This window comes from Henckelia pumila, chromosome 3, assembly GCF_033568475.1.
Source record: "Henckelia pumila isolate YLH828 chromosome 3, ASM3356847v2, whole genome shotgun sequence".
NCBI lineage: Eukaryota > Viridiplantae > Streptophyta > Magnoliopsida > Lamiales > Gesneriaceae > Henckelia > Henckelia pumila.
Genome location: NC_133122.1, coordinates 185,482,072 through 185,626,250, shown reverse-complemented (window position 1 = coordinate 185,626,250; position 144,179 = coordinate 185,482,072). Strand labels below are relative to the sequence as shown.

Here is a 144,179-nt window from a genome sequence, read left to right as displayed (position 1 = left end):
AAGTCGATCTCTCACCCACTCACCAATCCATTTGATCACAAGTTCTAATCTGTTAGTCGGCCTCATTCCGCACTTACCCAAGTTGGTTGATTAACTTAGACACACGAGAAAGAAGCATTTCAGTTGACCAACCTCAACTAAACTCAATCTTGAAGATTAAAGGGGTCAACTGCTACAGTGCCAATCAGCTTACCCAACCAATTCCTTGTTAAATGACATCAAAGCAGTTCCACACACCCCGAAACCGATCCTAACAAGTGGTATCAGAGCGATGTCCCTTCTCATCTCTAAACTTATCTCAAATAGACACATTAGGAGAAATTTCTAAGAGCTTCCAGTACACAACTGTTGACAACTGCACTGCCAAAACTGTTGAGGCATATTCTACAGCCAAGAATCTCTAGCAGCAGTTGATCTAACTATGAGATGAAGAGATAAATACTAAAGAAAGCAAGAGTCCATTAATCGAGCTCATTGAAGAACCCTGCTGCTAAGAAAAAGCCACAAGTATAAATGAAGAAAATGTTTCATGACTCATGATGATCAACCATCCATCAGAGAACAAGTCTCAGAACAACCTTCCACGAGTCGACAGGTATTTGATTTTAACTCCAATAACTTTACACTAGAGGATTTAATAGAAGCATTGCATGACATGGGAGTACTAGAGACTGTGCTTAGCATTTGAAGAAGTCAAAGCAAAGAAAAATGACTTTCCAGACTGTTCAACTGACCTGACTGGGAGATGTTGTTTGAGAAGATCAGTCTAGAGGCAGATATTGCCAAGCTCAAGACTGAGAACGATAAGATACGAGTTAGATTCATCAGTTGAAATCAAAAAATCTGAGGATGACTGAGCTGATTCAAACTTGGAATAAGTCCTCAGTTTTGTTGACAGAATTGCAAGAGTCACAAAAACCAATAGGAGACAGAGCTGGTCTCGAGTTTAGTGACAAGGACTGCAGACCAACTGAGACAAGTACTCTACCAAAACTGAATATGTGCAAAGAAAAGTATATTCACTTTGTCAAACCCAGTTTTGTGCGTGAACAGAGTAGTTTAGCTTCACAGAATGATGAAACTGTTGGTTCTTTTAACAATGTCTGGAAGTTTGGAACTGGATATGTGCCGGAGAGCTCTTGTGCAAAGCAAGACTGGAGTTTCAGTCAAGCTAAACACATCTCGACGACGGAGAAACACAACCATAGACCCTACAAAAAGCTTGATCCAAAAGGATACATAAAGATTCATGATGGAGAAAATATGAAATCACACACTGCATCACGAGAATATTCACAAACACATCAACCAAAACACAATGATCATTATATACATTGCTCACAACTCAGTTCACATTATTTACCTCGCAAGCACACGAGACACAAAGCACAAACTTTATGGGATACAATCAATTATAGAACAGTTCGGTTGATCAAAGTTCGGATACCTAAAGGACTAATCCATTGAGGACCCACATAGATTTGGGTACCATAGTCTAGTTTGTTTTGTGTTTGCAGGTGACAAGAAGCAAAGAACTCAAGAAGTCAGTTTAACAGAAGTTGACTAATTGAGAGAGAATCAGTTTAAGAGGAAAACTAAAGTGAGGGAGAACATCAGTTTTGCAAATCTTTGCAGAAGATCGTTTAAATCTTGAAGACAATATCTGAATCAATTATCTTGATTCAAGACTAACCTTATCATCCTTATATTTTAAATTTTAAGCATTAGTTAGCCTTATTAATTCAGTTGTTTTGCAACTGTTGATATGATTATACAATATTAGATTCGATTGTTTGTAATTAAACTTTTGCATAAAAAGAAATAAAATGAACAGAGCTAGTAGAAAATAAGATTTTATTCATAGATGATGTTTTACAATACATATTTCCCATTCCACCGCCATCATCCAGAAACTCATCCAGGTGCCCAGCTCACCAACAGAGGCCCTCTAAAATTCTGGAGTGGCAGTAATCTTGTTCAGCATATGAAGCTCTTTTAGGAGCATCAGGAGGAATACACCTTCAGAGTTGAAGACATCTTCTGACTAGGAAGTACCAAGTCATTGTTTGTATTTTTCCAGGCGCCAGTCTTCAACTTGCGGAAGAGGAGCACGAACCGATTGCAGCATTTTCACCTTAGTTTTCACAGATTCCATCTTCACAGAGACCTCACTTTCATAATTCTTTTGTATCACTATGATAGTCTCCATTGTTGCTAATATTGTAGTTGAACCAAGAATATTTGAGATTCTTTTTTATAGACATAGTTGAGAATACAAAGAGTCACTCACGCGCTCACATTTTCCCATAAACATTTCAGGTACTCATGAGAATATGAAAATACAACACGATTCCCAACACTAGTCCTGCTGCGAAATCATTACTTAAAAGGGAATGATGAAGTGTTGCAGTTGTCAACTGATAAAGCATATTGAGTAGATCATATCCCAACAAGCAATGTCAGTCGAAGAGATCAACTGATCTCATCAAATTCGGATATCTCAACTGAAGGATATAATTAATTAAGGGGGAATTCCATAATCAAAATAAAGTAGCTAAAGGCACAGACAAAAGAGCAGTCGAGCACTGAAGATTCTTGATATCAGAAAGAGAAACTGCCAAAGAGTTTTGTCAATACCAAAAAGAGGGAGATTTTTGGAACATATGATGTTTTGAAAATTGGCAAAACTAAGCTAAATTCATAGATCAACTGATCTTTCCTAGCATCAAAGTAAAGCGAAGCAAAGACATAGACTGGGCGAGCTAAACTGAAGACATCAATTGAGTTGACCGTTGACCAAAAAGCTCAACCGAAGATATGAAGTAAACTGCATTCAGTTTAGTGAGCTAAACTGAATCAGTTTCCCTTAAGCTAAACTTCTCCAACAAACTAAAATGCTTCAGTCAAGCCAAACTGAAATATAAAAGCTAAGCAAATGCTCGATTGAAACTGTCCAAGAGATTGCCTAATCACAAACAACAAATGCTACTTTAGTTTAAATCCTGTGGATAAGATCAACAGTACAGACCTGGCGCCGCAAAAGTAGAGCACCCACCGTGTACTATCACATCAAAGAATGTACGAGGAAAAGACAAGTTAATGGCTTCAATTTGAATTTGAAAGAGCCATTGCCCTCCAATTATAAATACACATTCAGGGGCTCTTGAAGATCATCTGGATCCTTAGAGAAATACTCGCGCATATATTCAAGTTATCAAAGGTAAACAGAATACTTTCAGTTTTCCCACAGACATTCAAATCGAGGAACTCAAAGTTCAGCTTCTAAGAAGAAATCAAGAGCCGAAGAACACAAGCAGTCATATCAATATATCAGATCAGTAGGATCAAATTGTGCTTAAGTGTTGAGTTGCAATACAAGCGTTGTAGCTGTATTCATCAGTTGAGGTACTGCAAACTTTGTTGTAACAAGAATGAGTCGAGGGCTAAGTTCTTGAGTCTAAGAGTTTTGGGATATGCGATTGTGTGTAAGTCCTAGTCTTGGAGTAGGCAGTTTCAAGTGTTGTAATAGTCAAAGTATTTTATACTGAATCCTTTCGAGGAGGAATAAAGGGTGACATAGGAGTATTAATGTAGTAACCTGTTTCTGAATTTAGTTAATCAAGCGCCTAATTATGTTTAATTGGCTAAAACATGATTAAAGGGTCCTTAAATGGGTTATATGAGTTGAGGGATGGATACAGAATGATCAAGAATGATCAGGTAGGGCTTTGAGCTTCGGACGGATCGGAAGTTCCGAATAGAGTTCAGAAGCTCCGAAGTGATCGGAGCCAGAGTTTGGGTTAGGAAGCTCCGAAGTGAGATCGCAAGCTCCAAACATCCCAATTTTCCAGTTGTCGGAGATAATGCATAAGTAGCGACGTCAAAGAGATCGGAAGCTCCGATCTACTTTTGGTAGGCAGCCTCTAGAATTTGGAAAAGTGGGATGCGATCGGAGGTTCCGATCGCTGTCTATATATAGGGGTGCCGAGTTCATTTCCATTTACACATTCCAAACTTTCCTCACTCATTTTTAGCTAGTCTTTTTGGTCTTTTAGGGGTTTCTAGGCGTCATACTGGAAGGCCGGGAGTGGCGGAGCTCTTCAGGGATAACAGCGGAGCTGTGCCTAGGTTTTGAGGCAGTCGCCATCTGCGGGGTGACTACGAATGCAAGTATAACCTATAGAGATTAGGGAGTATGTAATATATTAGTTAAGGCTTTTAGAGCACTATAAGTGATATAGTGTCTATGTGTTTATAGGCTTGGACTAAAGAGCAAGATTTTTCGGGTTCCTCATATTACTGAGATTAAGATACAGACGTATTATGCGAGATACTAGGTTGAATATTCATGTATTATGTTTGCATGTTTTCTATGGCATTATTTATTGTGCATTCATATTATGCGGCATGCATGGACACGTTGAGCTTTATGCCTTGATTTGCATAGCTTGTAGTAGGGGTCGCTCAACCTTTTATTTTAATGGATGAATTTCCATGGAATTGGATCCAATTATATCAACATCTTATGGTATGGGAGCCACCTCCTGATGCGACGGCCCAACGTGCTACATATCATGGCGCCTTGACTGAGCAGTCTTTTGGATAGGTTATCCGGTACCCTTCATGTTGCATGTGAATGCATGGTATATGTATATTCGTACTTTTGTACTGAGCATTTTATGCTCACGTCCATCGTGTTTTGTATTGGACACCCTATTCTATGGTGCTGGGCTTAGATTGGATGGACCAGATGGTAGCGGTCGGTGAGCTGCAGTGGTTTCGTGGTTGTTCTAGAGCAGGTTACCTTTTATTGGATTTTTTAGTAATATTTTTTCGATGGGGTTCTATACATTGTTATTATTTGGGAAAACCGGTTGTTCTGCCGGTAGCATTTAATTTGTATACATTCAGTTTCCGTTGTTATCTTTGAGTTATCGTGTTTTAAGTTAGTTGCGTGCTTAAAGCTTTGATTAGTTAGTTATTCCAGGTTGGGTCACTAAATTTATTTGTATCAGAGCATGCATTGAATTTGGGATCTAGTAAATCATTTTGGGATAACATATGTTACCTTTGAGCAGATGGCTGATTTTTATGAGAGCCACGGAAGCGTAAGGGGATGCTGAGGTGATGAGGACGATCACGGGAATCTTTGGGATCACCATCATCATCGTCATGATGATCGCAAGCGTTTTAGTATGCATCGTTTTATGCATATGGGTCCTAATCCATTGGTTGGAGGAGAATCACCGGAGGATGCGGAGAATTGGCTGGAGCGCATGGAGAATTTCTTCCATCAATTTCGGTGCACGGAGGAACAGAAGATGGAGACTATTGACTTTCTTGTAGAGGGTCGTCTGCGGAATTGGTGGAAGTTTACGTCTGCTCCTTTTGTGGCCGCGCGAGGCATTGCTACCTGGACAGAGTTTCGCACAGCTTTCCAGAAGCTGTATTTTCCTCCTGGACTCTGACAGACGAAGGACAATGAGTTGCTAAGTTTGCGTCAGGGCACGATGACTATTGAAGATTATCAGCAAAAGTTTTTCGAGCTATTTTTGTATTTCCCAGATGTGGAGACTCCGGGTTCGAACCACAACATGACAACCAACCAAATCGGGAACCAAATTTTTTTTATAAACACGGCAGCGCAGGCGCGCCCATCGGGCGGCGCGGGCGTGCTGTCGCCTCTCATGGGGTGGCGCGGACCGGGAACCAAATTTTTTTTATATAAACAGAGCAGCGCAGGCGCGCCCATCGGGTGTCATGGGCGTGCTGCCGCCTCTCATGGGGTGGTGCGGGCGCGCCCCTCGTGCGGCGTGGGCGAGCTGCCCTTGCGCACCTGTTCGGCGTCGGCGCGCAGCCCCTTCGGCCTTCCCCTATATTTTTTTCAAAATATTGCTTCAAAGCTCGGAATGGTTCCGTCTCGACACGATAATCAAATCTTACAATAAAACAAAGTTTGAACGACAATTAAACAAGTAGAAATACAACATGTTCGATAAATACACATATTCGAAATATTTCAAAACGAGTTCAAAAACAACTCGACTGCAAAAACCGTGCTCCACTTCTACTCTCGATCCATATCCCTCAAGGCCCTCTAAAGGTCAACCCTGAACCACCTGTCGCAATGTACACACACAAGACAAAGCGACAACCGAAAAATCGGTGAGAATAAACTCAGTATGAACGAAAAGAGCATAAATAAACATTTAAGCATTTTACACCAATCAATAATCTATCATAAATAATCTAAAATGATTAATGCTCAAATGAAATGCATGCTCAATAAAATGAGGGATATCAAATCTCGGATTCAATCTGAATCTCGGCTATAGGAAAAACTGGTTCCATCTGAACCTCGGTTATAGGGATCCCATGGGAAAAGAAAACACAACAACACCACATACTCTCCCAATCGGGGTAGGTGTTGGGATTATCAACTCCGAACTTTGGTGCTACTATATAGAGTATTCTGGTCATAGAAGCAACTCTGCATCTTATGCCACTCAAATATAGACCCAAAGAGTCCGCTGCAACAAAGGCAAATCTGCCAGCAAAGCTCAAAGAAATCTGGCTCAATATGAATGAGATGGTGAAATTCAAATATATCAAGTATCTGCTCAATATAATCATATAAATCTCTGATCAATCTGATCATCGGAATCTCAAAAATCATCTTATTCAAGCAATATAAATAGCATGAATGTAAATATCGATAATCATCGAGCTAAAAGCAAAAAAACATAATTCATGCTATCATAACAAATCACATAATCAAATTATATATAGGCATTCTAGTGTGTGGTTTAAGGGCTCGATAAATCTCATCTTTGTCTCGAGGATGCAATCTCAAATCCTTTCATTGTCTGCTCATACCTCAATCTCAATTCCGGAATGGCTCGATTCTTGCAAAGCTACAATATAACAACAAAGCTCATATCAAACTCATATGATCAAATATCGATATCTCAAGATAGTAATCGAATCAAACCTTGATCGAATTCTTAACAACTCAAATTCGATAACCTCCAATTCAACACCGAAATGGATAGTATAAATTCATCATTTCATTTCTAAATGCTTAGCTCAACATAAATACCCAATAATTCGTCAAAACTCAAACCGACAGCATAACGACCCCAAAACCGATATTTACATAATCCTCAACATCATTTATTCATCAATTTTCAACTCATATCATAATCAAACATCATCCTCATTGTCGAATTCAATAGCCCCATTTTCTAGTAATTTCAAAAATTCATCCAAAAATCTAAAACATGCTCAAACGATGGTATTTTCTCAAACCGTCTTAGATATACCATCTCTATCAACTCTAGAACATGTTAATCAACTCAAATATCGAATCTAACATCATCCAAAAATTATAACTTAGTATAATATTACCAAACTTAAGTTAAAACGAAGCCCTCGTCGCGAGGATTGCAAATATGCGGTTATATTTAAAATCTACTGGTCAGATGAAGCCGGATCGAAGCTTGAAGGGTCAAAAATGGCGTGAGATTTCTTGCTTTCTCTTCTCGGCTTCTCAAGTGAAATGTGGGGGAAGATAATACAATACATACAATATATCTCATATTGATTGACTAATTGACTAGTCAAAGTCAATTTTCCAGTTTAGCCCTCGGTCAAACTTCAAAACTTCAATTCAGTCCCTAAATTTATGAAAATCGAAATTTAAATAAAAAATACCATAAATTATTAAATTAAATATTTTTGGGGAATTACACCAGAGATCTCTGCCAGTACCGAGATGAAGTATAACTTGTTTCTACATGATCTCAGTCAGGAGATCCATGATCGTGTAGTTGTTGGTGACGACATGACTTACGAGGGTTTAGTTAGCCGATGTCGTCACGCAGAGGACAACATCGGCATAACAGGTCTTTTTTCTCTTTTTCTAGACCAGCTAGTTCTTTGGGTCAGAGGACTCAATCTTTCAAGAAACAGGGTGTGTCTTCTTCTTCTTCTGGTTTTGGTTCAGGTGGAGTTCAATACTTTGGGAAGAAGAAGGGTCAGGGTCAGTGTGAAACTTGTGGAGGTCCTCATCCGACTGAGAGGTGTCGTAGGACACCAGGAGCATGTTTTCGTTGTGGCGAGGTTGGCCATATGAAGAGAGATTGTCTTCAAGCTACCATAGGATCAGCGTCGGGTTCTGGTTCTCATTTTTCCGTTCCGCAGAGGTCTCAGGGGCAGTCAGTAGGGAGCACCAATCAGAGGCCTCGTGTTTCCAAACAGGTTTTTGTGGTAAGTCAGGATCAGATCCAGCAGGAGAATGATGAGGTTATTGCAGGTACATTTCTTTTGTGCGGTATTCCTGCATTCATTCTCATTGATACCGGTTCATCATATTATTTCATTTCTGCACGGTTTGTTAAGCGTCATAGATTACTGTACGTGTCTCTTGATGTAGTAGTTTCTGTATCTACCCCGACTGTTCATTCTGCTCTGGCTAAGCAATTAGTCTTGGGTTGTTCTTTAGTATTCGAGGGCTCTGAGTTAGCAGCAAATCTTATGATCCTAGCGATGGAAAATTTTGATTGTATCTTGGGTATAGATTTTATAACTGCATATAGAGCTACTGCTATCAGAAGATAGGGCAATTTCGTTCGGTGGAGGGCGATAACTGGTTTTTTTATGGTGAGGGAGCGCGACCCCCTATTCCTTTGGTGTCAACTTTGAGAGCTCGCCAAGATTTGGAGGCTGGTGGGGAAGTCTACCTCATTTATGCTATCGATGCATCCACAAGGGTTAGAGCTATTGAGGAGTTGCCAGGGACGACATCGATTTCTTGCGCACCTTATTGTCTGGCTCCAATAGAGATGAGGGAGTTACAGCAGCAGCTGCAGGATTTGTTAGATAAAAGATACATTCGTCCGAGAGTTTCACCTTAGGGAGCGTCAGTGTTATTCGTCAAGAAGAAAGATGGTTTCATGTGTCTATGTATTGATTACAAGCAGTTGAACAGAGTGACGATCAAGAATAAGTATCTTCTACCGCGCACTGAAGAACTGTTTGATCAGCTACAGGGTACTTCAGTGTATTCTAAGATTGACCTGAGGTCAGGATATCACCAGTTGCGAGTTCGTGATGAGGATATTTTGAAGACTGCGTTTCGTACGAGGTATGGTCACTATGAGTTCTTAGTGATGCCTTTTGGCTTGACGAACGCACCCGCAGTGTTCATGGATATGATGAACAGAGTTTTTCGGGATTATTTGGATAGATTCGTCATGGTGTTCATCGACGACATTTTGGTTTATTCTTGCAGCCTTAAGGAGCACGCTCAACACTTAAGAGTTGTACTGCAGATTCTTTGGGAGAGGCAATTGTATACCAATTTTAGCAAGTGCGAGTTCTGGATTGATCGAGTAGTATTTCTCGGTCATGTCATTTCTCGGGATGGTGTTGCAGTGGAGCCAAGTAAGACGAAAGCTATTTTGAATTGGTCGCGTCTGACGACAGCTTCGGAGATTCATAGTTTCTTGGGACTAGAAGGATACTACAGGTAATTCATCGAGAATTTCTCACGGACCTTTGACCAAGTTGACGAGGAAGGATGTTCTTTTTGTCTGGTCGGCTTGAGTGTGGCAGAGTTTCGATGAGTTGAGGGGACGTCTGACCAATGCACTTGTACTTGCCTTGCCATCTGTATCTGGTGGTTACATGGTTTATACAGACGCATCTCTCCAGGCTTTGGGATATGTGTTGACACAGAATGGGCACGTGATTGCCTATGCGTCCCGACAATTGAATACCCATGAAGGAAATTATCCAGTGCATGATTTGGAGCTTGCAGCGATCGTATTTGCACTCAAGATTTAGCAACATTACCTATACGGTGAGCGTTTTGAGATCTATTCTGACCAAAAAAGCTTGAAGTATTTGTTCACTCAGGGTGAATTGAACATGAGACATCGTCGTTGGATGGATCTTCTCAAGGACTATGATTGCAAGATCAAGTATCACCCGGGTTCCGCTAACCCAGAGGCGTATGCGCTCAGCCGCAAGGTGTATGCCAGTGCCCTTCTACTAGTGTTGTGTCCAATACTGTTCATGAGTGGTTTTCATTTGGTTTTAATTTTTGCCACAAGAGAGAGAGAGCATTAGGGGATTCGAGTATTTTCAGTGTTAGCTGAGCTAGTGTTGTTTGCTCGCATATGGAAAATCCAGTTTTCTGACCCGAAGAAGCAAAAGTTATCCAGACTTTCTCAAGGTGACAACACATCTGGTTTTCATTTTCAGTTTGATGGTTTGTTGTGTTTGTATGGTAGAGTAGTTGCGCCTGATGATTCGTATTTGCGGGAAGAGATTTTATCTCAAGCTCATCGTAGTAGGTTCATCGTACACCCAGGTAGTGCTAAGATGTACAAGGATCTACATACGAGATTCTGGTGTAAAGGGATGAAGCGCAGTGTTTACCAGTATGTTTCTTGTTGCCTTGTTTGCCAGTAGGTTAAGGCCGAGCATCGTCAATCGGGTGTTCTGATACATAGTTTGGAAATTTCGGAGTGGAAGTGGGAGCATGTGATGATGCATTTTGTCACCCACTTGCCGATGTCTTCCAGGCAGTGTGATGCCATTTGGGTTATGGTGGACAGATTGTCCAAGTCTGCTCATATTCTTCCGTACAATCGCGAGTTCAGTTTCAATTGCATGGTGAGATTGTACATTCAGGAGATTGTAAGTTTGCATGGAGTGCCATTGAGCATTGTCAGTGATAGAGATCCGAGGTTCATCACACGATTTTGGGGTAGCTTTTAGCGAGATTTGGGTACTACCTTGAGTCTTAGCACAGCGTATCATCCAAATACTGATGGTCAGTCCGAGAGGAATATTTGGACGTTAGAGGATATGCTGAAGGCTTCAGTGATGGACTTTGGATTATCCTGGCAGGATCATTTGCCGATGATAGAGTTTGCATATAACAATAACTACCATCGCAACATTGGCATGACACCGATTGAGGTTCTTTATGGTCGCCATTGTCGAACACCCTTATTCTAGGATGAAGTAGGGGAAAGACAGGTTGAGGGACCGGAGTTGGTTCAGCAAATGGTGGATATTGTTGAACTGATCAGGAAGAGAGTCAAGAATGCACAAGATAGGGAGGCTAGTTATGCCAACACCAAGCGCAGACCTTTGCATTTTGAGACAGAGGAGCATGTCTTCTTGCGAGTTTCACATTTTCGGAAGGTGATGAGGTTTGATCTAAAGGGAAAGCTAGCACCGAGGTTCATTGGTCTGTTTGAGATCTTGGAGAAGTTCGGGGATGTGGCTTATCATTTGGCATTACCGTCGTATCTTTTCAATATTCATAACGTGTTTCACGTGTCGCTACTTCGACAATATATTGCGGATGAGTTGCACATTCTGCATCCGACGAAGGTTCAGTTGGAGCCTAATTTGTCATACGTAGAGAGATAGCTCAGAATTCTTGACAGAAAATACAATGTGCTTCGGAATAAGCGCATTCCTCTGGTCATGATTCAGTGGCAGCATTGAGATACTGAGGAAGCAACCTGAGAGTTGGAGAACTGTATGCGTTCTGAGCATTCGGAGTTATTTTTATTGTATTATATTTTAGCATTCTAGTTGTATTGTCAACTGCATTATTGTAATTACTAGTTGGACCAGTGCTATTTTGTTTTGTTATCCTAGTCCTGATTTCGAGGACGAAATCTCTTAAGTAGGGTAGAATGTAGTAACCCGCCTCTGAATTAAGTTAATTCAGCGTCTAATTATGTTTAATTGGCTAAAACATGATTAAAGGGTCCTCAAATGAGTTATATAAGTTGAGGGATGGATACATAACGATCAAGAATAATTTGGTAGAGCTTTGAGCTTCGGAGGGATCGGAAGTTCCGAACAGAGTTCGGAAGCTCCGAAGTGATCGGAGCCATAGTTTGGGTTCGGAATCTCCGAACGTCCCGATTTGCCAGTTGTCGAAGATAATGCATAAGCAGTGACGTCAAAGTGATCAGAAACTCCGAAGTGGGATTGAAAGCTCCGATCTACTGTCGACAGGTAGCCTCTAGAAGTTGGACATGTGGTTGGCGGAGATAGTTCAGAAGCATGGATCGGAAGCTCTGATCGTGCGATCGGAGGTTCCGATCGCTATCTATATATAGGGGTGCCGAGTTCATTTCCATTTGCACCTTCCAAACTTTCCTCTCCTTTCTATCTAGTCTTTTGGGGTTTTAGGGATTTCTAGGTGTCATACTGGAAGGCCGGGTGTGGCGGAGTGCTTCGGAGATAACAGCAGAGCTGTGCCTTGGTTTTGAGACAGTCGCCATCAGCGGGCTGAATACGGATGCAAGTATAACTTTGGATCCCTGTAGAGATTAGGAAGTATGTAATATCTTAGTTAAGACTTTTAGAGCACTATAAGTGATATAGTGCCTATGTGTTTATAGGCTTGGAGTAGAAAGCAAGATTTGCCAGGTTGCTCATATTAATACGAGATACTAGGTTGAATATGCATGTATTATGTTTGCATATTTTCTGTGGCATTATTTATTGTGCATTCATATTATGCGGCACGCATGGACACGTTGAGCTTTATGTCTTGATTTGCATAGCCTATAGTAGGGGTCGCTCAGCCCCGTATTTTAGTGGATGAATTTCAATGAACTTGAATCCAATTATATCCACATCATTATGGTATAGAAGCCATCTCATGATGCGACGGTCCAACGTTCTACGTACCATGGCGCCTTGACTGAGCAGTATTTTGGATAGGTTATCTGGTACCCTTCATACTGCATGTGCATGCATGATATATTATATTCGTACTTCTGTACTGAGTGTTTTATGCTCACGTCCATAGTGTTTAATTTTGAACACCCTATTCTATGGGGCAGGGCTTAGATTGGACGGACTAGGAGGTAGCGATTGGTGAGCTACAGTGGTTTTGTGGTTGTTCTAGAGCAGGTTGCCTTTTATTGGATTTTTTTAGTAATATGTTTTCGATGGGGTTGTATACATTCAGTTTCCATTGTTACCTTTGATTTATCATGTTTTAAGTTAATTGCATGCTTAAAGCTTTGATTAGTTAGTGATTTCGGGTTGGATCACTACAATTAAAATGTCTGAACATCCAAAAACAAACACTTGTGCATATTATTTTCAGTCGATCACTCTTATCCACTCACCAATCCATTTGATCACAAATTCTAATCTGTTAGTCGGCCTTATTCCGCACTTATCCAAGTTGGTTGATTAATATAGACACGCGAGAAGGAAGCAGTTCAGTTGACCAACATCAACTGAACTCAATCTTGAAGATTAAAGAGGTCAACTGTTACAGTGTCAATCAGCTTACCAAACCGATGCCCTGTTAAGTTACATCAAAGCAGTGTTTTAAAAACCGGACCAGACCGGCCGGTTCGACCGGGAACCGGTCACTGGTCCGGTCCGAAATACCCTTAAAAACCGTTTTAACGGTTCAACCGCTCAGAACCGGTCAAAACCGGTCGAACCGGCCAAGAACCGGCTACGAACCGGTCCCAAGAACCGGCCAGAAAACCGGTTGAACCGGTTTTTGAATTTTTTTTAATTTTTTTTTAAAATTGTTTTTTTTTTAATTTTAAAATATTAATTTAATATTTTATTATAATATACACATGATTATTTGAAATGTGTACTTCGTTAAAAATATTATTTTTCTATTATTATATTTTTTTAATTAATTTATTTATTTTTAAAAATATAGTATATATAACTATAATTAATATTTTGAATATATTTATAAAGTTATTTATTTTTTAAACTATGATAAATATATTTTTGTTTATTTATATACATCATTTAGATTTTTAAAATTTAAAAGATATTATTAATTATATTATATTATATAAACGGTTTTCCGGTCCGATCGTCCGGTTAAAACGGTCGAACCGGTTGGACCGTTTTTTTAAGGTAGACCGGTTCGATCACCGGTCCGGTTATAAAAACATTGCATCAAAGCAGTTTCACACACCCCGGAACCGATCCTAACAATATTTAATTTAAAAAATATATAAGCCTTAATATACAGAAAATAATTTGAAAAAGATAAATGAAGAAAAAGATTGTTCGAAATAGTTTTTTACCTGGTTACTAGCTAGGACCAATTCATAGGCGACATCTCTCATAGTGGTACAAAGTAATCAAAGCCAAAATTTTAGGTAAATGGGAGATTTTCCTCAAAAAGTACTCTTTGGTACAAAAGCATAATTGGGGGTATCTTATGGCTTATGTCGAAACAAAGTCGCATCTCCATTATATTCTTGTCTCGTTCCTAAATATTTTTGCAACAAATTACATGTTATAATCACTCGCATCTTCACAATCTTTACTTACATTATATACTTGTAACATGCATGATTACATGTTGATAACTCAAAATCGGAACATATAACAGATTTGAGCTCATACAGATTATTGTGAGAAAAAAAAAATTCCGTACATATAATCGAAGTTCACTCTTAAGTTCTTAACATAAAATTTTAAAATAATTACAGTATATTTAGCAGCTTCGATCAATGAAATATACAAAATTAAGATAATTATTTGGGTAAATCTAATGCAAATCCACTTTAATCACATCCAAATGCATGGGGAGCACAAGAATCTTATTCTATTTCCACAAACTTGAAAAAGCCGTGGCTTCATTTTGAATCTCCATTTCCCACATTTTTTTAAAACTTTGGGCTTATCTGACGGCTGACCATTGCCCTCCCCTTCACCTATGCTTTTGATTAGTTTTCAAGAAAGAATTGATGACTTCGAACTTCTAAAGATCACTCACTATTAGGAGATTTGACGAATTGTAATTTGACGAAGCATAATCTGCACGTATTGAGGTGTCAATTATAAGCTCTCAAGAATTAACACTTCAATATTAAATATATCATTTGGGTAACTACTAACTATCTAAGCAATATATATATATATATGTATATATATGTATATGTATTAACACCTCAATATATACGTTTGTAGATATAAGCTCTCAAGAATTATAACTTTGATCTCACGCACTCTAGTGTACAGGATTTTCGTGAGCTATCATTAAAACACATTAGTGAGTTTTAGTAACTTTTTTTAAAAAATGATCACTTACGAAATCTAGCTTGCACACTAGGATCGATGCATGTGATCAAAACTATATATATAGCTAGTAAAAAACTTGTAGCAATACAATTTTTTCCCTTGCAAATATAAGCTTTAGGTAATTTATAATTTATATCAAGAGGTTCTCCTCCTGCATGAGATAAAAAAATGATTAGTCTTATGAAAATATCTTTTGGGTATAAGACCTTTTTGTATAACATTTAAATCTGCACCACTATCAATCATAGCAATAAAATTGTTCTGATAAGAATTATCAATCAAAAGAGTAATATTAGTATACCATTTTTGAGATATAATCATACTTAACAGAGAAAGTTGATTGTCCTCAAAGAAAAATAATTTTTTAAAATAATCTTCTTGATCATAATCATTTTCAGTATCCTGAAAATTTCCTTGATCATACATTTTATTTTTTCCCTTATCAATCTTATTGATACGTTTATGAATAACTAAATTTTCATTTTGTAAAATTTTTATCTCTTTAATTTTTTGAGATTATTAATCTCATGAATCAAATCTTGAATAGTTACTGAATTTTGGTTTTCATATATACTTCTGTTTAAAAATTTTTTTGAATTATGTCATAGTATAAGTAAGATTAATAAGACTATCTGTCGAATAATAATAATAATAATAATAACAACAACAACAACAACATGATGCACACATACATTTACAATTGTAGTTAGGGGTCATGAACATTTGCTTAACCAAAACTAGATCAAGCAACGAATGTTGTATTGAACCGAACCCTATCTAATTTCTCATTAGAGAATTGCAGTTTTCAAGTTCAAGCTGGATCGACCCAGTCTCAGATTATATCTCAGAAACCCTTTATTTACTTTTTATGAGTTAGTTTGAGATGTAATTAGTAAAAAAATAGACAAGATTCTAAATGTAATTATAACTAGAGCAACTTCCAAAGAATAACTTCATAATATTATAAGAAATTATTTAGTCCAACCAGAGCCGAACACGAATTAAATAAAAAATCCAAAGGGTAAACATTTTAAGGTTTTAATTTTTGTCCCGACGTGCAAAAGCATGCCTCCAGATATATATAATAATAATAATAATAATAATAAAATTATGTTTCTATTTCAAAAAGTATATAGTACATTATATTTAGATAATATTGGAGTGTAATGATTGTTTTTGAGACGAATGATGAAAGTTCCCATTCGAGAATTAGTTGCGGTTACCATTATAATTCGACTATTGAGCATTAGTTGAAAACTTGAGTGTACAAAACTTGAGAGATCTTGAATTGTATTGTGTATCTTACATTTTTAATATGGAATTAAGACGTAAGTGTTTTGTTAGATGATTTTATACATATTTTATTTGTGAGATGTGTTAATTTTATCTATATTACATTAAAAAAAATATTTTTGTCAAAAAACGTAATATATTTTCATGGATCATCCAAAAAAAAATCCGTCTCATAAAATTGACCACGAGACTGTCGTTTTTGTGTTTAAAATGAGAGACCATAAAATTTGTCTTCTAAATTGGTATGTTTCTCCTTTTTTGTCATCTTAATCATTTTTAGCAGCTTTTTTCCCACGGAAATGTTAACAATTAATGACGCCAGAAATTTATATCGAGATTATTTATTTGAAGAGAATTTTAAATATTTAGTTCATCTATGTTAATTATGCATTTGATAACACAATTAGCTTCGTGAAATAACAAGATTATATATATGAATATATATCATGAGTAACAAACTAGCTACAAAAGATATTGGTATTGATACTGGATTTCAAATATGTCTCGATCGAGTACATATACATGCACTTATTCACGCCTCATCAAAAAGTACCCTTAAAAGTGGTCATTTAATTTGCTCCTCAAAAAATTAAAGGAGAACAAAGTTGCAAATTAAGTAGTGGTAATTAATCAATCAAGCTCTGATTATATATATGCATGTTCACATGATAGAGCAAGCATTTGGGTTATCGTCACTGAAGAGATACGTGATTCTTTCTTCGTCATGCGTCGCATTTGGGGCCGCCGATGGCTGCACCAAGTTTCTCACGAAACCGGCCGGAGCCTTTTTGTCATATGCGTGAGATATGTAAGGATAGTGAAGAAGATTGTATGGGATATAAGGCCAGAATTCCGCCACTTTTCCTGTGCTTTTCACCCTTTTCAACACCTTATTCGGATCCACGAACCCGCTAACACATACCCGGTTCTGCGTTCTGTTCACTTCCACACTTTTCACCCCTAAATAAAATTATATACATGCACGGGTTCACACACAAAATCTAACAAACGTACTTTTGGCTTTTTTTTTTTTTTGTTTTTAGCCACCAATATAATGGATTTCAAGCTAGTTTTCAAAAAAAAAAAAAAAAAAATCATATATATATAAATATATAATTAAGATAGAAAGAATGACGACCTCTCATGTTTCTGACAGCGTTTCTGACTCTTCTTTCACATCCATCGCAGTCCATTTTGACTTTAATCTCGACTGTCTGCCAAGAAACACAAAGACATGATAATTAACATTCCACAAGCATGCATAATATATAATATTGTATTAATGTATATATGATCTGAATATATATATATGTATTGGGTAATTATTATAAAGAATCAGTACTACCATTAATGATGAGGGTTTAATTACCTGCATTGGTTTCCTTTTGGCTCTGGTGGCGGTGACTGTGCAAAAGTTAGAAAGATAATCTAGAGCACCCATGGATTCTATTATATTTCCTTTTTTACGCACAAATTAAAGAAATGAAAGGGTTCCTCACATTTATACTACTGCTACACCACCTCGATCGTGGCTTAGGTGGACAAATTAAAGGTCTATGCAGCAATTAGTCTACAATATATAAAATTCCTTACTAATTTAATTCATTAATGCAGTTTATTGATTACCTTGATCATTAACCAATCCAATTAATTTTGGGATCCACTGGAAAGCTGCCGCGTTTTCTTTTAAAATTTTTAATGCTTATATATATATATATATTTTGGAGGTATGTGTTTTTGTTTCGCATCTATTCATAGCCACTGTTTTTTCGTAGAAAAGTAAGTCTCCTGTGTAAACGGTCTCATTTGATTCAATCTAGGTATATGTATAAAATGAAAAGTAATATTTTTGAAATAAAAAATAATATTAATTTATGGATCGGATCGAGTAGGAAATCTGTCTCACAAAATGAATTTATTATAAGATGGTCTCACAAGAGTTTTTTGTTTTCAGAAATAGAACCTCAGCAAGACCATCATCTATTTATTTTTTATGAAGTAACTTATGAACATAGATTTCCTAGACTCCATTTGGACAAGTATTTGTGAAACATTTTTATAAAAGTGTTTTTTTAAAAAAAAAAATATACAATATTTTAAAATTTGTTTAAGAATAAATACGTACTTGAACAACTATTTTATAAAAATATTTTTACGATTAGAAAGTAATATGTTTTGATTCTCATCATTACATTCAATTATAAAAACATAAAAAATATATCTTATTTAATTGTTCTTTAAAACTTATCTTGGAGAACGTTTTTTTAAAAATATTTTACAAAAAAATCTTGTCAAAATGACCAAACACATACTTTAAAAAAAAATTTATAAAACATTAAAAACGTTTTAAAGTATATGTCCAAATGACCTATTTTTTATGCCTCCAAACAAGACCAATATACACGATATGAAAATATTATTTTACCTGGCTAAATTCAAATGAATAGTTTGATTTATTTTTTTGATTTCTTTCACCGGCGAGCAGTCAAATTAGCAAAATAATGTCACTATTTCAACTTTCTTTTTCTTTTTTTTTTTTTTGGAAAACTACACCTGTGTTTTCCAATTTACGATTTCGGTAATCTATGTTTTTATTTTTGACAATTTTAGTCATTTTTCTTCGAAAATGCTTACATGACATTATACACGTCAGCTGCACATCAACACTGCATCGGTGTCACATCAGCGGCACATCGAAAAAAAAACTAAAATTGCCTAAAAAACAAATATAGCGGACTAAAACTGAAATATGAAAAATATAGATGACCGAAATCGCAAAATGACAAACATATAAAACCAAAAAAACAATTTTCCTGTTTTTTAACTCGATGTTTAGTTGCAACACATGAAATAGTAATTTATACGATTGAGTTTTTTTTTTTTTTTTTAAAAAAAGGATTGCAATTTTTGCAGTCCTAGATTGAATGATTTGTCATCTCGCCATATTGTTTGGGACAAATTATTGCCCACAAACTATGTGAATGTTCCTTGAAATCATGATGAGTGGGTCACGATTATTTGGACTTTGATTTTAAATATTTCACGGTGATATTTTAATCAACAAATGTCTTAAAGTGCTTTAATGTTTGCTTTCATTTTCGTTCAGTGGGTGTGGGGTTGCTTTTTCAATCAATTAATTATACCACAATTATTGCCTGTGTTTATTGATTCTATCGGTAAAAATGGCTACATTTCCGGTGGGGTTTTCAACTCATCCCAGCTAAAACATGCAAGAAATCATGGTCTATTATTCGCTTAGTTCAGCCCAGCCAGTTGTCGAGTCCTTACCATAATGAGATCAGTAGTATTCTAAGGTAAATGCTCTTAGGATAAATAAGATAATATATCACTATTTGCCCCAAAATTTTTTAAAAAACAAGGCACCGCTTGGTACGAAACACCGATTGATTATTCACCTTTCATTTGTTCAATATTGGGCCCAAATTTCTAAAAAAAATTAGAGTCATGCATCATTTCTTATCCAAGTATATTAACGTATCATCTTTGTACTATGCATCTTTCATCATCTCATCCATAAATCAAACGTTACCTAATAGCAAAACTACTTGATGTTGGTTGAAAAATAATGGTCTACGATAAATTATCTATGAAAAAATTTATACTTACAATATCCAGTGATAGTTTTGTTCGTACATCGATTCATTAACATTTAGCATCAAATATACATTAGAGCCGACAAGTTATTTAAGGTAGTGTTTGGAAGAGCTTCTAAGAAGCAATTCTCAGCTTCTACTTACCAAAAATTTGAAATTTTCTGAAATTTTGTTAAAAAAAAGCTGATAAATGCTTTTTAAAAGCACTCCCAAACACTATCTAAATATCCTTACTCTTATAAGGTTTTTTGCACAACTTTCATTTTAATTCTCATATAAAACATGATATTAGATATTGAAATTAATAATCCATCTCACATAAATTTGGAAAAGGAAAAAAAAATCTAAAAATAGAAAACTTCGTATATTAAAAAAAAAGTTGAATAATTTTTCGATACTGTCCTGGTCACGTTGATCCACCAAGTTGTAACATATCATTGACCCCATTTTTTTTTTATTCGTTCCGTGAGATCCTCTAACCAGAAGTGTAATACTTATTTACCATATTAGTTATTTGATTTGATTTTATATATCAAAATGTAGTATATGCTATAAACACATGAAACTCGAATATGGAGTTGAAAGCCCACTACAAGATTTGTTCAAATATCACATTTGACGGCTTAAAATCATGGGAATTTCTTTTTTCGCCTTTGGCAAGTGCATATTCTACCTACATTGAATCTTTATATTTTCAACATATATAGCATGTTAGACAAGTAACGTGTCCACTAATTCTTGTGCTTGATTTACCTTTCTTGTATTTAATCACAACATTAATTGAACTACATATGCCTTCTGATCATTTCAAATATGTTTAAGTAATGTGTATCGTCGATTTATTAATAAAAATATGCAGTAGTAGCATTCACTAATAAGCTTCATTAAAATGGGGTTTTAGGTGGGGGGTGGTGGGGGGGGGGGGTGGGTGGTGGTGTATGTAGCACTGCATGAGTAGACCAAAAAGGGACAACTAGAGCATCAGATGTCCAAGGTACGAGGAAAATAAATACCATTTCCGAAAGTAGGAACATAAACCTTAATGTCATCTGCACATTGGCAACATCTTCACCAAGCACTGAAACTCAGGAATTTCATGAAATGGTTAGCCCAAATAAGTTGCCTTTATCTGCTGTAAAATAACAAGTTTGAAGATTATGAGCAAGCATGATTCAGTCCCTTCATTTTGGAGAGGCGGCGAGACCATGCTCAGCTGAACTTGTATCATCGTATGTGCGCCAGCGGTTGATGCCTTGTTTCGTCGTGTATCCTTCCTGTCAATTAGAAATACTGAACGTTTCAGAGTATATCAGATGTCGTTATAAATCATTGACAGCACAATATTAGTATTCTTAAACTTAAATGACTTCGAAAAGGTGATGAAAAAGCTGAGCGACCAGATTAGCATTAACTATTACGATGAAGTGAGTAGAGAGAGACGTGAAAATTGTGTTAGGGGGAAGAATTGTAAAAGTTACGAGTCTGAATCGGGATGCAAATATTGTCAACTTGAGTTTCTGAAAGTCAGTTGAAACTAAGGTTGGAATATGTTTGATATGCTGTGTATTAACTTACGTAAAAACTTTGGAAGGGCATATCTAAACAGATAACAGGACGAAAAAACTTCTACATATTCTTCAGATTTCAACTTTTTGATGGAAGTTAGGAAGTACTGAGTTACTGACGTAATTCTTAAAACAAAGTTAGAAGCATTTCGAATGCAGATGGAGAGGCATGACAGAGATAGAGTTGAACCTGGAGCACTGAAGGAGGAACGTTACTCTTTTAAACAGTTTTGCACGAGTGTGCATGAAAGTGGTCACAACCTCTTTAACTTTTGGCCTCTCAGACCGTTCCAAAATGCTGCCGCATTCACAACTTTTTTACCTGGAAGCTGTACTTCCAATACCTGTAAGAGATCATAAATCATCGATTCACTTCAAGTAACGACAAAGCTCAAAACCAGAAAGGATTTGCTTCCACACCACTGAATAGAGATAGGAACATATTAAGAGAGCACAAGGACAATCGACGACCAAAGAGATGGAAGGTACCAAAATGTAAATTTCTCCGACATAGAGAAACTTGTTTTACTCAGACTATTATAAAATATATAGCTCACCTCCAGCGATGTACCCTCTCCACAAGAAAATATCAATGAGCCTTTTGCAAAGAACACCTCATCTACGTCGGTGATCTTCATGTCATCCCTGGTATAAACTCTTGTAGTGATTATTTTAAGCTCTGTAACATTCTTCTGCCCGCTTTTCTCGTCGATCACCAAAACTTTAGCTCGTGTTCCCGGCCAACCTGCAAATGCACGAACCTAAAAGTTGCATGTAACACATCTATATCTCTGATCAAATCAAATTGAAGTCATACTTTGTTGTGAAGGACTACAGCATTTTGATCAAATGATAGCCACGATTCTTCTTGAGTTATCTGCATGAAATACAATAGAACCATGTAAAACCAGAAAACTGCTACAAGGACTACTGTAACAGAACATATGTTGGTCAGTAATACGGGGTGTTTAGCTGTTGGCGCATCAGCTTAGTCATTGTCAAACCATCAAATATTTTAGGACATTGCAAAAGAATAGGTAATAGATTATTTAATCCTCTTGGATTGAATGAAAATAGCAAATAGCAATAGATCAAGAACAGCAAGATCTTGGTGGGGGGACCAATCTGTTCATGGCAACAAAGTAGCTACAAACAGATTGTAATATAGAGCATAACACTTTCTCAAGGCCATAAACATTGGGTTAGCAGAGCCTAAATGAGGACGCTCAAGATAGACACGGACACATGTAAACAACTCCATTGACCAAATGGCAAGCTGTTGGTCATTTCATTCGCTAATTCAACAGTTTGTATTGAAACTAGTAGCATTTTAATCAATCAGACAGAAAAAGCTAGAAGATTTATACAAGATAACTTAGCAGAGCTGAGAGCACATAGTTCATCGAAGATGTAGAACCTTGCACAAATTTTCTTCGCATAGGTGATCGAGCTACTAATCAGAGTGTTATGGTCCCACGTTTGGATCATGTTATGGGATGATAGATGTATTTTGGATAGGGTTTCGAGGCTCATTTAGAGAGAACCTTGCGATCTCACATTCACTATTTGATTTAGAATTCTGGATGCTTTTTATTCCTTGCAACAATAGCCATTTAAATACAAGGAAGACGATTAATTTCCACAGCAAGAAATTTGCCATAATCCCCCTGTTCATGGCTAGAATGCATGCAATATTAAATAAAGAAACTAAATAAAATCCTTCTAATAAATTCCTTATGTTTGCATCTTCCACCATATCATCCTTGATATCAGTAGTTTGTCCTTAATTCTTGCTCATTACATCTGCCTCCCCTTGGAAATCGTGCTTGTCCTCAAGCACAAAAAAAGGATGTACCAAGTTCTTCCAAATTATTGTATTGTGGAAATATTTTAATAAATGACCTTGGTCAAACTAGTTTATTTGAAAACTAACCCTCTCCAAATGTATTTGAAGTGTTTCAAATACACTAGAGAAGGTTAGATTTCAAACAAAAAGTTTGACCAAGGTCATTTTGCAAACTATCCTTCCAAATTGTTGATGTTTTCTTGTATTCTGAAAAATTCGCCACCACTTCAAGAACAATGGTTGTTGTAGGAGTATTTCAAAGATTAAGGGCAAATGACGGTAATTCGTAAATTCTTCTCACTTCAAGTTTTCAACTTTGGTCAATCTCGTTCTCATTTGAGGAACCATGGTTCACGATCACACTCAAAGTGGAAAGAGGCCAATCCTTCCTTGTCTTTCTCCGGTTCGTGTTGGTGTTGAAAAGACTTCTCACAATGACTAAGATCTCTCATCAGGTCTGATTGGCCATTGCACCGGGGAAAATCTAGCTTCAAATTTTGAGGTACTTTAGATAAGACATCATCGCTGTTGATGTCCTTCAGAATGCTGGTCGGAAGGACCCTGTTGAATGTTGCTGTCTTTGCCCCGATCTTCTTCCGATCGCATGGTTGACAAGCATTTGGATATCTCCTCTCCAATTGATCAAGAAGAGCTTGCTGATATGAGAGATTTGAATAACATTATTTTTCTGCACAAATAAATATGTGCTTACTTTTGGGGCCAATGTAGCTTTAGACTCGTCCTGGGCAAGTGCTTTAGCTTTAGCTGAACCATCAAATATTGAGGGAAGCTCACGGATCAGAAGTTTGGAACCTACCTTAGTTAACATCACAAATTTTATAAGAGTGAGCTAACTATCCAAGCACAATTCACCCACAAATATAGAGCATAAACAATTATTGTTTTTTTTTTTCCGATTAGCATAAAAAAACATACAATATCAACAAGTCTCTGAAGATCTTAACTTTCCTAAGATTAATCACAGGCACAAGATACCATTGAAAAAACTGGTTAGCTAAAATCTGAAAGCATCAACAATGTCTGCCCATTAAGGATAGGATGCTCGTACTTTGAATGATTAAACCTTAAGAATATTTGAAAATGCCAACCATATACTATTCCTGTGACCTTGCATTCTTGAGAATTATCATGAAATTGGCTGTAGCACATCCTGGACAATTAAACTTTATCAAATTGTATCCTATTTGCACTATTGATGTTCATGTCTCCAGCGACGCACCATGAAAAATAACTTTGCATAAAAAATGATCTGATTTAGATTATAAGGTTTTATAATTAAAAATTTTGCAAATAACCACAAAGACGGTAATATGTTTATTAATCGGGTTCAGCAAAGCTTGGATTGAAACAATAGATCTTAATAAATGGTGCGTAAGCAGTAAAAGATGGAGGAAAGAGGATAAAAACCTTGAGTAAACAGCAAGTCAAGTAATTCTGGAGCCTGCCCAAAGATCACTAAAGCTTAGTAATAAACATAGAGCAACACAAAGAATACAAGTCAGTTATGGGAGATGATAAAGAAATTAGGGGACTGCTTTTGTTTCATTGTTAGCAATTTTGCACCAGTAAGAATCTGGGTTACCAAACGAATCAGCAATCAAGAAATTCTTCCTCTCATTTAGGTCAGAAGTAAAATGGTTGAGGCAGTTTAAGATGATTAAAGGAGATCCAAACTTAAGTCTCTTCATCAAATCTTGTTCCAAACTAGCGTTATCTAAATGCTGTAAAATACACAAGTTGCTATCTTTAGCAGAACCTTAGATGACTTTCATAAATTAACAAAGTAATGCATGCTGTAATTACCTTTATTTGATCATTAACCACCACTTTTTCACAGGAAATAACAGGTCCAGCATCCAGTTGACGCACAGTATATGCTAATGACACCCCTGTTTCTCTGATACCATCCTGTTGAAGAAGTTGATGAGTGCGTATTTGAGAATAAACAACTTGATAAATAACAATCTAAAGCTAAAGGAAGTATGAACCTGCAGAGCTCTCTGAACAGGTGCTGCCCCACGATAGAGAGGAAGCAAGCTTGGGTGTATGTTCACTGTTCCTGAAACAACTCAGAGGCAGCTGGATGTAAGCTTCTGAGCAAGAAATCATCCTACCAAATCTGTAATGTTTCCATAGCAAGAAATATAGAACTGACCAATGAGATTATGCCATCTGTAGGGTACCAAGACCATCAATAAATTAGAATCTATACTATATAATAATGAATCAACTGCTTGGAATAATCACCTTGGTCATTTAATGGATGGACAAAAATACCCCTTCTTTCATTCAATAAAAAGTTATTATAAATAACCTATTTTAGTAAATTTGAAAAATAACTAAACTATTTGTTAATCATAATCAATAACTTAAAGATTTTATTTCAAAATCAAAAAACTTAAAAGATGTAAAATAAACATTTAATTACGTTAAGCATCTGTGCATGCGAATTATCCTCTGTGTTGATATAGAGCTGACCAATGAGATTATGCTATCTGAAGGGTACCAAGACCATCAATAAATTAGATGCAACGTGCATTTGCCTCTTGTCAAAGTCCAATTAGTTGAATGACACCACCCCTCCCCCAGTAGTACACAAAATATATTTTGAGTAGATTAGGCTCATGCTTTTATCGTCACATCATCTACCTCTCACATCTAAAGGTTGCTAGCATATCTCGACATTACGAAATTAACTTTAGCAAAACATTCCACTAAAGGAAGAAATTAGGCGGAGATAAATAATTAAATATAATTACATTACTGAAATACCTTCCAATCAATGCCAAACAATGTCATTATGTCATAAATTGAGGAAGTATCAAGTTTCCTGTCCAAACACTTGATTCTTAAATTGAATTGTTTCACTAACCCATAGATGGTATCTTAAGGAATGTAGTTGGTAAAATATTCCCGTACGCAGCAGTGATGCAAAGGTCAGGCTCCAGAGCTCTAAAACTGGAAATAAAAGGTTCCTGCGTGGTTGTACCATGAATTTATGAATCCTTTAATTCATAGAAGTATAAATAATTAAATATAAAGGTTTCACGTGCCAGAAGAAACAAAATGAAAAATGCTCAATACAGAACTTTCGCAGTCGCTGATTTGGATTCCATTTGCAAAAAGCGTGTAACTACCTCTTCGACTTCCTAATATCTTATTCACAGATGTACCACAGTTATATTCACTTAAAATATGAATATTCAGGTTTTTCTAAATCTAAAAAATTACCTACACTGGTCATAAGAATCGTAGCTACTAATTTTCAGACCATTGACAGGCCCTCTCAAACAATTATCAATAGTAACTACATAATACCAATTTATATATAAATAATAAGTCGTGAGCATTCAACTATAATTGAGAGCTACAAAAAAGAAATAACATGGAGACGGAGAAATGATATCATATCATAAATACTAAAAGAACATACATACCTCACCAGCTTTCAGAGGTGTGAAAATCAAATCAGATGAGAAACTTCTGTCTAGAGCATGTTGTGCAACTGGAGAAGGCATCACCTTTCTACTCCTGTCTCTTCCAGAAGGAGGCTGGGTGACAATTGCTGCTATCTGAATCATTTCAAAGTGTAGTTATTAGTTAATGTAGATCTGAAGCATAGTTCACATGATTCATCAGTGATTAAAAATGTTTTTAAATTTAAAAAAAAAATTAGTTAATGTATTTACATCCAATATCTCGACGATATGCTCTTCATATTGAGATCTTGTCCAGAACTAGCTACTATATAGGGACACGTGAACATAACATGATGCATATAATACGTAACTTTGCAACATTTCCAAATTTTGGGTAAGATACTAGATCATAAATTACATAGACATGGCACATTCGCCCACAAAAAAATTGTGCTCGTTAAACTATGTTCAGGACTAACTTACAGCCGTTAGTGGAGAACTCGACCACCATTTTGTAAACAAATAAAGAAAACAAGTGAATCTAACAGCATCTTTTCAAACGAATATTGGTACCTGAAATAAGGAATCTGGAGCAGAAGCAGCACAGAGAAGAGCGTCCAGAACACAAGCAGAGACCTGTAATGCATTTATTTATCACCAATCAGTAGATTTATCCGTCCACATTCAGTGGCGAGCTGGGAAGTCGCCTGCTAAGTGCTAACATAAAAAATCAAACTTTATCCCTAAATTTTCCAAAAAACGTTAATTTTCAACACACTAATTTGCATTGAATCACCAAATTCGATAGTGCATTGCGTGAATATCAAGATAGGACCGGGATGGTGTGTACCTGAGGGGAACCCAGAAAAACGAGACGCTTTTTGTGAGAGTTAAAAGCGGATGATGACGACTCAGTAATTGTTGAGGGAGAAGACGCGGCGGCGCTGAAGCAGCGGAAGCGCCGGAGCATTTGAGAAGACGATAGCAGCATCCCTCCTGTGAAGAAGAAAAATTTACGAGTAATACCTTATTAAATAGCCAAAGAATGATATTGCAACTTAGTCATTGTATTTTTTTTACTATTTCAAATCAGTCAATAACTTACAATATTTTGTTATAGTAGTCCGTAACCAGTAACTACTAACTTGTGTATACATACGAGTCTCTCGATTTACAATTATACATCGTTGGTATAATTTTACGCCATTCAGTCACAAATGCCCCACACTTAAATTATATCTACAAGCTGGATAGACGCGTTGTGTGTGAAAATATGAATAAACGTGTTGGTGGTTCAGTTTTTTTATAAAAAAAAATAAAATAAAATTGTTGATGGTTCAGTAACTAAATTGCACTTTTAGGGAAGGTGGGATGTAGAGAGTAAAATGGGCAAAAAAATTGGTGTCCCCACATTAGGTGAGAAAAAGCGGTTATTATATAAAATACCCATATCACTCACCCACCCAAATCACCCAACTCAAATAAGAACGAGGAAGAACTCGAGGATGATGAGCAAGACCAGTTCTGGGGTTGGTGAAGAAGACCAACAAATTATTGATATTTAGTTATGTTTAGTTCTACTTTTATTTAGTTGTAATAAGCCTCTGCTTACTAAGTTTTGTTGTTTTCAATTAAGGATTGTAAATGCAATTTAAATTTGAGTTTAAGAAAGACTATATAATTTTAGTTTCATGAATGAGTAGACCGGTTATTTCGAAATTCTGTACTCCAAGGCTTGTTGTTTAATGTGAAAACGTTAAATAACCCTGATGTCAACTAGACCTAGTTTCGGAACGTGACACGTCTGATCCCTAGTTCGGGGCTTTTGAACGCACTTCAGAACTACCGATCGTCCTTCCGAACTCCCTTTACCAAACGCGGATCTTTGATTGGACAACGCTCTGCTACCGACATAGTTCGGATCTACTGAACTCTATTTCGGAACTTCTGAACTCTCTCAAGTCTAATCACCCAATAAAAACACATACCCTGTCTGATTGACCTGAGATCGGAGCTTCCGATCTCCAGTTCGGTGCTTCGTACTTCCGATCATTGACTCTGGCTTCCGAACCAGTTTGGTGCTTCTGAACTACTCTTCGGAGCTTTCGAACTGTCCCAACACTTGAAGCCTTTGGAACCATTTTTGATCGTTCTAAATCCAATTTTCAACTCCTTATACCCAAATGAGAATATCTTAATCATGTTTAGGCAGTAGGTTAACTTAATTAGGAGTCGGACTACTACATTGTCTGTTGACAAGGGATCACATTCATGATGTCCAGATTCATTATCTCCAACAATCAAATTCAGGAACAATGTTTTCAAAAACATTTTCAATAAGATTTGGTTCACATTGAGATAAATTAGGAGCAGAGCAAGAAAAAGTCTCGTGGACTTGGGTATTATCACTAGGAGATTCATGATCTAACCTAACATTCTCACCATGTTTAGGGGCAGCTACATATTTCTTGATATTTAATATAACCTATTGGTTTTGAGCATAAAAACTCCTCTGCATCAATAACATTTCCATACAGGTCCAAAACCATATCAAGAAGTGGCATTGTCTCCTCAATCTAAATATTTACCAATTATAAGTCCTCATACCAATCATACATATCACCAACATCCTTAATCCCTTTAATTTCTATTAGACCTTATTCTATTACCCACCCAGGAATCCTATAAAAAAATCGAGCATTCACCTTATCACCACCACAGAGGCGATAAAGAACATGTAAATCTTTCATATTAAACTTATCAAAGTTCACTTTCTTAAATTGGTTTTAAACACCCCCGACCTTGATAAGAAATTTTCGGATGTTTACCTTCAAATTTTACCTCGAGCACGCCTCCATACCAAACTTCAAAATCGATTGCTAAATCCATAATACTAGCAAGAAGTGAAAAAGAACATTCACCTATTCCATACTTCTAATCATATCACCATTTCGATTTCTCTTCAACAAGCCGTTGGCTCACAATTAGGGTTCGTGAGAGAAAATCACCCCTCCCCGCGTTTGTTGATGTGTGCAAGATTTTTGTGGAAAACGACGACGTAAAATTAATTTATATGAGAGTATAGAAGTCATTTGCTAATCGAATTTATTTAAAATAGAAAAAGGGGCAGCAAAAGTTTTGAACTTACATAAATATGTTAGACTATTTATTTTACATAGAGAATTTTGTACCAATTAAAACTTCCACATGGATCGGTATGCCTTAATCCCCATATTTATGCTGCCTTGGAAAAATACGTATGCATCAGTTTTTTTTTTTTTTTTTTTTTTTAAAGGAAAAAAGAAATGACGGTATGACATCTTTTATCCATTTTATCATTTCATAGTTAGGAGAGCAAAAACACCCAAGCCCCAAGAATAAATCTTGTCCTGTTGGGAATGCAAAGGAAGTGATGGCCAGGTTTTCAGCTTTTGGCGATGAAGAAGCGCGGAGGCACGCATCCAAGAGACCTCGCACCTCCACTGCCGATCCCGCCACTGACCCGCCTTCTCGACGACCACTGATCCCGCAAGATTCCGAGGAAAGCGAGTCGGACGCTGCGCTTTCTGATACCGATCGTCTTTCACCGACAGAAGAACCAGATGAAGATGAAGAAGGAGAGGATGAGGAAGATGATTATGAGGAGGAGGAGGAGGAAGAAGAAGAAGAGGAAGAACAAGAACAAGAACAAGAAGAAGAACAAGAACAAGAACTGCGAAATCAACCGAGCAGAGATGCTCCGGCACCTGTTACCGTAACCTTAACGGACCCGGATGTACTGGATTGCCCCATCTGCCTCGAGCCTCTAAGCCCTCCGGTTTATCAGGTTTCTTCTTTTGCTTTCTACTTTTTAGAATTTATCCTTTCTTTGTCAATTGAATATGTGCTGGATCCGTTTTGTTGATGACAAAAAATTAGTTTCTTTGATGTATGCAGCTAAGATCTGAGAAGGGGGCGATTGGCCAATTTTTATTTTTTTTAAAAAAAAAACCATGAAAACCGTATATCTACTTTTTGCAAACGTTCAATTTTTACCCCAAAATATATTGAATCATCTGTATTCGTGAATGATTATCAGGAATCTTTTCATATTTGAAGGTGCTTTGGAGCCGGAGCAATTGAATTGGCTTCTATGCTTTTTCAAATTATATGCAACAATCTGAGTCAATTTAGAATCAATATCCTAACTAAGATTTAATTGGTGAAGGTTGGTGATGAATTATTATTTCCAGTGTGTTGTGGGAGATTATTATCCGTGATGAACATGAAGTTGATTGTATCACTTGGTTGGGTCTTATTTAGCCATACGAGCGGAGTAATTTATTGAGGTCTTTATTGGCTTTAGAACTAAATTTAACTCATTGCAAGAGTTTTTCGAGATGGTTGAAAGGGTTGTTCAAAAACGCGCTGTCACGCATTAAGGCACGGATATTTTATAAACCAAAGAATGAGCAAAAGAAGAGAAAAACATGAAACTAAGAGAGATGTTCCAAATTGCACTCATACCCTATGGTGCTTTCTATTCCATTTGCTTAAAATAAGGCGTCCATCTTGGCTTGCACCAGTGAGTCTTGTGCCTTACTTCGTGTTGGACTGGCATATCATGGAGTTCTAATGGGACAATTTCATCCCACATGCACTTATTGTATAGGATAGTTACATTGCATCTTTAGACTGTCTTACTAAAGTTTTCCAGTGATGGATTTGGACCACTGATTTTCTTGGCATATTCATGTAAAAATACTATCTTTTTGTCTCCTCAATTTAGGAGTGTCTTCTTTCTTCCAGCCAGATGATTCATATGGGTTATGTACCTTCTTTCCCTGTTGAAGGATTTGAAACTTCTGTTATCATTTGAAAGTCCAAAACTCTGATTTGTTCTGGTTTTCCAATTTTTGCATCAACTTCTGCAATGTGAAATTTTGTCAAGACTTTCTAGTTTCAGCAAGGTTTGTCCCAATTATCGTGCTTTCAGAACTTGAGTATTTATTAGTCTTCCAAAAGCTTGTGTATGCTAATAATTCATAAATGTGAGTATCTTTATACTTGAAGTTGGCAGAACTGATAATCTGTGTTGATTTAATCTAGTGTGAGAATGGGCATGTATCGTGTTCATCATGCTGCACCAAGATGAAGAACAAATGCGGAAGTTGTAGCTGGCCAATTGGGTACAACCGGTGCAGGGCCATAGAAAAGGTTCTTGAATCAGTCACAATTGCATGTAAAAACACGCAGCACGGGTGTGGGGAGATGATAAATTATAGTAAGAAGCATGATCATGAGAAAACATGCATTTACGTCCCTTGTGAGTGCCCTTATTTTTTATGTACACATGTTAGCCTATCCAATACCCTGTATATGCACTTCGCTCTTGTGCATTCACATGCTTCCAAGAAATTTTTATTCAACACAGCATTTAGCATCATAGTGGAGACCGGTCAGCAGTATATTTTCCTTCAGGAAAAAAATGAAAATATACTTTTTGTCCTTGATCGTACGATTGATTATCTTGGAAGTGTAATCAGTGTAGTCTGTGTTGCGCCAACTTCATCAAAGAGGTCATTCTCTTACGACATTTCTGCAAAAGATGGAACGAGCTCGATCAGAGTAAAAAGTGTTGCGGAGAACATGCGGAAATGGGTTTCGCAGCCTAGGGCAAAAAAGTTGTTCCTGATGCCGAAGGGTTTCATTGATTCAATCGGACAGATCAAGATAGAACTTATGATACAGAGTGTTGCGATACAGAGTGTTGCAAAGTAAGCGCATGGATTGTCTGCATTTTATTTCCTTTTAAATTATATATCCAATGTTACTTTGCATTGCTGCATTTTATTTTCTTTTAAATTATACCCAATGTCTGATTTGAGGTGCTGTAAACATATTTACTAATCATTACGCACTTTTTATGCATTGATAAACAGATATTTTAGGTCTGAACTTTGTTCTGTAAAATGAAGCTGGACGTGTGTGTCCTTCTGAATATGTAGGTCTTGATTCTGTTGTCATTTTTTGCATGCACGTATTTTTAATGTAAATAATTATTTTAAAAAATCTTGGAGTTATTGATGATTAATATATCATTTAGTTATTTTTAGATAGGTTTCTTATAAAACTTTTATTGAATGAAAGAGGGATGTATGAACTTCCTTATGCAAAAATTTATATATTATTATATCCTTTTCGAAGCGATATATGTGATACATAATTTCATATAATTAAAAAATATTTTACAAAATAAAACAACTTGATCATTAGCATATTTCACAAAATAATAAAGTAAGAAAAATTGTTAAATTTTTTATTATACAAAAGTAACATTTTTAGAGTTTTTTTTTTTTGTTTTAAAGTATTGAAAATACATGTTAATGTCCTGTGAAAATTTAATAAGCATTCTTAATATTAATCTTTTATAAGATACCATTTGTCAATTTTCAATTTTCAACGAGAAGAAGCTTATATTTTCATTATTGAAGGTGGGGTTCTTGAAAAAAAAAAATATATATATATTCTCTTTTAAAATAAAAGCCTGAGAATGAATTTGTGAAGACTTTCTTACCCATCCGTAGCCTTCTATCCTATATCACAATTTTCAGTCCACAAAATAGCTCTCCCCCACAGATATCTGATCGGAAGGAGGACTAATTCCAGAAACAAGAATGGACTACTGCCCTTGAGATGGAACCAAGAAATTTCGACCAAACTGAAGGACTCTATTATTACTTCTTTTTGATCCATCAGATCAGATATGGCACTAATCTCTCCAATATCTCATCGTTGCACTTTCTCAACCAAAGGCCAGCACCGATTAATCCATCCATCATGGCTCGGACATGGTCGAATGTCGACGAGGCCGAAGAACCTCGTGGCGGCAATGTCTTACTCTCTCGATGATGCTCTTTCGACTTCATCTCTTTTGGTGGAGCAACTTCACGACCCTCTGTCTCTGTTTTTGCTAGCGGAGAGTTCCGGTTACTCGTCGGCCAGTTACTACACTTCTCTCGGTCTCTTCATCATCTCAGTTCCCGGTCTGTGGTCCCTCATCAAACGTTCTGTCAAATCTAAGGTATCATGTTTCCTTGTTTCTTTTCCGCTTGTCCCTCGTATGTAACAGAAGAATCGAAACGTGACACTCGAGCTGCTGTAGTGTACTGTACGTCAGCTTTAGTTTTTTAGCCAAGGGTCCCGTATATTTGACTCCGGTATAAGCACAGGTTGTGCAGAAGACATTTATTGGAGACGGGGAGGTGAAGAAGGCGCCTAACCAGGTGGCAGGGGAGATTCTTTCATTCTTTATCCGGAATAGTTTTTCTGTGGCGGACCGGGGCGAAACAATAGTGTAAGCCACTCACACCACCATCCATCTGAAAATTTTCTTGTTTGTAGGAAGTGTATTGCCAAGTTGTGTTTCATGTGTCTCAAATTCTTTTTGGTCATTTTTTAGATTCGAGGGAATGATGGCTCCAAGCCGTGGTCAAGCTGCTCTGCTTACTTTCTGCACCTGTATAAGTCTAGCAAGTGTTGCCCTGGTTCTTACAATAACGTTCCCGGACATAGGAAACAATTGGTTTTGGCTTACAATTCTGAGTCCCCTCGCGTAAGTGCACTGCACCCTTGCTCATATTATTCGACTCAAACATGAAAATTGATTCGAAAAACTTGTACAACAGAGGCGCGTATTATTGGACAAGAGCGTCGAGAAAGGAGCAGATCAAGGTGAGAATGATAGTGGCCGATGATGGATCTCTGTCGGAGATTATCGTACAAGGTGACGATCAACAGGTAGAGGAAATGAGGAAAGAGCTGCAGCTTAGTGAAAAGGGAATGGTGTATGTGAAAGGTATATTTGAAAGATGAAAATTTTGTTGCAACAATTTTGACTATTGAAGGCCATTCAATTATTTGGTTGTAATCTCTTGCAATTTTGAGTTTCAACTATTTGCGATCAAAGATGTTTATATAAATGGATCGCCGATCTTCCAAGATCCAAAATAAAAGGATTTATCTGATCTTACTGGCCCGATGTTCCAAAATTTTCAACAAAGTTTAGGGGCAATACCAAAACGATATCTTATTTATAAATATAAACAAGTTTTTAAAAATTTTCACCGAAATATTGGATAATTCAAGCATACATTAAAATTTCTGATCGGAATTTTGCAAAATTGTATGTTTGATTTATATTCATGTGTTTATGCTATAAATATAAAATTATATTCTCATCAAATTTTACAAAATCTTGACTAATTAATATCAATCATATATATGTCATCTTTATGAAATGTCCGAGCACGCATTGTGCGTGTTGTTAAAACATGAATATTTATTATTATTTTTGTTGTTGTTATTAAATTTTTATTTCTAACATATTTACATTTAAATTAAAATGAAGACACGACAAATGAAGAACATTGTCACATGAAGTTTAAAATAGAGATTTTTATTTTGTTTTGTTTTGTTTTGCCTTTTGAAGGGTATTTCTCAACCGATTGTTCTCAACTTGGTTCAGTTGATGTGTCTGGCAGACCCTTTTGCTTTGCTTTAACTTCCTTATATGACAAGGACAATTTGTCGTAGTCATTTACCATTTCATGCAATGCATTTTTCAGATCTTCCCGTGTAAAATCACTTGAGTTAAAATCGAATACATGTTTTCTTGTGGATGGTTGATCATCAATGACCATCAAACACTTGATTTTCTCATCATCACTGTAGTTGCTTGATGTCTATGACTCAGATAAGTCACATCGGAATCTGCCCACGTTACTTTGCTTTATTCTGCTATCAACGCCTTGTGCCTCTTTTTGTATGGATTCTTTTCCTCTTTGGATTTGGATTTCATTCTTCTCTCATAGGGCTTATTGCCCTTCTCAACTGACTTCTTCTCATCTTTCTTTGGCTTGGTACAGTCGGCAATAAAGTGGTCTATCATGCATTTGACTCATCAGTTGAGTTCTTCTGGCAATTTCTTCTATAGATCCACCTTGATTATTCCTCGTAAATTTTCCAAACTTTTCACAAATAATGGCATGGCGTCATTACTCAATTGCTCGACAGTTTTCTCAATTGAACAAGATGATTTCGACTTGACTGCTGCAAGAGTCTTTGTAACTTGGTGATATGTGCATTTTATGCACTTAATTTACATATAATTTGACCTGGATTTTGTGATGTATCGAGTGGATTTTATGCGTATTTGTTGTTGTTTTTGTGAGATGCAAGGATTGGAGGAAAAGTAACAAGAAGAAGCAGAAAGATGAAATATGGAGCAGTAAATTCAGAAAATTACTGGGAATGTTTGAGACATCGAAATCCAATCTCCACTGTTCATAACGAATTTTTGGATGTTTTAAAGCTGCTTTCAAAATTTCAGCTTGATCCGACGGTTAGATTGTGATATATGATTTTTTGAAAAATGTCGCATGCGCGCTGGACCATGAGCTATAATGCAGCTGCGCAAAGAACAAGAGCAATTGCGCTTGGTCTGGATGGGAATGAAGAATTGAAGCGCAATTGCGCTGGTTGGAAAAGCAATTGTGCTACTTTTGAGCACAATAACGCTGGATGGAGTTGTTGAAGTGCAGTTGCGCTTGATTCATGCGCAATAGCGCTGTAGGTGGGAGGCTGTGGAAAAGAAAGGACAGAGATGCATGCGCGCCCGCTCAGAAGAATCCGCGCGCCCGCGCTGTCTGGAGGATGTTGAAATTGTGAGACAGAGAAGCATGTGCGCCCGCGCTGCTGCAAATTTCTAAAGTTAGAGTTTGATCGACAAAGGAAATTTTGGGATTTTTCTGGGCTTTTCTTAGACGATTTTGAGGCGCATATAAAAGGAGATTTTGAGACACAATTGAGGAGGAAGCAGCCACACATATCAGAAAACATAACAACACGCACGAGAGAAAGACTCGAGAGGAGAAATCTGTGCCATCACTTGAAGAAGAACTCGGAATCAAGCGAAGACGAAGGACGCGAAAGCTACTTCGGATTTGTTCTTCTTTCTCGTTTTCTTATTAAATTATGATTTGATGTCTAGGATTGAAAACATGATTTGCTTTTATCAGTTTTTGAGTATGAACTAAATTTTATTAGTCTAGAGATTGACGTAGTGTAGTAACCCAGATTCTATTTTAAGATAATAATATAATAAACATGATTAAGGGTTAGTGTTTAACCAATTCAAGGGTTTAATTGGGCTTCAAGAGCACGAATTAGACTTCCAAGCATGGACAGGATCGGACCCAGATCAGAAGCTCCCAACCCTGCAGATCGAAAACACCAGAATGGAGCCAGTTTACTTCGGAACTAAGGCAGGATCGGAAGCTGCGATCTCCAACTGCCAGCAATTCTTGATGACTCAGCCATGAATTTTGACAAGTGTTGGACGTAGAGCAGATCAGAAGCTCCGATCTTTGGATCGGAAGTTTCGATCCCAACGTGTCACGCATGCATGCATCGAGCTGGATCAGAAGCTCCGATCCCGAGATCGAAAGCTCCGATCATCACCGGATTTTTCCCTATAAATAGGGGTCTTCAGAGTTCATTTTGAATTACGAATTTTCGAATTTCCTTCTTTAGTTATATAGTATGAGATATACACTTGAGGGCCCTATCGGTTAATAGAGAGGTTCTGGAATAACAAAGGTGTTGTTATAGTCCTCCAGAACATGCGACTCCAAAGGGCTTACTACGGACGAAGGTATGGTCCGGGAATCTTATTAAATTTTGAGATTATTTACTAGCTTAGTTAAGGCTTATAGAACTTGTGTAGTGATATGATGAACTTTTGAATATAGGCTTGGAACTTAGGTCCTACTAGACTCAAACTAGCTTAGAGGTACGTACACATTGACTGAGATTGCCAGCGAGTATGCATGTTTATATGTTGCACTTCTGTGGCATTATTATGTGGCATGATGTATGGTTTACTGCTTTTCATATTCATATGTCATGTGCACATACACGTTGAGTCTTTTCCTTTGATATACCTGTATTTAGCCTAGAGTCGGATGTACCGTTATAGCGGGGGGTTCTAGGAGATATTCTAGAACCGGATGTACCGTTATAATGGGGGGTTTTAGGCGAGTGTGGTTGTACCCAGAGGTTTGATCCGAGCGGTCACAACACTCATTGGCGCCGGTTATTAGCATGACTTTCAGATGACTTATTACCCGTCATCACGATTGCATGCATCATATACATATGTTTACTCATGTTTATGTATTGGGCGTTAATCTCTCACGTCCTAGTTATTATCTTGGACACCCCATTCTACGGGGGAGGTCGCAGGATGGACGGAGCTGGTAGTTTGAGGCAGGACTATGAGCAGGAGCTTTCAGTGGGCATTCTATACAACAGGATTTGTTATAGCTTTATAATGTTTTAGATAGTTTTATTTATAAGTCTCTTCGATATGGTTGTATCACTACTGAGTTTAAGCTTTGAACTATTGTATTAAATTTGATATGGGTTATGTTTCCGCGTGTTTTACTCTGTTAAGTAATTATATTTTAATTAAGATTAATGCATGCCATAGTTCCCAGTTAATAAGTGATTCAATGCAGGGTTACTACATTTGTGGTATCAGAGCATGCATAAATTTTGGGATTAGTACTTGGGATTTAGTCTAGTCTTGAATAATTATTGCGCATTTGGGATTTAAATGTGCAAATATTTTTCAGATATGGCTGAAAGAGGTGACGAGAGTCATAGTAGTGTTGGCCAGGCAGCAGGTCATCATCATCATCATCGCCATCACCAAGAAGGTAGACGTCTCTATTCTATCAATAAATTTCTACAAGTACGACTGAAACCCTTGATGGGAGGCAAGAAACTGGATGGCCAGGATCGAAAGTGATTTTCGAGCTTTCGATTGTACTGAGGAGCAGAAGCTAGAAGTTCTTGATTTTGTTCTCGATGGAAGAGCATGCTTATGGTGGGACTCCAAGCCTGCTCAGGCGCATACTGAGAGAGGACGGGTGACTTGGGAGGATTTCTGTCAGCAGTTCCAGAGACTTTATTTTCCTCTAGCTGTCCGTCAGGCACGATCTATGGAGTTGTTTACACTGAAGCAAGGATACATGACTATTGATGAGTATCAGCAGCGATTCATTGATCTGCTGCCTTACAGTCCCCATATCAATGAGAGTGATGCGTCCAAGTATGATATATTTCTGCAAGGCCTCAACCAGGATATTTATTCACAGGTTGTTTGTGATGATCCGACATCATATGAAACTCTAGTTAATCGATGTCGTCAAGTGGAGAACAGCAATAGACGGGCACAACTGATGATGTCAGGACAACCTAGTGGATCTCTTGGGCCTAGGGCTCAATCTGTTGTGCAATCAGGTTCTACGTTTTCTTCTACTACTACTTCTTCTGGTTCTCGAGGCATGTTCCGATTTGGTAAGAAGAAGAAGAATGACCATTGTAATCATTGTGGTGGGAAGCATTCTACTGCAGCATGTCGGAAGGCATCTGGTGCTTGTTTTATCTGTGGCGAGCAACGGCATCTGCGAAGGGATTGTCCTACTCGTATGGGAGCTGCTAGTGGATCGGGATCACATGCTGGATCTCAGGCTTCTATTTATCCACATCAGCCACCAGCACCACCTAGTTCTTCCAGTCTTCGCCCACGTACTCTGGGGCAAGTATTTGCTCTTTCTCACGAGCAGGCTACAGAGGAAAGCGATCGCATGTTGGAAGGTACCTTTTTGTTATGTGGTATTCCTGCAATTGTTTTAATTGATACTAGAGCATCGCATTCTTTTATTTTTAGACGTTTTGTTAAGAGACATAGATTATCTTATGTATCATTAGACCTGAATTTAGTTGTATCTACTCCGCTGGAGCAGGAGGTAATAACTAAGCGTCTAGTGATGGGTTGCCTTCTAGAGTTTGAGGTTCATGTGTTGTCTGCTAATCTGATGATTCTAGCGATGAAAGATTTTGATTGTATTTTTAGAATAGATTTGCTGACTTTATATCATGCTACTGTGGATTGTTATCAGCGTCTAGTAAAATTTCATTCGGATGAGGGTGACGGTACTTCTATGGTAAGGGAGCACGACCTTCGATGCCACTTGTCTCGGCTCTGAAGGCATGTCATGTCTTAGAGTCAGGTGGGGAGGGCTACCTCATATATGCAGTTGATATGTCCACGAGTAGTCAGGGTATTGATCAGTTACCAGTAGTCAGCGAGTTTTCTGATGTATTTCCTGATGAGATTCCTGGTTTTCCTCCGGTTCGAGAGGTTGAATTTGGTATTGATCTAGTACCATGAACAGTACCTATATCCCAATCACCTTATCGTCTGGCACCGTCAGAGATGAGGGAATTGAAACAGCAGTTGCAGGACTTGCTTGATAAGGGATATATACGTCCGAGTGTTTCTCCGTGAGGAACACCTGTTTTATTCGTCAAGAAGAAGGATGGATCGATGCGATTATGTATTGATTACAGACGGTTGAATCGTGTCACCATCAAGAATAAGTATCCTTTTCCACGAATTGATGGTCTGTTCGATAAATTACAGGATACTTCTGTTTATTCCAAGATAGATCTGAGATCAAGATACCATCAGATGCGGGTACGAGACTCAGATATTGCTATGACTGCTTTCAGAACCAGATACAGGCATTATGAATTTCTTGTGATGCCATTTGGTATGACCAATGCACCGGAAGTCTTTATGAATCTGATGAATCAAGTATTTCGAGAATATCTGGATAGATTTTTCATCGTCTTCATTGATGATATTCTTGTATATTCTCACGATAGGGATGAGCATGCACAACATCTGAGAATTGTTTTACAAACGTTACGGGAGAAGCAGTTGTATGCAAAGTTGAGCAAGTGTGAGTTTTGGCTTGATCGGGTAGTGTTTCTCGATCATGTGATTTCTAGTGAAGGAATATCTGTGGATCCAAGCAAGATAAAGGCAGTGCTGAACTGGTCTCGTCCGACGACGGTTGCTAAGATCCGGAGTTTCCTGAGTCTAGCGGGTTATTACCGTCGGTTCATCGAGAATTTTGCACAGTTGGTCAGGCCTTTGACACAGCTTACACGGAAATATTTTGCCTTCACATGGTCCTCGGATTGTGAGGAATCATTTCTCGAGCTGCATAAACGTCTTACTACTGCACCTGTGCTAGCTCTACCTTCTAGATCATGAGGCTATATTGTTTACACTGATGCCTCTGGTCAGGGGCTAGGATGTGTTTTGACACAACATGGACATGTTATTGCTTATGCTTCTCGACAGTTGAAGATGCATGAGACGAATTATCCAGTGCATGATCTCGAGTTAGCCGCCATTGTATTTGCACTCAAGATTTGGAGGCATTATCTATATGGATTACAGATCACAAGAGTCTGAAATATTTATTCACTCAGACGGAGTTTAATATGCGACAGAGACATTGGATGGATTTACTGAAATATTATGACTGCGAGATTAAGTATCATCCAGGTTCTGCCAACCTTACTTTTGATGCCCTGAGTCGGCAGGTGAGACTTTCTGCACTTCAGACTAGTGATTTATCTTATATGATTCAGGAATGTTGTTCGCTGAGTTTCACATTCAAGCACAAGAAAGGAAAAAATGAAATTCGTTTATATACTATTTTATCTGAGCCAGCATTGTACTCTCGGATGAGAAAATCTCAGATATCAGATGCTAAGACTCAGAATTTGGCACGTCTAGACAATGGAGTTAATACATCTAGGTTCCATTATCAGACAGATGGTTTATTATGCTTATCGAATCGAGTGGTTGTACCTGATGATGCGGAGCTCAGGAATGAAATTCTATCTCAAGCTCACAGGAGTCGACTGTCAGTTCATCCTGGAAGCATGAAAATGTATAAAGACTTGCGAACTAGATTTTGGTGGAAGAGGATGAAGCGGAGTGTGTATCAATTTGTGTCTCGATGTCTTGTTTGTCAATAGGTCAAGGCAGAACACCGACGACCAGGTGGATTATTGCAGAATCTTGAGATTCCCGAATGGAAGTGGGAGCATGTGACTATGGATTTTGTCACCCACTTGCATATGACAGTGTGATGCTATCTGGGTCGTTGTTGACCGTTTTACGAAATCAGCACACTGCATTCCTTACAACAGGGAGTATTCCTACGATCTCATGACACGCTTATACATCCAGAAGATAGTGTGATTACATGGGATTTCGGTGAGCATAGTCAGTGACAGAGATCCTCGGTATACTTCACATTTCTGGGGTAGTTTTCAGCAGGCATTGGGTACCACTCTGAGTTTGAGCACTGCATATCATCCGGAGACTGATGGGCAGTCGGAACGGACGATACGTACGCTTGAGGATATTTTGTGTGCTTCTACGATGGATTTTGGCTTAACTTGGCAGGATCCGTTACCTTTGATTGAATTTTCCTACAATAACAGTTATCATCGCAGTATTGATATGGCACCCTTCGAGGCATTATATGGTCGCCGATGTCATACTCCATTATTCTGGGATGAGGTGGGAGATGACAGGTAGAGGGTCCGGAATTGGTACACCATATTGTAGACAAGGTAGATTTGATCAAGCAGATGATCAAAGTTGTTCAAGATCGACAAGCCAGTTATGCGAATATGCACCGCAGGTCACTTCAGTTCGAGCCTGGTGAATATGTATTCCTTCGAGTATCACCTTTCAGGAAGGTGATGAGATTTGGTTCGAAAGGAACTTATCATCTCGTTTTATAGGGCATTTCCAGGTACTGGAGAAGATTGGAGACGTTGCTTATCATTTGGCATTACTGCCATATCTTTCCAGTAAACATGATGTTTTTCACGTGTCGTTACTTCGAAAGTATATAGCTAATGAGTCACATATTATCCAGCCTACTGACGTTCAGCTAGAACCCAGATCTGTCTTATGTTGAACGACCACTCCATATCCTTGACAGGAAGGAGAAAGTGCTTTGGAATAAGATTATACCACTTGTGATGGTACAGTGGCAGCGCCGAGGCCTTGAAGAAGCAACTTGGGAGACGGAAAGCCATATACGAGCAGAATATCCTGAGTTGTTTGCTTTGTATTATTAATTACCATATATCAATGTAATTTCAGTCTGATGTAATAAAACATGGTGTTATGTTTCATATTATTATCTTGATCATTACTTTAGAGTTTCTTTCGCGGATGAAATATCTAAAGATGGTGAGAATGTAGTAACCCAGATTCCATTTTAAGATAATAATATGATAAAAATGATTAAGGGTTAGTGTTTAACCAATTCAAGGGTTTAATTGGGCTTCAAGAGCACGGATTATACTTCCAAGCGTGGACATGATCGGAAGATCCGAACCCAGATCGGAAGCTCCGAACCCTGCAGATCGAAAGCACCAGAATGGAGCCAGTTTAATTTGGAACTAAGGCAGGATCGGAAGCTCCGATCTCCAACTGCCAGCAATTCATGATGACTCAGCCACGAATTTTGACAAGTTTTGGACGTAGAGCAGATCGGAAACTCCGATGGCTGGATCGGAAGTTCCGATCCCAACGTGTCACACATGCATGCATCGAGCTGGATCAGAAGCTCCGATCCCGAGATTGGAAGCTCCGATCGTCTTTTTCCCTATAAATAGGGGTCTTCAGAGTTCATTTTGAATTACGAATTCCCGAGTTTTTTTCTTCAGTTATATAGTGTAAGATATACACTTGAGGGTCTTATCGGTTAATAGAGAGGTTCTGGAATAACAAAGGTGTTGTTATAGTCCTCCAGAACAAGCGACTCCAAAGGGCTTACTACGGACGAAGGTATGGTCCAGGAATCTTATTAAGTTTTGAGAGTATTTACTAACTTAGTTAAGGCTTATAGAACTTGTGTAGTGATACGGTGAACTTTCGAATATAGGCTTGGAACTTAGGTCCTACTAGACTCGAACTAGCTTAGAGGTACGTACACATTGACTGAGATTTCCAGCGAGTATACATGTTTATATTTTGCATTTTTTTGGCATTATTATGTGGTATGATGTATGGTTTACTGCTTTCCATATTCATATCTTATGTGCACATACACGTTGAGTCTTTTCCTTTGATAAACCTGTATTTAGTCTAGAGCCGGATGTACCATTATAGTTGGTGGTTCTAGGAGATATTCTAGAACTAAATGTACCGTTATAGTGTGGGGTTCTAGGCAAGTGTGGTTGTACCCAAAAGTTTGATCCGAGCGGTCACAACTCTCATTGGCGGCGGTTATTAGCATGACTTTCAGATGACTTATTACTTGTCATCACAATTGCATGCATCATATACATATGTTTACTCATGTTTATGTACTGGGCATTAATTGCTCACGTCCTAGTTATTATCTTGGACACCCCATTCCACGGGGCAGGTCGCAGGATGGACGGAGCAGGTAGTTCGAGGCAGGACTAGGAGCAGGAGCTTTCAGTGGGCATTTTTTATACAGCAGGATTCATTATAGATGTGTAATGTTTTAGACATTTTTATTTATAAGTCTCTTCGATATGGTTGTATCACTACTGAGTTTATGTAGAGACCCTTACCGAGATCACCTACTAATCAAAAACTTAACCATGCAATTAACTTAATTAAACAGATAAACCAGAATTAAACTGCGGAAGCAATAACAATATACAATTCCAAGGAAAGGAATCTGCAACCCAAATAGTTATACAACCAAATCGAATACTGTATCAACCCAATACAATACAATGAAACCCTAGGCGAAGCTCCAGCTGTCCAATCCACTGCCTAGCCCCTCTTGGATCCACCCGCCTCATCCAATCGCAAACCTGCCCCATGGAATAGGGTGTCCAGATACACAAAGTACGAGACGTGGGCATAAAATTCTCAGCACGAGAGTATGATTATACATGAATGCAAGTGTACCGCCTACTGAATAGAGGCCAAGAATCAGATAACAAAGATCGGGCCCTAGTATGTAGCACGATGTGCCGTCGCTTCAGGAGGTGGCTCACATACCGAATACCAGTAGATACTCCGAACTCAAATCGATGGTAGTTCATCCACTAACAGGATAGGGTAAAACCCTACTAACAGACATCTCAAAAGAGATAGCTCAATATGCAGATGTATGCAGCATAAAATCATGTCATATAAATCATGCAGTCACATAATACATACATACTCAGTCAGGATATCTCGAACAGTACTTTCATACCTCAAATACTAGGCAAGCTCTACCAGCTCTAAGTCCACGCCTATAGTCCGCGCTACAATGCCAAATGATACTAATATCATTATATTTCTCTAAAAGCCTTAACTAAGCTATTGCATACTTCTAAATATTTTTAGGAAGCAAAAGCTATACCTGCGTCCGTCGTCAGCCCTTTGCTGTCGATTGCCTCAAAACTAGGCCACAGCTCCGCTACAACGTCTGGGCCGCTATGCCACTTCCGGATTCCCAACGGGATGCCTAGAAAGCCCTAGATCTAAGCTGGAAGACCAAGGAATCGAAAGAAGAGAGGTGAATGGTGCACTTGAAAATGAATCTCGCCACCTCTATTTATAGCCGGAGTTCGGGCCGTACTGTAGTATCCCGAACCCATTTTTAGTGATTAACTGTTATTTAATCCAATAAACATGATTAAGGAGACTTCTAATGGATTAACGGAGCCCGGGATTAGACCCAGTATGATCAGAAATGGTCCGGAGGGTCAGGCAGAACGGAAGCAACGTTCTAGGAACGGATGCAACGTTCGTGCCATCAGAAATGCATCACTGCTTACGTACTTGATGTGACATTGGCACCATCGGAAGTAACGATGGTGAATGGACACAACGTTCGTCAAGAAGAACGGACGCAACGATGGAGGATCGGACGCAACATTCGTTGTCTATAAATAGGGGTGCCGAGGCTCACATTTGAGCACACTTTTCATCTCTTCTTTCTCGATTCCTTAGTCTTCTAACTCAGATCTAGGGAGTTCTAGGCGTCCCGTTGGAAATCCGGAAGTGGCATAGCGATCCAGGCGTCGTAGCGGAGCTGTGGCCTAGTTTTGAGGCAATCGACAGCAAAGGGCTAACGACGGACGAATGTATAGTTTTTGCTTCCTAAAAATATTTAGAAGTATGCAATAGCCTAGTTAAGGCTTTTAGATCTCTATAATGATATTAGTATCATTTGGCAGTGTAGTGCGGATTATAGGCGTAGACCTAGAGCTGGTAGAGCGCGCCTAGTGTTTGAGGTACGAAAGTACTGTTCGAGATATCCTGACTGAGTATGCATGTATTATGTGACTGCATGATTTATATGCCATGATTTTATACTCCATACATTTACATCTTGAGCAATCTCTATTGAGATGTCTGTTAGTAGAGTTTACCCTATCCTGTTAGTGGATGGACTTCCATCGATTTGGGTCCCGTGTATCCACTGGTATTTTTGGTATGTGAGCCACCTCCTGAAGCGACGGCATAGCGTGCTACATACCAGGGCCCGGTCTGTCTTTGTTATCTGATCTTTGACCTCGAGTCTGTAGGGAGTTCACTTGCATGCATGTATACTCATACTCTCGTGCTGAGCATTTTATGCTCACATCTCGTACTCTATGTTTCTGGATGCCCTATTCCTTGGGGCAGTTTTGCGACTGGACGAGGCGGGTCGATCCAGGAGGGTCTAGGCAGTAGTCAGCCAGCTGGAGCTTCATCTAGTTTTCTTTTACTGTTGTTATTGGGTTGATACAACTTTCGATTTGGTTGTATAAACTATTCGGATATTTGCAAATTCCTTTCCTTGGGATTGTATAATGTTTATGGTTTTCGCAGTTTAATTCTGATTTCTGTTTAATTAAGTTAATTGCATGCCTAAGTTATGTTAGTAGGTGATCCAGGTAAGGGTCACTACACGTCCGAACCCCACTTCGGAGCCTTCGAACACGTTCGGGCCATCCGAACTCGACTTCGGAGCGTCCGAAGTCCCATTAATACGTCAACCGTGACATCATCTTGCTGACGTAAGCAATGACGTAATACTGGACTCCTATCGGACCATTCGAACCTGCCGACGGAGCGTCCGAACACGTTCGGAGCCTCCGATCCTGGCTTCGGATCGTCCGATCACGTTAGAAGCCTCCGATCTTTCTTTCGGAGCATCCGAACTCAAGTTTAGTAAATGCGATTAGATCCTGAATCTCATTATTTGGTTACGGGCTACTACATTATCCCCCACTTAAGATATTTCATCCTCGAAATCAAATCTTAAGTACTGAATGTAAAATAATATGCGAAAACATTCTTTATTCAATTTAAACGGTTACAGAGTTCAAAACTGAATGAAACACGACAATAAAATGAAAACAACTCAGGATGCTCTAAACGCATCCTACTCTCAAGCTCCCACGTGGCTTCTTCAGTGCCTCGGCGCTGCCACTGAACTAAAACTAGAAGAATGACTTTATTCCGCAAGACCTTATCCTTATGATCCAGAATACGAATAGGCCTCTCTACATAGGTCAAATCCGTATCCACCTGAACTTCAGACGACTGCAGAATATGAGACTGATCCGCCACATATCATCGCAACAGAGATACGTGGAACACGTTGTGAATACTGGATAGATATGGTGGCAAAGCCAAACGGTAATCCAAATCGCCTATGCTCTCCAAGATTTCAAACGGACCGATAAATCTGGGAGACAACTTGCCCTTGAGGCCAAATATGAGAATCCTGCGCAAAGATGAAACTCTCAAAAACACCTTCTCCCCAACATCAAACTGCAAAGGCCTATGCTTAGTATTAGCATAGCTGGCCTGACGATCCTGTGCAGTCTTAATCCATTTTTTGATCTGATCAACAATATCTGTTGTCTGCTGGACTAAATTCAGTCCTTCAGCCTGTCACCCCCCCCCCCCCCCCCCCACTTCTTCCCAAAAAAGTGGAGTACAAAAACGTCGTCCGTACAACGCCTCAAAAGGTGTCATCCCAATTCTACGATGATAGCTGTTGTTGGACGCAAACTCAATCAATGGCAAATGATCATGCCAGGCTGAACCAAAATCCATAATGCACGCTCGAAGCATATCCTCCAAAGTACGGATAGTGCGCTCTGACTGACCATCTGTCTCCGGATGATAGGCAGTACTCAAACTGAGAATAGTGCCCATCGCACGCTGAATACTCCCCCAAAACCTAGAAGTAAAGATGGGGTCACGATCGCTGACAATGCTCACAGGCACTCCATGAAGTCGAACGATCTCCTAAATGTACAACCGAGCCATACGATCCACATTGTACACTCGGCTATAGGAAATGAAATGAGCTGACTTGGTGAGTCGGTCTACCACAACCCAGATAGCATCACAGTTCCTCGAGGATACCGGCAAATGGGTCACAAAATCCATCGTGATAAACTCCCATTTCCACTCAAGAATAGGCAGACTGTGAAGAAACCTCCAGGTCATCGGTGCTCTGCTTTGACCTGCTGACAAACCAAGCATTTCGAAACATACTGATACACACTGCGTTTCATTCCCTTCCACCAAAACCGAGTACGTAGATCCTTGTACATCTTGTTACTCCTCGGATTAATACTCAACTTAGTGCGATGTGCCTGAGACAAGATCTCCTCTCGCAACTCCTCATCCTCCGAAATCACAAGCCTACCAGACAAACACAGAAAACCATCTGACTGATAGTGAAATCCAGACGTGCTACCCTCGTTGGCTAAGCGAGCCAAACGCTGGGTCTTCAAATCAGACATCTGAGCATCCCGAATCCGCGAATACAAAGTTGGCTCAGATAGTATCGCAAACATCTGGATACTCTTCATACCTTTCTTGTGCTTTAAGGTATACCCTGAAGAACAACAATCTCCGATCGCACTAGACATCGAACAAGCCTGAAGTGCGGATAGTCGTACCTTGAGACTCAAGGCATCAGCAGTGAGATTAGCAGCTCCCGGATGGTACTTAATCTCGCAATCATAGTCCTTAAGCAAGTCCATCCAACGCCTCTGTCTCATGTTGAACTCCGCCTGAGTGAACAAATACTTGAGACTCTTGTGGTCAATGAATATATCAAATTTCTCACCATATAGATAATGACGCCAGATCTTCAAAGCGAACACAATGGCTGCTAACTCCAAATCATGAACTGGATAATTGTCTTCGTGCAACTTCAAATGTCTAGAGGCGTATGCGATCACATGCCCCTTCTGAGTCAGGACACAACCTAACCCTTGAAAAGAAGCATCTGTGTAAACCACATACCCTCCTGATCCTGACGGTAACGCCAACACCGGCGTAGAATTCAACCATCGTCGAAGCTCACAAAAATTCTCCTCACACTCTGAGGACCACTCGAAATTGACACCCTTGCGGGTAAGCTGCATCAACGGTCGGGCTATCTTGAGAAGTTCAAAATGAAACGACGATAGTATCCTGCTAGACCCAGAAAACTACGGATCTCAGCAACCGTTCGGACGCGACCAATTAAGCACAACCTCAATCTTGCTTGGATCAACAGAAATCCCCTCCCTGGATATGATATGGCTAAGAAACACCACTCGATCCATCGAAAACTCACATTTACTCAGTTTGGCGTACAACTGCTCATCCCGAAGAGTCTGTAGTACCAACTTCAAGTGAGAAACATGCTCGTCCGCATCGCGCGAATAAACCAAAATGTCGTCAATGAAAACCACGACAAACTTATCCAAAAACTCCCTGAAAACACGGTTCATCAGATCCATAAATATAGTCGGCGCATTAGTCAAACCGAAATGCATCACTAGAAACTCGTAATGCCCATAGCGAGTACGAAATGCAGTCTTGGCTATGTCCTGGTCTCGTACTCTCATCTGATGATACCCAGATCTCAAGTCAATCTTGGAGTAAACCGAAGTACCTTGCAGCTGATCAAACAAATCATCAATACGAGGCAAAGGATACTTGTTCTTCACAGTAACCCGATTCAACTGCCGATAGTCAATGCACAACCGCATAGACCCATTCTTCTTCTTCACAAAGAGAACAGAAGCTCCCCAAGGAGATACACTAGGACGAATGTACCCCTTGTCCAAAAGATCCTGTAACTGATTCTTCAACTCTCGCATCTCTGACGGCGCCAGACGATACGGTGCTCGAGAAATAGGAGAAGTACCAGACATCAACTCTATGCCAAACTCAACTTCCCTAACAGGAGAAAAACCCGAAATCTCATCTGGAAATATATCTGGGAATTCATCCACAACTGGAATACTCTCTATCCCAACGCTTTCAGCGGACAAATCAACTGCATAGATGAGTTAACCTTCCCCGCAAGACTCCAGAGCTCGACAGGCTCTCAAAGATCATACCAACGGCATCGAAGGTCGTGCTCTCTCACCATAGAAAAACCAGCTATCACTCCCATCCGGATGAAAGCGTACTAATCTCTGATAGCAGTCCACTGAATCTCGATAGGTAGTCAGCAAGTCTATCCCCAGAATACAACCGAAATCGTCCATCGCAAGAATCATGAGATTCGATATCAGAATGTTCCCTTCGAACTCTAAAGGGCAACCCATCACTAGACGTTTTGTAATATCTGGAAAATCCATAAATCTATTCATGATTTATTACAAGAATTTTAAATGAATTTTAAGTTATTGTATTTTATTATTTATGATTTAAATTTTATTATCAACTAAATATATTTATGTGTTGTGTGAATGATTTAAAAAGTTGATATTTCATGTATTAAAATATATGTTTATTTATTTTGTTAAATGATTTTAATGGTTTTGTGCACTTCATTTATGAAGTGTAGATTCATGATTTAAATTAATTGATGTTAGATATATTCCTAATATATATTTATTTATTACAAGATATCTAAATGTTTTCACGATTTAGTTAATCTTGGACTGATAAAATGAGACTAGCCTATGAACAATATCGTAGAAAATAATTTCACGAATATTTTGAGTATAATATTACTATAGTTTTATTCTAATCATCGAGAGGATAGAAAATCTTATTAGTCGAGTTAGAGGTGCATTGAACAAACTACGTTTGATGTAGTATTTCCAACCACCGTCCCTTATTATTTCCTCCCCCTACCCCATCTAAATTAAAGGTTTTGTCCTCTCTCACTCCATACCAATCAATCCTTTTGTCATTTGTCACCCCAATCACACGGTTCATTCCCCATTCTTTTCCTCCATCTTTGTGATTCTCCATCCTTCACCTCGCTTCCCTATGTGCAGCTACCGTAAATGACTCATGTCTTCTTCATCCGGTGTCCAAAATTCATTCCGTTTGAAGGGACATCTTCTTTACATCCGTACCTTTGATTTGAGCTATGAATCTTTATTTTTGGTCGAAGCCATCTTGAACAGCCTAACAACCTCTTGTATTTCATCTTCCTTTGGTTACCTTTTTAGAATGTCTCGATTCCGTTTGAGTAAGGATAGATCTCTACAAGTTCATGTTGATTTCGTTCTTCAAAGATCAAAGGCAAGTTTTTTAACAAGTATTTTAAGGTTTTGAAACCCATTCAAGATTATAATTATTGTAATATGAAAACATATGTTGATGTGCATGTTTTAATGGTTTATGATTTTGAAGAAGCATGAAATTACGAGTATCAAGTTATGAATTGATGAAATCGTGAAGTGTACGTCGTTCTTGTCATGTTCTTGAATTTTATTCAAGAGATACATATTTCTTTTAAGTTCTTATGTGTCCTTGAAGTTTCAAGGGATATTTTATTTAAATTATATAGCTATAGTAGTAGAAAATACCATATTTTGAAGTATTGAGTTAGTTTGAGTTAAAGTTTTGAAATGTTACATGTGTTGGATTGTTTCGGATTAGCGGCACTTGTTACCATTTTGATGATTAAGACTAGTTTACTAATCCAAATAATATGAGGCCAATTTTATTTGGAAGATACCTCATTTATCTACAAGTTTCATGTTTTGAGTTTTGTCAAAATCATTTTGAAAGATTAGTCAAAGTCACCCCGAAGTGTGTCGCGTATTTTGAATTTTTGGAAGTGACACATCTCTGTAGAATGAGCATCACTTTGTACTGCAAACTCCAATTGTGTTGCGATTTCCTGCATTGGAAATCGAAGATCAAGGGCTACAACTTTTATGTTTACACTTTTCCAAATTCCGACTGCAAAATAGAGTTTAATAATGAACAAGCAGACCCATCAGCAAAGCATGCGCGCCCGCGCCCAAAAGGTGGCCCCGCGCATGGCCTTCTGATTTGAATTTTTTTTTAATGTTATTTTAGGGTCCTAAATTCATGGTTATGATCTTTAAAGGCTTATAAAGTATATTTAAGAGTTTCTATGCAAAAAGTTTTAAGTTTTAAGTCACGAACGAAAAGAACGACTTGCGTGGACCGATTATGTTATGTGATGCATGTACATGTCTAAGTTTCATTCATGAAACCTATGTTCAATATGAAAGTATGATTTTTAATCATCTATAACATGCATGAAGTTATCGAGTAAAGTTTTATGTTCATGAAATGAAAGTTATGACGGAAGTTACGATGAAACAATGATGCTTCATAATGATATGATGAACGATAAGTTATGATGAAAGTAAGATGATATGATAAGATGATATGATGATGAAATTATATGATAATGAAGCATAAAGGATTTTGTTGTCTTATGTGTTTTGTGGTGATAATACGGGATTGGTACTTCTGGATGGGCGCCGGAGGGATCTTTACAAATCTACGGGACTGACACTTCGGGATAAGCTCCGGAGGGGCCTTTCCAATTATGAGTTAAGTGATGGAAAGACACGGGACTAGCACTTCGGGATAAGCTCCGGAGGGGCCTTTCCAATTACTTGTTGATCAACAGTAAATGATAATTTTAGGCCTATCAGACGGTTGCCACAACTTCACATAATTCATCAATTAAGATTAAGATCATGCTCACGTTCATGTTTATGTTTATGTCATGATATGTTATGTTCATGGTTTAGGGTCAGGGTTTATTTTCATGATTTACGTTCATCGTCTAATGTTTGTTCAAGTTGCATGATTTTCATTAAATGTTAAGTGTAATTGTTTATTTAAGAATGGAATGGTAAAGTTTTGAGAATATGCATGAAGTTTATTTTCAAGATTTAAAGTTAGGTAAGTTGATGTCCATGTTCAAGTTCTTTGCATCTTTTAAGAATTTTGAAGTTCATGTTCAAGATTTTAAGTTTAAAGTTTCATGATGTTTACGTTAAAGTTTCTCAAGTTCAAGGTATCATGTTATGTATGTTCAAGATATTTTAAGTTTAAATTTTGAAGCAATAATGATATCGATATGCATATTTTAATCTTGTTGAGTCCTTTAGACTCACTATACTTGAATGGTGCAGATGGTTTAGCAGTTTTCATTTACAAAGCTTTGGTAGCACGGCTGAAGAGTCCAAGAGGCGAATTCATTGCATGACACGATAGTTCAGATGCTCAGATATATTTAAAGCAAAAGGATTTACCTATGTTTATTTATGTCATATTGTTACAATATTATATGTACGATGTTTAAAAGTAATGATTTAATTATTTTAATTGTCAGTCTTTTAATGATGAGTTTTTAGGATTTCAAATGTTTAGTCTTTTAAATGTTCATTTCGGTTTGATAATTGTTAAGTGAGTTCCTAGATTATTTTAAATGTATTTGATGTAGTAGTTTGTTTATAGTAACTCACATAGTCACATTCCCTTGTCTCATTTAAATATTAGTAGTAGGTTTTGACATGCCGTATCTTAGATGGACTTAAATGTAGGGTTGCATTCATGTTTCATATTTTATTTTGTTGATTTACTAGGGCGATGCACTCCCTGCATAGTTTAAAAAGTTTTGAAAAAATTTTCTCCTTTGTTTTCGCAACTTTTTTATTAAATGTTAAAAATACGGGACGTCACACGTTTAGCCAAAGCAGATTGACCCGTCGGATTAGAAACAGAAACCACTACGTCTAGTGCAATGCATGGTAACTTATGCCTCTTAACAAAATGTGCAGAAATGAAGGAATGAGATGCACCAGTGTCAATAAGTACAAGAGCAGGTATGCCATATAACAGAAATGTACCTGCGATGACCTTCTCATTCTCCTCTACGGCCTGATCATGCCTCAAGGCAAACACCTGGCCAAAAGTCTTCGGTTTCAAATGAGAACTCCCAGCAGACTGTCCCTGTGACCTCTGCTGAATGGTAGTCTGAGAACCCGATCCTGAACCTGAACCAGAACTGCCTCCCCTAGCAAATGGACAATCCCTCCGGAGATGACCGACCTCTCCACATCAAAAACATGCCCCAGAAGCTTTACGGAATTTGTCTGTCGGATGGTTCTTCCCACAATGATCGCACTTCTCCTTCTTCCCAAAACGCACAACACCACCGGAACCAGAGGAAGAAGAAGTAGATCCGGACTTCTTGAAAGACTGAGCACGGGGACCCAAAGAACTCGCAGGCCTCGACTGAGAGAAAGACCTGTTACGCCGAATTCTATCCTCCGCCTGGTGACAACGGCTCACCAAATCCTCATAGGTCATATCATCACCGACCGCCAAACGGTCATGAATCTCTGGGTTAAGATCCTGAAGGAATAGATTGTACTTCATCTCTGAGCTGTCAGCAATCTCAGGGCAATAGGAAAACAGATCAAAGAACTTCTGCTGATACTCGTCAATCGACATGGATCCCTGACGCAAACTCAGTAACTCACCCGTCTTCGCCTGAAGGAGTGCAGGAGGAAAATACAGCTTCTGAAAAGCTGTGCGGAACTCGGCCCAAGTGGCAACTTCTCTTGCTGCAACAAATGGTGCAGAAGTAAACCTCCACCACTTACGGGCTCGCCTATCCAAAATATAACCAAGCGTCTCCATCTTCTGCTCCTCAGTACAGTGGAGTGTCTGAAAGCAAGTCTCCATGCAATCTAGTCAGTTCTCCGCATCCTCCGGAGTCTCGCCTCCAACCAAGGGCTTAGGACCCATCTGTAAGGACCGGCGCACACTGAAACGGTTCTCATCATGGCGTCGATGATGGCGTTCTCGACGACGCTCCCGATCACCATCGCCCCAACTTCCACCTATACTGTCATGGCTACTCTGATCACCGTGATCCGCCATCTACAAAATTACCTCACAGTTATTTTATGCAGAATCTAAATCCCAAGAATACTATGCATGCTCTGATACCATAAATGTAGTGACCCTTACCGAGATCATCTACTAATCAGAAACTTAAGCATGTGGTTAACTTAATTGAACAGATAAACCAGAATTAAACTGCGAAATCAATAACAATATACAATTCCAAGGAAAGGAATCTGCAACCCAAATAGTTATACAACCAAATCGAATACTGTGTCAACCCAATACAATACAATGAAACCCTAGGCGAAGCTCCAGCTGGCCAATCCACTGCCTAGCCCCTCTTGGATCCACCCGCCTCATCCAATCGCAAACCTGCCCCATGGAATAGGGTGTCCAAATACACAAAGTACGAGATGTGAGCATAAAACTCTCAGCACGAGAGTATGAGTATACATGAATGCAAGTATACCGCCTACTGACTAGAGGCCAAAAATCAGATGACAAAGACAGACTGGCCCCTGGTATGTAGCACGATGTGCCGTCGCTTCAGGAGGTGGCTCACATACCGAATACCAGTGTATACTCCGGACCCAAATCGATGGTAGTCCATCAACTAACAGGATAGGGTAAAACCCTACTAACAGACATCTCAAAAGAGATAACTCAATATGCAGATGTATGCAGCATAAAATCATGTCATATAAATCATGCAGTCACATAATACATGCACTCAGTCAGAATATCTCGAACAGTACTTTCGTACCTCAAATACTAGGCAAGCTCTACCAGCTCTAAGTCCACGTCTATAGTCCGCGCTACAATGTCAAATGATATTAATATCATTATAGTGATCTAAAAGCCTTAACTAAGTTATTGCATACTCCTAAATATTTTTAGGAAGCAAAAGCTATACATGCGTCCGTCGTCAGCCCTTTGCTATCGATTGCCTCAAAACTAGGCCACAGCTCCGCTACGACATCTGGACCGCTATGCCACTTCTGGATTCCCAACGGGACGCCTAAAAAGCCCTAGATCTAAGCTGGAAGACCAAGGAATCGAGAGAAGAGAGGTGAATGGTGCACTTGAAAATGAATCTCGGCACCTCTATTTATAGCCGGAGTTCGGGCCATCCGAACCCTACTTCGGAGCCTCCGAACACGTTCGGGCCATCCGAACTCGACTTCGAAGCGTCCGAAGTTCCATTAATACGTCAGTCGTGACGTCATCTTGCTGACGTAAGCAATGACGTAATACTGGACTCCGATCGGACCGTCCGAACTTGCTGACGGAGCGTCCGAACACGTTCGGAGCCTCCGATCCTGGCTTCGGATCGTCCGATCACGTTTGGAGCCTCCGATCTTCCTTTCGGAGCGTCCGAACTCAAGTTTAGTAAATGCGATTAGATCCTAAATCTCCTTATTTGGTTACGGGCTACTATAGTTTAAGCTTTGAACTATTTTATTAAGTTTGATATGGGTTATGTTTCCGCATGTTTTACTCTTTTAAGTAATTATGTTTTAATTAAGATTAATGCATGTCATAGTTGTCAGTTAGTAGGTGATTCAATGCAGGGTTACTACACGTAGCCTAGTGCAGACACTTCTACAACTTTTTATTTTTATTGGATTGAATTTTACTAGATTAATTGTTTTTTTCTAGTTTTGATTGTCTTTTCAATTACTTGATCATTAATTGAATTGTCATATTTATTCAAAATCATTGCTCGAAAGAGTGGATTTTGAATAGGATCATTAGAAAATACACCGTTAATTGTTTATATAGCTCGGGAGAGTATATAATGTTAATGGAGTCTTAGAAAGAACATTGTTTTTCACATATGACTAAGCCTAGATTTTTAATAGGGATATTGGAATTGAATCTTAGTTGATACACATTATTTGTTGCTCGGGAGAGGAAAATAATACAATTAAGTGTTCTTGGCTATTAATTGAATAGAATTAATGAAAATAAGTTAATTAGGAGTAGTTGTTGTCGAAACCAGGTGAAATCAAAATATCTAGACCATTTTCACTCATTGATATTTTTCCAAGTGTGTGTGAGCTTGGCTGAAATTTTCTGAAGTTATTTTAAGTTGAATACCAAAATTTCTTATTTAATTTTTTAGATAAAGTTTAGACTATTTTAATTGCAAGTACTTAATAATTTTCAATATTACTTCTCGTGGTAACGATACTCTACTTACACTCTATTAAAACTTGACACAGTGTACTTGCGGGAACAAAAATACGCAACACTTGGGTGGTCGACTGAACCCTCTCTGCTTTGAAGCTCGAACTCATAGGTCTTCAAATCCGCGAACAAGTCATGCAGTTCCATCTTGTTGAGATCTTTTGACTCTCTCATAGATATGGTCTTGACATCCCACTCCTTGGGAAGACCTCTCATTACTTTCAATTTGATTTCTCGGTTTGGATACACTTTTCCAAATTCACTCAACTCAATGACTATGCTGCTGACTCTCTCATCAAATTCAGTCAATTGATTCACCTCGTTTCATTTTAATGTTATCAAACTTCTTTGTAGTCACTGATAACTTGTTTTCCTTTGTCTGCTCTATGACGTCCCGTATTTCTCAATCATGCTTATGAAATGCGGAATAATTTTTTTTTTTTATAAAACGTGCATCGTGCTCATGGTACAAAATACCATGTGTGAAATTAAGTTCAATCAAACGACTCAAAATCTCATGACTCAAAATTTGTGTAACATATATTTGAACAAAATGATGCTAACGCATACGGAAACACCAGAACTTCCTCATACATGCGAAACTTGAAACTATAAAATATTCGATCTCAAAATAACGTATTTAAAATATGATTTGCTCTTAAAATGACATGCTAAAATATGAGTTCACATAAACATGCATAAACTTTCGTAGACATGGTTGACATAAGGTTCCCGGACATCCGTGCCATGCAAATCTTTCTCGCCTCCTTCACTACTCGACCCCATGATCAAATTATAAATCAGTAAATTCTTCATTTTCATCTGCATCATTCAAGCATAATGAGTCTAAAGACTCAACAAGCATACTTATGTAATAACGTATACAATAAAAATTGTAATATGCAATGAAGGTGACTAACACATAATCATGCATAGCAAATAAAATCCACTACTTCACTTTGTAGGGATGAAATATGCGTAAATGTGGCAACCATTAGAGGTCCTGGGTCCCATGATCATGGTCGTTGTACAATAAATATACAAATTGGTACAACCCATACCATCCTTGTGCCAATATACGTACCGTCTCATACCGACTGTCGCCGATATACACATTAAACTTTCATTTTTTGAAAAGGCCCTCCCCAAAACTCATCTCGGGACACAAATCTCGTAATTGTCACCACAAGTCTACACAAGATATCAAAATATTTACATGCATACATAATATCAACCATAATCTCTTCGTAAACTTCTTCATTCTTCATCATTTTCTTCCATAAACATCAACATATCATAAGAAATATAGCGTTTCATGTTATTGCATGCTATAAATTTTACTTAAACTAAAATTCTCTTTATCAAATTTGCCTTTTAATTGTTTCTTATTCTTTCTTAAAAATATTTGCATAAAAATGTTGTGAAATGTTAAAAAATATTAGTGCCAGAGAATATTTACAAAAAAGAAATTATCTATTTTATTTCTATTTCTATTTCTCACCAAATATATTTATTTGTACAAAGTAACTCATTCAATTTACACGTAATGGTAGTAGTTCTATTAAATTAATTTTTATTGAAAGAAAATAATTTATTGACCTTGGTAGTGTTGGAAGCACCGTGTTTAATTATTAGGTTGAATTGACTAAACATGTTAAAAAATACCCTAATATGAGACTTTATTTAATTTTTGATTTTAAAAATTATGTTTTTTAATTAATGTCTCATTGAGTATGCAAAGCTTACAATACTTTTCCACAAATTCACTTGAAAAACTTCAATAAATTTTCTTTACTTTTTAGGAAAAGCTGCAATTTTGTCATGTAATTTTGTCATTTTACGATTTTGTCCCTCTATGTCGTCAATTTTCACATTTATTTCTATAATTTTTTTATTTTTCTTACAATTTTAGTCATTTTTCATTAGGAGTGTTGAGATGACATAGTAAACATCAGCATGACACATCATTGTATTGGTTCCATGTCAGCTTCCAGTCGAAAAAAAGACTAAAATTTCAACAACAACAACAAAAAAAGATAGCGGACTACACCAGATATTTGATAACATAGAAGACCAAAATTGCAAAAAAAAACAAACAAACGTAAGATCAAAAAACAATTTTCTATCTTTTTTACAATGCATATACAATGAAACTGAGCATTGAGAAGATGAATTTTAAGTACTCTTTTGTAAATTTTTCTAATTTTTATTTACATTATATAATTTGATTAGTTTATTTATTTTAATTTTATTCATAAAAAAAGAAATTAACGAGATATTTAAAAAATAGATGAATTATAACTATCTAGAACTTAATTATGAGATAATTTTTATAATAAATATAAATTATTGAGATAATTTATTAGCATTATTAGAATTAATTTTTTACTTTTGATTATTTCATCTTTAAAAAACACATATAGATTATTTAGTGTATTATATTTTATAAATATGTGTTTTAGTACACTTACTTATTCGATTCATAACATGTTCAATGAAAATTAATATTCGTCAATAGTAATTTACAAAAAAAATATTTTTATACAAAATTAACTATATAGAATATATAATATGTCCTCTCTATGTTAGCTTAGAAAAGTCATAATAGTATACTTAATACTAGGTATCCCAAAGATCATTTTTCATAATTTTTCCTTTAACTTCAATTGCAAGATTTTTGTATAAAGTAATATTTTGTTTAATTATTTTTTTTATTTAATAATCATAATTCCTTTCTAGTTTATTTCTGATGTTAAATGTTAAAAAACTTAATTGGTTTTTAATTATTTTTTATTTAAAAATCATAATTTTTTTCCATTCTATTTCTGATATCTTTCACAAAGAAATCTGGAGAGTGCAGGATTTGCCATGACGAAGATGACGGTTCAAACATGGACACTCCATGTTCATGTCGTGGAAGCTTGAAGGTTAGAGTTCAGATCTTCTATACAACGACTGTAGTATGATATAATATATTCACTTATTGCTGAACAGCTGAAGTTTACAAAGACCACTGTGTAATGTGTTATGTTTATTGGGTGCTTTCTATATTGTTAAAAAGTGACTATATGGTGTTTTTTTTGTTTACAGTATGTTCACCGTACGTGTGTGCAAAGGTGGTGCAATGAAAAAGGTGATACTATCTGCGAGATTTGCCATCAGGTGAGCCTCTTGACACATTTTGGGACATGGAACATGACAATGCAAATGATTTCTGAACTCACTGTTCGATTGTCAGCTCGTATGAAAACTAAATTTTCGGCACGTTTTCGTATAACAAATTTCCAATTTTTATTTGCATATTTTCTGAATATATGATTGCATTTATGTTCGAGTAATAAAAATGAGAACTTTTTGAATGCATTCAGTTACTAGATCCGTCGTAAGAACAAATCTACAAATTAAATACCTTATTGAAATAATTTTATGTATCATAATTCTTCATAAATGGTGAGATTGTAGCAATTCAAGCCAGACTATACAGCGTCGCCGCCTCTATTCAGTTATGGTGGTGAACTTCAGGTCCATTTTTGCCTCCCTAAATTTGGAACAAACCTGTCTTGATACACAAGTAGACACACATATTCTCATCTATATATATCTCAGGGGAAACTGGGAGATACTGAGAAGGGACCTGCACGCTCCTCATTTCATGTCCATGGCTTCTACCGATGGGAGTTTTCTTGATCCAAACTTTGAGGAATATCCAGTTCCCACTTCCCGAAGCCTGTTATGCTGTCGCATAATCACTGTGATTGTATTATTCTCTCTTTTATCTTTCATCGTAATCTAACGTGATCTACGCGAATGTATGTGTTTGTGTGATCTGCAAGTGTCATTCTTCCATAAAAACTCATCCTTCGAAGATGCAGAAACAATGAGAGTCATGATCATACAAGTTTTAACATCAAACTATTAATGTTCAAATGCGCATTGTACAGACACATATTGGTAGTTGGCTTATCTTCATTTTAACATCCAATTTTTTGAGAGTTGCATGAGGATTATAGTTATCAAACCTTCGTATATGGCCGCGTTTCAAAAATAGTTTATACTTTCCCTCATCATATTCTTGCCTGAGCGGCATTTTCATCAAGTTACAAGAGTACATTCTAACATATTTACTAGTTACACCAGTGCATAAAATTTTGGTCTGATACTCTAAACTATCTGGACTCGTGCCAAGATATCATCTAGCTCTTTATGTTTTACTTTAAAGAAAAATTCACTCATGATACTTTTTCTCATTCTTCAGTTCATAGTTCTTCTGGTTTTACGACACACATTACCAATTATCCTATATAGTGCTGACGAATACTCAGTTTCTCTGTTCATGGTGAGATTACACATCTTAATGATTTTCTTGAAATTTAGATTATGAGAACTTATCACACTCTTTCCCACTGCAGTTGTTGATGTTGCGAACGATTGGGATCTTGGTTCCTATTTATGTCATTGTGAAAGTATTGACTGCTATACAGGGGACAGGTATTATATACAACGGTGATAGTTTAAATATTATAGTTTTATATAACATAAAAATAGAATTAACTTTCAAATATTTGACCACTGATTTGATATTTTTCTTTGTTAAACATCTTATACATTTAAATTTGTATACAAATAAAAAAAAATTGGGGAAAATGTGTCTAATTGAATTTTAAAATTTAAATACCATATTTTATTTAGCATTTAGATAAGAGTGGTTATTTTAGGTAAGACACTCCCTCTTGAGTAATAGAATAAATATTTAAAAAAATCATAATATCGCTCTACATACATATAAGATAATTGAAAATTTCATATAAAAGCTATAGAACACTTAAAATAAACTTTTAGCACACAATATCTTACTACCGAGATCTCTATACATAATATCTCAGTTATAAGATAAACAGAAGTAACATCGCATGCGATAAAACAAAATTTAGGAATGGAGCTGAGGAGCTCTTATGTTATGTTATTTGGTTCACGAAGTGCTAGATTTTACGTAAAGTCAAACTCTGCATGCCATTCATTCTAGATTTCATATAATGCTAAGTTACTTTCTCTTTTGTTCGTGCCCTGGCCTCCCAAATAACGGCTGCGAATTCGGAGGAAGAGAATGAGTTGCCTAGAATACAACCAGAGTCGCATCTTATCCACGTCGCATTAATCGCCTTATGCAGTGTTGTTACATGAGCCATAGTTGTATAAATGAGATGACTTCAGAGGCACCCTTAAACACTAAGGGGTTGCCTAGAATACAACCAGAGTCGCATCTTATCCACGTCCCATAATCGCCTTATGCAGTGTTGTTACATGAGCCATGGTTGTATAAATGAGATGACTTCAGAGGCACCCTTAAACACTAACGAGCATTGTGGAAGCTATGGTCAAATGTCTTGTGAAGAGGGAAGAAGTGTTCCCAAGAAAGTGGTGCTTACTACTACATACTGTGCCTTTTAAGTAAATTCCATTGTAGTCTGCTACTGTGATAAAAACTCAACTGATATAAATGACAATTCGGATAAAGATTGTCCAAATGGAACAAAACACAACACACATGACAGTCCACATAATTATGGGCCGAGAGACAAACAAAATGTGGCAAGGTTCAAAAGTGAAACCAACAATGACGATTGCCTGATAAAAGAAACAAACATTTTATTCCTCCTCACTTTCTGAGTCGGCATTCTGGAGCCAATCAATGAAAGGTTTAGCATTCTTCCATACAGCAGAGTCAATGTTGCTTCCGGCAATTCCTTCATCATACCACTGCATGATGTTTTCTTCCTCCAAGATGTCAGCATCATACAGAACTTTCAAAACGAGGGCCACTTCCTTCACTGCGTGTGGGTTTGGCTTTTTGCTGAATTCTTCAATAGCTCGTAGCAAAAGCAATTGTGAGTTCTCATTCTGACCAAGAGCGGCTGTAAGATAGCTTGTTTTCTTGGTAATCTCCTTTGCAAAACCTTTATCAACACCCTCCAGGAGTGCCTCGTACAAAGCAGTCATCACCTCCTGAGAAGAAGAGCCCGATAGTGTTCCTAAATAGGATTGGAATTGGTTAGCATCCATTCCACTAATATTTTCTCTCATCCCCTCAACAAGTTTCTCAATATTTGTCTTCCCATTCTTGGTCTTAGTATCATCCTTTGTGGCTAAAGCAGTTCTTGAACCATCATGTGCCCGAACAGTCGCCTTTGGCTTCTTCACTTTCTGTTTTTCGATGGTAGACAGCATCACCATGTCAGCCGTAACAGAAGTAAGTTGATCTTTCATGCGTTGTTGAGCCGCTTCCATTGAAGTGTCAGTTTGCCATTGAATATCATCATCTTCGGTGTCCTCTTCCTGCTGAGCAGCTAAGCTTCGAGGAGGTGAATTGCGTTCCTCATCCGAGCTTCCTACTTTCTTTCTGCTGGAGCTCCCTTCCTTTGACGAGCCTTTTTTCTTGATGTCTTTCTTAAGCTTTTTCAGTTCGTCATCTGCTGCTTCACCTTCCTTAAGTCGCTCCTTCTCAGCCCTCCTAAGAGCTTTCTTGTCTTTTGACCCCTTCTTAGGTTCAGGAGGATTCTTTACTATGAAAGATGTGAGCTTGTCCCGCATGTCAACATCAGAAACAAAACCACAAGCCGCACATTTCAGTTGGATCATCTGATTTTTGTTAATCAGGATCTCGGTTTCAGGGTTTCCACAACCATAGCACTGCACGAACTTCTTAATGAAGGTCTCTAGAAGACCAGCAAGTTTGGCAGTGTCATGTGCTCCATTCACGAGGGAGGTCCCAGTTTTTTCATCAAACTTAGATTGCGCCCCAAGTTCACAACCAAAATGTTTAGTGGTGTATGAAGCTGGTCTGGCCAAAGCCTTTGCAATGTCAACCATGTTAACAATGTTGGTTTTGATCCCATTTCCACGGCCCTCAATCTTGGTGATCATCTTTGGCATCTTATACCTATAGAAGGCATCATCACTATTGCTGGCACCTATATTTTGCAAAGCCATCTTTGCTCTGGTACGATATATTTCGACACAACACACTCACGTTAGAGATACTGAGTGTTGGGATTCATCAAAAGAGTATCCTCCAAAGATTTTTTAGCGTGAAATGACCGATCAGTTGAAACTCTGATGCAACCACACAGCTCCAAGTGTTCCAGAAATGACAAAAGATACATACAGCCGAAGTTTTCGCAAATGTGTGGGTGCTTTTTTCTCGATGTAGGACAGTATTCTCCAAGCAACCCAATAAGTCCCAAGAAGAGAATGGCTTGTTCGGACATAAAAGAAGCTTCGACTTGGACACACTGGAACCGGCAACGAGCGGAAGAACCTGAAACAAACACAGAACTATGAATAAAGATGCTGCGATTGATGACAAAATCAATTATACTTTCCAGGTCCGACAGCAAAATAACTTGGCAAGGTACTAAATGTATTAATGTAAGATGCAGACGCATCTTGGGAATAGCAGAGCAAGCAGATTTGAATCAATTCTTCTTCTCACTAGTAATCACTATGCAAGATACTTGGTGGGTGGTAATTTTCAGAATAAACCATTCTAAAATTTACAAGAACAACTTTCCTTGGTTTTTACTTGTGGTTTCCTAGTTAACAGGTACGGGAAATTGAGTTTAAAACTGATTCAGAAAATAAAATATCCTGTCTCAAATGACAATGAGATAGCAAAATACCAGCTACCAACAGCCCAACATATATACATATACGATAAATGACAAACGAGCACAATGATATCGACTCATAAAATGAAGAGTTAGCAATAACATTGTCTAAAGAACTCACATCACAAACACAAACTACCAGGACATTAGATGTGTACACATCTCCCTACTAGCCACTAGATCATATGTACTCCTGCTAACAATTTCTCATAAACATTACAAAGAAACAAATTAACACTACTTTGACAAATAAGTAATGGAAGGCAATCCACAGTTAAAACTAAGCTTAAAACACAAGGAAAAGCCCGAAGAAGTAAAATCTATGTATCCAATAATCCGTACTTCCCAACGTGATGACCGCAACCATCTCTTTTAAAAATCAAATGATATCTCAATCTCAAAGCCACAATATTTCCAATTAGACCCACCTCACAATCAAATCGAAACAGAAAAATTTTCATTATAGAGAATCATAAATTACAAGGCATGAGTAGACGAAACGAGGAAAGAGAGGAACTCACCAATTGGACAAAATTCAGCTTCGTTTTTCAGAAAAACAGACACGATTGCAAGCGCAGAGACACAAAGAAGAAACAATGGGAAACAGTGCTCATGTATAATTAGGGTTTCGACAATGAGTGTGTTTATATAAGGTGCTTGAACAATTCTAGACGCCTCCATCTCTCGAGTATTCACCATCCGAGATGGGCCATTGATGGATATTGACCCAAACATTCTCCAAGATCAGCCCAATAAAATGATTGAAATTGGGCTTCAAGTATGAGCTCACTATGGTTATCGATGCTTGAAAATTGAATCGACCAACAATTTTCTTTGTCACGTATCAAGAAAACTGAGGAGTGGAGCGAACTAACTTGCTTTTTATGCGGATTCGGACAACACCAACCTAGTTCATCTATTTTAGATCGTGGACGGATCAATTGACGGTCTTATGAGTAATTTGGTAGTCCACCATTTTGATATGTTGAGAAATTGTCGACTCAACTAATTTATTTTATATGACGCGACGGACCTTTTTCATTTTGACGCATCTACTTGACACCACCAAGTTTATATAACTTTCGACATCCAATACTAACAAAATTCTTTCCAAAACAAAAATTGAAAAAAAAAAATCATAACAAAACAGTGTCAAATCAATTTCCATGCAATTTTCATATTCAAAAGCACATCAAAATTAAGTAGGGATGTCAATGAGTCGGGTCTAAACCCAACCCCGCATCAAACCCGCCCCGACGGGCTGGTCTAGACCCGCCTAAACTGGTCCATAAGCGGGTCCGGGGCGGGGTCTCGGGTTATATATATATATATATATATATATATATATATATATAAATTTTAAATATACATGTATATATATAAATATAATATATATATATAATATTAGTAATATAAAATTATATTTTTATCTAACTAATTAATATATTATCCATAATTTGAGTGTATAATATTATTGGATTGAAATGAATCTATTTTATTATGATAGGTTTAGTATAAAAATGTATCATTATAATGTTTTTTGACTAATAATAATTAATTAATTACAAATTGATAAATTTTAACTTGTGAGATTTTTTTGCCTTAAATATTATCAATATATATTTAAATTTAATGGTTTTTTATTAATTTTTAAACTTTTAAATTTTTTAATTTAATAATTTTAAAATTATTTAATTTTTGACTGGTCCAACAGATCTAACCCGGATTGGACCAGCCAGATTCGCGGGACAGGACGGTGCGGGTCCAAAGGGAGGCGGGGCGGGTCCCGGATTTAGCCAAACCCTCCCCAGACCCGCCCCGTTATCATCCCTAAAATTAAGCTTAAAACTTCAACTTATATGCTCATGTCATTTTTAAAAGAAAAATCTTTTTTTACATGATATTAGTTAGATATATGATAGGAATGGACTTTTGTATCATATCATATGATCCATCTGCTATTTCTAAAAAATTACAAAACACCACGTTAAAATTAAAATTTTTTTTTTAAAAAAAGAATTGAATGAAACATCTGCCATCATGTTTCCTAATATTGTATAAAATTCGTTTACAAATGTCGGTCGGAGAGGAAAAACATCATGGAATGATATTCTAATACGTTTGCTATCCTTTAGCGTAGAAATATGCAAATAAATTATTATTGTTAAATTTAAATTATTGAAATGATGCTAACCAATATGTCAAAGATTAATATCTACAACCATTTTGGTTAAAATGTCAAATAAGTCAGGTTCGATTGTAGCCAGACCGATCCACGAGCTAAGATCTATGAAATTTGAATAACTTATATAAATAATTATTATTATAAAAAGATTACGATACAAATAATAATACTAAAATAATCATTATATGATTTTATTTTTTCTTTTTCAAAATTTCACCAGCACATTTTAACGGAAAGTTGACATCAACGCTACTTGAACATCAAATATTTCTTTCAAAGGCAGCTTGGAAATTCCCAATGCTTCTTTAAATTAAAGTGATGTTCAAAAGTATAGAAAATAAAAATCCCATAGATGCATGGGCATGGTATTGCACCTAGCAAATTTTACTAAAGTTGCTTGCATAGTCACTATAAACTTAGAAGCATATACTCCGATTAATAGCAATGTTAACAAAAAAAAAAAAAAAAATTTGCCGACAAATTCTCAAGTCCTCGCATCCATTTTGCTAGTCTTTTTTCGAGACGATTAGCTTGGCTTTAAATGTGGTGATGTGATGTTTTTTTTTTTCCTTTTCGATACATTACATTGGATTTGAACCAAAAAAAAAATTGATTTGGTTCTTGGTATTATTAATCCATGTATAACTTATCTCATCCAATCGTGTGTTTTTCTTATCATATTAGTTATTCATCTATTAATTATTAATTTTAAATAAATCAAATCATTAATAATTTATCTTACATCAATCAAATCATTAAATTTAAATTACTATATAAATAATATTATTTATAATTTATTTAATGTTAAAAGAACAAAATGGTCATTTAATATTTTTATATAAAATTTAATCAATCAAATCAAATAAATTATAATCTATCAATCAAATCCAATACTATATTAATTATCATTTCTTATTTATTTTTTGTTACATTTTATTACTTGTCTGTGTATTATTTATCTTATCCCTCAATCAAACGGTACAAGGTTTTTGAGAATATGGTGATGTTTATGGAGTACATAAATGCGGTAATCTATACTATATACTAAGTAAAAGCAAGTGGTCTCTTGGTATGGACATCATCTTCATTTTTGCCCTTAAATAGTTATGTAATTACGAATATACCATTTTCATTATTTTTTTCATATCATGAATATTTATTTACGAAAATATCATTTTTAATCTAACTATTTATTATTATAATTTTTTTATATTTTCAATTAAAAAAATAGATAATAAAAGGAACGCACGCGTGCATTCGGGTACTAGTATATATATCGGGAGATAAAGCAACCACTTGCACAGTTACATTTTTTGTGGCTAAATTGTTGCAATTTCTTGATGGCAAAACCGGGAAATGGGTGACTTAAAAATGATCGTGCCAAATGGTACACTTCTTTGCCGTCAGGCGCTGTCGGTCTTTCCATCAACTGTTTGTGTAACAGAGTGGTGGAGAAAAAGGCTGATGCACCCTTTTTGTGTGTATCTGCGTGAGAGATAAAGAATTTGTGTCTATACTAATTACTACATATATGCGTGTGTGAAGTTACAAATGGGATTGAGTCGGAAAGGTGAAATCCTGCCATGAAATCTTGAAAATGGTGGCGCCACCCATCCGATTTTGTTCACTCCAAAACACCCTTTCTCAATAAAAAAAAAAAAAAAAAAAAGCAAATCCCAATACGAAAAAGTTGGAAAATAAATAATAGTTCAAGAAAGGAATGATGAAATTGTCATGGTTTTCTTGAATAGGTTCCTTTTGCTGCAGAAATATCCCACACGTTTCTTGTAAGCTTCCCTTCAAATATTCTTATTTTTATTCTCTCCTTTCTTCATGTTGTTTGATTGAACATAGAGAAAGTAGTGGCTTTATCATGGGTTCAAAAGAGCAGCCTTTTTGCTGCCCTTTTCTTATTGTATATGAGAGTATATATGCTTTAACATTGCGAAATTCTCTGGCTTCTCGTTTAATCTTTAAGCGGCACCGTTGTTTCATTTTTGAAAGCTGTTTCTGAATCATTTCCAATGAAAGATCTACCATTCAGTTATGTATCACTGACTTTTGATGTTCTTGAGATTTTACTGCTAGTTATTGTTTTTTTTTCCATTCATTTTATGTTATCTTTCTTTCTTTCATAATGTATTACATCGGTTATCGATTCATTCGTTCCCTTTGAAAAGTGGATGACTTTTCCCTGCTTCCAAAAAAAAATAAAGGACAACTTTTGTTTCATTTTGGTGGGCTTTATTATTTGATGTAAGATTACAGTTTCCCACCATTTTCCTGTAGAATAGAAATTATCGCACTAATATCTTTTCTTCATAAATGTGCTTCTCTAGTTATTGCTTTCGTTGCACACACCCATGCTGGACATTTCCTGTTTTATCGAGGGACCCCTTTTCTTGTTCCTTAAATTCACACGGATCAATATATTGGGAAATTTTGTACTCTGTGGAAAGCTCTGCTCCTCTGTTTCTTGCTTTCCGCATTATTTCTCAATTCATTGCTTCACACAGCTAATCAAACACTATTTTACCAAACACTACTCCATTCATATCTTTATGTTTGAATGCCAAAACCTTGCCATGCAGGACAATTTGAACGGTTTGAAAATATTGCTATTTGGCGCACAAGTTAAGACTCCTTTGCATGTATGTACTTCTTTGAAAACATTTGAATCAAGGGCTTATATAGTTTCAAGAATGGGCGATCACTTTGTGTTGCTGGTGGATAGATTGCTCACCGAGTCCACTCTCGAAGCCGTCATCCAGAGTAAAAATCGATTGCCCTCTGAATCCACTATTGAAAACAAGAGAGCTAGTCTTTCTATCCATAGAATGGATATGAGTGTAGGATCTTTCACAAAGAAATCTGAAGAGTGCAGGATTTGCCATGACGAAGATGACAATTCAAACATGGACACTCCATGTTCATGTCGTGGAAGCTTGAAGGTTAGAGTTCAGATCTTCTATACCACAACTGTAGTATGATATAATATATTCACTTATTGCTGAACAGCTGGAGTTTACAAAGACCACTGTGTAATGTGTTATGTTTATTGTTAAAAAGTGACTATATGGTGTTTTCTTTGTTTACAGTATGCTCACCGTACGTGTGTGCAAAGGTGGTGCAATGAAAAAGGTGATACTATCTGCGAGATTTGCCATCAGGTGAGCCTCTTGACACATTTTGGGACATGGAACATGACAATGCAAATGATTTCTGAACTCACTGTTCGATTGTTAGCTCTCGTATGAAAACTAAATTTTCGGCACGTTTTCGTATAACAAATTTCCAATTTTTATTTGCATATTTTCTGAATATATGATTGCATTTATGTTCGAGTAATAAAAATGAGAACTTTTTGAATGCATTCAGTTACTAGATCCGTCGTAAGAACAAATCTACAAATTAAATATCCTATTGAAATAATTCTGTGTATCATAATCCTTCACAAATGGTGAGATTGTAGCAATTCAGGCCAGACTATACAGCGCCGCCGCCTTTATTCAGTTATGGTGGCATCCCAGTGAACTTCAGGTCCATTTTTGCCTCCCTAAATTTGGAACAAACCTGTCTTGATACACAAGTAGACACACATATTCTCATCTATATATAACTCAGGGGAAACTGGGAGATACTAAGAAGGGACCTGCATGCTCCTCAGTTCATGTCAATGGCTTCTACCGATGGGAGTTTTCTTGATCCAAACTTTGAGGAATATCCAGTTCCCACTTCCCGAAGCATGTTATGCTGTCGCATAATCACTGTGATTGTATTATTCTCTCTTTTATCTTTCATCGTAGTCTAACGTGATATACGCGTATGTATGTGTCTGTGTGATCTGCAAGTGTCATTTGTCCATAACTCATACTTCGAAGATGCAGAAACAATGAGAGTCTTGATTACAAGTTTTAACATCAAACTATTAATGTTCAAAGGCGCATTGACAGACACTTCTTGGTAGTTGGCTTATTTTCATTTTAACATCCAATTTTTTTAGAGTTGCATGAGGATTATAGTTATCAAACCTTCGTATATGGTCGCGTTTCAAACAAAGTTTATACTTTCCCCCATCACATTCTTGCTTGAGTGGCATTTTCATCAAGTTACAAGAGTACAGTCTAACATATTTACTAGTTACACCAGTGCATAAAATGTTGGTCTGATACTCTAAACTATCAACACTCATGCCAAGATCTCATCTAGCTCTTTATGTTTTACTTTAAAGAAAAATTCACTCATGATGATTTTTTTCATTCTTCAGTTCATAGTTCTTCTGGTTTTACGACACACACTACCATTTATCCTATATGGTGCTGACGAATACTCAGTTTCTCTGTTCATGGTGAGATTACACATCTTAATGATTTTCTTGAAATTTAGCATTCTGAGAACGAATCACTCTCTTTCCCACTGCAGTTGTTGATGTTGCGAACGATTGGGATCTTGGTTCCTATTTATGTCATTGTGAAAGCATTGACTGCTATACAAAGGCGTCGACGGGGACAGGTACTATATATAACGGTTATAATTTAAATATTATAGTTTTATATAACATAAAAATAGAATTAACTTTCATATATTTGACCACTCATTTGATATTTTTCTTTGTTAAACATCTTATACATTTAAATTTGTATACAAATAAAAAAAATTGGGGAAAATGTGTAATTGAATTTTAAAATTTAAATACCATATTTTATTTAGCATTTACATAAGGGTGGTTATTTTAGGTAAGACACTCACTCTTGATTAATAGAATAAATATTTTAAAAAATCATAATATCGCTCTACATACATATAAGATAATTGAAAATTTCATATAGAAGCTATAAAACACTTAAAATAAACTTTTAGCACACACTATCTTACTACTGAGATCTCTATGCAAAATATCTCAGTTATATCTCGATGAACAGAAGTAACATCGCATGCGATAAAATTAATCCAGTATGTTTCCTCGTGCTCCTTATTTATCAATCGGTTCTGTTTTTATCACAAGTGTAAAAATTTAGGAGACAGTAGAATTAATATGAATAAAACAAAATTTAGCAATGGAGCTCTAATGTTTTGTTATTTGGTTCATGAAGTGCTAGATTTTACGTAAAGTCAAACTCAGCATGCCATTCATTCTAGATTTCGTATAATGCTAAGTTACTTTCTCCCTTGTTCGTGCCAGGGGCTCCCAATACCGGCTGCGAATTCGGAGGAAGAGAATGAGTTGCCTAGAATACAATCAGAGTCGCATCTTATCCACGTTCCATAATCGGCTTATGCAGTGTTGTTACATGAGCCATAGTTGTATAAATGAGATGACTTCAGAGGCACCCATAAACACTAAGGAGCATTGTCGAAGCAATGGTCAAATGTCTTGTGAAGAGGGAAGAAGTGTTCCCAAGAAAGTGGTGCTTACTACTACCTACTGTGCCTTTTAAGTAAATTCCATTGTAACGTGCTACTGTGATAAAAACTAAACTAAAATAAATGACAATTCGGATAAAGATTGTCCAAATGGAACAAAACACACACAACATGACAGTCCACATAATTATGGGCAGAGAGACAAACAAAATGTGACAAGGTTCAAAAGTGAAACCAACAATGACGATTACCTGATAAAAGAAACAAACATTTTATTCCTCCTCACTTTCTGAGTCAGCATTCTGGAGCCAATCAATGAAAGGTTTAGCATTCTTCCATACAGCAGAGTCAATGTTGCTTCCGGCAATTCCTTCATCATACCACTGCATGATGTTTTCTTCCTCCAAGATGTCAGCATCATACAGAACTTTCAAAACGAGGGCCACTTCCTTCACTGCGTGTGGGTTTGGCTTTTTGCTGAATTCTTCAATAGCTCGTAGCAAAAGCAATTGTGAGTTCTCATTCTGACCAAAAGCGGCTGTAAGATAGCTTGTTTTCTTGGTAATCTCCTTTGCAAAACCTTTATCAACACCCTCCAGGAGTGCCTCGTACAAAGCAGTCATCACCTCCTGAGAAGAAGAGCCCGATAGTGTTCCTAAATAGGATTGGAATTGGTTAGCATCCATTCCACTAATATTTTCTCTCATCCCCTCAACAAGTTTCTCAATATATGTCTTCTCATTCTTTGTCTTAGTATCATCCTTTGTGGCTAAAGCAGTTCTTGAACCATTATGTGCCCGAACAGTAGCCTTTGGCTTCTTCTCTTTCTGGTTTTCGATGGTAGAAAGCATCACCATGTCAGCCGTAACAGAAGTAAGTTGCTCTTTCATTCGTTGTTGAGCCGCTTCCATTGAAGTGTCAGTTTGCCACTGAACATCATCTTCGGTGTCCTCTTCCTGCTGAGCAGCTACTAAGCTTCGAGGAGGTGAATTGTGTTCCTCATCCGAGCTTCCTACTTTCTTTCTGCTGGAGCTCCCCTCCTTTGACGAACCTTTTTTCTTGATGTCTTTCTTAATCTTTTTCAGTTCGTCGTCTGCTGCTTCACCTTCCTTAAGTCGCTCCTTCTCAGCCCTCCTAAGAGCTTTCTTGTCTTTTGACCCCTTCTTAGGTTCAGGAGGATTCTTTACTATGAAAGATGTGAGCTTGTCCCGCATGTCAACATCAGAAACAAAACCACAAGCCGCACATTTCAGTTGGATCATCTGATTTTTAGTAATCAGAATCTCGGTTTCAGGGTTTCCACAACCATAGCACTGCACGTACTTCTTAATGAAGGTCTCTAGAAGACCAGCAAGCTTGGCAGTGTCATGTGCTCCATTCACGAGGGAGGTCCCAGTTTTTTCATCAAACTTAGATTGCGCCCCAAGTTCACAACCAAAATGTTTAGTGGTGTATGAAGCTGGCCTGGCCAAAGCCTTTGCGATGTCAACCATGTTAACAATGTTGGTTTTGATCCCATTTCCACGGCCCTCAATCTTGGTGATCATCTTGGGCATCTTATACCTATAGAAGGCATCATCACTATTGCCGGCACCTATATTTTGCAAAGCCATCTTTGCTCTGGTACGATATATTTCGACCCAACACACTCACGTTAGAGATACTGAGTGCTGGGATTCATCAAAAGAGTATCCTCCAAAGATTTACTAGCGTGAAATGACCGATCAGTTGAAACTCTGATGCAACCACACAGCTCCAAGTGTTCCAGAAATGACAAAAGATACATACAGCCGAAGTTTTCGCAAATGTGTGGGTTCTTTTTTCTCGATGTAGGACAGTATTCTCCAAGCAACCCAATAAGTCCCAAGAAGAGAATGGCTTGTTCGGACATAAAAGAAGCTTCGACTTGGACACAATGGAACCTGCAACGAGCGGAAGAACCTGAAACAAACACAGAACTACGAATAAAGATGCTGCGATTGATGACAAAATCAATTATAGTTTCCAGGTCCGACAGCAAAATTACTTGGCAAGGTACTAAATGTATTCATGTAAGATGCAGACGCGTCTTGGGAATAGCAGAGCAAGCAGATTTGAATCAATTCTTCTCACTAGTAATCACTATACAAGATACTTCGTAGGTGGTAATTTTCAGAATAAACCATTCTAAAATTTACAAGAACCGCAACTTTCCTTGGTTTTTACTTGTGGTTTCCTAGTTAACAGGTACGGGAAATTGAGTTTAAAGCTGATTCAGAAAATAAAATATCCTGTCTCAAATGACAATGAGATAGCAAAAATGCAAAATACCAGCTACCAACAGCCCAACATATATACATATACGATAAATGACAAACGTCACAATGATATCGACTCATAAAATGAAGAGTTATCAATAACATTGTCTAAAGAACTCATATCACAAACACAAACTACCAGGACATTAGATGTGTACACATCTCGCTACTAGCCACTAGATCATATGTACTCCTGCTAACAATTTCTCATAAACATTACAAAGAAACAAATTACCACTACTTTGACAAATAAGTAATGGAAGGCAATCCACAGTTAAAACTAAGCATAAAACACAAGGAAAAGCCCGAAGAAGTAAAATCTATGTATCCAATAATCCGTACTTCCCAACGGGATGACCGCAACCATCTTTTTTAAAAATCAAATGATATCTCAATCTCAAAGCCACAATATTTCCAATTAGACCCACCTCACAATCAAATCGAAACAGCAAAATTTTCATTATAGAGAATCATAAATTACAAGGCATGAGCTTGTCTATCCAAAAGTAGACGAAACGGGGAATGAGAGGAACTCACCAATTGGACAAAATTCAGCTTCGTTTTTCAGAAAAACAGACACGATTGCAAGCGCAGAGACACAAAGAAGAAACAATGGGAAACAGTGCTCATGTATAATTAGGGTTTCGACAATGAGTGTTTATATAAGGTGCTTGAACAATTCTAGACGCCTCCATCTCTCGAGTATTCACCATCCGAGCTGGGCCATGGACGGATATTGGCCCAAAACATTCTCCAAAATCAGCCCAATAAAATTATTGAAATTGGGCTTTAAGTATGAGCTCACTATGGTTATCGATGCTTGAAAATTGAATCAACCAACAATTTTCTAAGGCTCCGTTTGGTTTCAAAAGCTAGGCTAAAAAAGCACTTTTTTAAGTACTTTTCATTTAATAAAGTGTTTGGTTGACCAAAAAAGTGCTTAAATAAACACTTTTTAAAGTCAAAATTAGAGCTTTTTTCAAAAGCCAAAAATTATAGCTTAAAAAAGTGCTTTTTTAAAAAATTGTCTACCAAATCCAAACGGGGCCTAAGTCACGTATCAAGAAAATTAAGTGGAGCGGACTAACTTTCTTTTTATGCGGATTCGGACAACACCAACCCAGTTCATCTATTTTAGATCGTGGACGGATCAATTGACGGCCTTATGTGTAATTTGGTAGTCCATCATTTTGATATGTTGAGAAATTATCAACTCAACTAATTTATTTTATATGACGCGATGGACCTTTTTATTTTGACACATCTTGTAACGACCCACTGTATCAAGACGAGTCTTTTCAGCGTGCTTATGTCCTCACTCACACGCACCCTGGAAAACTTCCCAGGGGGTCACCCATCCTATAATTTCCCCAAGTCAAGCACGCTTAACTTTGGAGTTCTTATGTGATGAGCTCCCGAAAAGAAGATGCACCTTCTTGATATGAGTTGTACATATCAAATCTTTTGTACCTCTCATTCCGGTGTGGGATCGGTTCATTCATGTCACCCGTCGCCCATTCTTTGGTGGAGTTTCCATCTTTCAGGTATTAACCACCCATATTGCGGACCATGTACCGCCCTAGGACTTTTTGGCTTCGGGTGTCACATGCCCACCAGCTTCCGCTTGGTTCGTCCTCGAACCACACCGTACTGGGAGAGGTCAGGCTCTGATACCAACTGAAACGACCCTAACTCTATAATAAATAAATATGCGGAAATTTTTTTTTTTTATACTTACTAAATAAAATATGTACATATATGCCCATACATATATGCACAGAATAAAAATATTTAAAATGAATAAACAAATAAATACTTAAATAAAATGCATTCTTAAAAATATAATAAATATCTGAGTCAAACATTAATTGAAAATATACTGCATAAGTAAATAAAAGTTTGCATGCACTGAAAATATTAAATAAATATTCTAGACCCTCAATCACTGAAAATAATAAAAATGTATCATGCTGACAAAAACAATAACATGCATAGCGACTCAGAATATTTCACGGTCACGGGGCCACTGCATGCATGCTCATACGTCCTCGCCTCCGGTGGGTACAATGTCATCCTCAGCGTACTCACCTGCACCATACCAGTGTAGTGAGCCTAGAGGCCCAACATGCTAACATAACAAGGGTTTAAAATAATTTAAACCAATTTAATACTAATACATACATATACATGAATGAGCATGCTTAAAAATTACATAACATAACTTACTTAAATAAACATAATACATAACATAATACATAACAATATTGAGCAATTTATTTTCTAACATAGCATGGTTGTATCCGTAGTGTAACCTTAAATCATACATTAAATACTGATCAGCGTGGAAACCTACGTACGTGGCCGGTGACGAATCACCTCTTAAATTGGCAGTAAACTGCCCTTCAATCATATGGGGACGAATCCCCCTTAAATTGTCACACTACTTCAACTTCCAACATAAAATATTTTTATTGCTCAACCTAAACATTAAATTATGCATAAAATATTATTTCATGAATGCATGTACTTGAATAAAATGTGTGTCCATCATATATATTTAATTTAATTTCTTATTAACATATAAATATTAAAATAACTCAAATGCATAAAAATAATTAAATATATAATCAGGACACATGCAAATTTTCTCATGGATGGTCCTGGACTGCTGGCCCTAACACTCAAGCCCATTAACTTAAAACTGGCCCATTAACATACTTAAGCCCATTATTTCAAACTTTAAGCCCAAATAATTATTCTAAGCCCAATTAAATTAATAAAGCCCATTAAAATTACACTAAGCCCAATAACACTTAAACTGGCCCAATGGGCCCAAAAACCCAAGGACTGGCCCATTAACTTTTATGGGCCCAAAATCCCATAAAATAAATGGACTAACTTAATTAAAAATTTTAAAAGTCCAAATAAAATTATTTGGGAGTCCAAATAATTTTATTTCAATTTATTTGACTCAAAAACACATAAATTTGTAAAATACTTTAAAAATAAAATACTCGAGCCCGGCCCACCAAACTCGGACCCGGACTCACTAACCCGACCCACTACCTAGCCGACCCGACCCGGACCACTCAGACCCGACCCAGACCCCTAACCTAGCCCAACCCGATCCTCCCTCCCCTCCATTCTCCATCTTCACCTTATTCCATCAGCCAAGGAGGTTCCATAGTCGATTCCCTCAAGCTTTTGGTTGGTTGTTCGTCTCATGTGACACCCGAAGCCAAAAAGTCCTAGGGCGGTACATGGTCCGCAATATGGGTGGTTAATACCTGAAAGATGGAAACTCCACCAAAGAATGGGCGACGGGTGACATGAATGAACCGATCCCACACCGGAATGAGAGGTACAAAAGATTTGATATGTACAACTCATATCAAGAAGGTGCATCTTCTTTTCGGGAGCTCATCACATAAGAACTCCAAAGTTAAGCGTGCTTGACTTGGGGAAATTATAGGATGGGTGACCCCCTGGGAAGTTTTCCAGGGTGCGTGTGAGTGAGGACATAAGCACGCTGAAAAGACTCGTCTTGATACAGTGGGTCGTTACAAATGGTATCAGAGCCTGACCTCTCCCAGTACGGTGTGGTTCGAGGACGAACCAAGCGGAAGCTGGTGGGCATGTGACACCCGAAGCCAAAAAGTCCTAGGGCGGTACATGGTCCGCAATATGGGTGGTTAATACCTGAAAGATGGAAACTCCACCAAAGAATGGGCGACGGGTGACATGAATGAACCGATCCCACACCGGAATGAGAGGTACAAAAGATTTGATATGTACAACTCATATCAAGAAGGTGCATCTTCTTTTCGGGAGCTCATCACATAAGAACTCCAAAGTTAAGCCACTCGTCTTGATACAGTGGGTCGTTACACATCTACTTGATGCCACCAAGTTTGTATAACTTTCAACATCCAATAGTAACAAAAATTCTTTCCAAAACAAAATTTGAAAAAAAAAAAATCATAACAAAACAATGTCAAATCAATTTCCATGCGATTTTCATATTCAAAAGAACATCAAAATTAAGCTTAAAACTTCAACCTATATGCTCATGTCATTTTTAAAAGAGAAATCTTTTTTTTTACATGATATTAGTTAGATATATGATAGGAATCGACTTTTGTATTATATCATATGATCCATCTGCCATTTCTAAAGAATTACAAAACACCACGTTAAAATTTAAAATCTTTTTTAAAAAAAGAATTGAATGAAACATCTGCCATCATGTTTCCTAATATTGTATAAAATTCGTTTACAAATGTCGGTCGGAGAGGAATAACATCATGGAATGATATTCTAATACGTTTGCTATCCTTTAGCGTAGAAATATGCAAATAAATTATTATTGTTAAATTTAAATTATTGAAATGATGCTAACCAATATGACAGATTAATATCTACAACCATTTTGGTTAAAATGTCAAATAAGTCAGGTTCGATTGTAGCCAGACCGATCCACGAGGTAAGATCTATGAAATTTGAATAACTTATATAAATAATTATTATTATAAAAAGATTGAGATACAAATAATAATACTAAAATAATCATTATATAATTTTATTTTTTCTTTTTCAAAATTTCACCAGCACATTTTAACGGAAAGTTGACATCAACGCTACTTGAACATCAAATGTTTCTTTCAAAGGCAGCTTGGAAATTCCCAATGCTTCTTTAAATTAAAATGATGTTCAAAAGTATAGAAAATAAAAAACCCATAGATGAATGGGCATGGTATTGCACCTAGCAAATTTTTATCGATATACATAGAGAAGTACCGACTAACAAGACAGAATCAAATACTAGCCAACACAATTATTAGATATGAAATCCGCGAGCGAAAATTTAATCATTTATTTAATTTGATTTGTGGCACAAGTGAAACCAGAAGCATCGAAAACCAAAAAGATTTGGAAGGGGAAAACACGAATGATAACTTCGTTAAAGGAGCATTTAACCATGGTATGAATCTAGTCAAAAGCAAGCAGATAAAGATCAAGCATTTTCTTAGATATAGGTTCCAAAGAAGTTTGAATATACACAAGAACATTTCCTACATCACCATCTATTCTACATCTAGGCAGGTGCATACGTCAGTTACCAGAAGACCATCTAATCCAAAGTAGGGTTACCATCCTGCAAAGTAACTACTTGCAAGATTTCCACATTAACAATATTCTTACAGACACAAGGTGGTATGTCCATGTAAATAAGAAACATCTTTTTGCCCAGAAAGTTAGTTCCTCAGAAATGCCACAGTTGCAACACGCGATCCAACTGATCCTCCAAAGGTAAATGTTGGATATGTGCGAATATGGTCTATGTATTGGAATGGAGGGGGATCTTTACCTGTGTTTTGGTCTGCAATAGTGTTTGGTTCCTGAGAGGCACAGCTCTTCCTTTGATTGAAAGCCTCCACCTCTTGTATCAGTTCATCTTTTGTACTGTTGCAAGACGTGATGACCTAAACATGCACATTTTGTAGACAAATTACAACCCTCCATGGACAATCAAAACAAACAAGACTGGAAGGATCTATGAACTAAAAACCACACAAAAAGTTGAAACCCAAATGATCCCAAGGTGCAACATTAAGCATCAATCAAAACATCCATTGCTCCATAAATGGGAAAGAGAAATCGCAAAAGAGAGTAGAGCCACTCACCAATAATCCACCAGCAGTCACAATTCCCGAAATGGAGTCCCAATACAACGTCCTGGGATTGAGATATTGATAACCTTATCATCAGTCAGCTGATAAATGATTGACCTTCTCTATGAGCTTACACCACTTATATTCTTGAGTTCTAGACTTCTAGCCCAAGGTAAGTGAAACTTAAATTTGTTAACTCAAAAAACTTTCACAAGTGGGTGAGGGAAAGATGTAAAACAGCAAGCAATACAGAGAAACAATAATTCAAGTTCTTATTTAATCATAAATAAAGTAAACTTAAATTCTTATTATGACACCTTTTAATATGACCATCAGGATGCAATCCAATGGCATCCAGGGTCCCCTTGTCGGTAACAAGCTGAAACTTCCGATCCAGTTTGGTTTCAAGGATATCATCGACCTGATAATCAAATTAAAGGTAAAAAATCATGTTAGAATGATGCACCAGAAAATGTGTACATTATTCCAATCGCAAAAAAAAAGTCCAGACAATAATGGGTGTAGACGCTGCAGTGATACCAGGAAAAAAGGAGTCAAATTTTAGCCTACACATTTGCATACTGTTTCAGTATTTTTTTTTTTTTTATGGAAGAAAACCGGAATAGTTATTGCCAAAACAGCATGAAGAAATTGTAAGAAAATTCAATTTACAGATACACAAATTAAAAAGAGAAATCTGAACCAATCATACTAGGGCCTAGGGGTTTGTCAGTTTTGTGCAATCAAATATGAACAATCCTTTTCCTTCTGGTCCACATGGGGATTGAGAAACATGTGTCATTTTTTGAATAATAGATGGTCGTTAAAAGCTTCATACAGAATATGCTCTATGGCATGGAGAATGGCCTCAGACTTTCTGTCTGAGTCTGGTACCGTTGAAATTATTGAATTTACTTGCGCCACACCAAGTAAAAAGTAGAAATAATACTGTGGTCTGTTGAGCAGGCCAGGACGTATGCACTTCCTTTATAGTAACAAAATCAGTCAACTTTTCTCCAAAATGAAACGAGTCTAAAAATTGCAGTGTTCTAAATGGCGGTCGAGGCGGCTGCCTAGGCAGTAGGCGGCCCTCGACCGCCCCGCCTTAGTCTAAGGCGGTTTCTGTAGGCGGTCCGAGGCCATCCGGCGGCGGAGGCGAGCAAGAAGGCGGTCGAGGCGGTCAATGATTTTAAAATTCCAGTCAACTATCAAAGTCAAATAATTTTAAAAACCAGTGAAAGTCAATTAATTTTAAAAACCTTAGATATAATAAAAACACCCCTCACTCTCTTTTGTATTTACTTTTGGTTTCAAATGTCCTCCACCATTAGCCACCACCTGCCTCAAACCGCCTCCATCCGCCCTCCGCCGCTGCCGCCATCTGCCACCACCTTAATTATCTTGTTAGTTTGCATTTATATATTTATTTGCACTTTTTCTAGATTGTATATATTGTACGAAGCTTCTTTAGGCATAACATTATTTAATTACATATATTACACAAAAAAATTTGACTATTTGTAATTACATTGCATGATTATACATAATTGTCTATTAAAAATTGCTAAAAAAATTCAACCGCCTAGGCACGGCCGAGGCGGTAGGCGGTCACTGACCGCCCCGCAAACGCCTCCCGCCATTTACAACATTGAAAAATTGCAACACTGAATCGCTGTTACGTCAATAACACTTTCCCAAAAGTTTACTCATTTAAAAGATAAAACCTGTTAGATTCACAAACAACAAATTCACTTCATGTCATATTATCAACATCACCAGCGTAGTATTGCCTCTACAATGAAGAAAAAATATGTTGCATTTCGAGAAGACAGTACCAGAAATTTAATGTTGGTGAATCCATCACGATCAGCAAGGTTTCGAGCAAGGTCAATAGCCCCTTCACTGTAATCAGTCCCAGTGAGATCAGAGAACCTAAATGCAAAAGCACTACGGTCAGCCATTCAAATTATTTCAGATTCGAAATTCCAAATGAAAGACGCAGCAACTTCAATAGGATCCAAGATATTCAGGTTTACTTTTTCAGTATATGCAAAATCTCACCCTCTTTACATTAATCAAACAAAATGTACATTAAAGGATAATCACAGCGTTTTGCAAGCTGCTGGAAAACGGTGTTTTGCAACAACTCATCTTCAGCATAGAGCAAATCATTTATCATTCCTTGGATGACAACTGATCTTCTTGCGAGTGGCACGAACACTGATAGTATTTTTAGCAATTTAAAAGAATTACAAGGAGCAAACTAGGCTTAGATGTAGTGTAAAGCTCAAACCCATGGATTCTATCAGGTGGAATTTGTAAGTTATATTTATATAAAATATCATCTAAGAAGCTTGTGAATAACTATTGCTCAGTGGTAAACTAATACCACATCAAAAAGGTATAATTGAGTGTAGATGTGTTAACACCTAGCCAGGAAGATGTAATAATCTCTACTGGTTCAGTCTAAAAGAGTACAGAAGCCTTTCAGTTTCTCAAGTTCAATGCCACAATAAAATAACGCAACTGCAGCAAACAAAGGGACCAGTATTTACTATCAAAGGAAACATGCCCAAAAGAAGAAGTAGATATTTCTTAAAAAATTCAAAAATAGCTATTTGGAGTAATATATAACAACAAGCAGAATGGCTAATTGTTGCCATTAATCCATACCCCTGCTTAGCAAGCTCCTGGAGAAGCAAACCATTACCAGTCCCAACATCCAGCACGCTCCAGCTAGACAAATCCTTTTCAGACTGCCCAGCAGTCAAATGATTTGTATTATTGTGATTTTGCAAGTGACGCTGACACATTTCAAGACATAAGTTTTTAGTCCAGGAAGCAACTTTTTCCATTACATCAGCTCCAAACCTACAGAATACGAGGTGTTGCAGAATATTGTTTAGGAGAATGCAGAGGAAACATGATGAGAAAAGAAAGAAGCGTACCATCATGTAATTCTATTCCCTCTTCAGTGTTTTAATATAGTGCTTCCTCTTATGGGCTCAGATAATTTTAATATTCAAGGATAAATCATAATTTCTAGATAACCACAGGAACACATGGTGGAAAAACTTCAGGGTCAATTGGTAAACTGCATCAAGTCATTACATAATAAAGTGAACGGATAACCAAGAAGAGAGTGTGATTTTTTTTTTTTAACATTGACAAGGTCCCATCATTTCTTCCAGAACCTTCTAAATGAAAAACACAGAGGGAAGGCTGAGACATCACTCTGGAGCTTCTAAGTGATTGCCTGAAGTCAAAATAAATACGCAAACGCGAGTTCGAATGCGGTAATCCATCCACATTACCATATTCTTCATAACAAAGTTCGGTACATTGAAGTATTTTTCAGGTCCTTGACCAAGGTTAATGAATGACTTATCAGCACCAAACTCCCAAAAATAATCACTTTGTATCCTCTTCCATGAGATAAACAGAAATCAGAGGCAATCAAGCTGAACATACTCAACAACAAACATAAGACAACAAAACATGCAATTGTTGACGTTCATACATACCAAACTTCACCAGCATGGCCATGTTCCCGAAAATTCACCAATTCATCCGCATATGTGGCATCCCAATAACTTTGAAAGCCCAACATTGAAGGAACTGCGTCCGGATCTGACTCATCTTTGTCAGAACTGCTCATCAAAAGATTGAAATTTTTTAAATCCCATAATTGAAGATCGGCAACTACAAAATGACATCCTCCTAATATGAATTCACAGCAGCAAAAAGGAAATTTGACCACCAGCTAGTTTAGTAACCCCCCAGTTTACTACGTACTGATAGTTTCTACTTTACCATGCTCCACATTCACTTAGCAGAGTCTGTTATCATAGTAAATCATAATCGAACTTTGAGTAAGTTTATAGAATAAACCCCCCAGGGAAGCAACTCAAATCGAAAGGATACCAGCAACTATATTCAAGTTTTTTAAAAAAACGTTAGTATTTCTAAGCAAATATTTTTTCCCGGAAAAACCATGCGAATGACAAAATAGACTAATGAGCCGGTAAATCTGTAAACATAATTTAGGCCGATCTTTTTCGTTTCAGGCTACTGTATTTCTCCCGCTACGTCCTCCCTTATGAAGCACAGAACAATTCTACACAAATTAGAAAGAAAAAAAAATTGTGGGTATGAGAGAGGACTTGTAGTCAGAGGAGGCTCGGAACGAAGCGGCGGAGAGGGCCTCGGCGGCGTCCACGTGACGCTGCTCGTCGTCGAGAGTGCTACCATAGTCGCTCTTGATGGACCAGGAGTCCGCCGCAACAGAACGGTCGTCGTCGGATATCAGATCAATAGCTGCCACCTGCCGCGACATCTGTGATGCATCCGAGTCCTCCGGCTGAAATCTGATTCCGGCCATCGCAAAATAAACCCTAGCAGGAGAGGAGGTACAGATTTGGGAAATTGGAACACTTCTTCTGGTTTGCCGTCTCTAACAATTAATAGAAAAGATAGATAAATTTGAAGTTTTCATTTAATGCCTGATTAAATATAGTATTAATTAAATGAAACTTAAAAAAAATTAAAATATGTATATATATATATATATCTATATATAGTATTAACTAATATAATGTTTATGCACTTTTGAAACTAGACTAGATAATTCCTACGTTTCAATATATAATTTTATTTTTTCTTCACACAGATTAAGAAAAAATCCATTGCGAAGAAAAATTATGCATGCATTTCTTATTTTATCCTTATTTAATGCATTTAAAAAATAATTTCACTATTTTTAATATATAGTTAATAGAGGTATATTGGTAAAGAAGTGTTAAAAAAATTATTACTAAATATGGTGTACATCTATATATTTAGAACAAACAAAAAAATATTAATTGGGACGGAAGGAGTAATATTTAAAGGATTTTTTCCCCTTCTTGGAACGGAGTATTTAAAGGGTAATTTGCGTGAAATTTTCAAAATACATAAAATTTTGTAATACATATATATATATATATATATTAATATGTAATGTATTATTTTATTTTAAAAAAAATATCAAACACATTTAACTCATGTTTTAAAGTAACGTCAAGGGTGTTTACCATATCTTTACTATATTATAATTGATAAACCCATTAGAGTAACTAACTTTGGTATTTTAATAGATTTTCAAATTTATCCTTATAATTCTTTCAAATATAGTCAATGATTAAAAGGTAAAAATGTAATTTAAGATTAAAAAACTCTCACATCTTATCCCCACTATCCCACTATCTTAATTTTTAATTATTATTTTTATAAAATTATATTATGTGCACATGCAATGCATGTGCTTAGTGTACTAGTTTTTATAAGAGTTTTATGCTTTAATTTAAAAACACAAAATCAAGATTCAGAAAAGAAAAAAAAACACACACACACAAAGCTACATTGGCGATTAGTTCGTGGCGACATGATGATAAAAGATTTTGTAATAATCTTATACATGTAAGAGGGCAATAGCAGGGTCTTTTGGTATGGTCAAAAAAAAAAATAAAAACAAAACAAAACTTAACCGTACCTTTCAATCAAGTTCGGAAAAAAAAGTGGAAAAAATGTTATATAGTTATCTCCACCTTCCCAAAAACGTGGGAAAGAGGTTATACAATTATGAATTATCTCCATTTTTTCTCTATCACAATATCCATCTTTGTACTCCAAATCAAACACTAATATCACTCACTTTAGCAAAAGTATAATATATAAAAATATAATATTTTTTTGGTTATATTGCACACGAAATGCGTGTGTGGTGCCGCTAGTATGAATGATGTGATAAATAATATATCTTAATAGTACATATCATGTTTGGTGTAAATTATATAAATACCGTTTGGTACGAGGTATTATTAGTCTATGTATAAGTTATCTTATTTAATCTCGCGTTCTTCTCGTCATATTATTTATTCATCTATTAATTATTAATTTTACGTCAATCAAATCATTAATTATTTATGTTAAATCAATCAAATCATTGAATTTAAATTATTATATTACTCTTATAAATAATATTATTCGTATTTTATTTATTCTTAAAAAGACAAAATAGTAATTTATCATTTTTATATAAAATTTAATCAATCAAATCAAATAAACTATAATCTATCAATCAAATACTATATTAACTATCATTTTTTATTTATTTTATATTACATTATATTACTTATCTATGTATTATTTATCTCATCACTCAAACCAAACGGTACCAAAATTATAAACTAATAATGTTGGGATCATTAACTTTCACTAATTATTATAGTTATTAATCATCAAGACATGTGCACTTGTAAGCCTATTATTCAACTCTAAGAAACTAGCTTCAGTCCAGACATACGACATATTTTTTTGAGTCAATTGCGTAATAGGCTTGGCAATGCTGGAAAAATATCTGATAAATCTGCGATAATAGCCTGCTAAGCCCATAAAACTCCGTATTTCTGGCACTGATGTCGGTCTAGGCCAGTTGATCACTGCCTCTACCTTGCTTGGATCCACTGAAATTCCATCACCTGAAATGATATGCCCAAGAAACACAACTTTCTGCAACCAAAATTCACATTTAGATAACTTGGCAAATAATTTATCATCTCTCAAAGTCTATAATACGATTCTGAGATGTTCAGCATGATCATGCACATTTTTGGAATAGATCAAAATATCAACAATAAAGATAATGACAAAGTCATCCAAGTATTTCTGAAATACCCTATTCATCAGGCCTATAAATACTGCAGGAGCATTGGTTAAACCAAAAGGCATGAAATTCATAATGTCCATACCTTGTTCTGAAAGCAGTTTTAGGGATATCTTCATCTCGCACCCTCAACTGATGATATCCAGATCTCAAATCAATCTTAGAATAGATAGATGAACCCTGCAACTGATCAAAAAAATCATCTATTCTAGGCAATGGATACTTATTCTTTACCGTCGCCTTGTTCAGTTGACGATAATCGATACACAACCGCATAGAACCATCTTTCTTTCGTACAAAAAGTACCAAAGCGCCCCAAGGTGAAAACGCTCATTCTAATGTACCCTTTTACAAGTAAATCTTCAAGCTAATCTTTCAACTCCTTCAATTCAATAGGTTTCATTCTGTAAGGAGCTTTAGATATCGATTGCGTACCTGGAATTAACTCAATGCTGAAGTCTATTTCTCGAATTGGAGGCAAACCAGAAATTTCATCAGGAAATACATCAGCAAATTCATGCACCACTGGAATATATGCCACTGGTGGACTGGATTTCAATACATCTACTGCATAAACCAGAAATCCTTCTGCCCCTCTCTGCAATAAACGGGTCATGGATAATACAGATATCAAAGGGATCTTGGCTCTAGAACCCTTACCGTAGAATTTCCATTCTTCTGTCATTACAGGTCTAAATCTGACCACTTTCTGGAAACAGTTCACGGTTGCCCTGTACTTGGTTAACATGTCTATACCAACAATGCAATCGAAATCTGATAATCCAAGTACTATGCAATCCAAGTCAATCACATTCCCGTCATATTGTAATGCACAGTTTTGAATCATTCTAACAGATATAATGTCTTCACCCAAAGGTGAAGAAATAGAAACAACAGTAGGCAATGGCTCAGACGATAAAGAATGCATCATAGCAAATTTCTCAAATATGAATGTATGTAATGCACTTGTATCTATCAAAACATAAGCAGGATAACCAAAGATAAAGCAGTTACCTGCTATAACATCTTCAGGTGTTGTTTGAGCCTGCTCCTCAGTCAGTGCAAACACTTTTGCCTGTTGCCTTTGAGGTTGAGTCACAGTGAAACGACCCTAACTCTATAATTAATAAATAAATATGCGGAATTTTTTTTTTTTTTATACTTATTAAATAAAATATGTACATATATGCCCATACATATACGCACAAAATAAAAAGATTTAAAATAAATAAATAAATAAATAAATAACTTAAATAAAAATTGCATCCTTTAAATAAAATAAATATCTGAGTCAAACATTTAATTAAAAATACTGCATAAGTAAAATGATCAAGGTTTGCATGCACTGAAAATATTCAAATGAAATATTCAAAACCACAACCACTAAAAAATAATTAAAAAGTGTAACATGCTGACATAATTAAAACATGCAATGTGACTCAGACATCTATCACGGTCACGGGGTCACTGCATGTCCGCTCATATGTCCTCGCCGCCGGTAGGAGCTACATCCTCCTCTACGAACTCACCTGCACCATACCAGTGTAGTGAGCCTAGAGGCCCAACATGCTAACATAACAAGGGTTTAAAATAATTTAAAACAATTAAATATTAATACATAACATATACATGAATGAGCATTCTTAGAAATATCATAACATATCATAACTTAAATTAACTTAAATAACATAATACATAAATATTGTTGAGCAATTAATTTTCTAACATCGCATGGTTGTATCCGTAGTGTAACCTTAAATCATACATTAAATACTGATCAGCGTGGAAACTAACGTACGTGGCGGTGACGAATCACCTCTTAAATTGGCAGTAAACTGCCCTTCAATAGTTCACGTATGAGGATGAATCCCCCTCAAATTGTCACACTACTTCAACTTCCAACATAAAAATATTTTATTATTGCTCAACCTTAAACATTTAATCGTACCTAAAATTATTTCATGAATGCATGTACTTAAATAAAATGTATGTCCTTCATATATATTTAATTTAATTTCTTACTATCATATAAATATTAAAATAACTTCAATGCATAAAAATAATTAAATATATATTCAGGACACATGCAATTTCTCATGGATTGTACTAGACTGCTGACCCTAACACTCAAGCCCAATTACTTAAATCTGGCCCATTATCATACTTAAGCCCAATAAAATTATTCTAAGCCCAATTAAATAATTAAAGCCCATTAACAACCAATTCTGGCCCAATGGGCCCAAAAGCCCAAAGACTGGCCCAATAACTTTCACGGGCCCTAAAACCCATAAAAATTATTGGACTTACTTAATTAAATTAATTTAAATCCCAAATAATTAAAATCAACCCAAAATAATTAAATGGAGCCCAATAAAATTTTAAGATTTAATTAGGCCCATTAAACCTTTAATTAAACTTAAAACTTAAAAATAAAAATACTCGAGCCCAACTAACTTAACCCGAACCCGAACCCAACTAACTTAACCCACTTACTTCCAGACCCGACCCGGACCCAAGACCCGACCCGGACCAACCCTAAAACCCTAAACCCGATCTGCCCTATTCTCACTTCAGTTGCGGTCGTGAGCAGCAGCCCCGGCCTGCTCCGGCCACCCCTGGCCGGAGCGCCGCCGCCCAGACGTAGCCCACGTCTGGGCGGACCTAACCTGCACCAGCCCCCAGCCCCATGCAGCCTACTACCATGAACCCGAACCCCTTCTCTCGGAAACCCTATTCTGCACCCTCGATGGCCGATCGAACCACTGTGGTTTCCTGGGCTCGTTTGGCTCGAACCACTCGAGCCATTCGAGTCCAGGCAACCCCCACACTTCCTCTGAACCTAGACCAGCAGCTAAACGTGCCATGAAATAAAGAAACGTGAGCATGAATGGAGAATACATCAAATCGAGCACCAAGAACAAACTCAAATAAATTTCTGAAAATTTTCAAGAACAAATCAACGCATACACCACGCACACATAATATTCACTGATATTGTACGAAAAAGTGGAATAAAAACATGCCTAGCACCGAAGTTTGAAGAGAAAAACGAGCGTGGGACGATTCCGGGACGACGGGACGACGAGAAACCTTGAAACTTTGAAGAGAATCGGCTATGGGGTCCTTCCTCGGCTGCTGGATCGACGAGGAAGATGATGGATATGGGGTGAGGCGGCTGATGGAAAGAAACGTGGGGTTTTGGGTAGATTAGGTTAGAGTTTTAATTAAAAATAGAATACAGGGTAATTAAAACATAAATAAGGTTTTAAATATAAAATATACAACTTAAAAATTCCCATTAATATTTAATAATCTGATAACCTAATAAAATCCCGAAATATCAAATAAATGAAATTTTAAAAATACTAAAAAGTCAATATTTTGGCTTATTTTGAATAAAAACGGACCCCTAAAATTATATAAAATTAAATACTAAAAATATTGAGGTAATAAAACTCAAAATAATATTTTTGAGCTCTTAAAAGGCTCATGAAATAAATTGGCTAGAAAGTTGTCATCTCGTCCGTTCACGGTCCCGTCTACGCGATAAAATAATTAAAATACTAAAAATCATAAAATCACTAATTATGGGTTAAATGCTTAAAAAAATAAATTAAATCATGCACAAATAATTCACATAATTATTTAACCCATAAATCACAAATTTAAATAATTAAATATCCTAATTATGCATGCGGATTTACGTATTTAAAATACTGGGTGTTACACACAGTCTGACTTCCTCTTGGTCTGGTTTGTTGCTGTGGCTGAAAGGAATGCACTGTAGATGATTTTCTGTCAGCCTAAGGTACTGGTCTAGATGAAATTGCACCAGTTGTTCTTTCTGTTGCTCTTTGAGGGCATACCTTAGCATAGTGACCTAGTTGATGACAAATATTACAAGTACCTGACACTCCTCGGCACATATCAGTGGCATGTCGTCCACCACACTTACCACAATACATGCCTGAATCACTGGACTTCTAACCTGCACCAAACTGACTCTGGCCACTAGAACTAGAAGAACTATTGTCATACTTCTTAAACTGTTTACCTTTCGGCCGAAATCTAGAATCTTTTCTGCCACTGCTTCCACCCTCGAATCTGAGAGATGGTTGCAATGGTGCTGGTACTGGTTGTTGAGGTGGTTGTGGAAGAAAAGGTGATCCTCTTTGTCTCGACAATCTCGCCTTTGCTCCCTTAGCTCGGTTCAAATTATCTGCAAAAGTATTAGGTCTGCCACTATTCACCAAAGTGAAAATATCTGGATTCAAGCCATTGATAAACTGGTCCTCCATGGCCTCATCACTTGCTGCTATATGTGGGGAAAACTTCAAAAGACTAGAAAATTTGACCACATATTCTTCTATGTTCAGCTGATTATGTTTCAAACTCGCAAATTTTTCTCCTTTGTATTTTCTGTAGGAGATTGGAAAGAAACATTGATATAATTCAGTTTTAAAGACAGACCAGGTGATAATCGTACCTCGATGTTCCAATGCTTTCTTTGTAGTAATCCACCAACTTTTGGCAACTTCGTGTAGTTGATGTACTACCAATCTGATACGACGATCATCTGAATAGTCAAGTGATTCAAACAGTTGTTCAATATCTTCAAGCCAATTCTCACAATCAACTGAATTCTCTGTCCCTTTCAGCGTTGACGGTTTGAACGACTGAAATCGTTTCAACAGAGTCTCCATTGGTGTAGCAGTCACATCCATCAGATCAACAGATGTACTACCCAGTGCATTCTGCGGTTCTGCCACTGTCTGTGGTACATTTGGTTGTTCTGACTGAGGAATAGCCACTGTTTGTCTAGTCACCGGTGCTTTACGTGGAGGCATATCTGATTTTCAAACAGATTAGTGCATAACAATATCATATTCTGCAATTTATTCCATCCTTCTCTGATTAGCATTCTCATGCGTTCTCATGAGAATTCAGGTTTTGATCAAGGATAATCCAGAATAATATTGCACATAGAGCATGCAGTAGCAATGAAAGCACATAATTATGCAATCACATAATTCTTGCAATAATAAAGCATGCTCACGTACAATGCACATAATCAGATACATCATGTAATCTCATGCAATATAAATCAATCACACAGACTCAATCTACCCCACTCATTAACTTCTCTCTCAGTCCAGAACCTATGCTCTGATACCACCTGTTGTGGGGACCTCGGGTGCTAATCGCATCTTATGGGGCAATCAGAAGTTCAATATACTTAAATCATAAACATCAACCAAGCATGGAAGGAAAATAACCCCAAATTTTTATTTTTTTAAAAATGAAGATCGCTCGATCGATAATATTTCACCGATCGAGCAAGCAATGCTCGGGTTGCCAACCACCCTTGGCCTCGCTCGAGCGATGAAAACATGCCGCTCGAGCAAGCCATGGTCTGCACGAAAACTTCAGAATTTGTTCTTGGCTGTTCACTTGATGATTCTTGATATAAATCTGAGTAAAAACATCCTAAAAATTCAAATCAATGCTAGGATAATTCATAAGGTCTACCATACTTGTGAACAAGAAACTCAGCATCTTTATATAACTATCAAGTTCATAAGTTTCTACAAGTAACCAAGTTACATCCACACTAGACTCATACAAGTGCGTGACAACATATATTTAAAGATTCTTGTCTCTTTTCTAACATGTCTAAAACCCGAGTCCACACATGCTAAGACTCTATCTCGAGTTATCCATGTCAAGTTTGACCAGCTCCTGCCCCACCTATTGCCATGCACACATACAAAACATAGCAATAGCCGGATAACTCCGGTGAGAATAAAATCCCAGTATAAATAACAAAACATGCAATATAATAAACATGAATGCAATGAATGTTTCAAAAGGGGGCTATCAAATCTGATAACAATAGAATCTCGGTTCTTGGGATCCCGGGGAATAAAATTCTCAACCAATCACTAACTCACCCAATCGAGGTGACGTCAAGTATCTTATTTCCCCTGACTTTGGTGCAACTATAGTGAGTCATCTAGCTCTGGAAGTAAATCTAAATTCCGTGTCACTCAACTATAGCCCTCCAAACGTCATCTGCACTCTAGAACATTCAGATCTCTATGCTTTTGAGGCTGAAGTTCAAGATGAATGCAACATAATATGTATGCATTAAATATCGTAAAACATCTTGAACAATCAAATAAAGTAATCAAGTCAAGCAATACAATCATCAAAATCACATAAAGACATATAAGCAAACAAGTATGTGATTTACAAGGGAATATTCGAGAATCATATCTATCTCGAGTGTTCTATCCCATCTGGATATGATGTCATTTATACCTTGCAGTCTTGATTCTGAAAGTACTTCAAATCTGAAAATACATCAATGAATTCATATCATAATCTGCTCAAGTTCTTAATCCAAACTTCCAAAGGCAAATGGCTTCAAACCTTCTTGAATTCTTTGCCGACTCAATTCCGGATTCCCGAATTCAAATACTTCAATACAAGGCAAAACGTAGCTCTGAGAGCGGTGATCACAGATATATATTTATCTCGAAATTCTGACGACTGAATCAAGAAAAACTTGAGCTTCAAAGTGGTGAAAATGGCGTCTTCAAGGTTCTGAACTTCTTCTTCCTTTTCTGATGAAGTCACGTGTAAATGGAGAAGAACAAGTGGGTTATTTGATATATCTTAGCATATTTACAGTTTAGTCCCTGAACTTTTAGCTATTTGAAAATCAGTCCCCGGACAATCTTTTTAATTCAATTTCAATCCTAAATAATTTAAGAATATTAGAATTTAATTCTAAACTCTAAATATTCCCAAATTAAATATTCTCGCATTGAAATTAAATAATCTCGGGCATTACACTTCTATACTGGGATTTTATGCTCACGTCGATGGTTTTTGGCTCTGGACACCCCATTCTACGGGGCAGGACTTAGTTTGGACGGACCGGGTGGTAGCGATCAGTGAGCAGCAGGGAGGATTGTACTTTAACAGGTTTTCTATATTATGAGATTTTTAGTATTATGTTTTCGATGGGGTTGTAAAATAATCTTAGTATTTTATTTTGGGAACCAGTTGTTCTACCGGTAGTAGTTGAGATTGAATGTTTAAGTTTCCAATGTTTTATTTAATTATTGTATTTAAGTTAATTGAAAGCTTAAGATTTGCTAGTTAGTGATTCTAGGCTAGGTCACTACAAGATTTGCTCGACCCTCACCATCAGTCGTGGATCCTTGCTGCTCGTCGTTCCCCTCTCGCCGCCGTCCCTCTTGTAGTCGGCGGATGATGGGACAAATGTCCATGGAGATGGTGGAGAAAATAGACACATAAAGATACACATGATAGATGCATATGCCTGGATATATACACATATTTCATGTACGATAGTCTCTTAGGATTGAGAAAAACTTTTCACACACTACCAAAATTCAAGGCACGTGAAGGAAGATTTGATTTGTACCTGCCATGTGGATTAATATGACTCTCTTTGGTCAATTAATTTTCGACACGCGAATACTGAAACAAAAAATACAGAATCACCTTTGAATTAATAGTTTGTGATCAAAAAAATTTGGTGTTGAATTTATAATGGTGATTCCAGCCAGAGTTATGCTAAGATTTTACAATCATAATTCTAGAAGGACTTTGATTCTTACTATCTTCAAATCAATTGCACCACATTCCTACTGCAAATATTTCAAAAAATTATTTCGAAAACTCATACTCTCAGTCATCCCGAAAAACGCGATGTGACCATGAGTGGAGGGACTTATGAGGGTTACGACCCAATTTTACTATCTTTTGGAACCAAGTTATCTAACTTATGCTACAAGTCTCCAAACAGATTACTGCGGAAACTCCTACTCTCAACCATCTCGCTAACGCGACATGCACGAGAGTGGGGAGCTTATGATGGGTTATGACTCAATTTGACTTTATCTCGGACCCAAGCCTGGTAGCTCAATCCATTTAGGTCCTATATTATTTAGCTCCTTATTTGGACACTTTATCAAGACCCATAAACTCTTAAATGCTCATAAGAGGCTCAAACCCATGAAACTTTCTGAATATCTATAAATAGCTCAAAGTGTTCTCATTTTTAAGGTATATACTCTATAATCGAGTTATTTGCACCAACCACCCCTGTGAAATATTGAAAATGTGCACGTCTCTCCCCTGTGAAATTTTAATAGGCATCTTCAACCCTGACCTTTTAAAAAATTAGCACACTCGCCCCTTCAGATGAGTGATTGTTGCGCACGCGCCCCTCATGAGATTGAGCAAAGATTTTGATATTTTTTTTTTGCACCAAATACCCTTGTGAAATATTAAATATGCATATTTGACCCCTATGAAAATAATTTTTAAATCTATTCAATCCATAATACACAATTTTTAATAAAAATCAATTATAAATATTTAGAAAACATTTTTTGTTATATTAATTTTTATTTTTTATTTTAAATGTATTATCATTAATTAATTATTTTCTAAAAAATATTATTACTTTATCCTGTTATCATTATTTTATTAAATTCATTTCGTATTTTCAACTTTTCCCTTAAACATGCATTCATAAACAAGTATTTAAATAATTTCAAGTACCAAAATATTGAACTAAACTGATAAGTTCAAACATATTGTTTTTTTGATTTAGGACTATATATTATTGAACCAAAATTTAAATTTTTTGAGAATATGCATTGCATAATTTGTAATAAATAATAATAAAAATAACATGCTTATATAATTCTAAATCGAAAAAGTAACATTTAGGAACTTATAATTTGGTTCAATATTTTTTGTATTTTTAGATATTTAAATTCTTATTTATGAATCATGTTTAATGGAGAAGTTGAAAGCACGAAGTAATTTGATAAAATAATGATAACAAGATAAAGTAATAATTTTTTTAAAAAATAAATTAATTATAAATTATAAATTGAAAATTAAAAATTAAAAATAGAAATAAATAAAATTAAAATTTTTTGGTACTTATCATTCACTTATCATTTTGATTTAATATTTTGGTACTTTTAGGTATTTAAATCTCGTTTATGAATGCATTTTTAATGGAGAAGTTGGAAACAAAAAAAAAAGTTTAATAAAATACTAGTATTCCGCTGCACGCGTTGCGTGCTCATACATTTTGTTTTTTTTAAAAAAAGACAATAAATAAAAATTTTAAAATTAAAAAATAATAAAAATATAAAGTTTTTCTAAACAAATATTCACAAAAATATATATATCTTACAAAGTGAGAGTCATATTTGTAAATAAAATAATATCAAAGGGCACAAAGTGAGCTTTTAATGGCTAAAAAAAAGGAAACCATATAAAATGACTATTTTGCCCAATAATTTTGGTTTTATTGAAAATTAAGTTAGGAGATAATGGTAATTCCAAATCAAGTTTCACAAATTAATTGAAAGTTTGTTAATTAGATGGTCTCTACTTTAATAATATAGTAAGATAGTAAGATGATAACAAGATAAAATAATAATATTTTTTAGAAAACAATTATATAATCATAATAAAATTAAAATTTAAAATAAAAGTAATAAAACAAAAAATGTTTGATAAATATTTTATAATTAGATTTTAATAAAAATTATGTATTATGAGTTGAATAGATTTAAAAATTATTTTTACAGGGGTCAAATATGCATTTTTAATATTTTACAAGGGTATTTGGTGCAAAAAAATATCAAAATTTTTGCCCAGTCACATGAGGGGCGCGTGCGCAACAATCACTCATCTGAAGGGGCAAGTGTGCTAATTTTTTAAAAGGTCAGGGTTGAAGATGCCTATTAAAATTTCACAGGGGAGAAGTTTGCATTTTCAATATTTCATAGGGGTGATTGGTGCAAATAACTCATCTATAATCACATGCTCTAGTTCTCTAGAACTTTTATTGGTCAAATATTGACTTGAGTGTCGGAGCGTTTTCGCCGGACAAACCCCGACGTCATTCACTTTGCTTTGTGATGCAGGTAACAGTCCACAAAATTCTTTCTTTGGAACTGTTCGAGTATTAATTCAGCTACCCAGAACTCCACAAATTATCCAGACTTTCTCCAATCGAATAATATCAATTTTTTGGCTACATTAATAATCATATCATCATACATACAATTTTCTATCACAAAATTCACAAAAACTCTTGTGAGATAGTCTCATGGGTCAATTTTATAAGACGGATCTCTTAATTGGATCACCCATGAAAATTATATTTTTTATTGTAAATATTAATAAGGTTAACCTGTGTGACCGTCTCACAAGAGAGATACTCCACAAAATTTCATCTATATTCGAAATAATGTTGTTTTCAACCACTTAAATAGCTAAATCATCTTGACCGACGACTCTTTTTTCAACTAAAATAAATAGATCATACAAACATAATTTTTTTTTAAAAAAAAAATTTAAATTCAACCAGTAAAATATATTACACAAGATTTCCCTCCCAGCCCAAAAATTGGGCAGGCATCAATTTTCAATCATCAACATGAATCTCAAGTTGACCGTCTCTTCAACAATGGTCTCCAGAGAAGGCTTCCGGGACCGGCACCTACACAATCTGTATCTCAATTCAAAGTCTTCCGCACCTTCCGAATTCTCATCCTCCCTCACAATCTGGACAAACTCCGGCCGCGAGACCTCCGCCATTCCATTCGTGGCCAAGAACAGCGCCGCCATGTCCGCTGCCGTCACCGCCGAGTTCAGCCGCTTCATCGGCAGAAGCACGTAAACTTCGTTCATTGCCAGGTCCTCGTCGGCTTTCAGAGCCGAGATTCTCTTTCCTGTATGAAGAGACGCGGCGCTAACGAGGAAGAAGTTGGGTAGCTGGAGCATGAGCTCCGCCGCTTTGAGTGGCTCGTAGAAACAGTGGATTTCTCCGCCGGGGAAAATAACCTTGGTGGCCGTGGCGGCGGAGGTCTTGGCCCCTTGGGTGGACAGTGTGCAGCCCATTTGATTGAGACAAAAAAAAAAAAAAAAAAAAAAGTTACTTGGAAGACGTTGAACGGTACTCTTGGTGGAATTTATAGAGATGGAGCGAGGGGACACTTGTATTGTATTGTATGGTACGCGTTTGGGTGTGGAGTCCGCGTCAGCTAAACGAGACGTATCATATGAAACAAGCAGACAACAGCTTGCCACCAATTAACAAAATTATCACATTTTTTACTTTAATTTAATAATAATAATTTCTTGTAAGTCTAAGAAATTTAAAAGTCTGCTTTTAACGTTTCTTTTCACGTATATTTGAAAAATAATTCCGATGTAGGAAAGCCATTAACTTGGTCTAGACCCAACAACCAAAAAAAAGACGTAGCCCACTACAAATCTAATGGTCCGGAATATATGAGGATAAGATCTCCCACTTAGCATCGAATCTATCTACGTGGTCTTGGCCTTTTCTATGTCTAGTTATGAATTTTTTTTAGACTAGTATCTCATGCTCGATGTACGAAATGTTATTTTATTGGTGACATTTGCATTTTTCAAATTTTAAAAGTTTTTGAATTCAAACATCTTTGATGAAAAAATATAATTGAAATTCTCGCAATTTTGTTTTGTTTATAAAATTGATTATATATGTTTGTTGTCGTCTTATATTTTAATGTATTTTCTTCAACAATTAAGTTTTTAATAGCAAAATGATGATATTCTTTGAAGTGGATTCACTTTACGTTCTTTGATTTTTTATGTATGCGTGAATCCTAAAAAAATTAGAGAAAAATGTAAAATATACTCATATATTTACAGATAAATATAAAAAAAAATTACACACCTCGACATCATTAAATTTGCATTCCAATGTGGGAGCGTCCTTGTTTCCATACGAAAGTAGATCGTGACAACGAATGAGTCGTAGTTTCAGCGTCCAGTGCAATGTAGAAGGGTCTAGTTCATGGATAATCAAGTATCTAAGTTTTGGTGTTGACAAACTTGTCTAACAATTAACTGAACTGAACAACTAAACAAAGGGCAGACCAGTCAAAGAGGAAGATAACCAGTCGAGTACCAGTCCAGATGCCCTCGCATGTTCCCAACCAATCGAGAACCAGTCAGATGCCCTCGCCTGTTCTCAACAAGTCGAGAACCAGTCAAGATGCCCTCGCCTGTTCTCCACCAGTATAAGTGCCAGAGCAGAAGCATACCAGTGGCCAGTCAAAGCCAATAACCTTTGGATAAAGATTCTCATACACTGCTACAGTCAGACTGTGAAGTCACATTATAGTGTACTATTTATGCATTTTGATGTGGGTGATGTATTTGAGTAGATACAAAAATTATTACAATAATAGAAGATTATTTTCATATCATAATCTTAATATTATAAAAATTGGTTATTTTAGCGCAAAAATAACGCGTTTTTAACAAACTCGTCGTGATAAGGATTAAACGTATAACTACTATAAAATGTTAAGAGTTGAGGTGCGTATTAAAATTTTAAAAAAGAAATATGTATTTTCAATATTTAATCAATTTTGGTGCAAAAGAAAACTCAATTAATAAGACAATGTGTGCTATACAGGTAGAAATGAAGTGTGAGGGGGCATTTGTGTCTCACTTCATTAGTCATTACGCTTTTGACCCTCCTTCCTCCACCACCATCAGGGTTTAGCTTCGCTTACTCACAAGTTCTCCAATCATATTCCATGGCCGTCTCGCACTTACCGCTTCCACTTCATCTCGAAAACACCGAAACCTTCTTCACTTCCACTCCCTTTTTCCTTCAACCCACTTGTTTGCTTCCAATAGTTCTGTCTTCCGCTTCTTCCAGGAAGCTTAAACTCCGTAATATTTCACTTTCTCCCAAGTTTTTGGGGCCCTCTGTCAAAGGTAAGTGATTTCTCAAATCATGGAACTATGGTTTTATCTGTGATTGATCTTACTGAATGCCAGGTCCAACCCAGAAATGTAGTGGGAGCTCGAGTGCGAGGGGGAGATTAATTCTTGAAAAAAAATGCTAAAAAATTGGAATTTTTTAACTTGTGTGAGCGCGAACCAGTCCAGAACCTACCTGGGTCCGCTCGGGAATTGAATGCTGACGGTGTCTCGGGTTTATTATTGTATTTGTAAATTCGTAACCTTTTTGTTTTCTGTTAAATTCTTGATTGTCTGAGTTTCATGTTGAAGCATTGCTGTGTTTAATCACTCCTATATGTAAAATAAGTTTTCCTTGTTTTATTAGCTATAACAGGGTAAGTCTAAAACCTAATTTGAATTCGACCAAATAGGAATCTTGATAGTGGTTCAAGAATGCGAGTATGTAGTCATGCCATTTGAACAAAATAAAAACATTGACATGGCAAATGAATAATTGTTGGCTAACGAAATAACAAGACTTTTGTAAGTAATAGCTAATGTATAGGCCAGATTTCCTTCCACAAGTTATAAGAGACTCCACTGTGGGAAAATGTATTTTGTAGTTGTTTCACAAACTCTGATGAGTGATCTCTTTCATGATATTGCCGTTGCCATTCAGGGATTTAAATTCGACCATGTATGTTACCTTCATTATCTGGCTTTGTTGATGTGTAATCCGACCACACTAAAAAAAAATTTGATGTTCTCTTCCAGTAAAGTCAAAACCAGAGGAATCTGAAGCCAGTCTCGAAGCAAATACCTTTACTGAGTTCAAGCAGTTGCTCCTGCCTGTGATTGATCGTAACCCTTACCTCTCTGAGGGTACAAAGCAGGTTTTTCTATTGGTTTATGTTTTGCAAGCTAGAAGGGGTTTTAGCACAGTACTGTTATATTGCTTGGGGCTTTTACTCCACTATTTTATGGTAGTGACTGGTGAGGACATTGGAAAACATCACTTATTGGCTTTCAACAACTAAAATGATTGTTCTATTGGCTGTTTATTTGCCAAGCAGCTACCCTTAGTTATACATTGTACACACATTTCATGTATCCTATTGAGATGACTTAGTTTTACTTGGTTTTATGTTCTTCTAGCTAGTTTAACAAGTAGAGATCTTTGATTGTTGACAACAAATAAATACCGGTTCGCCACTGTCATGTTTATGATTCCCCCAGTTGGAAAACTTTGGTTGTTAAGAAGCTACGTTGCGGTCCTTGCGGAGTACAAATCATGATACTATTAGCTATTTACAAAGTTAGTAATGGGGCTTCCTTTTCCTTTTTCCTTTTTTCAAATGTGCATTCTTATTTCTTTATTGTTTGATAGGCCACAGCTACCACTGCTGCTTTGGCAAAGAAATATGGGGCTGAGATAACAGTCATAGGTATAAACTTTACTCTTCCTTCATATTTCTTATATTCAATTTTCATCCAAGCCTGAGCTAGGGTAAACTTGCACATTATACGCTAAGATTCTAGAAATCTAGAGTTCTATGTACTTTGCAGTTATTGATGAAAAGGAGAAGGAATCGCTCTCAGAACATGATACACAGCTGGCCAGCATTCGATGGCATTTATCTGAAGGTGGGTTTGTGAACGAGTAATGTTATCTTGATCTACATACTAAAATTGTTTGGTACTTGCTAATGGACGTTGGCGATTAGAACATGTGCTACGTCAGAGTACACATGCCTTTTCGTGTTTCATCGAACCCACGATCACTAAATTGCTTTCGATAGTAATTATTTCATTTTGGATGCTTGTGTTAGTTAATATGAAATCTTTGCCTGCCAGTTTCATTTAGGGTGATATACCGTACTGTATACCATATACCGTACCGAAAATTACGGTACTATACCGAACATTAGTGTACTGAAACTTCGGTACATATAATTAGTATACCGATTATACCGAAATTTTACGGTATACCGAGATTTCGGTACGGTATCGATAAATACCGTTTTATACCAAAAAAAACTTTATATTTTTTTAAATTTTTAAATTTATTGTTTAAATTGTTATATATTTTTAAATATTTATATGCTGTGTCGTTATTCCGGTATATACCCGAATTTTCAAATTTCATACCGTTACCGTACCCAAAAATTCGGCATCCTTACCGTATTGTACCGAAATCTTCAGTATACTGAAAATTCGGTATTTTCTCGGTCCGATAACCTTGGTTGCACTCACAATTTTGTACGAACTGTGCTTGCATTTGTTGCATAAAATGAATTTTAAGACAAATGCTCGAGCTACTCCGGCACATTGCAGGCGTGCAGCTATCAAGAAACTACAATCTCGGGAGCCTGTTCTTGATTGTTGTTTATATTTTATGCACAGGTGGCTACCAAGAATTCAAGCTGTTGGAGCGACTTGGGGAAGGAAAAAAGCCTACAGCTATTCTTGGAGAGATTGCTGATGAGATGAACATGGATCTTGTTGTTATGAGTATGGAGGCCATCCATTCCAAACATATAGATGCAAATTTGTTGGTTGAGTTCATTCCTTGCCCAGTGTTACTTTTGCCACTATGATCAACAAGAGTACAGTCGCTTCACCGGAAAGCATCCCCTTTATTTGTTTTATGGGTTCAATCGATCTTCCGGTGAGAAAATTTGCTGAACTGGTACTTTTCCATCACATTAAAGGTCCTTTGAACTCACGTGATTTGATGTTAAAACATAATCTGCAGTAGAAATATTTAATTGTAAAATGGAAAACTGTTTAGTGTGAAAGAAGCTGTGTTATTGTGTTTATTTCCTTATAATTTAGAAAACAGTCCATCGCTGCATTCCTCAAATATATGGCGTGTAGCGCTTAATTATTTGTTTTATGGGTTCATTAATTAAATACGTGTTATTTTTGCCAATGAAGTTTGATTCGACGACAATTTAAACTATCGTTTATAACACCTGCGAAAATAATCTGCGTTTGGTTTGACGTTATGCATTTTAATTTTATTTACTTAAGATGAAGAAAATATTAAATTATGAAGAAAAAAAAACGCAATTCGTGAATTGCTGTTGTTGAAAAGTTGGTTTTAAGTGCGGATGACTCATATTTCGTTGCAACGAATAGCTCTATCAAAGTCCCAAATTTAGAATCAAATTTAGAATGATGTTATTTGTAACAAATTCGTCTGATACTTTAAAAAAGATCATATTTGATTTCCAAAGATTACGATGGAGGTCGACTTGTATCAACAGTTAATATCATTATATCACGATTTATGAAAAAATGTAAGCATTTTTCTTGTCTCCTTATTGTACATGCATATAGGCATTATAAAGTATTAATCAACCAAGAAAACAAGGATCATAACATGAATGAACAAATTAAAATAGGATGGCATGGATCATCCTAGCTAATCGGTAAGAGAGTGGCGGAAGTGGCAGCGGTGACGGTAGGGGCAGACGTCGCCAGTGAGAGCCATCCGGCAAACCTCAGTTTTGTATCGTGGATGCCTCATCACTGGCCTCAACTCGTTGATTCCGTGGGCGAATTGGCAGTTGTCCCCGTATGGACAAGCTCCAGTCTCCTGCCACTTGTCACACAGCTCCGTTTTGAACATTCCTTGGACGTTGTACACCTCCAATGCTTCTTCTTCCTTTTTCGACACTATTGGTACATACACTCTAATTTCCTGAGAAAAACGTAACCAGCAATATGGTTATAAAAGAAGCAAATTAATTAACCCACAAAAAAACATAAAAAACTCACTGATTCTTGAATATTATTAGATTGAGTAGCCGCTGGTTCTGTAGTGGGGCGATTTATTTTGAGATAACCACTGGAACGCACAGTAATATTGTTCCGCTCCACACGAGTAATGTGAGAATTAGCTGCGGAGGAGGGGGAAGCGATGCTGAGGCGGTTGAAGTCACACAGAGAGAAGAACACAGCTACGCGGTTGCTGAGATCGGCGTTGGAGAGGCGGAGAGCTTCATTCTCCACACGGAGTGCGTCAGCCTCCGCCATGGAATCGTGAAGCTGAGCGAGGCAGTGTCTGTAACGGTTGTAAAGCTGCTGGTACTCTAGAATGCTGCCGGAACTGAAGCATTGCCTCTCGCCGTCTCCGTCGAAAGAGGCCGTGTCGGAAGTAGAGTTGGGAGAGCAGTTCTGAAATAACGCCGAATAGGATAATAATATTGATGCATTGGAGTTGATCTGGCTGGTCGGCGACAAAGGCAACACAAACGGATTAATATTGCACCTCGAGAAATGCATCGGCGCCGCAACAGCGGAGGAGGCCGACGATGACTTCTCGCCGGATACCGCGAAATCTTCGTACCCATAACTCTCCTTCTCCATTTCTACAACAATCTTGCAATCAGAAATCACCTGGTGAACGTGAAACCACAATTTGGCAGGGAATTATGATGGACAGGCGGGAGACTATATATATATATCATAAGCATTTGAAAGAAATTATCAGGTGCATCAGGGTATAGGGTAAGGCTCGGAAGAATCACAACCGTTCAACTATTTCCATCAGGATCGAACATGATTATATGCAGGGAGAATAGTAGTATATTTATTGCTTGAAGTGGAAGCATTTCAACAGAAAAAGGTGGCGGGGAAATTTTAGTGAAAAATATATACTAAAATTTATGTAAATTAGCAATATTGAGGGGGAAATGAGCAATAAATCTCTGATATCAAACGAAAGTCTTCTTTCAGTTTCTGTGTCTGAACTTGTCCTTGTTCAGTCCCTACTTCATTTTTTTTAATGTGTAAAATACCAAATTGCCCCTGCACATAATCAAAAATTCAGTACTCCTCTTTTATTATATTAAAAGCAGGACAATTCATATAAATCTTTTACTTTTTATTAAGTGTAGGCATATTAGAGTAACTAATTTGGTGTTATGGTCTATTTTTCAATATACCCAAAATACCCTTCTTTTCAATTTTTTGTTTTCTCCATGTTTTTTACTCACTATCCCCACATCTCCAATGACCCTCTTTGCCAATTCTAATTCCTTTTTTTTCTTAATTAACTTAACCTATTAAACATCAAAATTCATATACATTGTAGTTATGTGTTTGTGCATGGTTGCTAGTAATATATAATATTTCTTCATCCTCTCCATTCTCAACGTTCTCTTTTCTCTATTTCAACTTCGAATTCTATTCTCTGTGTGCATTCACGTCCTTGAACCAAATTTTAATTTGTTGAATTTGAAGGCAATAATCGAAGAGGCGGAAGGAGTTTTGAGTGAAAACAATGCAGAAAATCGAACGAAAAAACCAGTTTAGATGTGACAATAAGGAGAATGTTTGAATTTTAGGCTCAAACTTTGTCTTTTCTTTGAAATTGCACGAGTAAAAATGAATTTGTGTTTTATCTTTTTGAATTGAATGATTAATCCATGAGATATGTGTGTGTTGTAGTACTCAATCTACCGATTGATTTCATACCCAAAATCTAAGGTTTAGTTTTGTGAGATGATTTGTGTTTCATCTTTTTAAATTTTAGATAGATTGATACATGTTTATTCCTTGAAGTATTCAATTATTATAATTTCATTCTCAAATTTGTAAAGTTTAGTTCAATATTCGAATTTTTGTTCAATTTTCTGAAAATTCTTTCAAGTATTGAAAGTTTCGTAAAATATTTCTTAATCGACCCACGAAAGAATAAGAATTCGACTATAGCTAGTGTAACGCCCCGAAATTATCATAATTGAGATTGATACTGAAATTCCGAGATTATGAAATTCGAGGATTGAATTAGAAGTTTTTGAACTTTTTGAGCAGGGACTGAATTGAAATTTTTGAAGAATTCAGGGACTAAAGTGCAATTTCCTATTTTGACTTAGTCTTGGCTTGATATTTATATGTGTAGGCGTGTAGGAGTGTATTTCTCCTTCCTTCTTTCTTCTCCATCATCGTGAACTCCATAGCCAACCTTGAGATTGGTCTTCAATCTTCGTGTTGCTATATCCGTCCGATAGAATTTCGATCTGAACATATATTTGCGATCATCGCTTTGAAGGCTTAGTTCTACCGTACGTTTTACTTCGATCGGTTATACTTCATTTTTTAGATGTTGATGGAGTATGAATATTATTGGATATATGTGTTCTTGAGCTAACTGTGATAGTATTTCTAAGACGGTTCGGAAAAATAACAGTGTTTGAATTTGTTATGATTTTTGGAAGATAATTCGAAAATGTCAATTTCTGGGATTTTGGATTTTGGCCGTTTTTGATGAAATTTGGATGAATTGATGTTTGTTGATTTTCGATTAGCCGTTATGCCGCCGGTTTGAAAATTGTTGAGTTTTGAGGAAATTGTTTGAGTTGATATTGAATTGAGTTGAATGATTGATCTTGAGTTCTTATTCACCTTATTTCAGATTTGTTTGAGGGTTGTTGAACTAGGAGTTAGCAGAATTCGAATCTTTGAAGAATTGATCGAGATTGGTAACAAGTTTACCATGTTTGTTTGAATTGAGATTGAATGGTTTTTGATTGAAATCTTTTGTCATTGTAACTTGTCCTTTTTGGAGCCTTTGAATCGAGAAAAGGTATAAGCTGACATCGAGTTGAAAAGGGACGAACACTCGAATTCGAATTCGAATTGATTCTCGAGTTTCCTAAATCACATACTTGCATGATTACTTGAATATGATGATTGATTCCATGCTCTTATTTGATTTATGGTTTAATGCATTACGATTTACATATGCATTCATCTTGACCCTAAATCTTTGATTTCAGTTTCGAATTAGATGTTTTGGGAACTATAATCGAGTGGCCTTGGTTGTTGAGTTCTTCCAAGAGCCCGAATACTCCTTATAGTTGCACCAGAGTATAGAGGATTGAGTTATACATCATCCACCTCGATCGGAAGAGTCGGTGAGTTGTTGTGATATCTTGTCCTCGGGATCCCAACCGAAAAACCGAGTTTTCCCTTGATTATCCGATTAGATAATCTCGAATTTTAAAGACATGCATTTTATTCTATTTAACATTGAAATACATTGATATTGTATCATGATTTTGATATACTATTTGATATTGCATGTTATGTTGCTTTTACTGGGAATATCATTCTCACCGGAGTTATCCGGCTGTTATCTTGTTTTTGTATGTGTACTTGGAAATAGGTGGGATAGGATCGAGTCAGAGACGACATGACTAGTTCGGGTTTGAATGATAGAAGTGGGGAATCGATTTAGAAGTCGAATTGTAATTCGAACTTGTTTTGTAATTTGAAGTTTAGAAAACCTGGAAATGATGCATGTTTCTACCTTTTGAGTACTTTATCTACTCTAGATACTTCATGTATTATAGAATGCTAGATGGATGTAATAATACATGTCGTGGTTTGTTAATTTGAGTTGTTGATGGAATTTTTAGATTTGAAATGCCTTAGAAATATTCTGATTTTTAGCAGGGCACGGACCCCGTGCCTACTTCTGTGCCTGGGTCCGTGTACCTTTGCTTTTGTTATTGATTTTAATTTGACTAGGCACGAACCCTGTACATGCATCCGTGCATGGGTCCGTGTGGTCTGAAGTCGAGGCAGAAACTTGGAATTTTTGAAGTGTTGTGCACGGAACCTAGCACGGATGGGGCACGGAGTCCGTGCCAAAAATAGAGAGTTGACGTTTTAGTGTTATTTTTAAGCACGGACCTTGACACGGAGGTGGCACAGGGTCCGTGTACCTTGCAGCCATTGATCCTTGGCTACAGTTTAATGCACGGACCTGAGCACGGAGTCCGTGCATGTTTAAAAAAAGAAATTTCTTTGCGTTATGCCTTGACTTATTGTTGATGCTTGAATGATTTATTTTTTATTAGATAATTAGAACCGAGGTCCTCACAACTAGGAATGTGAAGAATTCTAGCAGATCTACGAATGAGAAGAATTGTGCTTATGTTTGTATTGTAGTGTTGTTTGTTAAAGCCTATTTTTACGATGCATCGATTGTTATTATTTGAAATTTTATTTAGATTTTATATTTTTAGTGCTATTTGGTCATATTGTAGTTCAATAACTTTTCATATTGTCCATATTATAATTCAATATATGTTATTAAATTGTGTAAATCATTATCTTATTTGCAAATATATATATTTTTGACCGATTTGCATACTTTATATTTAAAGATTTGTCATTGCCAGTGAAAAGGTGGTGAAAGAGGCAAGGTTAAAATTAACGTCGATCATCGTGTTTATGCATGCATGTGGTGGAAGTGTATAACCCATGACACAAATGTCATCTATGGGTATGAACAAGATGTGAAGATGACAAATTTTTAAGCCTTCATAACAACGATTATATTATCAAAAGCAAATGAATTGTTGGAGAGAAACTTTGAGTAATTTTTTTCTTATCATTATGCTTATAGTTTGTAGTTTTTGAGTTTGAACTTTGACAAATTTTTTTATCATCATAGAGTTTCGTGGTGTTAGTTTACTTATGTACTGATGAAAAACAATATTGTTTTTTAGATTTATGCTGATGTGTTCATTTCGTATCAATACATGTTATTGTAGCACCTATTATTTGATTGAATTATGAATGATAGTTAACTAGTAAGACACCGTTGGGTTCGAGTGATGTGACAAATAATACATAAATAAGTAATATAATGTAATATAAAATAAATAAAAAATGATAGTTAATATAGTATTTGATTTGATTGATAGAATATAGTTTATTTGATTTGATTGATTAAATTTTATATGAAAATGATAAATTACTATTTTGTCCTTTTAAGAATAAATAAAATATGAATAATATTATTTATAAGAGTAATATAGTAATTTAAATTCAGTGATTTGATTAATGTAAAATAAATGATTAATGATTTGATTGATGTAAAATAAATAATTAATAAATAGATAAATAGTATGACGAGAAGAACGCGATATTGGATATGATAACTTATACATAAACTAATAGTACTCATACCAAATGGTGCCTAAGTATATTGTTTAGAAATTGACTAGTATGTACATAAAAAAATTGAGGAATCATAGTACATATTGTAGGTATGTTGAGTATATTATTCAATTAATTGATCACGAAAAATAATAAATCGAGCATGATCGAGAATAAATATTAAAAATAATAGCACATTTTTCATATATGTGAAGTATAATATTCAACTAATTGAGAACTAAATAAATTAAGTCAAGTATCAACCTAGGGTACTCTAGGTGTACACATACTTGTTTTCTAAAAATTTAAAAAAATAGAGAAAACCAAGTACAGATTATCCAAAACAAAGTAAAACTGTCAGAAATTGAAGTAAATCATGCAAATATGTTGAATGTAGTATTCAAGGAACGAACATTGAATAAAATAGATCGGGTATGAACTTGGGATACCTTAGGTATACACATACTCATTTTTTTGAAGAGTTTAATAAGTAGAAAAAACCATGTCTAAATAATTCAACATTACGTATAAATGTTAGGAATCAAAATCACCATTTGCATATATGTTGAGCATAGTATTCAATAAATTAAGCCTTAAATAAAATAGGTCGAGTATGAACCTTGGATACCCTAAATGTGCACAAATTCATTTTTGAAAAGTTTTAAAAGTAGGAAAAACAAAGTACAAAAAATCTAAGATTGAGTATAAATATTAGGAATTGTAGTATATTTTGAAAATATGTTGAGTATAATATTCATATAATTAATAAGTACGTAAAATAAGTAGGTTCGAATTCCAAAATATCATATTTAACAATTGCTAAAAATTTAAAAATACATCTAATAATGCAATGGTAGACATTGGACAATAAATGATATCACCATATGTGATCTCATTGGATAATGAGCAATGCATCCTTGTTCTACATTTGTCATAGTAGTGCATACATGATATTAGATTATCAACACTAATGGAATTGAGCGACTATTCATACAATAATGAAAACTAATCATAAGCTTCATAATGTATGTTATGTATGAAATTATAAAATCTTCATATGTATACAAATAATAAGTTTTTCATTCGTATTTTCCAATATGTTTGTGCCACAAATGGTCGAGATTGTGCATATAATATTATTTTACTTTTTGGGATAAAATTTTGAGTCACTAAGATAACCTTGCTAAGTGAAAATAAATTAGGTACGAATTCTCCCAGATTGGGAATAATCTTGGACATTTGTGGCACACGTGGATAGAAAATTCGGAACAAGAAATTCATTATTTGTACATGTGTGAATATGTCATGATTTGGTACATAAAACACATTAAAATGCTCATGATAAGTTTTCATTGTCATAATGAATAGTCACCCTATTTTCATTAGTGTTGGTCATCTAGTTTCATGTGCACCATTTTGACAAATGTAGAAGATGATTACATTGCTCATTGTCCAATGAGATCATAACTAAGATATCATTCATTGCTCAATTTCTAAAATTTCATAATTAGATATACATCTAAACTTCAACAGTCGGAATATGATATTTAGACATCAATTAACTAATTTTTAAGGCGACACTTTTATTTAAACTCCACTAATAAAAGAACATGTGTGACATGTGATCTAGCACAACACATAAGCAATAAGAGTACAAATGCGGTTTAATCACACATATAGTTTTCATATTTTGGGATAAAATTTTGAGTTATTAAGATCGACCGTGAAAGTGAAAAAGTAAAATTAAATTAATTTTGAATTGTCCCTAGTTTGGAACAATTTCAAATATATTTAGAACAATTTTAAATATTTGTGGCACAAAAAGATAGGAAATTAGGAACAAGAGACTCATACTTTGTACTCACACAAAGATCTTATGATTTGATGCATACCACAAATTATGATGCTTATGATGAGTATCCATTGTCATATAAATAGTAGCTCAATTTCATTAGTACTAGTATTCTAATATCATGTGCACTATTTTGAAAAATGTAGAAGATGAATACATTGTTCATCATTTAATGAGATTATATGTGGTGATATCATTCATTGGCTAATGTCTAAAATTGTGTGATTGGATATTATTCTAAACTTAAAAAATTATTAAATATGATATTTAGGCTTCGATTAACCAAATTTGTAAGACGACAATTGTGTTTGAACTATACCATTAAAAGAGATCTGTGATCTTGGGGTCTGACACAACACATAAGCAAGAACAGTACAAATGTGGCTTAATTGCGCATATAATGTTCTACTTTTTGGAATAATATTTTGGGTCACTAAGATCGACCTTAACAATTGAAAGTAAATTAGGTTCGAATTGACTTCGATTTGGAATAATTCCAAATATATTTGGAATAATCTTGGACATTTGAAACACAAGAAGATAGATAATTAGAAATGAGAGACTCATTCTTTGCATACACGCGAAGAATTATGATTTAGTTCATAACACACATTATGATGCTTATGATGAGTATCCATTCTCATATGAACAGTAGCTCAATTTCATTAGTGCTAGTAGTTTAATATCATGCACATTATTTTGACAAATGTAGAAGATAAATATATTGCTCATCATTTAATTAGATCACATATGATGATATCATTCATTGGCTAATGTATAAATTTGTGTAATTAGATGTTATTCTAAAATTGAAAAGTTATTTAATATGATATTTAGACATCCATCATCCAAATTTATAAGCCGACACTTGTATTTGAACTACCTATTAAAAGAGATGTGTGATCTTGGAGTCTGACACAACACATAAACAAGTATAGTACAAATGTGGCTTAATTGCGCATATAATGTTCTACCTTTTGGGATAATATTTTGGATCACTTAGATCGATCTGACCAATTGAAAGTAAATTATTTTCGAATTGACTCTGATTTGGAATAGTTTCAAATATATTTGGAACAATCTCGGATATTTGTGACACAAGAAGATATGAAATTAGGAATGAGAAACTCATTCTTTGCACACACACACACACACGAAGATGTTATGATTTGATGTATAACACATATTATGATTCTTATGATGAATATCAATTTTCATATGAATAGTAGCTCAATTCCATTAGTTCTAGTAGTCTAATATCATGTGCACTGTTGAAGTTGAGAATTAAAATTAATAATGCAATTATAGACATTGACCAATGAATGATATCAACAAATGTGATCTCACTGAATAATAAAAAATGTATTTCTCATTTGTCAATTAGTGCACATGACATTAGCTGACAAATACTAATGTAATTGGTCGAAAATTGGTACAACAATGAAAACTCATCATAATGTGTGTTATGCACCAAATGATAATATCTTGGTTTGTGCGCAAAAAATGACTCTCATTCCAAACTGCATATCAGTTTTTTTTGTACAGTAAATATCCAAGATTGTTCCAAAAATATTTGGGATTATTTCAAATCGGAGATAATTTGAACCTAATTAAATATATTTTTGTGCCTCTATTTTTGGACACGTAAGGTTTATAAATTTCATATACCACATCTTCATACTTGGAAACAATGTTCAATTTAAAACTTCAAGTTATTGTTTAGTAAAATAAAAGCACAAAAATATCTAAATGGAGTAGTAATTAAAAACATTTGAGTACTGAAGCACATAAGCTGTGTATTGAAATGCAAAAATATTTGATGTTCAGGTTCAATTAAAAAAAATTAAATATTTTTTTTGTGAAATCAAAACAGAAAAGTATCAAATTAAGAATTAAAAAGAAAAAATGGTGCACATGAATGGTGCACACGAACACAATGAAAAATATATTCGAGTCTATAAGGTTAATTATTTGATTTAATTAATGTCCAATTAAAAAAAAATCTGGGTACTGTAAGGTTATTTGATACCAATTGTAATTATTAGACAATTTCTGAAATGGAGTTCACAATCTTCACAATCTAGGACTTCACAATCTATTCAAGAATTTTACTCAATCATTTAGTTGATTCTTACTAAATATCAAATGCCACGAAACTTCTCATACATTGTTATTTGAGTGTTCATCCCTTGTTGGTTTGCTCAAAAAGATTAAAAAAAGCTCAATTTCAAAGTAAACACCAAAACTTGTCTCCGCTTACTAAATCAAGGTACACATATAATTGCAATAATACACAAATAAATAACAATTCAACACAATACTAAAGATATTGAGCACTGTAAACACAATTTGATGAGTTTAAAGATGTTGGTTTACAAGAGAATAGACTAGCTACCTCCACAAAATTAAGAATAATTCAGTACAATTAACGTACAAAAATATGAATTATTGGTGTAACTTACATAAAATTTGGTATTTAAAAAAAAAAAAAAAGCTGGGCATCAATGATGCATGTTAGGTATTTCATGAAAAAGGAAATATTGATGTGATTGGATTCTCGGAGTTGCTTAATCCTAACTATAAACAAATCTGATCAATACAAAAAAAACATAAAACAACCTTAAATCAAAATCTCCATCCACGATGCACAATCAGTTTAAAATTCAAAACAAATAAAATTTTTTCTCAATATTGTGATTAAATAACAAATTCACATCCCAATCAAGTGCTTAAAGAACAACTCATCAAAATTCATAAATTGACAATGAAATTATAAGTGTTCCAGCTCTTTTTGGATAATCTATTACATATAACAGTAGATACATTCAAAAACATTAAATTATAACCAATTTACCATAGTGAAATGATACAAAAATGAAAATAAACTCGCACATGAGATAATAATGACCGAGGTAGAAATCTCTAATTTATTTTGACAGAGTGTACGTTTGTTTCGATGTTGTGAAAACACCAAACTGACTCAAATTAAAATAATAATGCATCAAAATAATAACATTCACACTTGAAAATTTCAAAAAATAAATGGACTTCTTTCCACTTGTAAACAAGGAGAAATGCTTTTTTTTTGTCCAATAAGTTGTCTATTTTTTGGTTTTGGTTCATTAACTTTTTAAAATTTGGTTTTGGTACTCAAACTTTTAATTTTCAGTGATTTTGGTCCAATTGCTGACATGGCAGATAGACACGTCAGCATTTTCTGGTGCCACATCATCATTTTTCGATGGCACGCCAGCATTTTTCGGTGTCACATCAACAGTTGGATCAAAATACCTAAAACTAAAAGTTAGTATACCTAAACAAAAATTTGAAAAGTTAATGGACCAAAACCAAAAAATAACAAGTTAATGGACCAAAAAAAATATTTTCCATGTAAACAATTAGCAAAAGGAAACATAAATCTGACTATGAGAATAACTAAGTGGGAGTTAAGGGAAGTTGAGATTGAACGTCAAGAAATTAGGAGAGATTGAAGGATTATGAATATTAATTTATTGAGGAAAATGATGGTGAATCACATACATATCATTTTGTCAAGAATATAGCCGTCAATTTGGGTTAGGCCCGCCGGGTTGGCCCGACCCGCCACACAATTTAAGTAGGTTGGGTTGAAATTTTTTCAACCCAACAAAAGGTGGGCCTAGATGAGCCAACCCGCCTAGGCCCGCGACCCGCGCGGGTTGGCCCGCGGGCCTGAAAAATTAATAATTTATTTTTATTTTTATTGTTATATATGCATTTTTTAATAAAAGTTGTGATTTTTTTTTGTATTAATTAATTTATATAAAATTTACACACATGAAATCAATAATTAAAATTTTTATTAATATGTTTCTATTAATATTTATTTATGAAATTATATTTATAATTAATTTTAATATTTTTTATTTATTTTTATTTGTCGTGATCCAACCCGTGGGCCGGCCCGCCTAACCCGCAACCCACCTTGGGTTGGGTTGGATTGAGAATTTCCAGCCCGTCAGGATGGTGGGTCGGCCCGCCATCGACCCGCCAAAAGGTGGGTTTTTGGTGGGCCGGCCCGCCCGCCCATGAGTTGACCCGTTTGACAGCTCTAGTTAAGAAGGGTATTATGGACTTTATTGTGTTTGTGGAGTTAATACAAAGGAATTTCATGTATCAGGGAGTGCTGACTGTTGAAAAATATATATAAATATATATTATTATTTATTGTTGAATGTTGAAGGTTGAAAGTTGAAAATTGAGTTGTAAAATATTGAAAATTAGTGTGTGATGATGTAATTAATGATGTATTAATTTTTGACTAATCTCCAATTGAGATCTATAAATAGGTCTCTCCATTTGTGTAGAAAAACACAATTGTGAAGAGAGAAAAATTTTATAAAGTGTAGAATTTGATAAATTTTGAGTTTTTGAGTTTTTACTTTTTACCGTAAATTTTTACTTTTTCACAACACGTTATCAGCACGATCGCTCGAAGGTTCTCTATATTTTCCGACGCTCCAAAATACAAGAAGAAGTCAAAAATATTCAACAAGTAAGAATTTTTATTTTACTGTTTATATATTTTTATTGTGTATATATTAATATATAATATCATGTTATGAAAAAATAAGTTTTTTTCAAAACTTGTTATAAATCCTGGGAGGATGTTAAGACGACATCCCACACTCCCGGTAAGGGATACGACAAGTATAAAAGCCTCTAAGGTTTTTAAACAATAACGTGATTATATTTATTATGTATATATATATTAACTATATTAATATATAATTTCATGTTATTATATAAAAGGTTGTCTATGACACTGACCTTATAATAACGTGATATGATATATATTATTGTGTATTTATATACTAACCATATTTGTATAATCTCATGTTATTATATAAAAGGTTGTCTACGACACCGATCTTATAATAATGTGATATGATATACTATACCTGACTTTATACTAACTATATTGGTATAATTTCACAACATTATATAAAAGGCTGTCTACGACACTGACCTTATAATAATGTGATATGATATACATAATTATTTAATTATGATTATCATTATATGCATTACATGATTATCACGAATTTTTATTCAACACATACTCAATTTTTTCTTTACCCCCAACGGTCACAAACGGTAACAAAACGGCTAGTTTTTGCCCTATAAATATGTTCACTCAAACTCATTTTCAATCACACCAAATTCATTCTTTCTCTCAAAATATTTTATCCTCGGTTTTTTTCGAAGATGGAGATGATGACATTTATAAGGATATTTTTCATAACGACTATGATCATCATGCTCACGAGTCTTTTACTCACCAGCGATTTTCCAACACATATTTTTTCTCTATTTGTATACGCACTTGTAATTTACGTTCTTCCATTATTTTGTATTGTCATATTTATGGAAATTAACTAATAAAATGCATTGTTATTTTCTAGTACCACCATGTCGAACTTGGCGAAACTCGAATTCATTGCACTTGATATAACCGGAAAGAATTATATGCCATGGACCCTCGATGTAGAAATGCATCTCGAGTCATTGGGTCTTAACGAAACTATCAAAGAAAATAACATATCATCCTCACAAGATAAAGCAAAAGCGATGATATTTTTACGCAGACATCTTGATGAGGGGTTGAAATGTGAATATTTGACCGAAAAAGACCCAATGATTTTGTGGAAAGGGTTAAAAGAACGTTTTGAGCATATACGGGAAGTTATACTTCCTACCGCACGAGATGAATGGAATACTTTAAGATTCCAAGATTTTAAAAAGGTGAGTGATTATAATTCTGCGATGTATCGAATTGTCTCACAGCTGAAATTTTGTGGGCATAATATTACTGAGATGGAAATGCTTGAAAAGACATTTTCCACATTCCACGCATCAAATATAACTCTACAACAACAATATAGAGTGCGTGGATTTTCAAGATACTCAGAACTCATCGCATGTTTACTCGTGGCGGAAAAGAATAATGAATTGCTCATGAGAAATCATCAGTCCAGACCTACTGGTTCAACGGCATTTCCTGAAGCAAATGTTGTAAGTAAAAATGAAAACCAAAATCAAAGATATAGACAAGATTTTGGTCGAGGTCGTGGACGAGGACGTGGGCGTGGACGTGGGCATAGAAATGATCGCGGTCGTGGTCGAGGCCGTGGATTTGAAAATAAAAGAGATAGTTATTTCAATAATTCATCTCAAAGGAACGTCACGAACCACCCACAAAAGAGGCAGCATGATAATACGGGTGAAAATGAAAATCATCCAAAAAGAACTGAGAGTGTTTGTTATAGATGTGGCACTCCAGGACATTGGTCAAGAACTTGTCGAGCCCCTGAGCATCTGTGTAAGCTCTATAAAGATTCAATAAAGGGGAAAGAAAAAGAGACCAATTTTACTGAAAACATTGACCATGCAAGTGGTTCAATGAATTTAGATGCTGCCTACTTTTTGAATGATTTCGAAGATATTGATTAAAAGTACTGGTGGGAAAAGAATGTAACAATGTAATTTTTATATTGTAAAACATATTATATTTTGCATGTATTGTTTTATTCTGCAATTAAATTGTAACATATTATAATTTGCATGTATCTTTCTTAATTCATTTTATTGCATATTGTTTTTGAAGATCATTATGGAAAATGCTATGATCAAAGATGGAAATAATGCACTGGAAGTTTGCATACCAGATAGTGGTACAACGCACACTATCCTCAGAAATGAAAAATATTTCTTGGAATTAAAACCAACAAAAACAATGGTGAATACAATATCAGGTCCTGTAGACTTGATTGAAGGATGTGGCAAAGCACAATTTTTGTTACCTAATGGTACAAATTTTTTGATAAATAGTGCTTTATATTCACCACGATCACAAAGAAATTTGTTGAGTTTTAATGATATATATTCTCATGGTTATGATACGGAAACAATAACCGAAGGAAATGAGAAATATATGTGTCTTACTACATATAAATCAGGAAAGAAATATGTAGTTGAGAAATTATCAATGCTCCCTACTGGATTGCATTATACACATATAAGTCCAATCGAATCAAATATGGTTATTGGAAATTCTTCAATACTAACAAATTGGCATGATCGATTGGGACATCCTGGTTCAATAATGATGCGAAGGATTATAGAAAATACAAGTGGTCATCCACTGAAAGACCAGAAGATCTTTCAGAATAATAAGTTTCAGTGTAAAGCATGTTCTCTGGGGAAACTTATTATAAGACCATCACCAGCTAAAATCCAAAAGGAATCACCCATATTTCTTGAACGTATTCAAGGTGATATTTGTGGGCCAATTCATCCACCATGTGGACCATTTCGATACTTTATGGTATTGATCGATGCCTCTAGCAGATGGTCACATGTATGTTTATTGTCCACTCGGAATGTGGCATTTGCAAAATTGATGGCTCAAATAATAAAATTGCGGAATCAATTTCCCGAATATACGATCAAGAAAATAAGACTTGATAATGCTAGAGAATTTACTTCCCATACTTTTAACGACTATTGTATGTCGATGGGAATTACTGTTGAACATCCTGTAGCTCATGTTCATACACAAAATGGATTAGCTGAATCATTGATTAAACGTCTGCAGTTGATTGCTAGACCAATGATTATGAGAACGAAACTCCCTATTTCTATATGGGGACATGCAATTTTACATGCTGCTGCATTGATTCGCATCAGGCCAAGTGCATATCATAAACACTCCCCATTGCAGCTTGTATTTGGCAAAGAACCAGATATTTCTCATTTGAGAATTTTTGGATGTATGGTGTATGTGCCTATTGCACCACCTCAAAGAACAAAAATGGGACCTCAAAGAAAGAATGGTATTTATATCGGCTATGATAGTCCATCAATCATTAGATATCTTGAGGCTCAGACAGGCGATGTGTTTACAGCACGGTTTGCTGATTGTCATTTTGATGAAAATAACTTCCCAATGTTAGGGGGAGAAAAGAAACACATCGAAAAAGAAATCACATGGTATGTACCATCATTATTACATTTGGATCCTAGAACTAAATAATGTGATAAAGATGTACAGCAAATTGTGCATTTGCAAAGAATAGCAAATCAAATGCCAGATGCATTTGCAGACACAAAAGGGGTAACAAAATCATATATACCTGCTGTAAATGCCCCTTCTCGAGTTGAAATTCCAAAGAAACAAAATGAAGACATTCATGATGTCATAAAACGCCTAAAGCGTGGAAGGCCAGTCGGTTCAAAGGATAAAAATCCTCGGAAAAGAAAATACATAGAGAAAAATGATGATCAGAAAATAGAAAATGGTGTTCCAGAAGAAACACACGATGATGAAAATATTTTGTCAGAACCACAAACTGACGAGAATCATGAAATCTCTATCAATTATATTAATACTGGAAAAATATGGAACCGAAAGAATGTACAAGATATTGATGAGATATTTTCGTACAATGTGGCATGTGACATCGTAAATGAAGATAATGAACCAAAATCTTTTGGTGAATGCAAAACTCGAAAGGATTGGTCAAAATGGAAAGATGCCATCCAGGTTGAATTAAATTCGCTAAATAAACGTAGTGTTTTTGGACCTATAGTCCTTACACCTAAAGGTGTTAAACCTGTTGGGTACAAATGGATTTTTATTCGAAAGATAAATGAGAAAAATGAAATAGTGAGATATAAAGCTCGACTTGTTGCACAAGGTTTTTCTCAAAGACCTGGAATTGATTATGAAGAAACATATTCTCCTGTTATGGATGCAATTACGTTTCGGTATTTGATCAGTTTAGCAGTGTTTGAAAACTTGGACATGCGTCTAATGGATGTTGTTACAGCTTATTTATACGGATCACTTGATAGTGATATATACATGAAAATCCCTGAAGGATTTAAGATGCTAGAAGCACAAAGTTCAGAACCCAGAGAATTTTATTCTGTGAAATTACAAAGATCATTGTATGGGTTAAAGCAATCCGGCCGAATGTGGTATAATCGGCTAAGTGAACACTTGATGAAAAAGGGATATGTAAATGATCCAATATTCCCTTGTGTTTTCATCAAGAAAACAACATCGGGATGCGTGATTATTGCTGTATATGTTGATGATTTAAACATCATTGGAACGAATAAAGAAATTCAAGAAGTGATGTTATACTTGAAGGAAGAATTTGAAATGAAAGACCTTGGAAAAACCAAGTATTGTCTTGGTTTACAAATTGAACAAAAAGAATGTGGAATTTTTGTTCACCAGTCTAATTATATAGAGAAGGTCCTTAAACGTTTCAATATGGATCAATCAAATCCTTTAAGTACTCCAATGGTTGTCAGATCATTGAATATAGAAAAGGATCCATTTCGTCCATGTGAAGATGATGAAGTTGTTCTTGGTCCTGAAGTACCATATCTAAGTGCCATTGGTGCCCTTATGTATCTTGCAAATTGCACTAGACCAGACATATCTTTTGCAGTAAATTTATTGGCAAGATTCAGTTCATGTCCAACGAAGAGGCACTGGAACAGAATTAAACATATATTCCGTTATTTACGAGGAACGACGGATTTGGGACTTTTGTATCCAAAAGATACAAATCAGAGAATAATTGGTTATGCTGATGCTGGATACTTATCTGATCCACATAAGGCACGTTCCCAAACCGGATATGTATTTACTCGTGGAGGCACTGCAATCTCTTGGCGATCACAGAAACAAACACTTGTTACAACTTCATCAAATCATGCCGAGATTATTGCACTACATGAAGCAAGCCGTGAATGTGTCTGGCTTAAATCAATGACTCGGCATATCCAAACTTCTTGCGGATTATCAGTGGACAAGAATCCAATCACACTGTATGAAGATAATGCCGCATGTGTTGCCCAAATGAAAGAAGGATACATCAAAAGTGACAGAACTAAACATATTCCTCCTAAATTCTTTGCATACACTCAAGAGCTGGAGAAGAATAAAGATATTGATATCTGTTACATTCAATCAAGTGAGAACTCATCCGATCTCTTCACAAAGGCACTTCCCACGGCGATATTCAGAAAACACATTTATAATATTGGGATGCGCAATCTACGAAATATGTGAAGAATCATTCATGTTGACATCAGGGGGAGTTTACGTGGCTGCACTCTTTTTTCCTTACAATGGTTTTTGTCCCAATGGGTTTTTCCTAGTAAGGTTTTTAACGAGGCAGTATACAACACGTAATGGAGATAGTCATTCTATCATGATCATCATCACAAGGGGGAGTGTTGAAAAATATATATAAATATATATTATTATTTATTGTTGAATGTTGAAGGTTGAAAGTTGAAAATTGAGTTGTAAAATATTGAAAATTAGTGTGTGATGATGTAATTAATGATGTATTAATTTTTGACTAATCTCCAATTGAGATCTATAAATAGGTCTCTCCATTTGTGTAGAAAAACACAATTGTGAAGAGAGAAAAATTTTATAAAGTGTAGAATTTGATAAATTTTGAGTTTTTGAGTTTTTACTTTTTACCGTAAATTTTTACTTTTTCACAACACTAACAACATATTTGTGCTTGTTTTTAGGGATTTATTGATAATTTCTCCTATTGTGGGGAACATGAAATTGATTAGAGAGATATTAATTACTTGATAAATTAATAATTTATTATTTTAAAAAGTATTTTTTATCCAATTAACATAAATATTTAATCATATAAAAAGTCATTGTTTTTAATCAACGTACACTAGCATTATATTATTTGAACTAATATAGAAGACATTGATTATATATATAAAATATATATTTAAATAAGTGATACTCACTGTTTTTTTAATGATTAAATATATTATACCGATTACTCAAATTAATTTCACCATATAAACAAAACAATAATAGGTTTACATTTAATGAAAAAAACAACAATAAAATCATACTTTATAAAATTGTCATAGTTACTTTATAAGTTTAGAGAATTATTCATTTATATTTTTGATTATAGGTTCATACAAAGGACTTCTGAAAAATTATTATTTTATTAATTTATCAAAATTATTAATTTAATACATTGACCCAAGTTGAGACAGATAAAAAAATTATTTTAGAGATGTTATTAATTTATAAAGTATCAAATTATAGATGTTTTACTGTACATGTTTGTGCTCCAGCTCTAGGCGTTGTTTAAAAGTATCAAATTATAGATGTTTTACTGTACATGTTTGTGCTCCAGCTCTAGGCGTTGTTTACATTATTAATTAGGGCGGAAAGCCAAACCGATCGAGGCGGCCTCTTAAGAGAATTTTGAACCGATTGTGCGCCGATTAAGCAGCTTAGGTAGCCGATTAAATGTAATAACACTTAGAGACATTGAATATCTAAAACTCGGGACGGTGATAACCATCTAATGCTTAGGAAACACCTTTTAAAACATTACATATAATAAACAGGTGTCACATCAATGATACTCATATGTATGTGTCCATAATAGGTGTGTAATATATATGTTGAAATATTCATAGTTTTGGTGTTGACAAACTATGACAAACAACAGGAAAACTCAGTATGAGAACTAAACTTGTCATGAACTAAAACTGAGCTGCTCAACTGGACACGTTCTCAATCGAAACTGGAGTTCTCAACTAAAACTGAATTGACTTGGTCCACATGACTAGTCGAAGATCTAAACTAGATAAGTAAACTGAACTGAGCTGACTAGTACATAAGCTGAACAGGATTTTTGCTCTGCTCAACTGAATCAGTTTGGCTTGGACTAAGAAAAGTAGACCAGTCGAGGCATGACCAGTTGTGCACAAACTCAAGATCAATTGGTACCCGTACAAACGACAACGTGCAGATGCATACTTTTGGTACGAATGTCAATGAGCTAAAGACAAAGCAACGACCCCTATCTTTGGAAGCACATCAATTTGAATTTATGACCATTGCAATTGGAAGCTATAAATAGCAGACCGTGATCATTTATCAAGTGAGTTATCCAGTTAGTGACTCTGAAATTCAAGCAATCTTATTCTCTCACAAAGTCAACTAAAGCTATCAAGAGCTACTGAAGAAAACTGATCGAGCACACACTTCAAGTTATATTTGATCAAGTGTAAGATCAATTGTGCTAAGTCTATATAGAGTTGTAATACTCTGTAATAGATCAGTTAGGTGTTGTACACACACTCATTCTATTGTAACTGAATTCAATCAAAGACTGAATTCTTGAGTTGAGGCTAAGAGTTTCAGTTGTAGGCAATGGGGTAAGTTCTAGGCTGAATTGAGGTGTTGCAAATTAGTTGTAATACTCAAAGTCTTCTAGTGAAATCCTTCGAGCAGTAGAAAAAGGGGTGACGTATGAGAAGTTGAGTCTCCGAATATTCAGAAACATCTATAGCGTTCTTACTTTCAGTTAGCCATTTGATATCAGTTCAATCTATTAGTTGATCTCTTTCCACACATAATTATTTGTTGGTCAATTAACATCGACACACAAAAAAGACAGAGTCCAATTGCCGACCACAACTGAACTCACAGACAAAGAAACTAACAGTCAACTGACCAATCAGTTGACCCTCAGAGCAAATTCAATTCACCCCAGCCTATCCGATCCTTACAATATCAAAACTATATATATATATATATATATAACTTGTAACATTTTTCTAGATACAAATTAAAGAATACTTTGTTCACTTAAAAGTTATTTGAATCCTCCACGACTTATAATCATCAGACATCAAGTCCTATGACCAATACACACACACACACACACATATATATATATATATATCACAAGTATAAATTCTTTATAATGCATGCACGGAAAATTTATGAGTTATTTGTACCAAATACCCTTGTGAAATATTAAAAATTCACACTTCTCCCATGTAAAATTTTAATAGGCATCTTCAACACTGACCTTTTATAAAATTAGCACACGTGCTCCTTTATATGAGCGATTGTTACGCAAGCGCCCCTCATGTGACTGGACAAACATTTTGATTTTTTTTTGCATCGAATAACCCTGTGAAATATTAAAATTACATATTTGACCATTTGAGAGTATAATTTTTAAATTTTTTCAACCCATAAGATCCAATTATAAAATATTTATCAAACATTTACATTTTATGAATTTTTATTTTTATTTTTATTTTAAATTTATTATTATTAATTAATATTTTTCTAAAAAAAATATTATTACTTTATCTTTATATCATTATTTTATTAAACTTACTTCGTGCTTAAATACATAAAAATACCAAAATATTAAACTAATTAAAATGATAAGTTTAAGCATATTAATTTTTTGATTTAGGACTGTATAATATTGAACTAAAATCTAAATTTTTGAAAAGATGTATTGCACAATTTGCAATAAATAATAATAATAAAAAATGATCATATAATGATAAAATTTACTATTAATTCTATATTTAATTGAATAAAATAATATTTTTAAATAAATAACAATGAAAAATATTAGTTATTTAATCTTAGTATTAGTTATACAAAAAATATATTTTAATAGTAAATTTTATCATTATTTTTTTATTATTTACTGCAAATTGTGCAATACATATTTTCGAAAAATTTAGATTTTGGTTCAAATATATAGTCTTAAATTGAAAAAGTAATATGCATGAACTTATCATGTTTGTTCAATATTTTGGTACGTTTAGGTATTTAAATCCTTATTTATGAATGCATTTTTAGTAGATAAATTTGAAAAATAAGTGATTTAATAAAATAATAATATCAAGATAAAGTAATAATATTTTTTAGAAACAAATTAATTAATAATAATAAATTTTAAATAAAAATAAAAATTAGTAAAATATAAATGTTTGATAAATATTTTATAATTGGATTTTATGGGTTGAATAGATTTAAGAATTATACTCTCAAGGGGTTAAATATGTAATTTTAATATTTCACAGGGGTATTTGGTGCCAAAAAAATCAAAATATTAAATCAGTCGCATGAAGAGCGCGTGCGCAACAATCGCTCATATGAAGGTACGCTTGTGCTAATTTTATTAAAGGTCAGGGTTGAAAATGCCTATTAAAATTTTACAGAGGAAAAATGTGCATTTTTAATATTACAGGAGTATTTGGTACAATTAACTCGAAAAGTTATATAGTCACTCTTAATTCCCTAATGACTAATGTGGGGAGATGGGGACGTTGCTGCAAATTAACGTTGCATGCACGTATGGGAAGGTGGAGGAGGTGTTGTCAAACAAAAGGTTGGATTAGTTAACAATATGATATTTTATCTAATGATTATGAAGTTGATCTAACAATGCTTTCTTAAGCATCTGAAGCAAAACCCCAATCCTTTAATCATATCATATATATGATATATCCATCGCCACTATTGTCGCTTATTTGCCACAACTCTAACTAATTCAATTTTTATATGGACACACTTCTCAAATTCTCTCATACATTAACAATTAATTTATTCTGCACCTACAACATATATATCAAGTACAAGAAGAACCTTAAACTGATTGTATCAATCAGTAAATATATATATATGTATGTATATATATATATATGTATGTATGTATGTATGTATATATATAAGGGTGGGAATTCGGGTCGGATAATCCAACCCAAACCGAGCCTGTCCGTTAGCTAGCTAGATAGTTAATTTGGGTATATATCTTTTAGGTAGCTAGGTACTCAATTATTTCGATTCCGTTGTGTGTGGGTAATTTTCATAATTTATTCAGATAGTTTTTTTATATTTATTTGTAATTTTTATGCTCGAGATCAACATGTCTCGAGTCACAAGTCAATGCTCAAAGTCCCGTCTCTTTGTAATCTAGATCAAAATTATACTTGGACGCTAAAAAATAAAATATTTCGAATTCATGTATAAGAATGTAAACCCGAAACCAGAAAATCTCGACATATGCTCATACCTAACTATATATATTATGGGCAGCACAATAGTTGGGGGGCTAGATGGGTTATTTATATGTTTTTTTCTTTAAAGAGTTCAATTTAAAATCTTAGAGCTTAAATTTGTCTAGGCTATTTCAGGAACAAGGAAACGCTTAATGTTTGTTGATGCGTGCATGAGTTGGTTGTCATATCATGTTAGTTAACACATATATCGATCCGAAATTGTCGTACCAGATTTTAGTTAAGGTTGACAAAAAGAACAGCTGGATCCCTGTACCCCTTTACATTATATTTCAACCATTGTAACAACAAAGTTTTACCAAAATATGTTGTAAGGGATATCATGGTTCATAAACATTATCAGAATCATATGTTGTCACTAGATGTTGACAACATCCTACACAACATGCAGCGAAAATATTAAAACGTAAATAGTAACAACAAACCAACAGTAAAAATACTCAAGAGTAAATATGCACAAGTACTAAAGTAATAAAAAAGTGCACATACAAACGGATTCAAATGTTGTCACAAGGTATTGACAACATCTTCAATAACACCTTGATTAACATGCATCAGAATTTTTGAAAGCATGAATAAAATAGATAAGCAACCAAACAAATCAGACTCAAATATTTAAGCAAGAGTATAAAATACTCTTGCAGTGCCTTAGGGCAAAACTTTCACTAGAAAATATTCAAAGAGTTTTACAAACCCTAAAACTAGTGAATTATTATAAAAATCAATTTTTTCAAAGCATGTGAGAAAATAAAGAATAAAACTAATAAACCAACTCCTAAAAGTCTACTGAAGGTAGACAAGAAAATCAAGAGAATAGAGTTGGCCCTTGGATGCCAAAATACGAGAGCAACGCAAACTTCAATCTCCAATTTTCATGTGCTCTCTAAACCTTCAAGGCATCTACGAAAAACAACGACCAGAGCTACTACGAGTCCTTAAGCTTTTCTATGATTCTCCAGATCTTCTATGCGTATGCTGAAGTCTCTCACACTGTACGCTCAAAGCTCTATTGGTCGTCTCACTCTTTCTTTTATTTTGTACGGTTAAATCCTCATCTACGACATGAGGTCTCTCTTCTGCTCTCTCTAGTTTTTCTCCAAGCCACTTAAATCTCTATGCTCTTCTTCTATTTAAGCGTGAACAATCCTTATCTCCAAAAATGCTTGATCTAGTTTCCTTTCAAACTCGAACCAATCTACAAAGATAAGGAAATAATATTTAAGTTAGGAGATAAATATATATTTTGATAAGTGAAAATATATCTCCTACCAAACTAATCAAACGACTAAATCTAGCTATTTAATATAATATAATTCCTATCATAATTAAACAAATCAATCTTATTTTAAATATAGGAAAATTATATTATATTAATTCAAAACAATTCCTAATTTAAAATATTTCAAATACTTAGATAGGAAAACTATCAATCCAATAAAGGCAAAACACATTATTATAATCTTTCAAAACATGGAAAGATATCAAGGAATAATTATCCTTTCAATCTCCCCCTTTTTATCTTTCTGGACAAAACATCTAAAACCAATTCAGCAACTCTCCCTGAATATTAATTCTCAGAACTCCCCCTGAGTTCAAACTTCTCAAATCAGTTCTCCACCTGAATTTGATCTTTCAATTCTGATTTTTGTCAAGAATGTTGGTAACACCTGCACACAACACTTGAAGAGATCAGAAAATACTTAATACATGTTCAGAAGTGAATCACAAAACACATTTAATCAATTCAGCACACATCACAACTCTTCTGAATATCAATTCTCTCCCTAAATACAAAAATACATTCTCCCCCTTAGTCTAAGCATGGATGTTGTCGAGGATGTTCCCAACATCTCTTCACAACACTTAAGTCAAAATAGAAATAAAACTTATAAGAACAAATCAGAGAGTTAAAATCAAACAAGCTAAAAATTGATTAGAACTGTAGTGACCCTTACCCGAATCACCTACTAAACAGAACTTAGGCATGCAATTAACTTATTTAAACAGATATCAGAATAAAACTGCGGAAACCATAAACAATATACAATCCCAAGTAAAGGAATCTGTAATTTATCCAAATAATATACAACCAAATCGAATAGCTGTATCAACCCAAACAACAGTAATAAAACCTAAGCAAAGCTCCAGCTGGCCAACCATCGACTAGCCCCTCCTGGATCCACCCTCCTCGTCCAATCGCAAACCTGCCCCATGGAATAGGGTGTCCAGACAATACAGAGTACGAGACGTGAGCATAAAACGCTCAGTACGAGAGTATGAGTATACATGCATGCAAAGTGAACTCCCTATAGACTCGAGGTCAAGGATCAGATAACAGAAACAGACCGGGCCCTGGTATGTAGCACACTGTGCCGTCGCTTCAGGAGGTGGCTCCCATACCGAGATAACCATGGATACGCCGGACCCAAATCGATGGAAGTTCATCCACTAACTGGATAGGGTACAACCCTACTAACAGACATCTCGAAAGAGATACAGCAAGATGCAAATGAATGCAGCATAATATCTTGGCATATAAATCATGCAGTCACATAATACATGCATACTCAGTCAGGATATCTCGAACAGTACTTTCGTACCTCAAAACAGTGCAAGCTCTACCAACTCTAGGTCCACGCCTGTAGTCTGCTCTACACTGCCAAATGATACTACTATCATTAAATTGCTCTAAAAGCCTTAACTAAGCTATTGCATACTCCTAAATATTTATAGGAAGCAAAAGCTATACCTTCGTCCGTCGTTAGCCCTTTGATGTCGATGCCTCCAGAACTTGGACACAACTCCGCTACGACTCCCGAATGTCTCGCCGACCTCCGGACCAAGCCTAAGAAGACTAGAACAGCTCCAAAAGGACTAGAATGGAAAGGAAAACTCAGAATTGGCAAATGAAAGTGAAGCCTCGGCCTTCTTTTTATAGAAAACGATCGGAACTTCCGATCCTTGAACGGAATGTCCGAACCTCGATCGGAACGTCCGATCCTGCCATCGGAGCTTCCGAAGATCCTGATTTGCCACGTGTCAAAATATCACTTGTTGACTTCGGATAGGGGTGATCGGAGCTTCCGATCTGGCCAATCGTCATGCCTGACGTAATATGATCGGAGCTTCCGATCCTGCATCGGAGCTTCCAATCCTGTTCGGAACTTCCGAACCTAACTTCGGAGCTTCCGAAATCTATTCAAGTAATTATGATTAATCCCTTAATTACTGATTTCGGGTACGGGGTACTACATTCTCCCCCACTTAAGATATTTCATCCTCGAAATCAGATCTTAAGTACCGAATGCAAATACAGAAATCAGAAACATTTTTTATTCAAATCAAACGTTTACAGAGTTTGCAACTGAATACAACTTAAAGAATGAAATCAAAATAACTCAGGATGGTCTTTACACATCCTGTCCTCAAGCTCCCAAGTAGCTTCCTCAGTGCCTCGGCGCTGCCACTGAACTAAAACCAAAGGAATGACTTTGTTCCGTAACCAGGTTACGAAGAGGTTTCTCAACATAAGTCAAATCCTTGTCTACCTGAACCTCAGACCGTTGCAGTATGAGATTCATCCGCCACATACCGTCGCAACAGAGATACGTGGAACACGTCGTGAATACTGGATAGATGCGGTGATAAAGCTAGTCGATAAGCCAAATCGCCAATGCTCTCCAAGATCTCAAACGGACCGATAAACCTGGGAGACAACTTGCCCTTAAGGCCAAATCTGAGAATCTTGCGGAAAGGTGACACTCTCAAAAACACTTTCTCCCCGACGTCGAACTGCAAAGGCCTACGCTTGATATTAGCATAGCTGGCCTGACGATCCTGTGCAGTCTTAATCCGTTTCTTGATCTGATCAACAATGTCTATCGCGTGCTGGATAAATTCCGGTCCCTCAGCCTGTCTCTCCCCCACTTCTTCCCAGAAGAGTGGAGTACGACAACGTCGCCCGTACAACGCCTCAAAAGGTGCCATCCCAATACTAGTATGATAGCTGTTGTTGTACGCGAACTCGATCAACGACAAATGATCCTGCCAGGCTGAACCAAAATCCATGACGCACGCTTTAAGCATATCCTCTAAAGTACGGATAGTGCGCTCTGACTGATCATCAGTCTCCGGATGATAGGCAGTACTCAAACTGAGAGTAGTACCCATCGCACGCTGAACACTCCCCCAAAATCTAGAAGTGAACCTGGGGTCCCGATCGCTGACAATGCTCACAGGCACTCCATGAATTCGAACGATCTCCTGAATGTACATCCGTGCCATGCGATCCATAGAGTACTCTCGGCTATAGGCAATGAAATGCGCTGACTTGGTGAGTCGGTCCACCACAACCCAGATAGCATCACAGTTCCTCGGGGATACCGGCAAATGGGTCACAAAGTCCATTGTGATAAACTCCCATTTCCATTCAGGAATAGGCAGACTGTGAAGCAATCCTCCAGTTCGTCGGTGCTCTGCCTTGACCTGTTGACACACCAAATATCTTGAAACAAACTGATAAACACTGCGTTTCATTCCCTTCCACCAGAAACGAGTACGTAGATCCTTGTACATCTTGTTGCTCCCAGGATGAATACTCAACTTAGTGCGATGCGCCTGAGACAAAATCTCATCTCGCAACTCTTCATCCTGCGGAATCACAAGCCTACCAGACAAACACAGAAAGCCATCTGACTGATAATGAAATCCAGACGAGCTACCTTCGTTAGCTAGACGAGCTAAATGCTGGGTCTTCGAATCAGACATATGAGCATCTCGGATTTGCGAATACAAGGCTGGCTCAGATAATATCGCAAAAATCTGGATACTCTGCATACCTTTCTTATGCTTGAAGGTATAACCTGAAGTACAACAGTCACTGATCGCACTAGACATCGAACAAGTCTGAAGTGCGGATAGTCGCACCTTGCGACTCAAAGCATCAGCGGTGAGATTAGCAGCTCCCGGATGGTACTTAATCTCGCAATCATAGTCCTTAAGCAAGTCCATCCAACGTCTCTGCCTCATGTTCAACTCCGCCTGAGTGAACAAATACTTGAGACTCTTATGGTCGGTGAAGATCTCAAATTTCTCGCCATACAGATAATGACGCCAGATCTTCAAAGCGAACACAATGGCTGCCAATTCCAAATCGTGGACTGGGTAGTTGTCCTCGGGAAGCTTCAGCTGTCTAGAAGCGTATGCGATCACATGCCCATTCTGAGTCAGGACACAACCTAACCCCTGAAGAGAAGCATCCGTGTAAACTACATACCCTCCAGATCCTGACGGTAATGCCAACACCGGCGCAGAAGTCAACCGCCGTCGAAGCTCACAGAAATTCTCCTCACACTCGGAGGACCACTCGAAATCCACACCCTTGCGGGTAAGCTGCGTCAACGGTCGAGCTAACTGAGAGAAGTTCAGAATGAAGCGACGATAATACCCTGCTAGACCCAAAAAACTACGGATCTCAGCAACTATTGTCGGACGCGACCAATTAAGTACCGCTTCAATCTTGCTTGGATCAACAGAAATCCCCTCCCTGGATATGATATGGCCAAGAAAGACCACTCTATCCATCCAGAACTCACACTTGCTCAGTTTGGCGTACAACTGCTCATCTCGAAGAGTCTGTAGTACCAACCGCAAGTGAGAAACATGTTCTTCCGTATTACGCAAATACACCAAGATGTTGTCAATGAAGACCACGACAAACTTGTCCAAATACTCCCTGAAGACACGGTTCATCAGATCCATGAATATAGCCGGCACATTATTCAAACCAAATGGCATCACTGGAAACTCGTAATGCCCATAGCGAGTACGGAATGCAGTCTTGGCTACGTCCTGATCACGGACTCTCAACTGATGATACCCAGATCTCAAGTCAATCTTGGAGTAAACTGACGTGCCCTGCAGCTGATCAAACAAGTCATCAATACGAGGCAACGGATACTTGTTCTTCACAGTGACTCGATTCAGCTGCCGATAGTCAATGCACAACCTCATCGACCCATCCTTCTTCTTCACGAAGAGAACAGGAGCTCCCCAAGGAGATACACTAGGACGAATGTACCCCTTGTCCAAAAGATCCTGTAGCTGATTCTTCAACTCACGCATCTCTGACGGAGCCAGATGATACGGTGCTCTAGAAATAGGCGAAGTACCCGACATCAATTCTATGCCAAACTCGACTTCCCTAACAGGAGGAAAACCCGGAATCTCATCAGGAAATACATCTGGAAATTCATCCACAACAGGAATGCTCTCTATCCCAATGCTCTCAGCGGACAAATCAACTGCATAGATAAGGTAGCCTTCCCCGCCAGACTCTAGAGCTCGACAGGCTCTCAAAGCTGATACCAAAGGCATCGGGGGTCGCGCTCCCTCACCATAGAAAAACCAGCTCTCACCCCCTCCGGATGAAAGCGTACTAATCTCTGATAGCAGTCCACTGAAGCTTGATAGGTAGTCAACATATCTATTTCCAGAATGCAATCAAAGTCGTCCATCGTCAGGACCATGAGATTTGCTAACAGAATGTTCCCTTCGAACTCTAAAGGGAAACCCATCACTAGACGCTTAGCCAAAGCAGATTGGCCCATCGGAGTAGAAACAGACATCACTACGTCTAGTGCAATGCATGGTAACTTATGCCTCTTAACAAAACATGCAGAAATGAAGGAATGAGATGCACCAGTGTCAATAAGTACAAGAGCAGGTATACCATAAAGCAGAAATATACCTGCGATGACTTTCTCATTCTCCTCCACTGCCTGATCATGTCTCAGGGCAAACACCTGGCCAGAAGCTCGTGGCCTCAAATGAGAACTCCCAGCAGACTGTCCCTGCGACCTCTGCTGTACGGTGGCCTGAGAACCCGATCCTGAACCAGAACCAGAACCGCCTCCCCCAGACAGTGGACAATCCCTCCGGATATGACCAGTCTCTCCACAATGGAAACAAGCTCCAGAAGCTCTACGGCACTTGTCGGATGGATGGTTCTTCCCACAGTGATCACACTTGTCCTTCTTATCGTAACGGACAACACCAGCAGAACCAGAGGAAGAAGAAGATCCAGACTTCTTGAAATTTTGGGCATGGGGACCCAAAGAACTAGCAGGCCTCGACTGAGGAAAAGACCTGTTTTGCCGAATGCTGTCCTCCGCCTGGTGACAACGGCTCACCAAACCCTCGTAGGACATGTCGTCGCCAACCGCCACACGGTCATGGATCTCAGGGTTAAGGCCCTGAAGGAACAGATTATACTTCATCTCTGAGCTATCAGCAATCTCGGGGCAATAGGATAGCAGATCAAAGAACCTTTGCTGATACTCATCAATAGACATGGCTCCCTATCGCAGACTCAGTAGCTCGACTGCCTTCGACTGTCAGAGTGCAGGAGGAAAATACCGCTTTTGGAAAGCTGTGCGGAACTCGGCCCAGGTGGCCACTCCTCTCGCCGCAATAAAGGGTGCAGAAGTAAACCTCCACCACCTGCGCGCACGCCCATCCAGAAGATAGCCAAGGGTCTCCACCTTCTACTCCTCGGTGCATTGGAAAGTCTGAAAAGTCGTCTCCATGCGGTCTAACCAGTTCTCCGCATCCTCCGGAGACTCACCTCCAACTAAGGGCTTAGGACCCATAGCTAAGAATCGACGCACAGTAAAACACTCGTCGTCATGATGACGATGACGCCGTTCTCGACGAGGCTCCCGGTCGGCATCACCCCAACGCCCACCAGCACTGCCATGAGAACTCCGGTCGTCACGATTTGCCATCTACAAAAATACCTCATGATGAGACTAAATCCCAAGAATTCTTTTGCATGCTCTGATACCATAAATGTAGTGACCCTTACCCGGATCACCTACTAAACAGAACTTAAGCATGAAATTAACTTATTTAAATAGATATCAGAATAAAACTGCGGAAACCATAAACAATATACAATCCCAAGTAAAGGAATCTGTAATTTATCCAAATAATATACAACCAAATCGAATAGCTGTATCAACCCAAACAACAGTAATAAAACCTAAGCGAAGCTCCAGCTGGCCAACCACTGACTAGCCCCTCCTGGATCCACCCTCCTCGTCCAATCGCAAACCTGCCCCATGGAATAGGGTGTCCAGACAATACAGAGTACGAGACGTGAGCATAAAACGCTCAGTACAAGAGTATGAGTATACATGCATGAAAAGTGAACTCCCTATAGACTCGAGGTCAAGGATCAGATAACAGAAACAGACCGGGCCCTGGTATGTAGCACGCTGTGCCGTCGCTTTAGGAGGTGGCTCCCATACCGAGATAACCGTGGATACGCCGGACCCAAATCGATGGAAGTCCATCCACTAACTGGATAGGGTACAACCCTACTAACAGACATCTCAAAAGAGATACAGCAAGATGCAATTGAATGCAGCATAATATCATGGCATATAAATCATGCAGTCACATAATACATGCATACTCAGTCAGGATATCTCGAACAGTACTTTTGTACCTCAAAACAGTGCAAGCTCTACCAACTCTAGGTCCACGCCTATAGTCTGCTCTACACTGCCAAATGATACTACTATCATTAAATTGCTCTAAAAGCCTTAACTAAGCTATTGCATACTCCTAAATATTTATAGGAAGCAAAAGCTATACCTTCGTCCGTCGTTAGCCCTTTGATGTCGATGCCTCCAGAACTTGGACACAACTCCGCTACGACTCCCGAATGTCTCGCCGACCTCCGGACCAAGCCTAAGAAGACTAGAACAGCTCCAAAAGGACTAGAATGGAAAGGAAAACTCGGAATTGGCAAATGAAAGTGAAGCCTCGACCTTCTATTTATAGACAACGATCGGAACTTCCGATCCTTGATCGGAACGTTCGAACTCGATCGGAACGTCCGATCCTGCCATCGGAGCTTCCGAAGATCCTGATCTGCCACGTGTCAAAATATCACTTGTTGACTTCGGATAGGGGTGATCGGAGCTTCCGGTCCTGATCGGAGCTTCCGATCTAGCCAATCGTCATGCCTGACGTAATATGATCGGAGCTTCCGATCCTGCATCGGAGCTTCCGATCCTGTTCGGTACTTCCAAACTCTATTCAAGTAATTATGATTTATCCCTTAATTACTGATTTCGGGTACGGGGTACTACAAGAACCATATCAGAGCAAAAAACATAAGACAAATTAGATCAGAGCAAAATAAACTTAAACCACAAAAAAACTAAAATTTATTGCTCTATGACAATCCGTCATTTGCTTTGCCAGAACTAGATTCTTTTCCATCAGAGTCAGAGTCACTATCTTCTCCATCAGATTCAACATCTTCTCTTTGACAATCCGTCATTTGCTTCGCCAAAACTAGATTCTTTTCCATCAGAGTCAGAGTCACTATGTTCTCCATCAGATTCAGCATCTTCTCCCCCTTTTTGTCCAGAAGAGGTACCTACACCAAGAAAAATTCAATATTAAGATAGACGAGCTTTATAGTAAGCAATGTCTGCTTTGGCTTGTAAAATCTTATGTTCAACATGAAACATCTGGATTGAATAAAGATAGAATCCAGCTGTTGAAGTAAGAGGAACAAATATGGCAGTGGTAGGGGAGGTGTTGGCACCATCTGCCACAACATCTGCAGCAGCACCTGTTTCTGACCAAGGTAGGTCCAATTTCATGTTACCTCTAAGTAATGTAGGTGCAAGCTTCAGGACCTCAAAAACAGCAGATAAAGGCTCATCATCATCTTTTTTAAACTATTGAGATACTAGCACAACAAATATCAAAAAAAAAAAAAACAGGAGCATGTAATATATCAACCCACAGTTTGCATATTGCATAACTATAGTAAAACACAAGCTTTCTAAAGTTCAAAGCTGCTCCAGTTCCTATAGCAAATATCATACCAACTTGATGTTTGGTGACAAACGTGGAATTTGTGGACAGAGTCCAAATCTTGATTGCAGTCTTGTAAAGAACATAAGCTATCTTATCAGAGCAGGCTGCACATCTTCTTCCACCTCGGGTGAGTTAAAAAATCCATTAATCACAATAGGACTAAACTCGAAAATCTGAACCCTCACATGTATTTTCCCAAATTTTGCAAAAGAGGGTTCGACACGGCTTTAGTCAAATTTCAGTAGAATTTCAAGACCATAGGTCTACAGTAAAGAGTAACATATGTCATAGTAGCGATCATATTTTTGAGTGGAAAAATCTTACCAAATTTTGTGCGCCATATGCTTTCAAATCAATGATGTACGTGGTCCTCAAAGAAGTCACAATTGGCATAGTGTTGCCAATCGTTTGCAGCATTCTCAGTAAAACAAACAGAGGAATAGGATTGTCTTACTCGGTAGTCTTCATCCAAGGTGTTGTCCAGGGTGTCAGCAACACCTTCAGAAACATCTTCTGCAGAAACAGCAACATCGGCTTCCTACAGAAAGGTGCAACAACAGTGACAGTAGCCAGCGAATTCCAAATTTTGAAAAATTCTACCATATTCAAATACTCCTCATCTAAGATGTCAGCAGGAATGTCAGCAGCATCTGATGCAACATCTGCTTCTGAGGCAATTCCTCAGAGCCTTCATCAGAGAGTGCAAGGGATGGATCAACATCAGTAAAAATGACCATCAAATATGGATCAGCAGCAGTAACAATGACCATCAAATATCTCAATTAAAAAAAATCATCCTCTAAGATGTTGCCAAAGTGTTGTCAACATCTGACTCAACATCTTCTTTGTAGCCCATCTCTGTTTGAATATCAGTGAATCAAAATTCTTCCCTGCCATAAAATTTTGAACAGTTAGAATAAGAAGAGAAGAATTTGACAATAATGCAAGGACCGACAAAATTTTGTAGAAGTGATAATGTGGTGAGGGTGAGCAAAGAGTAACAAGACCATAAAATATTCTGATGATAAAATCACATCTAAAAAACAAACCCTTCACCTCTTAATCACTCGGTCGCAGTTAATGTTCCCTAACAGTAATAATTGCCAACGTTAAAATGAAGTTTGAAATCATTATGACAACAAATTTCCGAATTAAGACAATAAATCAGGCCAATTGATTTTCACAAAATTTCCATAAAGAAACTCCACATCGAAATAAACTCCACTAAAAACACTTTCAATCACAAAACAATTCGAAATATTAGTGGATAGGGAAAATCACTAAATTTTGCTTATTTCGAACTTCAAACTTCTCAGCAAGACATATTCACCATAAAATAAATATGCATGTCTTAATTATGTCTAAAAACAGAGTGTAACAATCCAATAAAATGTAATCACATGCAAAAAAAAATATGTTGACAAGTGAGGTGTTATCCACGATGTTGGCAACATCTTCTAGCAACACTTCAGGATTCTCAAAAAATTTTATTTCCAGACATCCATTAAATTCATTATTACAGAAGTGGTAGCCTGCACACTAAAGGAACGATCTTCAACGGACCCCTTTAGGTAGCTTTTTCCATTTGCTTATGATTTTCAATCAAATTTGATGATTGAATTGATTATTGTTAACCTTTTTGTTAATTTGAGTTTTTGAATTTGCAAAACCACTTTTCACTTGTGACATGATCATGGAATACACGAACATCCCTCTACTACTTTGTGATTTAGTCAAAACTCTTTATCAATTAATCCTCATTAAACTGTAAAGCACTTTTTCAAGGAATCCTGAGTGAAAACTAGTAAATGGTTACAAAGTGTCAAACACATCACAAAACAGAGTGAATGCATGAATGCAATATGCCTAGTGATCCTAAAGATGCACATTCATGAAAAGGTGTTATCGCAGGGTGTTGGAAACACTCCAGACAACATATCAGTTCTGTCTATAATGCACACATACTGAGAGACTTCCTTAGATTGGAAAATATCTCGAAATACAATGCTTTGGTGAAAATATAAGCTAATTGGTTATCATCTCTAATAAACTCAATACAGATCATGCCTTTCTCGACCAAATATCTAATTAAGTGATGTCAAATGTCTATGTGTTTGGTTCGAGAGTGTTGTACTGGATTTTTGCATATATCAATAACGCTTGAATTATCACAGTACACAAACATACAACTAAACATGATATCTAGCCCAGTAGCACAAAAAAACAAGATACTTCCAATTATGATTCTGTAGAGGGTGTTGTCAACACCTTCGGCAACATCTTCCCTCGACAGTTTTTCACTTGACCTCATCGGTGTACGCATGTGTTTATAATTTTCATTCAAATACTTTTTCACAAGATTTCTAGCATACTGGATTTGACCCACAAAGATTCACCCATGCATTTGTTTCACTTGCAACCCCAAGAAATAATTCAATTCACCAACCATACTCATCTCAAAAGTAGACAACATGCACTTTACAAATTCATCAACAAGTTTTTCACAAGAAGCACAGAAGATTATGTCATCCATATAAACTTGACAAATAAGAATATTACATTGAGACTTTTGAAAACATAATGTCTTATCAATCTCACCTCTTTTGAATCCAAGATTGAGCAAGTATTTGGTTAATCTTCCATACCATGCACGTGGTGCTTGCTACAATCCATACAGTGCTAGCATTTTTGGGTTCACTGTTTGACACAAAACACGAAAATCTTACCTGTGAAAACGTGGAGCTCATGCAAATTAGTCAGCCATCTTTCGATAATCCACATTTTATTTCCTTCGGTTTTGCATATCTCCATGCTCATCTCCAATGACCTCACTGTCTTCAACCTCATTTTTAGCTGTGGATTGTTCAAATTTTTGTTTTTGGAGATTCTGTAGGAGGTGTTATCACAAGTGTTGTAACACCTTGGACAACATCTAAATTTTCAAAATTTTCAAACAGATTATAAACTTCATCTTCGACAGTTTTCTTCTTCACATCTGCAAAGTCATCAAAAACAACATTAATAGACTAAAAAATTGTTCGAGTTCCTAAGTTAAACATCATGTAAGCTCGAATATCCGAAGCATAACCTAAAAACAAACACTTGTCACTTTTAGCATTACACTTAGCAAGATGATCTCTATCATTCAAAACGTAACATACACAACCAAAAAGATGAAAGTATTTAGGGTTTGGTCTCTTTTCCATGAAAATTTCATAGGAAGTCATAGTAGTACCATTCCTCATATATACTCTATTTGAAATGTGACGTGTTGTGATCAAGGCTTCTGCCCAAAAATGTTTTGAGATATTTTCAGAACTTAACATCACTCTAGCCATCTCTTGCAAAGTTATATTCTTCTTTTCAACAAATTTATTCTGTTGTGGGGTTTTGGGAGCAAAAAATTCATGATAAATACCTTTCTTACCACATAAATTCTCAAAATAAGAGTTTTCGAACTCCTTACCATAATCAGTGAGAATTCTGGTCACCTTCAAGTTCTGAAGATTCACAATCCTTGTGAGCAAATTTTTAAAAACATAAAATATATCTGATTTTTCTCTCACAAATTTTACCCAAGTATATAGTGAAAAATCATCTACACAAACAACATAATATTTCTTACCTCCACAACTTTTCACATCCATTGGAACCATCGAGTCCATATGTACAAGCTGAAGACAGAGTGTTGTCTCAGATGTTGGCAACATCTGGTGTGACACCCTGGTCTGCTTCTTTTTGACATGCCTCACAAACAAATGAAATTCCAGATTTTGAATTAGACATACCTCTAACAGCATCAAAATTACTTAAGTTCTTCAAAGTCTTGAAGTTTGCATGTCCCAACTTTCGATGCCAAAGATTAAATTCATCCACCTTTGTATGTCTACATGCCATCTCCTCTCCAAGTTGGTAGCAATTATCAGATGACCTCGTACCTGTCATCACACACATGTTAGAATTATCAAAAACTTTGCATGATTTCTTATCAAACTGCACAAGCAAATTATCATCACAAAGTTGGCTTATTCTTATTATATTTGCAGTTAGTCCTTCAACATTAAGCACATTACGAAACTTAGGCAAACCAACAACATCCAGTGTGCCTTTTCCTACGATATTTCCCTTTGAACCTCCTTCATAAGTCACTTTCTCACTCTTTTGTTCAACATAATATGTGAGAAACTTTCTAGAACCTGTCATATGATGTGAGCTATTGCTATCAAAGTACCAAGCACCTGAAACATTAGTTTTCGAAGCATTATAAATCATATAGCAGTGAATATCAGCTTTTGGTACCGAAAAATTTCTTACAGTAGATCTGCTTCTGGAGATGTTGTGGGAGGGTGTTGGAAACACCTTCGATGCAGATCTCTGTCTGTAATCTTCCTGCAACTTAAAATAGTATGGTTTGATATGACCAGATCTATGACAGTAGTGACAAACATACTTACGTTTCCTTCTAGGCTTTAAAGGTGCAGCAGACAGTGGCTTTGGTTTTTGAGGATCGGTTGATGTGATCTTTTTGGTTGAGCTTTCTGAACAGCTACTTTCTTTGACAAACACAGGCCCTTTTGAGCATTCACCAACCTCAAATTTACTGTTCTCAAAACCTAGTTCAGCCTTACCATCTCTTCCCATCATGGGCAAAGAATCAAGCTTGGTTGTGCTTGAATTGAACTTGGCCAACGTAGCCTTAGATTTCTCGAGTTCTTTCTTTACCTGACACAATTCTAGGTCTTTCTTACTCAACACAACTTCAAGTCTTGACACAGCATCCTTCAAGTCAGTATTTTTAAGTCAGTATTTTCTTTTGAAAGAATAATATTCATTTTTTTTCTTTCAACCCAGTCAGCATATAGCTCTTCATATTGCACTTGCACATCTTCCAGAGATATTCTTTCATCACCTACATCAGAATTACTCACATTATCAGCAGTAAAAGAATTTAAACATACTGACCTTTGGGAGATGTTGCGTCCAGGTGTGGCAACACCTGCGGCAATACCTAAAGGATTGAATTGCATCAGCTTCTTTCTTTCCATCAATGTTGTCAGGGATGTGTGACTTTCTTCTTCATTCTGTTCTTTACCTTCTTCAGAATATTCACCAATCAAAGATGTGTTCATCCCTTTTCGAAGCCTGTTTGCACATTCATTGGCATAATGAACATAGCCTTGACATACATGACAATGCACCGTGTCAATCTTCTTTGCAGTAAGCTCTTTCTTTCCTTCCAGCATAAGTAGAGGCTTTTGAGGATCAGGAAACTTCCTTGATGATTGATTAGGCCCGCCTATTTTCAGAGTTTTGTTAGCATCCGGAAAAAGTGGAGCTTCGAGTTTCTGATCGGTCTTCTTTGTCTCCCTCATCTTCTTCAGATATTCACCAAACTTCTTTGTGATGAGTGACATCGAGTCATATCCCAAATCCGATTCAAAGACTTCTTGAGGTTTGAAGAATGAGTTTACTGTTGTTGAATCCATAATATTCCTGAAAAAATAATCCAGAATCAGCTCTTAGTGTATCAAGAGTAGGCTCTGATACCCCTTGTAAGGGATATCATGGTTCATAAACATTATCAGAATCAGATGTTGTCACTAGATGTTGACAACATCCTACACAACATGCAGCAAAAATATTAAAACGTGAATAGTAACAACAAACCAACAGTAAAAATACTCAAGAGTAAATATGCACAAGTACTAAAGTAACAAAAAGTTGCACGTACAAACGGATTCAAATGTTGTCACAAGGTGTTGACAACATCTTCAATAACACCTTGATTAACATGCATCAGAATTTTTGAAAGCATGAATAAAATAGATAAGTAACCAAACAAATCAGACTCAAATATTTAAGCAAGAGTATAAAATACTCTTGCAGCACTTTATGGCAAAACTTTCACTAGAAAATAATCAAAGAGTTTTACAAACCCTAAAACTAGTGAATTATTGTAAAAATCAATTTTCTCAAAGCATGTGAGAAATTAAAGAATAAAACAAATAAACCAACTCCTAAAAGTCTACTGAAGGTAGACAAGAAAATCAAGAGAATAGAGTTGGCCCTTGGATACCAAATACAAGAGCAACGCAAACTTCAATCTCCAATCTTCATGTGCTCTCTAAACCTTCAAGGCATCTACGAAAAACAACGACCAGAGCTACTACGAGTCCTTAAGCTTTTCTATGATTCTCCATATCTTCTATGCGTATGCTGAAGTCTTTCACACTGTACGCTCAATTCTCTCTTGGTCGTCTCACTCTTTCTTTTATTTTGTACGCTTAAATCCTCATCTACGGCTTGAGATCTCTCTTCTCTGCTCTCTCTAGGTTTTTTCTCCAAGCCACTTGAATCTCTACGCTCTTCTTCTATTTAAGCGTGAACAATCCTTATCTCCAAAAATTCTTGATCTAGTTTTCTTTCAAACTCAAACCAATCTACAAAGACAAGAAAATAATATTTAATTTAGGAGATAAATATATATTTTGATAAGTGAAAATATATCTCCTACCAAACTAATCAAACGACTAAATCTAGCTATTTAATATAATATAATTCCTATCATAATTAAACAAATCAATCTTATTTTAAATATAGGAAAATTATATTATATTAATTCAGAACAATTCCTAATTTAAAATATTTTAAATACTTAGATAGGAAAACTATCAATCCAAGAAAGACAAAACACATTATTATAATCTTTCAAAACATGGAAAGATATCAAGGAATAATTATCCTTTCATATGTAATTTTTTTTTACCTATGATGTCATGTACATCAATATTTGTACATCAATTTTTATATCAAAAAAAATTCAGTATGAAAATTTCATTTGTCAAAATCACATGATACATGAAAGACAAAATCTCACGATATAATAACAAAATCTCATGATATAATATTGATATATATAAAGATCGATATATACGATAGATATATTGGAGCATTACCATTTTCCCTTGATCGGAGGGCTATGAACACCACTACTCGTTGTTGATTGTACTACTAATTTTGTTTAGAGTTGGATTAATCATTGTTAAGAGTTTAAGAGATCAACAACCGATTTAATATCAAGATTCTCTATTTAGCAGAATAAACTTCGAGCACCACAAAGGATAATCGAGGAACACACGATCACTTAATAAGAACAACTAATCACTATAGGATTGCAGCAATATGGAAAGAGCAAGAAAGTAATGACACCGATTTACATGGTTCGACAAATGAATATGCCTGCATCCACAAGAGCACTTTATCTTATTCTCACCCAAACAATCAATCGTACAAATCTTTAATTTAACCACAATACCACAAATATGAACTCAAGAACAAGTTTACAGAGCTTCAATCCCCTATATCGATGCCTTGTTCTCTCTTCTCCATATCTTATTCTCACCCAAATAATCAATCGTACAAATCTTTAATTTAACCACAATACCATTAATATGAACTCCGCAAATCCCTTATTAGCTCAAAGCTCATCGTTTATTGGATTAGTTGAGCTTCCAACGGCTCTTTGTCAGTTGCCACTGGACTCACCCACCCTCATTTGCATTTGGGCCTCACTAGGTTCTTGGACAATGAGCATAGTTCGGCCCAAAGTCACAAAAAAGTATGTGGACATCCACCGAGCCCAAAACAAGCACAATTTGATCCAACATGGCAGACACTTCACTTTCTTTCAATTCTCCACCTTGTCTGTTATGTTGGGTATCCTCCAAGATATCCTTATGATCAACTAAGTCTCATCAACCACCCCAACCAAGTCTAAACACAGCTTGAACTTTGATTGAGGTAATGCCTTGGTGAAATCATCATCTGGATTTTCTTTTGTTCTTATTCTTACCACCTTCACTTCTCCCTTTGAAATAATGTCTCTCACAATTTAAGTGAAGTTTCACGTAAATATGCTTTGACCTTTCGTGAAAGACCTGATGCTTAGACAAGTGAATAGCACTCTGATTATTACAGTGAATTCCAACCATTTCTTGCTTCTAACCAAGTTCAGTTATCAGACCCTTCAACCAAAATGCTTCCTTTATCCCTTCAGTCACTGCAATGTATTCAGATTCGGTTGTTGAGAGAGCAACAACTGATTGTAAAGCTGACTTCCAACTTATATTAGTCCCAAAAGCTGTAAAAACAAGTACAGTAAAAGATTCCTTGTATCAAGATTTCCAGAATAGCCAGATTCAACAAATCCCACAAAATGCTGAGAGTCATTGTCCTGTTTTTGGAACAGCAATCCTGAAAGAAACGGTGTACGTGGTTTGTTATGTGAAACAGGCAGTGTTGTTCTTAGTGTTGTAACACCAACAACAACATAGTGCAGCGAAAAATTAAAGCGTAAATAAAACACAAGTAAATAATTTTGCACGAGTATAAAAACTCGTGCGAGTGCTTTAGGGCTAAATATCACTAGTAAACGTAAGATCAGTCTCACAAAATAATCCTAGTGATTTTACGAAAAATCATTAAATCCTAAATTTCTCAACAATTTGACAAATCAAACTTGCATCCTAAACTAAATCAGAGTATAAAAGAAATCGGATGCAACTCCCGTAGCCTAAATTGAAGAAAAACAAAATATCTTCAACAACACAGTTCCCACAGTGTTGTCTCTGATGTCTTCAACACGAACGGCAACACGGTGACAAGAAACAATGAAGATTGCAAAACCTT

The 144,179-nt window shown here is 36.3% G+C and overlaps 12 protein-coding genes across 25 annotated transcripts; 6 read left to right on the top strand and 6 right to left on the bottom strand.

Annotated features, from left to right (window-relative positions):
• Positions 1–5,213: 5,213 nt before the first annotated feature.
• On the top strand, positions 5,214–11,448 carry LOC140890145 (uncharacterized). The gene is made up of 9 exons (XM_073297904.1): positions 5,214–5,446; positions 7,807–7,904; positions 8,006–8,502; positions 8,598–8,875; positions 8,990–9,278; positions 9,616–9,747; positions 10,267–10,445; positions 10,590–10,704; positions 11,029–11,448. The coding sequence occupies exons 1-9, from the start codon at positions 5,214–5,216 to the stop codon at positions 11,446–11,448; spliced, it is 2,241 nt and encodes a 746-aa protein (XP_073154005.1).
• A 5,536-nt stretch (positions 11,449–16,984) lies between these two features.
• Positions 16,985–17,856, bottom strand: LOC140892550 (heavy metal-associated isoprenylated plant protein 21-like). The gene is made up of 3 exons (XM_073301474.1): positions 17,780–17,856; positions 17,549–17,624; positions 16,985–17,370 (listed from the first exon to the last, which is right to left on the bottom strand). Exons 1-3 carry the CDS (start codon positions 17,849–17,851, stop codon positions 17,072–17,074), a joined length of 447 nt encoding a protein of 148 aa, XP_073157575.1. The 5' UTR covers positions 17,852–17,856; the 3' UTR covers positions 16,985–17,071.
• Positions 17,857–21,045: 3,189 nt separating this feature from the next.
• LOC140890759 (uncharacterized) lies at positions 21,046–27,862 on the bottom strand. Of its 4 annotated transcripts, none has more exons than XR_012152284.1 (12): positions 27,726–27,862; positions 27,449–27,511; positions 26,894–27,028; positions 26,329–26,431; positions 25,445–25,515; positions 25,260–25,364; positions 24,864–24,897; positions 24,148–24,248; positions 22,407–22,466; positions 22,147–22,350; positions 21,780–21,933; positions 21,046–21,298 (listed from the first exon to the last, which is right to left on the bottom strand). XR_012152284.1 is itself a non-coding variant. In XM_073298787.1 (12 exons), exons 1-11 carry the CDS (start codon positions 27,843–27,845, stop codon positions 21,844–21,846), a joined length of 1,086 nt encoding a protein of 361 aa, XP_073154888.1. In that variant the 5' UTR covers positions 27,846–27,862; the 3' UTR covers positions 21,046–21,298; positions 21,806–21,843. The 4 variants fall into 4 exon arrangements, 2 of the variants coding, with proteins under 2 accessions (XP_073154888.1, XP_073154889.1); XM_073298787.1 differs by having other exon boundaries at positions 21,806–21,933; XR_012152285.1 differs by lacking the exons at positions 24,148–24,248; positions 24,864–24,897.
• Positions 27,863–30,197: 2,335 nt separating this feature from the next.
• Positions 30,198–32,855, top strand: LOC140888162 (E3 ubiquitin-protein ligase SINA-like 7). The gene is made up of 2 exons (XM_073295849.1): positions 30,198–30,701; positions 31,964–32,855. Exons 1-2 carry the CDS (start codon positions 30,288–30,290, stop codon positions 32,633–32,635), a joined length of 1,086 nt encoding a protein of 361 aa, XP_073151950.1. The 5' UTR covers positions 30,198–30,287; the 3' UTR covers positions 32,636–32,855.
• A 440-nt stretch (positions 32,856–33,295) lies between these two features.
• Positions 33,296–42,863, top strand: LOC140888163 (protein COFACTOR ASSEMBLY OF COMPLEX C SUBUNIT B CCB1, chloroplastic-like). 4 transcript variants are annotated; one of them, XM_073295850.1, is made up of 5 exons: positions 33,296–33,938; positions 34,087–34,211; positions 34,317–34,469; positions 34,543–34,712; positions 35,782–35,864. In XM_073295850.1, exons 1-5 carry the CDS (start codon positions 33,621–33,623, stop codon positions 35,847–35,849), a joined length of 834 nt encoding a protein of 277 aa, XP_073151951.1. In that variant the 5' UTR covers positions 33,296–33,620; the 3' UTR covers positions 35,850–35,864. The 4 variants fall into 4 exon arrangements, with proteins under 4 accessions (XP_073151951.1, XP_073151952.1, XP_073151954.1 ...); XM_073295851.1 differs by lacking the exon at positions 35,782–35,864 and adding an exon at positions 42,802–42,863 and having other exon boundaries at positions 33,297–33,938; XM_073295853.1 differs by lacking the exon at positions 35,782–35,864 and adding an exon at positions 36,095–36,126 and having other exon boundaries at positions 33,299–33,938.
• A 12,003-nt stretch (positions 42,864–54,866) lies between these two features.
• LOC140890144 (uncharacterized) lies at positions 54,867–61,860 on the top strand. Its single transcript, XM_073297903.1, has 7 exons — positions 54,867–54,983; positions 59,966–60,049; positions 60,213–60,284; positions 60,585–60,633; positions 60,698–60,879; positions 61,532–61,610; positions 61,838–61,860. The coding sequence occupies exons 1-7, from the start codon at positions 54,867–54,869 to the stop codon at positions 61,858–61,860; spliced, it is 606 nt and encodes a 201-aa protein (XP_073154004.1).
• Positions 61,861–62,596: 736 nt separating this feature from the next.
• LOC140887716 (eukaryotic translation initiation factor 5-like) lies at positions 62,597–65,419 on the bottom strand. The gene is made up of 2 exons (XM_073295156.1): positions 65,308–65,419; positions 62,597–64,437 (listed from the first exon to the last, which is right to left on the bottom strand). The coding sequence occupies exon 2, from the start codon at positions 64,107–64,109 to the stop codon at positions 62,769–62,771; it is 1,341 nt and encodes a 446-aa protein (XP_073151257.1). The 5' UTR covers positions 64,110–64,437; positions 65,308–65,419; the 3' UTR covers positions 62,597–62,768.
• Positions 65,420–68,548: 3,129 nt separating this feature from the next.
• On the top strand, positions 68,549–72,306 carry LOC140886868 (uncharacterized). Of its 5 annotated transcripts, none has more exons than XM_073293762.1 (9): positions 68,549–68,758; positions 69,563–69,622; positions 69,706–69,922; positions 70,070–70,141; positions 70,444–70,511; positions 70,596–70,746; positions 71,239–71,319; positions 71,394–71,483; positions 72,154–72,306. In XM_073293762.1, exons 3-9 carry the CDS (start codon positions 69,809–69,811, stop codon positions 72,238–72,240), a joined length of 663 nt encoding a protein of 220 aa, XP_073149863.1. In that variant the 5' UTR covers positions 68,549–68,758; positions 69,563–69,622; positions 69,706–69,808; the 3' UTR covers positions 72,241–72,306. The 5 variants fall into 5 exon arrangements, with proteins under 5 accessions (XP_073149863.1, XP_073149860.1, XP_073149862.1 ...); XM_073293763.1 differs by lacking the exon at positions 68,549–68,758 and adding an exon at positions 68,901–69,014; XM_073293759.1 differs by having other exon boundaries at positions 69,563–69,922.
• On the bottom strand, positions 70,341–75,293 carry LOC140886867 (eukaryotic translation initiation factor 5-like). 4 transcript variants are annotated; one of them, XM_073293757.1, is made up of 3 exons: positions 75,170–75,293; positions 72,587–74,276; positions 70,341–70,815 (listed from the first exon to the last, which is right to left on the bottom strand). In XM_073293757.1, the coding sequence occupies exon 2, from the start codon at positions 73,946–73,948 to the stop codon at positions 72,608–72,610; it is 1,341 nt and encodes a 446-aa protein (XP_073149858.1). In that variant the 5' UTR covers positions 73,949–74,276; positions 75,170–75,293; the 3' UTR covers positions 70,341–70,815; positions 72,587–72,607. The 4 variants fall into 4 exon arrangements, with proteins under 4 accessions (XP_073149858.1, XP_073149857.1, XP_073149856.1 ...); XM_073293756.1 differs by lacking the exon at positions 70,341–70,815 and adding an exon at positions 71,723–71,960; XM_073293755.1 differs by lacking the exon at positions 70,341–70,815 and having other exon boundaries at positions 72,439–74,276.
• A 4,347-nt stretch (positions 75,294–79,640) lies between these two features.
• On the bottom strand, positions 79,641–84,775 carry LOC140887899 (uncharacterized). Its single transcript, XM_073295484.1, has 7 exons — positions 84,468–84,775; positions 83,829–83,954; positions 82,978–83,175; positions 82,140–82,236; positions 80,622–80,725; positions 80,317–80,368; positions 79,641–80,115 (listed from the first exon to the last, which is right to left on the bottom strand). Exons 1-7 carry the CDS (start codon positions 84,683–84,685, stop codon positions 79,888–79,890), a joined length of 1,023 nt encoding a protein of 340 aa, XP_073151585.1. The 5' UTR covers positions 84,686–84,775; the 3' UTR covers positions 79,641–79,887.
• A 14,794-nt stretch (positions 84,776–99,569) lies between these two features.
• Positions 99,570–102,635, top strand: LOC140891696 (uncharacterized). Its single transcript, XM_073300301.1, has 5 exons — positions 99,570–99,853; positions 100,595–100,713; positions 101,208–101,265; positions 101,387–101,464; positions 102,224–102,635. Exons 1-5 carry the CDS (start codon positions 99,670–99,672, stop codon positions 102,415–102,417), a joined length of 633 nt encoding a protein of 210 aa, XP_073156402.1. The 5' UTR covers positions 99,570–99,669; the 3' UTR covers positions 102,418–102,635.
• Positions 102,636–103,247: 612 nt separating this feature from the next.
• On the bottom strand, positions 103,248–104,323 carry LOC140893431 (zinc finger CCCH domain-containing protein 14-like). Its single transcript, XM_073302498.1, has 2 exons — positions 103,604–104,323; positions 103,248–103,526 (listed from the first exon to the last, which is right to left on the bottom strand). Exons 1-2 carry the CDS (start codon positions 104,192–104,194, stop codon positions 103,248–103,250), a joined length of 870 nt encoding a protein of 289 aa, XP_073158599.1. The 5' UTR covers positions 104,195–104,323.
• Between the last annotated feature and the right edge of the window lie 39,856 nt (positions 104,324–144,179).

Excerpts from the sequence above, each read along its gene's own strand:
- LOC140890145 (XM_073297904.1), top strand. The coding sequence starts at position 5,214 with ATGGGTCCTAATCCATTGGTTGGAGGAGAATCACCGGAGGATGCGGAG. Across the intron at positions 8,876-8,989 it reads CAGCAGCAGCTGCAGGATTT|AGTGACGATCAAGAATAAGT; the intron begins GTTAGATAAAAG and ends GCAGTTGAACAG. Across the intron at positions 9,748-10,266 it reads TGTTGACACAGAATGGGCAC|TTTGATGGTTTGTTGTGTTT; the intron begins GTGATTGCCTAT and ends TTTCATTTTCAG.
- LOC140892550 (XM_073301474.1), bottom strand. The coding sequence starts at position 17,851 with ATGGGTGCTCTAGATTATCTTTCTAACTTTTGCACAGTCACCGCCACC. Across the intron at positions 17,625-17,779 it reads CCAAAAGGAAACCAATGCAG|ACAGTCGAGATTAAAGTCAA; the intron begins GTAATTAAACCC and ends GTTTCTTGGCAG. Across the intron at positions 17,371-17,548 it reads CGCTGTCAGAAACATGAGAG|GGGTGAAAAGTGTGGAAGTG; the intron begins GTCGTCATTCTT and ends AATTTTATTTAG.
- LOC140890759 (XM_073298787.1), bottom strand. The coding sequence starts at position 27,845 with ATGCTCCGGCGCTTCCGCTGCTTCAGCGCCGCCGCGTCTTCTCCCTCA. Across the intron at positions 24,898-25,259 it reads TGGTTAATGATCAAATAAAG|GCTCCAGAATTACTTGACTT; the intron begins GTAATTACAGCA and ends ATCTTTGGGCAG. Across the intron at positions 24,249-24,863 it reads TGACTTGCTGTTTACTCAAG|GTTCCAAACTTCTGATCCGT; the intron begins GTTTTTATCCTC and ends TAACTAAGGTAG.
- LOC140888162 (XM_073295849.1), top strand. The coding sequence starts at position 30,288 with ATGGCCAGGTTTTCAGCTTTTGGCGATGAAGAAGCGCGGAGGCACGCA. Across the intron at positions 30,702-31,963 it reads TAAGCCCTCCGGTTTATCAG|TGTGAGAATGGGCATGTATC; the intron begins GTTTCTTCTTTT and ends GATTTAATCTAG.
- LOC140888163 (XM_073295850.1), top strand. The coding sequence starts at position 33,621 with ATGGCACTAATCTCTCCAATATCTCATCGTTGCACTTTCTCAACCAAA. Across the intron at positions 33,939-34,086 it reads AACGTTCTGTCAAATCTAAG|GTTGTGCAGAAGACATTTAT; the intron begins GTATCATGTTTC and ends GTATAAGCACAG. Across the intron at positions 34,212-34,316 it reads GACCGGGGCGAAACAATAGT|ATTCGAGGGAATGATGGCTC; the intron begins GTAAGCCACTCA and ends GTCATTTTTTAG.
- LOC140890144 (XM_073297903.1), top strand. The coding sequence starts at position 54,867 with ATGGCGTCGATGATGGCGTTCTCGACGACGCTCCCGATCACCATCGCC. Across the intron at positions 60,050-60,212 it reads CATGTCGTGGAAGCTTGAAG|TATGTTCACCGTACGTGTGT; the intron begins GTTAGAGTTCAG and ends TTTTGTTTACAG. Across the intron at positions 60,880-61,531 it reads GTCGCATAATCACTGTGATT|TTGTTGATGTTGCGAACGAT; the intron begins GTATTATTCTCT and ends TTCCCACTGCAG.
- LOC140887716 (XM_073295156.1), bottom strand. The coding sequence starts at position 64,109 with ATGGCTTTGCAAAATATAGGTGCCAGCAATAGTGATGATGCCTTCTAT.
- LOC140886868 (XM_073293759.1), top strand. The coding sequence starts at position 69,674 with ATGGGCGATCACTTTGTGTTGCTGGTGGATAGATTGCTCACCGAGTCC. Across the intron at positions 70,512-70,595 it reads GGCATCCCAGTGAACTTCAG|GGGAAACTGGGAGATACTAA; the intron begins GTCCATTTTTGC and ends TATATAACTCAG. Across the intron at positions 71,320-71,393 it reads ACTCAGTTTCTCTGTTCATG|TTGTTGATGTTGCGAACGAT; the intron begins GTGAGATTACAC and ends TTCCCACTGCAG.
- LOC140886867 (XM_073293757.1), bottom strand. The coding sequence starts at position 73,948 with ATGGCTTTGCAAAATATAGGTGCCGGCAATAGTGATGATGCCTTCTAT.
- LOC140887899 (XM_073295484.1), bottom strand. The coding sequence starts at position 84,685 with ATGGCCGGAATCAGATTTCAGCCGGAGGACTCGGATGCATCACAGATG. Across the intron at positions 82,237-82,977 it reads CAGGAGCTTGCTAAGCAGGG|GTTCTCTGATCTCACTGGGA; the intron begins GTATGGATTAAT and ends TTTTGCATTTAG. Across the intron at positions 80,726-82,139 it reads TCACCAACATTAAATTTCTG|GTCGATGATATCCTTGAAAC; the intron begins GTACTGTCTTCT and ends TTTGATTATCAG.
- LOC140891696 (XM_073300301.1), top strand. The coding sequence starts at position 99,670 with ATGGCCGTCTCGCACTTACCGCTTCCACTTCATCTCGAAAACACCGAA. Across the intron at positions 99,854-100,594 it reads TTTGGGGCCCTCTGTCAAAG|TAAAGTCAAAACCAGAGGAA; the intron begins GTAAGTGATTTC and ends GTTCTCTTCCAG. Across the intron at positions 100,714-101,207 it reads TCTCTGAGGGTACAAAGCAG|GCCACAGCTACCACTGCTGC; the intron begins GTTTTTCTATTG and ends ATTGTTTGATAG.
- LOC140893431 (XM_073302498.1), bottom strand. The coding sequence starts at position 104,194 with ATGGAGAAGGAGAGTTATGGGTACGAAGATTTCGCGGTATCCGGCGAG. Across the intron at positions 103,527-103,603 it reads CTAATAATATTCAAGAATCA|GAAATTAGAGTGTATGTACC; the intron begins GTGAGTTTTTTA and ends CGTTTTTCTCAG.